The following is a 144179-nucleotide window of genomic DNA, read 5'->3' as shown; positions in this document are numbered from 1 at the left end:
CGTCCCTGCGACTGTAGCCGCACAACCTTACTTTAGCGGTCAGCCTTGAATGAAAGATAACGGCTGACTCGTTTGGTTCCTGCCGCATGAGAGAAAACGCCTCATGCTCCGCAGCGGTATCGGTCATCGATCTCAAATGGGCATCCACATTTTTCACGAACGTTGAGTAGCAACGGGGGTCTTTGAGAGATGGTTTGAGCTTAGCTGCTTTGACGATCCCTTGTAGGTTACTTCCCATAGCTAGGTAAAGTAATTTAGTTCGTTGCATCGGATCACTCGATTTCGAAAGAGAGGCGTATATCTCGAAATTCTCAAGAAAGTTTTGCCAAGATTCCCATAGCTTATTGGATGGAACATCCTTCGGGAAAGATGGAATCATGTCCCATCGAATGAGTGAGTTCGAATTTTCTTCAATTGGTGTGTAAGATTCGTCTGGTCCGTATCCCCAATTCTGGTCGTTCTCCTCATCGGCCGATGCGGTTTCTTTTCGATCTTTTTCTATAAGAGCTTGTAGCAGAGAAGCAAAATGGTCCATCCTCTTCATAGTTTCACTTTTCTCCGGGCTCTTCGTTATCGGCTTAGGTATTTGAACAACTTCATCGCTTTCGGACTCGGTGTCTTCGAATGCACCTGTACTCAAGCTTTCCTCAAAATTCTCTTCGGAATCCGAATCCACGTAGCGAGGCGCTCTCACGTATTTTCCCGGACTGGTCATCTTTATGTCTGTCAAAATAAAAAACAACGGTTGTTGAGGCCAGAGCCTAGCAGGATCGCCATTATGCGTGTTCAGGGTTCTGCGTCCCGGAATCGCCCGATGGTTCTTAGCTGGTTGTCCCTACTCACCTGATGCGTGCAAGCTTCGTTACGATCCGATGTACAATGGCGTCTCGTTCGATGGATACAATGCGGCAGCAACTATAGTTAGCTGTGTGAGATTGTATGTGTGAGAACCATCACAGTGGCTGCGTTCTGATATTTATGTCAGTCATATTACAGGACCACCTTCAGTTTAAATCCCATATCGCACAGCTACCTCGCCGCACCACATCAACGTACGTAAGAACGGAACTGGGTAATGTAACAGTTTTTCCTGGCCCCGGTCAGGTTTGGTGGTGGAAACCTTTTTAGAGGGAAACCATGTTCTTCTCATATTCGCCTATGTGTATCGCCAAACCGAACAACGGTTATGGATTTTTTTCCACTTCGAACCTGAAGCAACACAAGAGCTGCTTTTGCAAGAATCAGGCAGCAGGTCAGTGTGAAATTGTCCAATTTACTCACTCGTCTGGAAATCATCGCGCCATCACCGACATGTTCGTCGTCGTCGTCGTCGTCGTCATCCACGTTACGTTGAGAGTTGAGCTGAGAAGCAAGTGACTTCACTTTTTGAGGTCAGTCAGTTCAGACGATATTGGTCCGGCTAGTCAGTCGGTTAACTAGAAAGATAGACATACCTTCATAGAGGTCTGTGCGATTTCGCATTTGTCCCAACTAGAGTGTGGCCGACATTCGTACACACCATACACAATTTACAGGTTGGAGATGGAGAAGAGGTTGAGAAGCTGAAATTATCACCTATCGTCGGGACCCGTTACCAGCGAAGTGTTTGGGATAGTGAACTTTTTCTGAATCGTTTTCTAAGACCTCTTGATTCTACCGCTGAAGCTAAATAATCAATACTTCGAGGGTGGTTCTATGATTTCATAGAAAAAAGGTTGGATAAACAAACTATATCTAGTGAGAAAAAATAATTTATGATAAACAAGAACAGTATCTATAGCTATTTCATTTTAAGATTTTGAAATTCACAGGAAAAATTCAAGTTAATTTTCATCGTTTTCGTGTAAAAAAATTACCCTATTACAAAAAAAAAATACATAGAAATCGATATGAAATTAAAACATTTTCCATCTGATAAATGGAATCGTCATAGTTTTAATTTAATTTTGACACGTTATTTTGAACCTTCTTGCAGAATGCAAACATCAAGGAATGCAAAATGTAAACGATTGACTTTATTCCGTAATATATAAAAAGAAATTTCTGTATGTTTGTTTGTTTGTTTGTTTATCCTCTATAGACTCAGCCGTCTTAAAAGCTAGAGGACTGAAATTTTGCATGGATACTCATTGGGACCAGGAATGATGAAAAACGTTTTCAAATTTTTGGATAACCTCTTCTGAAGGGAGTCGTCCATATAAGAAAAATATTGTTTTCGTAATATTGACGTTACTTTTCGTCAAATTGTGTTGAAAATTTGCTCATGAATGTTTTGAAAGACGAGCAATTGATTTCAGGTGTCAAATTTTGTGCAAAGGGTCAACCAAAGGGGTCGTCCATATTAACTGTTCGCTGTTTTTGCGATATTGACTTTATTACACATCGTATGCAGATGAAAATTGGCACACAATAGTTTTGAGTGACGTGCAATCGTTATGAGGTATCAAATTCAGTGTAAGGGGCGGGCAAAAGGGGTCGTCCATATCAACTTTTCATAATCTTAGTGATATTGATGTTTTTAAACATCGGATTGGGATGAAAATTTGCACATAGGAGTTATTAGGGACTAACAATTGATTTCACTTATCCAAATTACAAACAGGTGTCGGCCAAAGGGGTCGTACATATAAACTATTCACTGTTGATGCGATATTGTCGTTACTACCCAAGCAACCAAAAGTCTCGTTAAAAAGGTCGAATACAGCTTAATCAGCATAATCAATGTGCTGAAGTTCGTTTTATTCAGCCCAAAATTTAAGTTCTTATGGAAACTTTGAAGTTCCATTTCAGATTTGAACGGCCTTCTATTCAGCCGACAAGTAAACGTTTAATCAACAAAACAAAAAATAATTCTCCTCTCCTATTTTGGTCATCACCAGCCGAAGTTGGTGCTGTCGGTTTCTCGGCATCCATCTTTATTCCTCCCATCACCTCCCTCTATTGATCTCACTTAATTGCTTTGTTTTAACTTTGTTAGATATATGCCAGCACGCACGCCAGTTCTGCTACACAAATATTTGATTCGCTTACTCAAGCAATCAAACAACCTAATGGAAAAAATTAGTCCTGGTGCCAGATTTGAACCCGATCCTCCGAGATGTTAGCCAAACACGCTGCCACGACGCCACGCCTAGATGTTGCCTTTCCGGTAGCTAAAATTCGAAGTGATTATAAGAATATCCTATAAGAATATTATCCTAGAATACCCGCAAGGGCAGCCAGCGGCCAGCAGCAAAGACGCATGTTGATTATTAGCTTAGCTTAGCTTAGCTTAGCTGAATTGACTACTCACATCCACCTTGAGCTATGGAGCCCGAAATACTTCATCATGAATTTCTACATACAATAGTAAGGTTTATTTATTAATCATGGAGTGATTCCGTTATTGCTTCCACATTACCTTCAAAAGCATTTCGAACTCCATTGTCGCAGGCGTGGCTCAGTGGAACCAATTCCACATCGCCAATGGTTGCTACTCCGTGATTGACCGAGGCCATCAGTTTTGTTCAAAGGTCAAAAGAATGGTGCTTGGGATTAGCAGCTCATCCTCAATGCACAAAACAGATGCTCTCTCTTTGAACATCAATAACGGCTCCGGCCCAGGCTTCCGAAAAGTACTGGCGAACGACAGTATTCTTGCGAAAGTCGCACATGCACCTCGGTGAAATCTTCCCGAATATTTCTTCCCCGACAGTTTTAAAAGGAGCGGTCGTGCGATGTACAGCGAGGCCTCGTTTTACCCCATGCGAGAGTTTGTTCGTGGGTATGGAAATTTTTTAAGCTTCGTGACAGTTTTGGGAATATCTTCGTGACAGTTTTCAATGCGTTGAATTTCGCATGACAGTACTACTTACTCCGTCCGACTGTAGCCGAGCCGAGATTCGCTGGGGCCGAGTTAATTTCGAACGAACGTATGCATTTTCCTTATGCTTGAAGCTACCCCAATCACCCCAATCACCCTCCCCTTCCCTTTTCGCCTAACCTGCGCCGGCACCACACATCGCGTTACGCGCCGATCGTATGCTGCTGCTCGGTGCGATCTATTCGAAACCGAGCAGCAGCGCATACGATCGGGCATGGGTACGGTATGGGCATGACAGTCACCCGTGACAGTCCTGCAAAAACTGTCACGCCCTGCAGCCAACAGTTAGGATGAAATTATCTTCGAAACAGGAGGCATGAAAGGATGAAAACCGAACTGTCGGTTGGGTTCGCTACAGATTAGAGCACAACACTTTCGGCAACGCATGCTTTGAGCAGATTGTTCAGATACAGTCTGGGTTCTCGCACGTGTGCGATGTAGCCGAAGCATTACGATCCCTTACCGACGGTACAGCAGCGAACCGAGTGGTAAGGAAAACCGAGACAGTTTGTTTGGCAAGAAAAAGGCTGTCATAGGAAAGCTGTACTTTTCGGAAGCCTGCTCCGGCCACGTCCTAGTAGTCAATGGATAGCTTGGAAAAGATAGAAAGGGATGTAAGATCAATTTTGTGCTTTAGGACCGAGGTCACCTCTGCATCCTAGCAAACTAATTTTAGGTAAGAGGTTTGGGAGAAAAGGATATTAGCAGGATACAATTTTGACTTGTGTAATGATTTGAAAAATAAAATCCTATACATTGTACTACGCTCCTGTTCTTTCTTAAAGACTTTCGAAAGTTTGAAAATGCATCATGTTTGGATACTATTAACTTACAGTATTGAAGAATCAAATTGAAAGAAAAATTATATATGTGTAAAAAAATTGGTTAGTAAAACAATGTTGTATTTATTTTCTTTAACCATTAACATATTAAATTTTAACATCATGTATACAATATGTTTCTTCGTTTCAAATAAACGAACTATTAAAAAAATATGTTCCAGACAAGCCCTTTAAAATGTAGCGAAAACTAATTTTAGTTCATTAAAATATTAGTGTAATACAAACACGAATGCCATAAGAATGGTAAATGTCTTTAATCAAAAATAATAAAAATAAATTAAGCATTGTGTTTCCAAAATAGTTAAATCCAGGATAAATGATCTCACCAAAATTGGAATTCCAATGAAAACTACAACTGCAGACATATAACTTTTTGAAATGCACTTCAACTTCGATTAATTGTGTAGTTTTACAATGATGTATGTAACTATAGTTAAGAAATATAACGATACCTAAGGCCGTTAATCAGAAGCTATACTATACAATTAACTCAAATCGATTATCCCGACGAAAATAAAAGTCAAAGTTTTCCATTTCCACTAAAACGCTAAAATTGTATTACTGTGAACTGTGAGTTTTCAAATTCTGACCGTATAACGTTTTCGTTTATTATCCACTGGCACGGGGGCACACTTTTTCCAGATAAACAAACAAAATCTTCACCCTTAACAGCGCATATAATGTATGCATCGTCTCGGGCGGCGATTTTGTTTGTTTATGAAGTTTGTTAGTGCTTCCGTGTTAGTGGAAAATATACGAAAACGCTTTAAACTTAACTTTAACTTTAAACTTTAACATTAAAAAGAACTTTATGAAATGAATTTGCGGCTTTATCGGTGAGGGTTAAAGAGTTGAAATGAAAGACGGATAGACGATCAGAAGAAAATTCTAAGGTGGTGAAAAGAGCGAAGAGCATTTTAAATAGAAGCTTGACCACATGCTAAATTCTTTGTCCCGCATCAATTAACTGTATTGAAGAAGTAGTACCCAATAGAGAAGGCACTACATTTTTCGATACAGTTAATTATGGATGGTTCGACCGCCATGTGAGTGTGCACATGTGCCGAACGGTCCGTTTGTTGAAAATTTTAAGTCCGAACATGCGTTTTCTTAACAATTTGAAAATGTAGGGGAATTAAAGGTAAAACAACCATAACTTCATTTTCTGAAGCATTCGATTTCTCGGAAAAAATCACACAAGATACGTCCCAAAAGATTCAAAATTTTCAAGTCCGAACATGCATTTTCTTAACAATTTGAAAAATTGAGGGGAATTGAAGGTAAAACAGCCATAACTTCATTTTTCGAAGTGTGCGGGGGCTCAACAACCTTCATTCGATTCACCGAAAAAAAAACTCCATAAGATACAACCCATTTGGTTCAAAATTATCAAGTCCCAACAAGCTTTTTTCTGAAATAATTGTAAAATATAGGGGAATTGAGGGTCAACACAGCCATAACTCCATTTTCTGAAGCATATGGTGGCCAAAACCACCTTTATTCGATTCCTTAGAAAAAATTACACACGATAGGTCTGTTTTCGTTCAAAATTCTTTGGTTTAAATCAGTGTTTCTCTGGAATGTTTACAAAATACAGGGGAATAAGGGGTTAAAAAGGCACTATATCTCCGTTCGTAAGCTTGGGCGGCATTTGAAACTATATCCAATCGATTCTTCGGAAATTTTCACAAAAGGAAAGTATAATTTCATAGATTTGGGTCATGTACGGCGAAAGATATTGAAATTCTTCGCGGTTTGTACACTTTTTTCCCCATTGTGCAACGACTGAGCACAGACAACACTCACGTATCGCGACGCACAGTGAGGCAGACCTGACCAATTGATGGTCAAAACCTCATAACTTTTTCAAATCAAATCCTACTGGTTTGAAGTCTTCTGAAAAGTTGTTCATCTAATCAATATCTTTAATTTGATGTATTTTTTTTAAATCTAGATATTGTGAAATTTGATCTAGATAACTTTGTTAAGCAGATTTTCCTTATAAACTTGAAGGCTACTCAGTAGGGTGTCTCAAAAATGCATTATGTCTGGTAATCTGTGAGTTCACCCTCCAAATGATAAATGAGGATGACTTAAAAAAAAATCATGTTTCGAGGTTCCGCAAGCGCGATCTTTGAAAAAAGTCCACTTTCAAAGTATTTGATTTTAAATAAATTGTGAATTCAAAAACTTTCACAAAATTTATGTATTTTATATTTTTTAAAATTTTGTTTGGATTAAAAACTACACGTTAAAAATAAAAAAAGAACCAAATTTGGGTCAAAACGGAAAATAAGCAAGCTATTTTCATGAAAAAATTTTTTTGATCCAAAAACTTTGTATTGAACTGACCAAAATGTGTACCAAGCGTAACATATTTTTGATACCAATGCCATCAAAAGATGCGGATTTTGTTCAATTAAACTTTGCTGAACAAAGCATTTTGTTTGTATTATTGTGTGAAGAGCTATTCAAGGTTTAATCCTTAATAAAAGTCACAAATTGAGATATTTTTTATTTAATTTATCAAATTTGTCTTAATAAATACCTTCTTTAAAAGCAAAATACTTGCAAAAAAGACTTTGATGGTTTAAGGGAGTCATCAGAAGGCCATATGCCAAATTTGAGCGGAATCGGAAAACAGGGAGGTATTGCACTTAATCTCAAGTGTAAAAGGGATTCTGAGACATTGTGTTCTGAAGAAGCATAAAAAATTGGGTTTTCATCAAACTTTTTTTTTTCCTACCAATCAAATGCTTGAAGACTGTAACTCGATTGGGCTGAAAACAAAAAAGTTATGGCTGTTCAAAGATTGTATATAAGTGGCAAATTGTCGTTTAATATACAATGAGTACATTTTACTCATTGCGTTTTACAGGACAATTTGCGACCAAAATACAATCTTTGAACAGCCATAACTTTTTTGTATTCAGTCCAATCGAGTTACAGTCTTCGGGTGAAATGTTAGTCTTAATTTAAATTTTTATAAAATTGACATAATCAAGCATTCGATTGGTAGAAATTTTTTTTTTATGAAAACCCGATTTTTTGTGCTTCTTCAGAACACAATGTCTCAGAACCCCTTTTACACTTGAGATTCAGTGCAACCTCTTCCTGTTTTCCGATTCCGATCAAATTTGGCGTATGGCCTTCTGATGACTCCCTTAAACCATTAAAGGTATTTTTGCAAGTATTTTGATTTTAAAGTAGGCATTTATTAAGACAAATTCGATAAATTAAATAAAAAATATTCAAAATTGTGACTTTATTAGGAATTAAACCTTGAATAGCTCTTCACACAATATTACAAACAACATGCTTTGTTCAGCAAAGTTTAATTGCACAAAATCTGCATCTTTTGATGACATTTGTATCAAACATATTTTACGCTTGGTACACATTTTGGTCAGTTGAATACAAAATTTTTGGATCAAAAAAATTTTTTCATGAAAATAACCCGCTCATTTTCCGATTAAACACAAATTTGGTTCTTTTTTTCATATTTAACGTGTAGTATTTAATTCAAACAAAATTTAAAAAAATATAAAATATTTAAATTTTGTAAAACTTTTTGAACCCAGACTTTATTTAAAATCAAATACTTTGAAAGTGGAGTTTTTTCAAAGATCGCGCTTGCGCAACCTCTAAACATGATTTTTTTAGTCGGCCCCATACAAAAGTTTGTTCTCCACATCCTAATCTACCATTTGGAGGGTGAACTCACAGATTACTAGACAAAATGTTGAATAAAAAATTATGTTAGTTAACAGATACTTAGCATCTGACCGAAAAGGACTTGAGAAGGTTATAGAAGTTATATTCCAAAGAATCTTATCTGCTTGTCTGAAGATTAAAAAAAAACTTTTAAAAACCAAAATAGTATTATCACAATAACAAAAAGGAAAATAAGTTTAAAAAAAAATTGAATGAACTGAATTTCAAATTCGATTGAGTTTTTCTAGCAAAAAACATTTTCAAAAGCAATCTCAAAAGTACGGAAATTGTCCAAAAACATGTTTCACTAAAACGTGAATAACTTTTGAATAGGCAAAAACTGGCAACTACTTTTTGTTTTGTTGGATAGCTGAGACCTAAATTCAAAGGTTTGAGTAGAAAGGAGAGTGGGGTAACGTGGGGTAACATGTTTTCCAAATGTCCGAATATGATGAAAATTCGTAATTTTTTAACGTTATATGTTTAAGCTTGTAAAAAACAAAATCAATTTTTTTTCAATTCTTCAACCTCAAATAAATAAATTTCATGTTTTTCTGAACACATCCATGCTATTTTTTTTTCTTTCTCCAAGAAATAAAATTTAAGTGGAATATTGAAAATATTTTTTAATTTTTGCGATAAAATACAACTGCATCAAACCCCAACTTCACCTACGTAGAAAATTGTATGAAGCAACGAATTTTAAGATTTGTATGACAGATTTGTGATCGGTGTGATGTCTAGTTTCTGAAAAGCATAAATTTATGATGAATTTTGGAAATTCTCAAAAAAGGGTTTTGGCCAAGCTTTTGTAGGTCCTGCCCCACTGTGTGACGGTCGGGCAATTCAGGAAGATTTTTTGATAAAAAAAGGGGTCAAATCTGTTATCCTGCCTATTCGTCCGAATACTTAGCTCAACTATTCGGTGAGCCGAATATACGGCTTAACGGTTTTCGGGCAGTATTCAGCGCCTAATATTCGGTACGCGTCTAGTAAGTGTAAATAAAATGATAGAGTAAAAAAGTAGAATTGAAATGTATTCAATCAGATTTAATTAGGTGTTGAAAATTGAATTTAACTGAAAACAAAGAACAAATATGTTCGTTACTGGTTTATTGCGTGTAATTTTATTATTTTGATTTGATTTGAAAATCGTTTATTTGGAAGGGTGCCATGCGCTATCCCGATTAGGCACCGCATTTTGAGTATTGATTATACAGCCATTGCAAAAAAGACATATTAAAGGTATTATTATTTTGAAAATTGAATTTACAGTAATATAAAACTTTTTTCTTCTAATAAATAGTTTCTAAAAGTTAAATAGCTTTTAACGTCTATCATCATAGAATAGTGAAAGTGAAACTTATGAATAGGCGCGTATTTTAGGTGCTTCCAATTGTTAAAAAACAACGATGTCAACTATTGGCAGTATATTTCCTATATCATAAAATGGTATTATTATGCCCTCATAATTAATTATTCAACATTTGCTACACGAGGCATCATTAAGGTTTCAGTAAATCCTGCACTCGGGATAATCGAGATAACCGTAAATGAAAAATGAGACATTAATTTTGGCATTGATCCACCTTTATTCGGGAAAATCATACAAAAGTTAACTTTCTGAGCATGAAAAAGGTGATACGGTCAAAATTTGGTCAAGGGAAAACGCGTGTAAATCGGTGAAATCGTTTATTTAAATAATCAAATTAAATTTCTTTTTCAAGTTTAATAAGTATAAAATTCAGGAAAAATATTCAGTTAGGCTTCCGCTTTTCGAAATCCAAATTGCCGGGTCTTACGCTTAACCCCTCCCATCAGATTTTGAACAGCCACCTTGTCCACCTTATTCGCCGCAGAAAGCCAGTTTGCCTTGAACTGTTGCTCGTTCTTAACAGTTTTTTGGTCTTCTTTAAGTTCCGCTTGACAATAGCCCAGTATTTCTCAATTGGGCGGAGCTTTGGCGTGTTGGGAGGGTTCTTGTCCTTGGGAACCACCTGCATGTTGTTGGCGGCGTACCACTCCATGGCCTTTTTACCGTACTCTTTCTTAAATCCGGCCAAAACAGTACGGAACAACCGTGTTTCTTGAGGAAAGGCAGCAGACGTTTATTCAAACACTCTTTAACGTAAATTTCTTGGTTGACAGTCCCGGAAGCTATGAAAATGCTGCTTTTCAAGCCACAGGTACAGATGGCTTGCCGAACCAGATATTTCTTCGCGAACTTTGACAGTTTCATGTGCTAGAAAATATCTGCTACCTTTCCCCTTTCTTTTGCCGTATAAAACTCCTGTCCCGGAAGCTGCTTGTAGTCGGCTTTGACGTAGGTTTTGTCGTCCATTACCACGCAGTCAAAGTTCGTCAGCATCGACGTGTACAGCCTCCGGGGTCACGCTTTGGCCGTCGTATTTTGTTTATCATCGCGATCTGGAGTCACTACCTTCTTGTAAGTCGATAGTCCGGCTCGTTTTTTGGCTCGATGCACGGTTGTATACGATACACCCAGCTTATTTGCGGCATCTCGGAGAGAGAGGTTAGGGTTTTGCTTGAAACTACCGGCAACTCTCTTTGTCGTTTCAGCGGCTTCCGGTTTTCGATTTCCCCCCGATCCCGACTTCCTGGCTGTCAACAAACGTTCCCCAAACATTTTAATTACATTTGTCACGGTTGATTTGGCAACTTTTAGCGATTTTGCCAGCTTTGCGTGCGAGTAGCTCGGATTTTCGCGATGCGCGAGCAAAATTTTGATACGCTGCTCTTCTTCCTTGGACGGCATTTTGACAACTGAAGAGTGAATTCCAAAATCAAAATAGGAGCAACATTCTACACACACACACCTTCAAAATGAGGGATGTTCAGGTTTTTGAAATGCAAAATTGAAAGAAATACGTCAAGTTGATATTGACCAAATTTTGACCGTATCACCCTTTATTCAAACTAGATAAGACATCAGTATCCAGTTATGAAGCTAATAAACTACGATTAGTTCCATTAGGTACCAATTTCAATCTTCTATGAACTTTTTAGAAGCTTTTGTTTTGTTGATGAAGTGATCATAATATCAAATCTTCATTATGGACTAGCGGATAAGCTTGAGTTATCATACACTCGGAAAATTTGCGCTTAGGAATAATATTCTTGAATCACAATTGAAAATATCTTAAAATATTGCTCAGTACCACTCTAACCCCACAATCATTCAAAATTCACACCAAATAAAATATACCTACGTTCCAAAGTAGTGTCAATGATTCAAAACAAAAAAAAAAGTAACACAGCCAGGCGTGTTCACTTATATGGCGTATCTGAATCTCCAGAGATTCATACCGGCCGCCGTCGCCGCCACACGCCATCGTTCAACGAGTATGGACACTTCTACCACACAAACCAACTGACTGGAGGATAGCCAACCATATAAAGTCACGTCACAATTTACCATCATAACAGCGCAGCGCATGTTGTTGTGTATTATAGCTCCGGCAGCTGCTGCATCATCTTTCACTGAAACGAACCACACGTCTTCTGAAAAACCCGCCGGGGTCCAGCTAGATACCCGCCAAATCATCATGGCCGCCGCCGCCACCACCTTCGACGATGACGACGGCGACGCTGAGGGTTTATTTATTATTGTGTTTTATTTCATTTTCAATTATTACCCAACTGTATGGCCCGATGGAGGATGAATGGGCACGAAATGGGAAGAAAAAAAGAAGAATCTATGGATTGTTGCGGCATCGACCGGGTCCATCGGGAGAAGCGATACCTTAGCTGGATCTAGGAGGAACACTCCGGCTAGGCTAGGAGGCCTGAACAAGCCGGCCAAATTGAGGGAAGGAGCAACGTTGTTGTGCGGGGATTTAGGGATTGTACATGTCTCGGTGCGCACCGCAGAGAAATTTATTTGACCATTATATTCCATACGGTTTTTCTATTGCCATCATGGTTGAATGCTCGCTTCTGCGAACAGAGCCCAGCAACTGATTCCTTGCTTGAACTCGAAGGTGGCCCCCACACTTGGCCCAACTACAAACGTCTCAACGGAAGAAAGCTTCACTTCAATGGGTAGGGTAGATGTGCCAATAAAACGTAGATCCTAAAATATTTCAAAAGACTTTTAACAAACTGCGATAATCATTGACACGGAGTAGTTCAGAACAAACTTAAGGGTCTCTCAAACCACAGTAGAACCCAAGCCAACGGTTTGGGCTATAAGGTTAGAGCGTAAGCCTTCTGCACCAAAAGTCATGAGATCAAATCTAGGTCATGTTTTGCTAAGAACTTCATCTGGAAGTTCATGAGTTTTTTTCGGAAGTAAAGCATGATAACCGCAATCTGCGGAAATTTTACGCTTTGTTTAGAGAGATATGGAAGAAACTTTATAAGGTAACAGACAGCTACACCTAAAATCCTACATATAGGGGAGAAAGAGGATACTGGATTCCTTCGCTATACCCCGAAACCGGAATGTCTTACAAATATCAAATTTTGTAGAAAAATGTGGCAAAAAACAAAATTTAAAAAAATTTTATCTCATCAAATTTTAATTTTTTTATTTTTTTATTGATTGAACTGAAAAATTTGACAAAATGTTATTTGAAGAACTTTTTACATCACTTTGAAATGTTTCCCACATGAAAAAATTATAAAAAAAAAATTAATTCCAATATGTCAATCGTTAGAGTTAAATATGAACTTCATAATGCCATATTTTCAAGCAATAGAAAATTCTATTTTAGAAAAAAAAAATTTCCAAAATGTATGTTATGGGTTTAATTGGTCTCTAGAGTCCGAAAAAATGGAGTTTTCTTCTGAATGGATCATGATCATAAATTATCAAGAAATTTCTAATATTTGTTCAATAACTAACGTTTACCCAGTAAGTTAAGTCTGTTAAGTAGGACTCAAATTACTGAATTTAACTAAAATCTAAAAAACTGCGCCTCAAAATATGCAATGATTATAGGATAGTAGACAATTTTGGGAATTCATCATATCTAATACTTACAAACTGTGAAATAAGAACTAATGGGTATGGCAAAAAGTAGTCAACGGACCTTTTATCCCCGGATTTTTCTATATTTTAGCCTAGGGTCAGGGCACCCTAAATTAAGGATCAATTCTCCTTGAGTAAAGGATGAAGTATCCTTTAACTTTAAAATTAACTATAACAATTTTTTTCGTCTCACGAAAATGCTATATTTTGGAGCATATAAACTTGATGAAAATGCAAAAGAAAGCGAGTTCCAAAAAGATAAGATTAAAATAAGAAAAGGGGATCAAGTTTCCCCACCCTCTCGTCTGTATTTATTGAGGTGGACCTTATTTTTTTTAACTTTCTGGAATTTCTGGTATTTAATTTTATGCCAAAAGTGCCAGTGATCAAAGTCAGAGATGATATCCAATTTTCAATTCAAATTCTTACAGTTATCGAAATAAATCCCTTAGAAAGTTCATGTTTGATTGAAGTTCACAATAATTGTAAATTAAAAATATGTATGACATATTCAATTCATCATCACTGACAAATAATAGGTTTGGGTGATTTCTGAAAGTATCAAATACGAAACCGATAAAAATAGAATGGCTTTCACGTATCTCAACATCTTCAAAATTATTGTTTTGATGCCAACTACCACAGAAGGCTTAAAACATCAAGTACAGTATTTTTTTTTTTGTTTGCACTCAATGTTTTCTTTGAAAAACAAATATACTCAGGATGAAATATGTTACTGCATAAATTTAGGGGCAAAAAATATAAAATTTTTTTAAATATTTTTTGGCCTCAAAACCGAACGAAATTTTACCATCATGCAATTCTCTAGGACCTTCCACTGTTTTTATGCTCTTGTTTTTATTCAAACTTAACCATTTGATGGGGGTTTAAGCCATTTGTTATATACAGACTTTCTCATAGAAAATGTCCTTTTTTTTAATATCCAAAAATTATCATATAATGAACATAAAAAGAACTCTAAATCTATACCTTTACAAAGAAAAAAAGTTTAACTTTTATATCAAATCACCCTTTTGCTGCTAAATCATTTTATCATTTTATCAGAAGAGATGTTTGTTTGTGAGTCTTCGAAAAAACAGATATTTTAAAACATTGAAACTACCTTTTAAGTAATGTAAAAAAAATCTCCAACTACAAACCAAATTTAGCTTATTTAATACTCAATTTATAGGTTTTCAAACGAAAAAAACAACTTTCAGATATTGTGACTCAGATTTAGTTAATGTTGATTATCTGCAAAAATTTCATGCTAATCAAAGTTACCTCGGTGATCAAAGTTCCCTCAGTTTACGTTACTAATTTAATCAACATTGCACAATAAAACTAACTCTTAAAGTTGCTATAAAAATTGTTTATCGAATTTTCCATAGAATAATTAAAAAATTATGATCAATTTTAAAAAGATGACTTAAAATAATAATAATAAATGAAACGTTTAAATTATAAACTTAATAAAACTCATGAATTAACAAATCTACATGAAAGTAAAAACTGATTCTGTATTAATTTATTACACTTTATTCAATTTAGTAACAAAATTTTGATGATGATGATGATGAAGGATCTAAAAAGTTATATTCTACAATTCTTTAAAGTTAAGAAAGATATGTATTTTTTACATTTCTGAAGAAAAATGCTTTTATTTCATTTAACAATTTGTTAGAGTTTTCAAAACGGTTAGATTATTTTAGTTCCATAAATCTCTTGATTTTTATCGCAGACGTATAAATGTTTACTTCTGCGAAAAAAAAAATAGAGATGTCTACCCAAGTAACCATAAGCACTAAAACAAAGCCCTTAATCAACAATATATTCCCATATATAACTCTGAATTAATGCTTGTTTTGCACTATATGCGGATATAATGCAGATTTAATGCTAAAAAGGCGAAATAGCGGGCTGAATAAATGCTATAACAACATAGCCTTAAATAAGCATTACAAATGCTGAATTAGAGCACCATCAAAACGTCATTTTTCGCCAGCCGTATAAAAGCATTCCTCAGCAGCCTTTATCTACTATTAAGTTATCATTAGGATCTACATATGATCCGTTGATTTTATTCTAATAAACAATATTATCTTTCCTTGCGCCTTTACCATTTCGACCACTCTTGATACTGATAACGTAGGTGAAAAAACCCGTACTTCAAGTACTGTTCGGATCACACAACTTCATAGACAATGTATGCATGAGAAGGTTTGGAAATGTATTGGAAAATTGTGGGAGAAGACAACTGCAACTGCCCGCTCTGATTGTTTTCGTTTGCTGTCTTGCTTACTCACACGCAGCAAATGAAAAACATCATTCTTGTTTACATTCGCGGGTTTGACGTTTCTACGCTTTATAAAAGCTTTTTATAAGCATTAACAGGAAGTTCTAGTGCTACAGTCTTAGTGCTTGTTAACTTTATATAGTAGCTCTATATGTGCATATATCATTAGTGTAAATTTTTGTTATTACTTCTATGCATTAATAATGCTTATATAAAACTAAAAAGCATTATGAATGTTGATATAATGCTAAGTTGCATTAGAAACGTTGATTTAATGCTGATTAAGGGTTACGGCTTAATGCTTATGGTTACTTGGGTAGAACAGTCTTGAAAAAGTTTGTATTTATAAACTTTTTTAATTTTATTTTTTATTTTTTTTAAATTTTATTCGAAAGTGCCTAGTTTCCTTAAACAATTTTAACCTATTTTCTAAAGTAATATGGCACCAAAACAATCAAAATATTCGCTTAAATTGCTTGGACCTCAGAAAAATGTGAATTTTGAAGTGAAAATTTTGAAGAACAAGAAATACAAAACAAAATTGAGGTTGAAATTGCTTTCTTAAATATTTCATATCAGCATAAACTCTGTACTGATATAAATTTTTTTTTTAATTTCAAAGTGATTAATAATGAAGAAATGGATGAACTTGTTAACATACTCTCCTTAATAAATTCCAGTTTTTAACACGAGGTAAGGTTTTTGTGAGTCAGGATTCGAGTTACAGTATAAAAGGCTTATAAAATTGCCCATCGAAATTGACAACTCAACATAAGTTTAAATTCTTGAACGTCATGTAGTGTCGTAGAATGAAATAATTTATGTCTAGAGTGATATAGATCTAAATATCACCGGAGGCGAGCCAATTTTCTGACATGCTCAACATTTATTAAAATAGCTTATTGGATCAAATAATTCTACGTTTCTGCGGTGAATTTATTTCTTGAACAGATGATTTTACTTTGAAAAAATATGAAGAAGGGTTAAAGTAAGCTTGCTAGATTGCCCGGTTTTATCCGGGTTTGCCCGGATATTTGATGCAAAATTTCGATAAAGTCCGGTCTGGCCCGGTTGCCCGGATATCGTGAAGAAAGTCCGGATATTGCCCAAATTTTTGCACAATTTTCACAAAGAAACTAAAAAAAACAATGTTTTTGAGTAAGTTTCAGCAGAATCGATTAACGGTATGGAAATTGTCAACGGTTGTTTCAAATAATTTTGCTGATTTACTTTTATAAACCTTTAAATATTTAAGTTTTCCAAAAAGTTTTTGGACGTCTGCAATTAAAGTCTGATTCATTGAATATTGGAACAAATTCTTTTGCTCATTGTGGCGCTCCTAGTGGACGGATTTGGAAACTTTTTTCACCCACGTGTCGGGAAATTCATTATTTTTCACCATGTCATAACACCAAACGATAGCATTTTGTAAACAACCGCCATGGAAGCCGAACGGAGAGATCAAATTGTGCACAGTTTTCTTGAAAATCCATTGTTGTCGGCATCGAAGCTAGCTAAACAGCCTCAAATGCCCAGAAGTACCGTATGGCGTCAGCGTGTTATCAAGCAGTACAAGGAAACATTGACGATGGCTCGGAAGCCGCATTCGAAGCGTCGGAGTGGAACTATCGACCGGAAACTGCGTGGGAAAGTCATCAAGGCCGTCAAGAGGAATCCCAATCTTTCAGACCGCGATTTGGCCAATAAGTTCCAGGCCGCTCACAGTACGGTGCGACGAATTCGTCTCCGGGAAGGAATAAGGTCATTCCGAGCCAGCAAACAGCCAAATCGGACGCTGAAGCAGAACAATGTGGCCAGAATCCGTGCTCGAAAGCTGTACGACCAAGTGCTGACCAAGTTCGACGGATGTATTCTGATGGACGATGAGACCTACGTGAAGGCGGACTTTGGGCAAATCCCATCAAAAATTTTATTTGGCGACGGCTCGGGGGGATGGACCGGATGGACCTGCAAAATTTAAGTTCGTGTTTGCAGATAAATTCGCCCGCAAGTACATGATTTGGCAGGGGATATGCAGTTGTGGACAGAAAACCAAAGTCTTTCTCACTGACAAGACAATGACATCAGAAGTCTACAAAAAAGAGTGCCTACAGAAACGGATTCTGCCGTTTATTCGTGCCCACGACCGTCCAGTAATGTTTTGGCCGGACCTCGCAAGCTGCCATTACAGCAAAACGGTTATGGAATGGTACGCAACGAACGGGGTCAGCGTAATACCGAAGGACATCAACCCCCCAAACTGCCCCCAGTTCCGGCCGATAGAGAAATACTGGGCAATCACGAAGCGGATGCTTAAGGCAAAGGGAAAACTTGTTAGGAACATGACTCAAATGAAGAACTGGTGGAATCAAATCGCCAAAACGGTGGACGAAAAGGGTGTGCGCCGCCTAATGTGCCGTATTACGGGAAAAGTACGAGAATTTCTTCGAAACAGCAATGAATAATTTTTTTAATTTTTTTTTTATGAAAAAGTAAAGAAAATGCTACATTTGTATAAAAAACAAATTATGAATTCGTTAATAAATGACTGAACTACATGCAATTGTTTGTGTTCCAATATTAAATGAAGCAGACTTTACATTAATAAAATATTAATTTAAATTTTTTTTTTGCATTATTTCTTTGCTTTTATGTATAATTACACCTTAATTTTGCCCGGTTTTCGCCCGGTTTTTGGATTTGAAAAACTGAAATCCATGCCCGTATTTTGCCAGGTTTTTTTTGAAAAAATGCCCGGAATTGCTAGGCCCGGATGGGAGTGGAAAATATTCTGGCAATCTTAGGTTAAAGCTTTCACCCCCCGTTCGCGCGGCCTTGGCCAGAAAGGTCAAATCAAGCTCTTTCAGGAAAAAAATTCTTCTCACATCACAGAAGGATTTCTTCTAATTCGTTAAACAACTACATGTATAATTGTTGGTTAACGATCGCACAAACTTTCGACTTTACTTAAAAAATAACCAAGATTTCTTATGGCGTTAAATCTCCCGTTTTTAACGAACGGATAAAACAAAAAAGAAAGTCTTAAGCTCACGTGATCTTGAAAAATGCTAATTTTAAAGTTACAAATCTGAAATTCATTATTTTAGTGATATTCAATAATCTTGCCAAAACAATTACGATTCGGAAGTATGGAGTAGAAAGCAGATCCGTTGAAAAAAAAAATAAAAACAAGGCGGAAACCGGGACCGGTGGAAAAAACATTGGACCGAAAAGTTGTGCGTTCCTACGCTTTAAGAAGACTGTTTTAGTGCGGGATGTGGCCAAAAAGTAGGATCATCTATCGTGTCAAGGTGAGATTGGGTTTAAACTTAAGATATATTAGAAGCAGAATAAGCCGAAGCGGAGTAAAAATCAAGCAGTTCTCATGGCAGTCTGGTCGAAGCTCGGCGATTTAAAAACCAAAATAAAGACAGTTTTTTCTCTGTTGAGTGTAATAAGTCCCTCGACTTAGGAGAAAAATTGAAAATGGTGGTCTGAAAAATATTCCTTGACGTACAAAAGGATCTCATGCAACATTTCTAACTTATTTGGTTAACTCTAATGGTCCGGTTGACGAAAATCGAGGTTGTCAGGAAATTTAACACCATCTGTTCTAGCTAAACTGCACTGATTGCTTAAGGTATTTAGTTTTTGAGCATAATTTCACACATTTCCCATGCACATAGTAAAATCTTTCAACAAACACACACCTTTAAAACAAATAATAGCTTGTTTAAAATTGTAATTGTTATTGTGATTTTTATTTACGGGAACCTTCAAGTTACGCGGAAGAGAAGGAATTAATTTTTGAACCTTATTTTTACTATGACAGCAAAATGTGTGCATAAGTGACCAGAATGTCTTGTATAAATTAAAAAAAAGTATTAGAACTATTGCATCAGAATTTTAAATGAAAAGGTGCGGTATATCTACATACTATAATGACAAAATACCAACATCTACCCTTAGTAGATGCGTCCCTTTTATTTCTCCAAGGAAAATTCCTCCGTCGAGATAGCCATTTCTCCACGTCCAATTTGGTTTTCACTCAGCACCCAGAATTGTGTGTATGAATTCAAGATGACACATCGCAATTGGGTTTTGCCTCCTCTAGCCTCTGTTGAGTTTCGTCCCCTTCTCGGTATTCGGTAGACCGCAGAAAAAAGATTGCCCAGAGTTCCATATTGTCTGGGATTGACCTTCCACACTTGGCTCCGTTGTCTGTGAGGCGCGCATCTTGTCCTACATGTCTCTACGCCTCAACGATGCAGGAAAATATCAAATTAGTATTATTGGTTCCGTTAGAGAGATGGAGCTGGGGCCAAGATGGATTCTCCCAGGGTAGGTCGTAGTAGTACATGGGATGATGATGATGATGCTGCTTGCCATTCACCAGCCATATGTATTTGCACTGCTTCGGGTAACCCCATTCATGTTCCGCATCATCTCAACGAATTCGATCGATTCCGAGATAGATGATTTACTATTATTGTTGAACGAAGAGCATGCCTGGCATCGAACACATTCTTTTGGGGTAACTTCTTCCATGTCTCGAAAAGTACCACTAGCACATGAACCTGGCAACTTGTTCGTACACTTTAGGCCTTTCACTTTCTTTCCTGAGATTTATGCTCACGCTCAACGGGTTCCGGGTTGACCATTTGTTGGGAAATTGCCAAGTGAAATAAGTTCGTCCGTGTGGTGCACTCTAACATTTCCTCATGCACATTTGGCTGTTCCTGTACTGTGTTATGAAGATTTCTTTTTCTAGTCGTAATTTTTTCGCAATATCGCAATATGATTGGCTGATAAATCAGCTTCGGAGAGCATCTTGGATGTAGGATAATCGTGGAAGATTGGCTGCTTGCTCAAAACTGGCTTGACCGAGAGATGCTCTTGAAGTTGTAAAAATACTATTCCAGCTATTGGAGAATTTCGCTTGAGAAAAAGTTCGAACCTGTTCTTGTCGTTCAAATATTTATGATTGAAATAAAAAAAATACATATTTTGATATACCTACTTGTAACCTGTAGCTTTATTCAGATGCATACAAATAAAAAAAGCATTTTTTGGGAACCTCAATTGATTTTTGAAATCTTAAATTTTGAATCATGACTTTTTTATGAAACCTGAAAACCCCGAGAGAAAACGCCAATTTCTCGTATTTTCCTACATTTTTAACGTTTTGTAATATTGTCAAATTGTCAAAATTGTCAAAATTGTCAAAATTGTCAAAATTGTCAAAATTGTCAAAATTGTCAAAATTGTCAAAATTGTCAAAATTGTCAAAATTGTCAAAATTGTCAAAATTGTCAAAATTGTCAAAATTGTCAAAATTGTCAAAATTGTCAAAATTGTCAAAATTGTCAAAATTGTCAAAATTGTCAAAATTGTCAAAATTGTCAAAATTGTCAAAATTGTCAAAATTGTCAAAATTGTCAAAATTGTCAAAATTGTCAAAATTGTCAAAATTGTCATTATTGTCAAAATTGTCAAAATTGTCAAAATTGTCAAAATTGTCAAAATTGTCAAAATTGTCAAAATTGTCAAAATTGTCAAAATTGTCAAAATTGTCAAAATTGTCAAAATTGTCAAAATTGTCAAAATTGTCAAAATTGTCAAAATTGTCAAAATTGTCAAAATTGTCAAAATTGTCAAAATTGTCAAAATTGTCAAAATTGTCAAAATTGTCAAAATTGTCAAAATTGTCAAAATTGTCAAAATTGTCAAAATGGTCAAATTGCCAAAATTGTCAAAATCGTCAAAATTGTCAAAATTGTCAAAATTGTCAAAATTGTCAAAATTGTCAAAATTGTCAAAATTGTCAAAATTGTCAAAATTGTCAAAATTGTCAAAATTGTCAAAATTGTCAAAATTGTCAAAATTGTCAAAATTGTCAAAATTGTCAAAATTGTTAAAATTGTCAAAATTGTCAAAATTGTCAAAATTGTCAAAATTGTCAAAATTATCAAAATTATCAAAATTGTCAAAATTGTCAAAATTGTCAAAATTGTCAAAATTGTCAAAATTGTCAAAATTGTCAAAATTGTCAAAATTGTCAAAATTGTCAAAATTGTCAAAATTGTCAAAATTGTCAAAATTGTCAAAATTGTCAAAATTGTCAAAATTGTCAAAATTGTCAAAATTGTCAAAATTGTCAAAATTGTCAAAATTGTCAAAATTGTCAAAATTGTCAAAATTGTCAAAATTGTCAAAATTGTCAAAATTGTCAAAATTGTCAAAATTGTCAAAATTGTCAAAATTGTCAAAATTGTCAAAATTGTCAAAATTGTCAAAATTGTCAAAATTGTCAAAATTGTCAAAATTGTCAAAATTGTCAAAATTGTCAAAATTGTCAAAATTGTCAAAATTGTCAAAATTGTCAAAATTGTCAAAATTGTCAAAATTGTCAAAATTGTCAAAATTGTCAAAATTGTCAAAATTGTCAAAATTGTCAAAATTGTCAAAATTGTCAAAATTGTCAAAATTGTCAAACTTGTCAAAATTGTCAAAATTGTCAAAATTGTCAAAATTGTCAAAATTGTCAAAATTGTCAAAATTGTCAAAATTGTCAAAATTGTCAAAATTGTCAAAATTGTCAAAATTGTCAAAATTGTCAAAATTGTCAAAATTGTCAAAATTGTCAAAATTGTCAAAATTGTCAAAATTGTCAAAATTGTCGAAATTGTCAAAATTGTCAAAATTGTCAAAATTGTCAAAATTGTCAAAATTGTCAAAATTGTCAAAATTGTCAAAATTGTCAAAATTGTCAAAATTGTCAAAATTGTCAAAATTGTCAAAATTGTCAAAATTGTCAAAATTGTCAAAAAAGTCAAAGTTGTCAAAATAGTCAAAATTGTCAAAATTGTCAAAATTGTCAAAATTGTCAAAATTGTCAAAATTGTCAAAATTGTCAAAATTGTCAAAATTGTCAAAATTGTCAAAATTGTCAAAATTGTCAAAATTGTCAAAATTGTCAAAATTGTCAAAATTGTCAAAATTGTCAAAATTGTCAAAATTGTCAAAATTGTCAAAATTGTCAAAATTGTCAAAATTGTCAAAATTGTCAAAATTGTCAAAATTGTCAAAATTGTCAAAATTGTCAAAATTGTCAAAATTGTCAAAATTGTCAAAATTGTCAAAATTGTCAAAATTGTCAAAATTGTCAAAATTGTCAAAATTGTCAAAATTGTCAAAATTGTCAAAATTGTCAAAATTGTCAAAATTGTCAAAATTGTCAAAATTGTCAAAATTGTCAAAATTGTCAAAATTGTCAAAATTGTCAAAATTGTCAAAATTGTCAAAATTGTCAAAATTGTCAAAATTGTCAAAATTGTCAAAATTGTCAAAATTGTCAAAATTGTCAAATTGTCAAAATTGTCAAAATTGTCAAAATTGTCAAAATTGTCAAAATTGTCAAAATTGTCAAAATTGTCGAAATTGTCAAAATTGTCAAAATTGTCAAAATTGTCAAAATTGTCAAAATTGTCAAAATTGTCAAAATTGTCAAAATTGTCAAAATTGTCAAAATTGTCAAAATTGTCAAAATTGTCAAAATTGTCAAAATTGTCAAAATTGTCAAAATTGTCAAAATTGTCAAAATTGTCAAAATTGTCAAAATTGTCAAAATTGTCAAAATTGTCAAAATTGTCAAAATTGTCAAAATTGTCAAAATTGTCAAAATTGTCAAAATTGTCAAAATTGTCAAAATTGTCAAAATTGTCAAAATTGTCAAAATTGTCAAAATTGTCAAAATTGTCAAAATTGTCAAAATTGTCAAAATTGTCAAAATTGTCAAAATTGTCAAAATTGTCAAAATTGTCAAAATTGTCAAAATTGTCAAAATTGTCAAAATTGTCAAAATTGTCAAAATTGTCAAAATTGTCAAAATTGTCAAAATTGTCAAAATTGTCAAAATTGTCAAAATTGTCAAAATTGTCAAAATTGTCAAAATTGTCAAAATTGTCAAAATTGTCAAAATTGTCAAATTGCGAAAATTGTCAAAATTGTCAAAATTGTCAAAATTGTCAAAGTTGTCAAAATTGTCAAAATTGTCAAAATTGTCAAAATTGTCAAAATTGTCAAAATTGTCAAAATTGTCAAAATTGTCAAAATTGTCAAAATTGTCAAAATTGTCAAAATTGTCAAAATTGTCAAAATTGTCAAAATTGTCAAAATTGTCAAAATTGTCAAAATTGTCAAAATTGTCAAAATTGTCAAAATTGTCAAAATTGTCAAAATTGTCAAAATTGTCAAAATTGTCAAAATTGTCAAAATTGTCAAAATTGTCAAAATTGTCAAAATTGTCAAAATTGTCAAAATTGTCAAAATTGTCAAAATTGTCAAAATTGTTAAATTTGTCAAAATTGTCAAAATTGACAAAATTGTCAAAATTGTCAAAATTGTCAAAATTGTCAAAATTGTCAAAATTGTCAAAATTGTCAAAATTGTCAAAATTGTCAAAATTGTCAAAATTGTCAAAATTGTCAAAATTGTCAAAATTGTCAAAATTGTCAAAATTGTCAAAATTGTCAAAATTGTCAAAATTGTCAAAATTGTCAAAATTGTCAAAATTGTCAAAATTGTCAAAATTGTCAAAATTGTCAAAATTGTCAAAATTGTCAAAATTGTCAAAATTGTCAAAATTGTCCAAATTGTCAAAATTGTCAAAATTGTCAAATTGTCAAAATTGTCAAAATTGTCAAAATTGTCAAAATTGTCAAAATTGTCGAAATTGTCAAAATTGTCAAAATTGTCAAAATTGTCAAAATTGTCAAAATTGTCAAAATTGTCAAAATTGTCAAAATTGTCAAAATTGTCAAAATTGTCAAAATTGTCAAAATTGTCAAAATTGTCAAAATTGTCAAAATTGTCAAAATTGTCAAAATTGTCAAAATTGTCAAAATTGTCAAAATTGTTAAATTTGTCAAAATTGTCAAAATTGACAAAATTGTCAAAATTGTCAAAATTGTCAAAATTGTCAAAATTGTCAAAATTGTCAAAATTGTCAAAATTGTCAAAATTGTCAAAATTGTCAAAATTGTCAAAATTGTCAAAATTGTCAAAATTGTCAAAATTGTCAAAATTGTCAAAATTGTCAAAATTGTCAATATTGTCAAAATTGTCAAAATTGTCAAAATTGTCAAAATTGTCAAAATTGTCAAAATTGTCAAAATTGTCAAAATTGTCAAAATTGTCAAAATTGTCAAAATTGTCAAAATTGTCAAAATTGTCAAAATTGTCAAAATTGACAAAATTGACAAAATTGTCAATGCATGCAAAGTAACTCCATCGGGTATCCTTCTCCATCTAATTGAGTTAAAATTCAAATAACCTACTTTTGGGATTGATTGAGCCACCCCGCACTTAGGTTGATTGCGCTAGCACACCTTCAGATTCGCTTCTCGCCCCTAGAATCCACAAACGGTTTGTATCTTCACATTCTGCCAACTTTTCGGCGGAAGTTCATAAAAGCAGTTTTTCCCCTCCATGGCATGGTATGCGGAGCGCGAATCGTAAAGGAAATTCATGAGTTGAATAAATTTAACGACCGATATCGATTCGGAACCCGGGACGTTTTTAACTAACTAGTTACCTGTAACTATTGCACCTTTTTCCACGTTCCGTTCAAAATCTCCAACAGTTGATGCAAACAGCAAGTGGTGTAAGGTGCTGTTGGGCATCCCATTTCACCCCAAACTTTGGCGCTACCCGAAGAAGACTGATGGCCAAATCATGATGCCAGAACCCCCGCACTATCTTTGGCACATATCCATCGAACGCTGTTGCCGAAATCAGGCGGAAAACGAAAAGGAATTCTAAAAACCGATAAAAAAACCCTTGAAACCTGCTCCGAGAACCCGGGAAGGTGTGCAAATATTTGCTTACGAAATTATGCGGTTCAGTCACGTTCCGAGTTTTGTTATCCTTGAAAACTACCTGTCCGCCTTGGCTTCGCCATCCCCGGTCCCCTTTACTTGAGCTGGGAGCCCGCCCGCACAGGATATCGAACGGCGATGATGGCAGCCTGGAGTAATTTTACTTGTGGCCTTTGGAATATTAAAAGAGCCGACAGGCCTCTCTCATTGAAAATCAAGCAAAGCGGCCTGTCCTAGAACGGTGTAAAAGGGTCATTCGGGCAGAGGAAACAAAAATTTCGGCACTGTCATTCGTCCTGTTTTGGCAGGTGAATCGGCTGGCTGGCGGGCCAAGAAAAGAGATACGGGTTTCGTATGATTTTTGTAAATTGTAGTTTGATGCTGTGTTTACATTATCGAGAGTTGATAGAGGATGGGTTGAATTCGTCGAGTGGTCAATAAATATTAGGAAACGTGAGGACCTCCTCAAATGCGAAAAAGGGAACAAGGCGGAAAATTGAAAATGGTTTACCTTATGAAGGACGGAAAACATCATCCCGTAAACATCATCTCCCCTACAATGTTTGCCTTAAAACCTAGCGTTTGATAGAAAAGACATTTCCTTGTATAACCAAATAATTATCCAGTTACAAATGACTGAATTATAAGTACTCATTTTAAAAAAAAAACAACAACAAAATCGGACACCTCACACAATCGATTACTCAATGTTTCTAACTTCTGTTGTTGAGAACTGATTACAATAAAATACGAAATGATGGACACTTGTGTTTAGTTTGCATTACGTTAAAATAAAAAATCCCAAAACACATATGTACATACATTAGAGTGGAAATGGATGTTTGAGAAACATATAATGATCGAGTTTTCGAAACGTACCATTTACATTTTGTAGTTTTTTTCTCCCAAAAAATTGACCTGTGCGAAATTACAGCTCAATCGGACATGATTTAGGGGTGCCTCGAAGCGCTCAACGTTTCGGTTATTAGACCCTCAAGAATCATCAACAGAAATTAGGAGATTAAAAATTTTAATTTTATGCCAAATGACTAGAAATGCATAGAACGTGGAAATCTGGTGTCACCAAGAAAAAAAAATTGTCTGAAACTTACTTCAAAAGTTAAGAAATCATCACCGTAACATCAAATTTTCATTTTGATACCTAATGACTTAAAAATGCATTAATCGTAGAGATCTGGTGTTATTAAAACAAAATTGGCCAAAAATCAACGTTCAGGGACTTCGGAAAACCGAGTCCAAGTCCTTGAAAGTCGGTTTTCTACCAAAATTTTTGAATCTTTGATTTCAAAGTATAAAAAATAATAATATTATAAAGATGTTCTCTTCAACTCTCATTTGAAATCATAAGAATTCAATAAAAATCTGATTTGTAAGAAGCCTTTCTCCTGGATTACATGAATAGTTTTTGAAATCATAATCTGAATTTCACGCTTAATATCTATGTATGTATGTATGTATATGTATGTATATTAAACCCCCCAGTGGATGATAGGTCTTTCGACCCGAGTCGGTACGGGAAGTCTCGATCGCACATTCAAATATTGTTCATGCTTAACTCATCAACAATAATTGCATCACAACCAAGGGGTCCGTTACCACTGGCTTGGGACAGGTTTGACTCATCTCACTCCCTTCCAACTGTTCGATACAAATTTAAATCCTGAATAGGTACCTGAGTAATCTACTCAAGATTCCAAATTTGCCGAGATACTCCGGCTGGCTTGAACCCACAATCCATTGTATATCAGTTTTCCGCTCGTTTGATACTTTGTCCTACCCCCCACTAATCCCCAATAGAGTTAAGCTATTTTACTTTATAATCAATCATAAATACAAAATGTCTACATATGTTTTACATATTGTTACCACCTTCAATTCACCACCTGTTATCAAAGAAATATTGAGAATCTTTCCATCGCCTTCTTATTTTTAAGTCTAAATAAGTATGATTATCTCTATACGAGAAAACATTAAAACATAATGAAAAAAATTTAAACACAGAAATCAATAATGTCTTACTACATGTATTAATCGCAATTCTTTAAAAATTAAATTGAATGTAAAAAATGAAGCATTCTAACCCTTTTACGGAAGGATTGAACAACAACACTGCACAGAATTTAAAAAGTAGTTAAGGTCGCAGCAAGCGTAGCACTACCTGACTGCAGTTTGACAAAAGTATGAAAAGAAAAAAAAAACCTCAGAATACCGGCGATCGCAGTTATTTACCTATTTCCAATTTATAGTTTCTATCATATCTATAATCACTTTGATACAAAATTTTATTTTATTCACTACATAATCTCCTCTTAACACAGATTCATTTGATAAAAGAATTGCAGATGATAACTAAGAATAATGCAAGGAACGAGCTCACCAAATTCTAAGCAGCAAAATCCGCATCAGCTAGCAAAGACTCCCAGAAGGTATCTTCCCACGATTTGAAAGAGATCAGATAAAGATCTCAATGAGGAACTTTCACCAAATATCCTGTGCTCATCTTCTTTAAATCTTCCCAATAAATGTTTTAAGCACCGAAGTTTTTTTTCATTATTGAATTACCGCATGCATCGCACTTTTTCTGCGCAAAATCCGTGCTAATTTGGTTAAAACCTAATGGTGAAACTCAACAAACATTGAAGAAAAAAAATGTGAAGGAAATTTTTCTTCAAAACTCATCAGAAGATTTTATATCATATTTTAGGCTTTCAAAACACTATTTATGGTTGAAAAGGTTTAGGCTGGACCAGACTTATCACAATTTTTATATTAGTAGTATTCGGCGAACGGCCGAAGTTTTTGATGATGGTTCTTGCTTTAACTCTTGAAACATAACTTTTGGATATTTTATGAATTATCCAAATTAATTTGAAAAATGTGTCAACTATGTTATTATATAAATTTAAAAAAATAAATATTCGGCATGTTCGACCTATTTGGCCGAATACTTAGCTCAACTGTCAAATCGACCAATAAGTTCGAAATGGTTTGTTTGCGAGATTTGCGAATAATTAAGATTTTTCTTGTAGGTCGAAATGCTTCATTATTTTGTTTCTACTCTCCATTCAAATAGTTGAAAAGATTATATTAAATTGATAAGAAACGCAATTAATCAAAAAAAATTATTTTACTAGGCAACACAAAAAGATAATCAATATACATATAACAACCACATTTTAGAACAAAATTTCACATTTCCTCACACTTCTTTCGGATGGGCAGCATTGGCATTTTCCCGGGGTGATGAGGTCCTGCGAGAGAAAGATCGACTGTTCTCAACCGATGACTCGTCAGATCCTCTGTAGATAAAGAAAACAATATTTCATTAGAATTATTTAGACGCCGGATAAATGGTAATACCGCGTGAATCTGGTATTCCTGAGCCGTGCCATAAACTGAGTCGAGTAGATTCCATTCGTCGAGACCCCTAATCTTAATGAAGAAACCGATCTGATTAGCTGAGCCGTTTTCCACAGGCCTCATCAACAATTTCAATTTCAGAACTTAGAAACTACTGTGAATTTAATAAACGAATTTATTCAAATATTTGCGCCTGCGCGAGAACCGGCCCCGTAATAACAAAATTAAGCGGAAACTGCAAGGAAAAGTGGCAAGATGAAATCTTTGCGGTTTTTTATTGCACTGGTGAAAAAGAGAGAAAACCAAAACTTTGTCAACAGACAGAGGAAAAAAATGGCAAGAAATGTGTTTAACGTGATTAGGGAAAATACTATCCTGAATATGAAAGATTTGTTCAAGCTCCTGTGGGCTCATAGAAAATTCATTCTAGATTTCAGGAGTGACAAGCCATCACGAGATTCGGGTGGATTTCTATTCGAATTTCGTGAAATTTAACCGTTTTCCCTGTGGCTCAAAGAGTCATTATCCTGAGCGGAATAATTGCAATCTAAGTCTGTTTGTAGTTGATTACGTTGTTTGAATGGTCCCATTAAAATAATTTCATGATTTTTAAACTTAATGGTTGCTTTTTTGAAATGGCATGGATTTAAAATTTCATGATGCTTGCACATTGCACAAGTCAAGAAAACTAATTATTTCTGGGTAATCAGGGTCAAATTACTCTATACATAGACAGATTAGGTCAAATTTGATGGCATATTCGATTTTCTGAATAAATTTACATTGAATTAGTTTGGTTTGATATCCTGTTGTTTTTTGATTGCCTGAAAAAATAATGAGGAGAATTAAAATAAAGGTTTTTCATAATTTATTCAAATTAGAGTTTAAACTTCACCACTGTAAGCTTGCAAGAGCCGTTATTTCAAATCAAAAGTCGAAACCTTATTCTGATTTGTGAACTCAATATTTGATCTTCAATTTTAAATCTGAAAGCTCCCTTCTGTTTTGATAGAAATAAGAACAATTGAGGCCTTTGAACCTTATTTCGAAAAAAAACTTGCTTTGGTTGCAGTGTTTGACTCTTCGTCAAACATTTTTCGGAAATTGTTTTTTAATGTAAAATTATGCATAAAAAAAACTCAAAAAACCTTAAAAAATCACGAAAAATAGTTTAAAATATGAAGTTAAAGTTTTGACTATTGATTCCTTAGAGAGGGGGATACCTCAATACAGTTGTTTTTTCGATTTTAACACGCTAGTAAAAATTTCACCTTCATGTTGGCGAAACCGTGAATTTGGCGAAGTTTAGGCTAATAATTTGTGAATAAAATTCTAGATTTTGAATCTTAAAATTGCTTCAAGTTCCACCAAGTTCAACGCTAGTTTTATATGACAATGGAACCTCTTAAAACCAAAAATAAAATCCACATTGGCTGATGGTGAGAAAATTTGCGTAATTCGATAATTTTTTCTTTGAAAATCGTTAATATATTACACTACACAAAATAAAAAGAAAAAAATACAGTAAATGCTTTCTACAGCGCTTCAGCAATTTCAAAACACATCATAATGTACTAAACGATTGTAGAACTTAACATTTTTCAATTTTGTTTCCAAGACTGAAAATTGTTTTGTCTTACCTTCAACGTTTCAGATTTAAAAACTGTTTTTCTTGGTTTTTTTCTTAATTTCATTGTAACTCTTAAGAATGAAATTGTAGAACTTTGACTTGTTGAGCAAAGTTATGTAGAAACTGAACTTTGTAGAAAAAAATCAAAGCTCTAAAATGCGTAACAAAAAAGTTAGCATTTTTATCTTGCTATTGGTGCACCCCTCGACTCTATATTTTATTTTAAAGTATGCGTCTTGTAAAATTAAGCAATGTTGTCGAAGACATCAAATGTCCATCTTTTCATCCCTGGGCGCTATTAATTTAGTTCAGCTAGATTGATGTTCTGTACCAGTGTGCACTAGTTTATAGCATTTTTGAACTAAGTAAACTGAAGATCATTTTAAATGTGAAATTGGGCGCTTAATCCGAAAATGAAATTCAAAAAATTCTCAGTAGAACAGTTTTTGAGTTTGACTCCAATTATGGAAATTCGATAAAATAAAAAAAGTACTTTTACTAAGATTAGAATATCTCGGACTGCATAACAGTAATTGGAAATCTCGATTTTGCATATTCAACGTAAATTAATTTTCTATTGATCATTTGAAGTTCATTTTTGCGTATAATCAACAGTTTTGTTGATATTCGTGACTTTATGATAGAAAAAATAATAAAAAACGCTTTTTTTTAGAGAAAATTTTGTTTCAGTGGAAGTTTTATACTCGATGGTTACATTTAAAAAAAATCTTATTTTCTATTGGCCTTAATGATCCTCAATTCAAAACAAAGATTTCAAGTAGTTGTTTTTCGAAATCGGTTGAAAATTGAAAAAGTTATGGTTACTTTACCATATTAGGAATTTTTGCATTTTTGAATAATTTCTCGAACTTCAGTGTACTAATCATAGTAAACGAAGAATTAAACATGACAAATTTCAGAAAGATTTGACCATGGAAAGGGGTTACTTGAGTCTTAAACGTGAATTTGATTTTAAGGTGTTATGCTCGGAAGGAAGAAAACTGACTGTTAGAAAATCATTTCACCAAAACGAGCAGGACTATCGACTTACAAGAAGGTAGTGACTCCAAATCGCGATGATAAACTAAATACGACGGCCAAAGCGCGATCCCGGAGGCTGTACACGACGATGCTGACGAAGTTTGACTGCGTGGTAATGGACGACGAAACCTACGTCAAAGCCGACTACAAGCAGCTTCCGGGACAGGAGTTTTATACGGCAAAGGGAAGGGGAAAGGTAGCAGATATTTTCAAGCACTTGAAACTGTCAAAGCTCGCGAAGAAATATCTGGTTTGGCAAGCCATCTGTACCTGTGGCTTGAAAAGCAGCATTTTCATAGCTTCCGGGACTGTCAACGAAGAAATTTACGTGAAAGAGTGTTTGAATAAACGTCTGCTGCCTTTCCTGAAGAAACACGGTTAAACCGTACAATTTTGGCCGGATTTGGCATCTTACCATTACGGTAAAAAGGCCTTGGAGTGGTACGCCGCCAACAACTTGCAGGTGGTTCCTAAGGACAAAAACCCTTCCAACACGCCAGAGCTCCGTCCAATTGAGAAATACTGGGCTATTATCAAGCGGAACCTAAAGAAGACCAAAAAACTGCTAAGGACAAGCAGCAGTTCAAGGCAAACTGACTTTCTGCGGCGAAGAAGGTGGACAAGGTGGCTGTACAAAATCTGATGGCAGGGGTTAAGCGTAAGGCCCGGCAATTCGGATTTGAAAAAGCGGAAGCCTAACTGAACATTTTTCCTGAATTTTAAACTAACTATACTTGAAAAAGAAATTTAATTTGATTTTTTAAATAAACGATTTCACCGATTTAAACGCGTTTCCCTTGACCAAATTTGGACCGTATCACCCTTTATTATAACAAACAAGTCTTTTGAAACCCCCAAAATATTTATGATAAAAGGTATTCCAAAACAAATACTAACCGTATCAAAAATACTTCTCACTATTGGGAATCGAACCTTGGCAACCGAAATGAGATACTTTCTAGCCAAGCCACTCAACCAGCTAAGCGCAGGTTAATTCTATCTCTGTATGGTAGATTTTTTAATCTATTGGTTTGAGCTTACTTCCATGACGGTGAGCTCTTCAAAACCCAAATCTGAGTTCTCAACCAGTTTCGGTTCCGTGATAACTACGAACCCCCTCTTATCGAAGTATGCAATCTTCTATTATGACTCTATTGACCCGTCTACCAAACACAATCGACCTCCCGACAGTAGGTTCATCGACGAATGGGTCAAGCATTATTGAACGAGTGCCTACACTCTTCCTGCAAGAATTGCGATACCATTTGAATAAGCTCATAAACTATACGCCTCCAAATTGACGTTTACAGACTGCACACATGCAGCGCGATTCAGCATTCATAGCTAAGGTCCTTATTGTCTACTGTAGAGTCTCTAACGACTGGGGTAGGATTTTTTTCCTTTGAATTTCTCTCCTTTTCCAATATGGCACAGCAAAATTATCACGACTTGAAGTACTTCCATGGAGCAAAAAGCTCCTAAGATGATACGAAAAAAAAACCGCAACTTCTACCTTAACTACAGCTGGTTTGGAACAAGATGTTAGGAGGTCTGCTGAGTCACGATTTCGTTAGAGACGTGTGGAATAGCGGGCGTTGTGAAGTTTTATAGCTTACTTCAACGGGAAATGCTGTTGTCTGCTAAATTGATAAATGAGTTGAAGAGAAATTTACTGGAATTGAAATAATTTACGTCACCTTTGAGGTGATTGACCAAATCATGAGATAGTTTGTTAAAAGAGCTTAAAACCTCTAAACTACTGTGCTACAACTTTTCACTTAAAAATATGATTTTTCTTCCAATGGTTTTATCAATCCAGAAATGAATAATCAGAAACTTAATCTACAGACTCTTCCGGGAAAACTTCTCCCGAGTAACAGGGAAAACAAGTTTCCCAAAAGATGTGTTTGTTCAATACAGAAAACATCGATTGTGGAAGCAAACGAAGAAAATGTAGACTCGACTCTGGCAGTTTGTTTGGAAATCAAGAATAATCAAATCTGATTCAATTTGCAATTTTCGATTGGTTATTTTTGCCTCCTTTCTACACCACTAGCTGCCGCGTTTCGGCTTCTAGGAACTTCTGGGCGCAATTCTTCCAGTAGGTTCCCTTTCGAAGGGAAAATGTTTTTCGCAAATATTCCACTTCACTTTTTTCCGCTTTCGATTCTTTACTAGTCAGCGATGGTTCCTTTTTGCTGGAACCATTCACTAGCAAAACAAATCACGAAACGCCATTAAACTTGTATTTCGATGTGCGTTGACAGTTGCCAAAGTAATGCTTCGGAATTTATTCGATGCACTCGTAAATAGAATTCATGTAAATTTGTGCTTTCAATTTGCATACTATTTGCATTGCGAATTGAGAGTTCTTGGAGTCAAACGGTGTTCTCAATTCATTTATCAGTGATAATTATGTTTGAATCATCTTAAAAATGAATTTGAAATAATCTCAGTGTTTAAACTGTCATCTGAATTATGCAGATTTCTCAGAAAATAAACCACCCGGGGATATTTCGTAACCGTCCGATAACGTCATTCATCTTCTCTTTATTTAAATAGAGTAGACAAAAAATAAATGGTGGAAACATCTTTGATTTAGTTATCAGTACAATTCACAATTCTGCTTGACAATGAATAACATCGAGTATTATTCTTCGTTCTGTAAAAGCTCACGTCATGATCGTTCTTTTTTTCATTCCTAGCTTAACGTCCTTTAGGCATGGCAAGTGTTTTAGGTTATTTTTTCCCCCTGGATCTGCCCCACTAAGAACTTTGTCCAGAACGCTTTTAAGATGTTTATTTTAAGGGCAGCAGCAAAAGCTTTGTCTTTCCTGTGTCGGGACCTGCCAGCTTCAGAAAGCGCTTTTCTTATCGCCCTCCAGGAGCAATTCGAACTCATTTTTCTCTTTGCCACCCACTTGCGAGGATATTTTCGGCGATTCGAAGCTACTATGAAGGCAAGAAAAGTATTGTAATGTAGACAGCTTTTCAAAATAATTTTGACAATTTTGATAATTTTGAAAATTTTGACAATTTTGTCAATTTTGACAATTTTGACCATTTTGACAATTTTGACAATTTTGACAATTTTGACATTTTTGACAATTTTGAAAATTTTGACAATTTTGTGACAATTTTGACAATTTTGACAATTTTGACAATTTTGACAATTTTGACAATTTTGACAATTTTGACCAATTTGAAAAAAATTTACAATTTTGACAATTTTGAAAAATTTTACAATTTTGACAATTTTGACAATTTTGACAATTTTGACAATTTTGACAATTTTGACAACTTTGACAATTTTGACAATTTTGACAATTTTGACAATTTTGACAATTTTGACAATTTTGACAATTTTGACAATTTTGACAATTTTGACAATTTTGACAATTTTGACAATTTTGCCAATTTTGACAAGTTTGACAATTTTGACAATTTTGACAATTTTGACAATTTTGACAATTTTGTCAATTTTGTTAATTTTGACATTTTTGACAATTTTGACAATTTTGACAATTTTGACAATTTTGACAATTTAGACAATTTTGACAATTTTGACAATTAAGACAATTTTGATAATTTGACAATTTTGAAAATTTTGACAATTTTGACAATTTTGACAATTTTGACAATTTTGATAATTTTGACAATTGTGACAATTTTGACAATTTTGACAATTTTGACAATTTTGACAATTTTGACAATTTTGACAATTTTGACAATTTTGACAATTTTGACAATTTTGACAATTTTGACAATTTTGACAATTTAGACAATTTTGACAATTTTGACAATTTTGACAATTTTGACAATTTTGACAATTTTGACAATTTTGACAATTTTGACAATTTTGACAATTTTGACAATTTTGACAATTTTGACAATTTTGACAATTTTGACAATTTTGACAATTTTGTCAATTTTGACAATTGTCAAATTTTTTTGCAATTTTGACAATTTTGACAATTTTGACATTTTTGACAATTTTGACAATTTTGACAATTTTGACAATTTTGACAATTTTGACAATTTTGACAATTTTGACAATTTTGACAATTTTGACAATTTTGACAATTTTGACAATTTTGACAATTTTGACAATTTTGACAATTTTGACAATTTTGACAATTTTGACAATTTTGACAATTTTGACAATTTTGACAATTTTGACAATTTTTAAAATTTTTATAGTTTTTACAATTTTGACATTTTTTACACTTTTCACGGTTTTTTCAATGTTTACAATTTTGAAAATTTTTGCATTTTTCACAGAAAAATCGTTTAAAGTTTTCAAGTACTGCTAGTAGGATTCAAATTTTAAGCAAGCAGCAGAGTGAGAAACTCTAGAAAAAATCGGAACCATCAACGTGACATTTCTACTGATTTTCGTTCGGCTTCCGGTTCCAGTCCAGCCCGCCCAGGGTTCTGCCAGCTTCCTTCATTCCTTCGAAGAACGGACATTCGATCTGATAAATATTTCAGTTTGTCTTGGAAATAGACACCGACCGTCTCCAGTTCAGGGTATTCAGGTTTGTATCCAAAAGCGATGCGAAATCCTACTTGGGGCGGCTGACTGACTGACTGGCTAGCTGGTATCTTTCCTCATTTCAAACGAGATACTGCGCTGCAGATACTAAGTATTTGTCCGGGCAGCTCTTTGATTTGCTTCATTACGGGAACAATTTTACAATTACTCGCCGCGGGCCGGCTGACAGCAGCGAGATTGGCAAATGTTTTATAGTCCGTTTGTTCACCTTCCGCGTTTCCGTTTCTTTTTTGAGACTCCATTTGCCCAAATGTCAGTGTCACCGGGATAGTAGATGTATATTTGAATTTTTCACAGAATGTTGATAATGACGCCAAGTGGAAGTGCTTTTAGATAAATGCCTTTGTCACTCCACTTTGCCGAAGTCATTCATTATTTGTGGCAGTTGAGAGGAGGATTCACGCAAAAATGGTCTATCTGGAAATAAAATAATGCAAACGGAGCTCTCCCAAAAAAAAAATTTGATTAAAGTTTTTGAACAAATGTTAAATCAAAACGCAATACAGATGAACAGATGAAGAAATAATTCTGTTAAATGTTCCACAAAACTGTTCATGAAAGTCCCATCGAAAACATTCTCCCGAGAATAGTAAATTTCTAGATCCACTCCGGAGTCCAATAAAAGGCGGCAACATTCATCCTTTACAGATCCCATTAGCATACTAAAGACATTCATTTCCGAAAGCGAGCATTACACCTTCAGCGATATACATACACAAGCCAAATAAAGTGGCATAAACCCAATCGGGACATCGAGAATCGCTCTGGCTGGCTGGAACCGGTGCACGCTAAATAGAATTACACATATTTCTTCCTTATCGGAAACGGCCAATCAGGAATCGCGTCTCAGCGAGTGGAAAATGCCATTCGTTTTCCTGTGCCCGTTTTACCCCTGGCAGTTTCCAAACCTCTTCCTGCCGGCCGGTAAGAAGCACGAAAAAAAACATCCAAAGCCCTGTGTACATTAAACAACACTTTTCCCGCGTAAACACTTCATCTCCACTTCTTCGACCGCCCAGGCGGAAATTGCAGGGAAAATCAGCTTTCCATCACTAGATCACTCAAGCCAGCAACCAGGTCCTTTTTCCGGAGGGGTTGAGGAAAGAAAGTGGTGCTTATGGGTGGGCTTTTCCTAGTGAGGGGAAAAGTTTTCCCAAAGAATATGCGTAAGCATAATCCCATTCAAAGTGGAGCAAAAACATACATACACGCGTACACAGTAGCAGCAGCAGGAGAGCTATAAAATTAAATTGAACGGAACTGGATGAAAACTTTTGGGGGGCGAAATCTCTTTTTAATTTATTTTTATATCCTTTGTGCAAACTTTTTTTTTGCTGCTGCCACCAAAGTCCTTCTGCAAACCCCCTCATCGGCGAGAGATGGCTATCGATGCGGGAAGTTTTCCATTCTTTTTCCTCCGTTAGCCGGTCGAAGTTTGACATTTTTCCGGTTCATTGTGTGCCAAATGATTATCCGATGAAATGAATATACAGCCATTTATGAAAGAATTAACAACTGATTCCTCAGCACACACCGGTTGCCGATGCGGTGAGTTTCGCGCTACCTGTGCGGAAATGGATAATAAGCTGATCAGAAGTTGAACGACGCAAATTTCTGAAGAGTTTTACCAGGTAAAAAAATCCTATCGGATAAGTCATTCTTAAATTCCTGACTAATTTCAGCTAGAGTATATGACTGGAAGGTAAATATTGATATTCCTTTGTCATCTTGCATTCTTGCATTCTGTGGTAATGCAAATTAAAAAAAATCGACGGTGGGGAGGGGGAGGGGTGCAAATTCCCTAAATACGACCGCTGCCTAAAATAAGATATCAAGATCGACATCGGGGATTTCAATGCTCAGGACGGCCAGGAGGAGGAAATTGAAACTGGACAATTGGAGGGTTCAGCGCGCACCAGCTGATCAACGCAAACGGCCTAAGACTCATAAATTTTGCCGTCTCCAAACGATTGGCCGTACGTAGTACCTTTTTTCGGCACCGCCTTCCACACAAGTAAAGCATGGATCACTACAAATCTGGACGCATTAAAACGGGTCTATCTCGGAGCTATGTAAACGAAATAAAAATGTTATGTACTTGAAATGTAGGGTTTTTATTGCACTTTTAAGGAAAAAACATAAAAAAATTATTCCGATGTTGTTTTGATGAATTTTCGAACTTTTGGTTGAGTATCACTCATTATAGTTTGAACACCCTATTCGCTGACCTCAGCGGCCATTTTGTTCCACAATCTCTTCATCTCTGTTGCTTCCCGAGTCGTCCTACCATTCTTCTCCATCTTCTGCTTGACAATTGCCCAAAATTTTTCGATAGGGCGGAATTGAGGGCAGTTGGGTGGGTTGATGTCCTTTTCGACAAAATCCACCCGTTGGCCCAATACCACTGTAGAACCTCCTAGCTGTAGTGGCAGCTTGCCAAATCTGGCGAAAACTTAACTAGTCCTTTGTGAGATCTAATGTACGAAAAAAAAAGTTTTTCAGGCATCCTCCTTGTAAATTTCGGAGTCCATGGTCTTGTTTTTCACAAAAGCCGGAATTTTTCGTCCGCAGCTGCAAATACCTTGCCAGATCAAACACTTTCTTGCACACTTATCAGCAAAAACGAATTGGAAGTTGCTGGGGACATCACCATGACCAGTGCAGTGCACCACTGCAGTGGCTTTACTTAATTTTTGGCCAGAAAGCTGCCCAAAATCCATCTTCACGTACGTTTCGTCATCCATGAGGATGCATCCGTCGGACTTCGTTGGAATCTTCTTGTATAACTTGCGGGCACGTCCTTTGGCTAGTAAATTCTGCTTCAATGTCCGGTTTGGTTGCTTACTGGTCCGATAGGATCGTATTCCTTCGCGTAGACGAATTCTGCTGACGGTGCACCGGTCGGCGTTGAATTTCTTGGCAATGTCATAGTCCGACTACCCTGTGTTTTCCTTGATCGTTCTCAACACCTTCAAATGCAGTTTCTGATTCTTAGGTCCACTATAACGCTTGGTATGAACCTGCCGATCTATAGAACGCATCTCATGGAAACGTTTGAGAACGCTACACACGGTTGATTTGACAATTTTTAACGATTTCGCGATTTTTGAATCCGACCACGTCGGGTTTTTGACGTGGGTATTCAAAATTTATTTTCATCTCGCGGCTTCCATCACGTGTAACTTTTTTGAAACATAACGAATCGTGATGAAATTCTCAGCATTAGTAGAAGAAACATTCCTCTACAAAGTGCTGCCAAAACATTTCAGATCCAACAACTAGAAGCACTATGGTAAAATAAATAGTGCGTCCAGATTTGTCAGTGTGAGTCCAGATTTGTCAGTTGTGATCCATGCTTTATACCTGGAGATTGCCGTACCAAGCGCTATAGCTTACCGACCACGTTTCGATAGACACTTTTCGGACATCATCAACGTCAGATCCTGTCGTGGTGCCAACATCGAGTTAAACCACCATCTGATGATGTTGAAGATGCCCTCAAAACTCTCCGTAGGGATCAACATACGAATCCGACGCCCGCCTCGTTTAAATATCGCAAGACTGAAAAAATGGGACGTCGCGGTAGACTACGCGCAATCGCTCGAAACAGCGCTACTGGCAGAGTGGGAGCTAGACGAAGCTCTTCTCTAAGATTGTTGGGGTACAATCAAGACGGCCATCAACAGCGTTACGGATAATGTCATCGGATATTGTAGAAGGATGATGGACGAAGAGAACGCCGCACAAGTGGCAGTGCAAAGAAGCCCCCGTCGAAACTTGGAAAAGCAACGACAACGGAAGAGGCAGAGAGTCCGAATTTTGGAGCAGCTTTATTGTTCCCAAGAAACACGAAAGTTTTATCATTAGCACTACGCATCCTGAAAAGGCTTCGTGCCGCAAGCCGAAACGTGCCGGGATAAGGTCAAAGGCATCTTGATGGACAATCTTGAGGAGATCAAAAGGTGGAAGCAGCACTTTGATGAACACCTTAACTACGGACATGCAGTAGACCAAAACGGCGGGGAAGTTACTTTGCCAGCGTAGCAAACGACGTAGAAAAACCACTCCCAACGATGAGTGAAGTTAAGGAAGCCTTTCCCTGCCTGCTGAATAGCAACAAATCGGCAGGAAAGGATGGCATCGCTGTTGAACACATCAAAATGGTCATGGACATGTAGGCCGATTACCTACACCGGTTGAAAGTCCGGATCTGGGTCAAGAGAACGACTACCGAAGGAGGGGGTGATATGCCTCACGATCGACCGTGACGAGCTTTGGAAAATCATGGACGAGAACGACTTCTCCGGGAAGCTGACCAGACTGTTTGAGGCAATGACGGATGAAACACAGTGATGTGTGCGTATTCCGGTTGAACTGTCGTCAAGGCGATGGTTTATCCTGCATGATGTCCAACGTGGCGCTAGAAGGTGTTATTTGACGAGCGGTGGGCAAAATGCGGGGCACGACTTCCAATATATCCAGTCATCTTATCTGTTTTACCGACGGCATTAACTTAGTCGGCAGATCATCTGCGGTGGTGGAGGAGATCTACCGCAAACTGAAACGGGAAGCAGAAAGGATTAGACTGATGATTGATACGTACAAGGCGAAGTAGATGGCCTGTAGATCCGCGACAGAACGAGCTCGCTTGTCCAGTAAAAACAAGGTCTTCGCGATCGACTGCGACGAGCCAGAGATTTTCGAAGACTTTGTCTAGCTTGGCTCACTGGTGACCTCCAACAATGACACCAGCGGTGAGAGGTGAGAAGTCGTGACTACTATAGACTCCACAAGCAGCTGTGGTCGAGAAACCCTCGCACGAAGTGTAACCTGTATATGACGCTCAATAGACCGGTTGTTCTCTACGGGCACTCGAGGAGGACCTGCGTACACTCGGAGTATTCGACGAGTGTTAAGAACCATCTATGGTGGCGTACAGGAGAACGGAGTGTGGAGGCGAAGGATGAACCACGAGCTCGCGTGACTCTACGGCGAACCCAGTATCTAGAAGGTGGTGAAGGCTGGCCATATACGCTAGGCGGGACATGTTGCGAGAATGCCGGACGACTATCCAGCAAAACAGGTGTTCGCTACGAATCGGGTAGGAAAAAGACGAGCAGCTCGTTGCGCCAATGAGCGAGATGGTTATACCAAGTAGAGCGTGATCTGGCGAATGTAGGATGCCCCAGGAATTGGATAACAGATAATAAATAATCTTACATATAGTCAAGGTTCACCACAGCCCAACAAAGTTTTTATTTTTGAATTATATTCATTCTCCAGCAGTTCAGCAGTCAGCAGTTCTTCAAATTCATTTCCAGAATTTCAATGTTCAAGTTTTCACCAACACCCAGATTTAAAAAAATTGTTGAGATTTTCAACCAAACACTCAAAATTCTCTTAATTTATGTGGATTAGGGAACCAACACTCAGATTTAAAAAAAATTGTTGAGATTTTCAACCAAACTATTAAAATTCTCTAAATTTATGTGGATTACGGGACATAAGGGCATAATGGCCACCTTATAGAAAACGCTTATTTAACAATAGAAAACAGCTATAATTTGTGAATTACTTCATTGTTCCGTGTTTGAACACTAAAATAGTCTACTACCTAGTTGGCTGAAACTTTAAAAACTAGATTGAAAATGCATTTGAAAAACTTTTTCCAAAAGCTGTGTACAAGTCACTGTAGGGGTATAATGAGAATCCCCCTTCCCCCCCTGGGGCAATATAAGCACCATTTATCAGGGCACGATGAGCGTTGTCTGCCGGGGAATCCAGAAGCGAATTCGACTCGATGAAAAAAGCAAAGCAATAACACAATAATTCAGGTTTAAAAGGTCATTAATAAAATTGGAAAAAAATAAATAATAATCTAGGTCTGTTTGTTGAATACAAACAATTCACACACGCTCATACATTATGTTTCTGGTGCTTTGTTTGGCGGATGATGCTACTAGCCGTATAATGTAACAATAAAAAAAATCGATCATGAATTGTAAATGGAAGCTTAAACAAGTATTTCTTCAGTATTGATATTCTAAAAAGTAACCAAATATGCATGACTGGTTCGCTTCTTTATTTTATTTTTTTTTCAATAATTTTTTGGTTGCAGCTTGCGGGCCCAAAATACGTGTTCATAATTACCCTTGTCTATGGGGTAGTTAGGAACACTGTTACGATTTCCATTTTGAGATGACTTTTGGTATTGGCAATTTTCCTAGATTGAAACCATATTTGAACACAGCGTTTTTGTGAGATTTGTTTATTTTGAAAATAAACTGCTGGGTTATTTTCAATTCAACATTGGAGGGAGGCTTCTTTTTATATTGTTACAGATCCACAGTTCAAAAACAATATAAAGTAATGTTTATGAGCTTCGTTTCAAGATTTGAATGGTTATCGTAACTCAGACTGTAAAAAGTAAATTGCTAAGAAAACTCAAATTCATGATTTTCCTTTCTCAGAGACATCCACTGTAACATGTCAATTTGCAATCTCATCAAAAAGTTTTTTTACACAAAAAACTGAACATTTCTGATGTATCGAATTTATGTATTCTATATGGTTCATGAATCGTTTAACTAAAGTTTAAAGATAAGATTAAAATTTACTACCTTCTCTTAAATAGAATATTATAAACTTATTTTAACAAAAATGCTCTTTCCGAGATCTCAAAATTACAAAACATCTTTAAAATATATGTGTATTTGGTCATCTTTTTGACATTTAACAAAAATCTCAAACTAAACTATAATTTTTCTTATTCAAATATCACGAAACCAACGGATAAAATTGAAATAAAATTTTTTTAAACGTGTTTTATATAATTTTGGGAATCCATTTTTTAATAGGAAAAAGTGGTTATATTGACAATTTTTCCGAAAAGAATTATTAAAATATATGGATTAATTTGTTTTGGAAAATATTCAGAACGTTATGAGTGAATTCACGTCACAAAAAAAGGGAATTTTTAATTTTACGAGAAAACGTTCACATTTTATGAAATAAAAAATGAGATCTTCTTTAAAAATGAAAAGACGATTCTAAACACTAAATTTTATAGAAAGCGTGAATGAGTGAATTCACGTCATAAAATTTGATTTTTTGTTAAATTTCATAAGGGAAATATGCTCTGAAAGCTGTTTTGACCTTCCAGCTGGCCAGATTTTTACAAATCAAACATAATTTAGGTGGTTTTTAAATGCGTTCGTTATTTTCAAATAAAAACACAAGAGGATTGAAAAACGTAAGGAAGTGTCTGACTTGCCAACTGAGCTACATATATCACAAGCTCAATTTTTACGTATGATCCCACAATATGTTGCTATTCAAGAAGTGTCAATCTAAGTAAGGAAAAAGTTAGGTAAAAACAGTAAGATTTTTTTGAAGTGCACATACAATTTAAAGGCTCTAAAAAATGGTCCAGAAAAATTTGATAATTCGTGACTAGAGTTCAGTCAACTATCCTATTCTGTTTAAACTGAGTGAATTCACGTCACATCTTCAAATAGGGATAACTTCGTTCGTTGTTGTTCAATCGAAAAGCTATGCACATCAAATTGTGGGTAGGGTAAGTGAGCCCTATTTTGGCATGGTCCTTTTCTTGGCATGCCAACATGTCTTTTCATGTTTTTTTAGGTCCAAATTGAGCTAAAAAATTTTGAATATGTTTTCATTGCGAAGAGAATAATTTGTTTCAAATCTGTGCATACCAAATTTTTTGATTGTTTGTACTTTATTGAAGTAGTTAATTTTTTTCGATCTGCATCCGAGGCAATTATGTTGGAAATCACCGTATGAAAATCAGATAAACTCACCTTTCTAGTGTAACTGTTAAATTCCCATGCGATTTCAAACGCGGACATTCATTTCAAAAATTTGCTATAAATACTCATGCCTACAGTTAAACACGGCAAAAAATCTAAAAATACTAGAAAGACAAAAGAATGAATATTTATTTAGGTATTGAATACAAATTTAAAACTAATTTTGTTCCTTTTCTTGGCATGCAACTTCAATCGAAATACACCACCAGTGTTGGAAGCTGGAAAAAATACATGTTCATTAAAGAGGTATTTTTGGGCTGATGTTTTCCCTAAAAATTCGTTTAAAACTACGCACAAATGTTTTCATACTAATTGGATTGTATGATAAGATTGTTTCTATCAACTTAAGCTTCGAAATAAGTTGGAGAACATAAAAGATTCGACTAACTAAAAGTCATATCCAAGCATTGAAAATGCAAAAATCGCTATTTGGGAACCATGAATCGAAGGTACATTGGTGTGCGTGCGAACAGCATTTGCATTGCAGTCTGCCGAGCAAAAGCCACGTGGTCTCCTACAGAACTCAGTGGTTCGAAATAAAAAAAAATTAAGTGAAATTAAGCAACTCACAAGACAAGATGTTTTTCTTACCTAAAAACTGTTAATTGTCAATGGCAATTTATGACTTTAGTATATAAAATACATAATTCATTAAGTTTTGGAATCGTTTTCTATTGCTTGGGAACCATATAAATACTCAGATTTAATTTTTTGGATTTTTGTTCTGATTTTTTTCTTGGAAACAGAAGTTGGAAGTTCAGGAAAATATCGTTTTCTTTCCAATTATTCCTTATAACATTAGATGTGAGTCGAATTAAAAAAAAATGTTTTAGCAAGGTTTACATTCTAACATCTTTTTGGCGTGTCAAACCACTGCGCAACACCCCGGGCATTCGAGATGGCTCTTGCTAGAAGCTCATAATCTCAGCTAACAAATTCAAAAGGGCAAAATTTTAAAATACCCTTCAAGGAATTTTTCAATTTCTTACTTTATGAAGCCAAACTCCACAATATGAAGATAGTTGTTTCGTAGTGGAAATAACCCTATGTGTTGCAATCGCAAGTCTCTTAGAGTATTTTACTATCAACTTATGGTCTATAAAAACTCAAAAGGAAAAATTTAAACAATGATTTATAAATGACAACACATCATGATGCACAGAACGATAGAAATTTCGTAAATGAATTTGTCGTTAGGCTTAGCATTCCTGAATTTGTCCAGTTAGCATTCAAGTCGGGAAATTTAAAAAAAAAATCAGAAAATCCAAGCAATTTTTCCAATATTTGGAAAAATTTAGTCGATGAGAATAGTTCAAAATAAGTTCAATTCAACGTTACAATACCACTTTCACAACAACCACGTTCAAGTCATTTTTTGTAATAATAAGTTTATTTGACACGGTTCAAACCTTTCAGTATTACTTCCTTTCAAGTTGATTTTTATTTTGATGAAATTGTCTCAAAAAACTTCGCAAAAATGATGAACTGTGAAATCTCTTTAAAAAATTTCGAGGAATGTGATTCAATCGGGGCCAGAAACGAATATTTTACCTCAATATTCTGGCAGCTTGACCACACCAACTTTTTTTAAAACTCTACGTTGAAAACCTGGGCTAGTCTTGATAAGCCCATGCCATCTGAAATACTTTTCCTAGATTGATTGGCTTTATTAAGATTTTATCAGTCCTTCATAAGTAACTTACTATATACATATTGGAGAAATTTTTGAAGTGTTCAGTTTAAAAAGTTTTCTTACATAATATGTTAGTTAAGATTTCATCAAAGGGATTTAATGTTCATAAAAAAAAGAAAGTTCAAACCACTCGCGGACATAATTCGTTTCTGAATCGGTTTGTTTGTCATTCATAAACCAATGATTCTTGTTCATATACAAATATTTTGAAACAACTTGAGGTGTTTATAATCATCACTTTGTTTATTTGAGTAAAAAGTTTAAAGTTTCAAAAATAAAAAAAAAAATTGTGGAAATTCTGGACTTCCGACTTTTTGAAATGAAAGCTTATTTTGTGCTTCCCTTCCAACCAAATTTCATCAATGTTTTCAAATGCCTTTTTGTTGTATGAGTGAAGCCCGGTGTTCCATCGTCGCATAGAACTTTACGCTCAGCTGACGTCATTCTGTCAGTGGCCTCATATTCAGAATAGCCAACGATTCTGTTAACTGTCAATTGAGCATTGTTGGTAAAGATCTATTGCACTTTGCTGGGGGCCAAGAATCGGATCATCGAAACGGCAAACAATTGGTACGGCGGCCAAGTAAATGGAGCACCGCAGTGAGTACTTCGCATGCATTTTGCTCACAATAATGAAGGTTCTATAGAGAAAACATATTTTTGTTGAATTCTAAGCATGTTAGCAAGTAAATTCTTCAAAGGATGTTCTATGGCGCACTCAACAGGAAGGTTGGAATGTTGATAAAAAGGGTACACCATGCCTTAGGTGCCAAGGTCGGGTACATTTACCCTAATTGATTTTTCTACAACTCATTTGAAAACTCCGATATTCTATTTCCACAGAGTGAACAGGAGTTGTAAGTTGTCAAAATTGATCAATTCTAGCGTGAATTCGCGTCACAAAAATAATCGATCAAAACAAAAACCATTTTTACCATTTTAATTTTTTTAATGATCAAATTACATTCATTTTGAAAAAAATTCAATTTGCGACCGTTTGCTAATTTATGCTTTAATTTAATATTTAAGTAAATTGGTTGGCTTTTAGAATGATAACAGTTCAGAAAAGTCCGGAAAAGCGATTTCACATCACGGTGGAATGTGTCATTTGTGTATTTTATCTAGATTCACAAGTTTACTAAAGACACGATAGCAAAATTTTCTAATTCTTCAAAAATATTGTCTTGAAAAAAAATTATGCCACTTTGAAAATATCTAGGAGAGGCTTTTTGGGATGAATAAGTCATATTAAAATTTATGATGAATAATTAATTCCCATCCGTTGGTTCGCGAGTTTTTTTATTTAAAATAATATTTTAGTCTCTAGTTCCTGTTTGTAAATGTTAAAGTTTCTTTATTTATTGATTAAACTTATTAACTTATTAATTCTGTTAATTCAATTTTCTTTACATCAGCTTTTTGAGATTTTTTTTGAAATTTTTTTTTACTTGTAAAAATGTTTTACAAATGATAAGCAGAACATCATTTGGAAAACATTTTCACAAGTAAACGAAAAATGTTAAAACCAAGCAACTGAGTTTAAGTCGGTGGCTGAAGTTATGTGTATTTTTTTTAAGTTTTTTTAGTAATTCTACTATACACTGCAGTTCTTCATGATTATTAAATTTTATTAGAATATTAATGAAACATCAATGTTACAGTAAAACAATCATCAATTCTACAATTTTGTACCGATTGTGGTAATAACCTCAAGAAATGATTGGTAATATGGCTGGAACAAATATCAATTTCCTATTTTGTCAATCCCACCCTTCGAAATTTTCAAAAACCCGAAGGGGGAAATAAATAAAGTTTGAAGTATTCAATGTAAATTTCGAAAAAAAACAAAAATCCGAAAGATTACAAGACGAAAAAACAAATTTTTGAAGATGGAATTATTCCACCTTTTGTATTCTTGATTTTATGAAATTTGTCGATAAAAAATTACTTGTTTTTTAGGTTTTGTGCCATGATATTCTATGCATCTTTGTTGCATACAAGCTTTCGTGCAATGTATTCCAATTTATTTGTTTTTCGCATTATTTTTTATTGCCCCCCCTCGCGATGTTTCAACTCCGAGTGACAAAATCGAAATTCATAAAAACTAAAAAAATCATAAATTGTAGGAATCTGGTCTTTAACCATTGAGGAAATTGAAAATTCTCCTGAAAAAAAGAGTTTCAGCTTTAATCCATTAATTAAAAAATGTCAACAGTATTCAAATTCTTACGCAAAAATTAAGTTCTGATGATCGATAGAACATTTATTCACCTTCAATGTGAGAAGAACTTATTTGTATTTGATGTTATTTAGCCAAAAATGTCGGATTTCAGTGCAATAGCTTTTACTTCTTACTAAATTTTATATTTTAAAATTCTATTGAAAACTGGTCTGCTGAGATTTGTTAAAATTTTAATCTGAGGTAAAAGTAATTTAAAAATACCAAAAACAAGTGGTATAATCAATTTTTTTTTCTTAAACGCGAAGCGCATTCATATGTATCTGAGAATACAAATATTGTGGAATTAATGGGAAGAACAAGTTTAAGAAAATAAAAAGATTTTTTTTTAATTTTTCCTTGGAAACCAATCAAAGGATGTTGGACTTTGTTTTAATCTATCTTTCAATTTCAGTACACCAGAATTAGTTTTCCAAGTAACATTTGGATAGCAGCTATTACAACAAAGATATTCCAAATAACAAATTTCAAATAAATTTTTCATATTATAATTGTTTCAATCCAAATCACTAATCATTCTAGATATATAATTTTTTATTGTGTTTCAAAATGACAAAAACTTGAATAAAAATGAAAAAAAAAAGTTTTTTAAAGAAAAACATTTCTTTTCCATTGCATTGGAATAATTTTTCAGATCGAAAATTTATAAATATCTATATATATAAAAATGAATTTCTGTCTGTCTGTCTGTCTGTCTGTTCCCTATAGACTCAGATACTACTGAACCGATTTGCTTGAAACTTGGCAGGTGGGGGTATTGGAGGCAGGGGAAGGTTCCTATTATAGTTTGAGACCCCTCCCCCTAACAGGAAGGGGGGAGGGGCCCCAAACAATAGTCAATTTTTTGCATAACTCGAGAACCAATCAAGCAAATGGTATCAAATTTGGCATGGGGTGGTATTTGGGGACGGGGAATATTTCTATGAATATAAGGTACCTCTCCCTCCTCTCAGTGGGGTGATAGGAGGGGGGGTACCTTAGAATTTTTCATATAACTCGAAAACTAATCAAGATATTGGAACCAAATTTGGCATGGATAGGTATTTTGATACGAAAAGTATTTCAATGATTATTTGAGACCCCTCCCTCTTTCCAGTAGAAAGGAGGGGGGGCCCTCTTTCATATTTTTATACATAACTCAAAAACTAATAAAGCAAATGGAACCAAATTTGGCATGGGAGCGTATTTGGATACGACAAATATTACTATGATTATCTGGGACCCCTCCCTCTTTCCAGTAGGGAGATATAAAGGGTGAAGGGGGCCTCTTTTAAAATTTTTACATAACGCAATAACTAATTAAGCAAATGGAACGAAATTTAGCATGGGCGGGTATTTGGGAACGTGACATATTCTTATGATTATTTAAGACCCCTTCCTTTTTCCAGCGGGAGAAAGGAAAGAGGGAGGGAAGTTTCATACAGTTATTACTGCATTTCTCAAGAACTACAACAGCAAATAGAGCCAAACTTGGCATGGTACGATATTTGGGTACGAGAAATTCTTCTATGAATATTTGGTATCCCTCACTCCTTCAAAGAGGTGGATGAAAAGGGGGAGTAGAGGTCTCCCTTACAATTTTCAGTATAACTAGAGAGTTGATCGATCAAATTGAACCATATTTGGCATGTGAGGATATTTGGATACGAGAAATGTTTCTATTATAAATTGAGGCTTCATCTTTTTTAGCGGACAGATATAAAGGAAGAAAGGGGGGCTTCCATACAATGTTTTTGCATAACTCGAGAATTAATCGAGCAAATGAAACCAAATTTGGCATCAAAAAGCATTTGAGTACGAAAAATACTTTTTCTATGTGAAACAATTCCTTTCTTGCAATAGGATGATATAATTAGGAATATAGGAGGGGAAGAGGAGGCTTACATTTAACTTTTTTTTTACAAAATCCGAGAAATGGACAAAACTTAACATGAAAATCATTTTGGTATGATTCTATGATTATATGACACACTTTTAGTGAGTAGGAGGAGGGAGGTGAGCCCAGTATAATTTTATTAGCATAAGTTCTCAACGAATAAGTTCTAACGAAGCCAACAAATGGACACAAATATGACATGGAAAAGTACTTGGTTACGAGATATGTTTCTACGATTGTTTTAGACCCATACGCTTTACAGTGTGGAGAGGGGAAGAAAGGAGAAGGCTCCATATACATTTCGTTGTAAAGCTTAAAAATCAGCTAGCTGTAAAGCTTATCAACCAATCAATGGAACTATATTTGATATAAGAGGATTTTCGGGAACGAAAAAAATGGGTATGATTATTAACCCTCATCCGCATTAGATTTCATTACCCCAATCAGCACTTGTGGTGTCAATTTGACACCACAAGCTCAAATCGTTATAACTTTTGGCGTGTTAGACCGATTTAAACAAAACTTACATCAAAAGAAACCTTGTAATGTCAGTGAAATATGTTTAGAACATTATATATAGCTAAAGTTACTAGTTTTCTCGTTATTCAGCATGAAAGAAAAGAAACCCGAAAAAACATGCCTCACGAAAACTGCTGTAGTTCATATTTTACACGTCCAAAAAAATATTTGTCTTATGCATATGAAAGCTGAAGTTAATGCCTACATCATGAAGACATGAAATATTTTTTTAAATTTTTTTTAATGAAATGGTCACAAAAAGTTCAAAAAAGTGGTCTAAAAAATCTACTTTTCATTCGATTGCCGGTAAATATTGTTTGAGCGATAGTAGAGTTTTGAAAAAAATATGACTACAAAATGTATTAAAATTCCAACATTTTGCTAATATTAGATTTTTGATGCAACAAAAATTGAATTTACTGGAATTTTTCAAAATTCACTACTTTGCGCGATTTTTTTACAAATTGAAATTTCATCTGTTTTTGTGGTCCACCGTCAGGTTGTACCCGGATTATCAGTGCTTTTACTTTGTTTGGACCAACCAAGAGTATATTCATTGGAAAGCACATTTAATCTTCATTCTAGTGAGGTGCTGCAATTCACGCTGTGAGATTTCACAAAAATATGAAAATTATAAACGTAAAATCATTCCTGAATTTCTAGAACTACAAGCACCTCGTCCAGGAAAACGTGTTTGTTTGCTCTCCGAGTAGGTACGGTGGGTGGTTATTCGGGCAGAGAGCGAAGCCGACAAACGAAATAATGATTTAATGATTTTTGTATTTTGAAGCTTCTGAAAAAAGTTACAAGCCTTCAAACTTGCAATGGTGTCAAAATGACACCCTGTTTTGTCCCGCGTTAGTTAGGGAAACAAGGGGAGTGATATCTCGATCGAACGATCCGGTCAAGTTGGGAGTCTAACTAAGATTAATTTTATTATCCATTTCTTAAACCTACATTCGGGTGGCGACCTACACGTAGCTTACGCGTAGTCAGCATAAACAAACATCGGACGATCGAAGTACAGTTTCCTTTTGCTTGTGTCAGCATAAAGGACTGAACCTTGGACCGTCGCGATAGAATGATCGCATGGGCGTAGCTAGTGGGGGCATCCACCACACGCCCTTTCTTATAAAATTTAAAAATTATGCTATTGTTTAATTTTTAAATTAAGTTTAAAGTTGTTATAGTCTTCTTCTTATTTATAGTAGTATAATAAGCAATAAATTGATTTGTTGATAAGTTGTTACTAATTGATATTGTTATTGATTACATTGAGATATTGTTTCTTGAACTGTTAATGCAAAAACTAATATTGTATAAATATATTTAACTGAAGATCATCTAGTGTTTCGAATAAAGTGTTACAATGATTTATTATGGTGAATTACAATTATGGTTTATTGTTATTATTACTATTATTATTATTAGTATTATTTTCTAAACATCCACCACACGTCCTATATATGGTTTTACTCTACATTTGTGTACAAAATCTTGTTTTCCTTGAATTGAAATTTTTATGTTTGGATCTAAATCTTCCAATACTTGGTATGGACCTACATATATATTTTCCATCTTGGACCCAGTTTCATTTTTTAATAACACTAAGTCTCCTTTGTTAAAATTCATTTGTTTCGCCAAGTTGTTGAATTTTTCAACTCGTTTTATTTTCTCTTGTATTATTTTGTCCCTGATTGCTTGTTGCGAAGATTTCAATTTAATTTTTAAAATTTTTGAATAATCCTCAATGTCATATATTGGGTCAACTGTCTCGGCGTCAGATAGGTTTGATGGCAAATTACAGATTTTACCGAAAACTAGCTCAAATGGTGTTTTGTTTGTCGTTGTGTGGACTGTAGTATTGAACGCAAACTGGTAGTATTTTAACCAACTGTCCCAATACAAGGGTGATTTCTCACTATATATACGTAAGAAATTTCCCAAGTTTTTATGAGAATTTTCTAGTCCACCGATTGTTTCGTGGTGATATGCTGTTGAATTCAGTTTTTCTATTTCGAGTAATTTGCATATATCCGAAAATAGATTCGACATGAATTCTTTGCCTCTATCTGTTACGATTCTTTTTGGAATCCCATAGTTTAAAACAATGGTTTCTACAAAAGCTTTCGCTACCGTTTCTGTCTCTTTGTTTTTAATGGCTGTTGCCGTAATAAACTTTGTCAGGTCGCATTGCGTTGTTAATATATATCGGTTACCTTCTGCACTAGGCAGTAAAGGACCAACAAGATCTAAGTAAATTATTTCAAACGCAGTTTCAGCTGTTGTTGTGATTATCATTGGTGTTTTGGGTTTATTTATGATTCTGTTTTTCTGGCATAACTGGCACGAATCAATGAAAACTTTGATATCTTTTTTCATATTCTTCCAATAGAATCTTTGCTGGATAGTGTGCAGAGTTCTATTGATGCCTGCATGGCCTGCCGTTGGTAGGACATGATAGTCGTTCATTATTATCTTTTTCTGTATGTCTTCTTTTATCACTTTTATGTGTTCCCCTATAATAATTATATCCGGTATATCCTTCATTTTTATTTCATGGATATTTTCCATAAGATGTTGAGCGCTCTTTTTTCTTTTTAATAGTATGCATACGTTCATTTTTAAATTTTTTATATAATCCGCTACCTTTTTCATTACTCCCCGTAGGTGAGTTAACGTTTGAGTTTGCGGTATTCTTATTTTTTGTGGGGTTATTTCAATTTCTTTTATATTTGGACATACTTCCATTTCCATATATTCCACATTTGACTCTTGAGGCTGATCAGTTCCTTCCGTGTCAGTGGTTTCTTTGATTTGTTTTGATTTTGACCGTGTTATCATTGTCATTGTTGTTTCTGTCATAGTTTTTAGATCGGAAATCGAAATGCGTGATAACGCGTCCGCTATCACATTATTTCTTCCGGGAATATAATTAATTTGAAAATCGTACTCCTCAAGTGCCAACCGAAATTTGGTTAGTCTACTTGAAGGATCTGTTAAAGAAAACAGGTAAACTAATGGCCTGTGATCAGTATGAACAATAAACTTTCTTCCGTAAAGGTACGGTCGGAAATGTCTGATTGCCCACACTAAAGCCAACAGTTCCTTCTCTATAGTTGGATATCTAGTCTCAGCCTGGTTTAAGGATTTACTAGCATATGCAACCGGTCTGCCATTTCCATTGGAAAGAACTGCACCAATTGCATACCCAGATGCATCCGTATGTAACGTAAAGGTATTATTTTTACCAAAATCAGGAAAATCAAGTACAGGTGGATTTATAAATTTTTCTCTTAAAGTATTGAAGGCTTCATTGCATTCAATGCTCCAATTGAATTGTGTATTCTTTCTTGTTAGAAGATTTAGTGGTGCGCATATTGCTGCAAAATTTCTAACATGTTTGCGATAATAATTCGCAAACGCTACGAAACGCTTCACCTCGTCCGCATTTTTCGGAATAGGCCATTTTTTCACTGCTTCTATTTTAGCAGGATCGGGCTTTATTCCTTCAGCGGATATAAAGTGTCCTAAGTAGATTAACTCTGTTTTAAAGAAATTACATTTCTTAGGATTCAATTTTAGATTGACTTTTCGAAGTTTTTCAAAAACTGCGATGAGGTTCCTATTGTGTTCCTCAATTGACTTACCAAAGACAATAATGTCATCTAAATAGACAAGACATTTTGTCATATCTAACCCTGACATCGCTATCGTCATTAGACGGGAAAATGATGAGGGGCTTATTTTGAGACCCATCGGCAGTCTCGTCATTTGATACTGTCCGGATGGTGTCGAAAAAGCTGTCACTGGTCTATCTTCTGGACGTAGGGTGCATTGATAGTATCCTTGTGACAAGTCTAAATGCGAAAAATAACGAGCACCTGAAAGTGTATCGATTATGTCTTCAATATTAGGTAAAGGGAATTTATCATCCTCAATTACCGTATTTAGCTTCCTGTAATCTATAACAAGTCTCCACTTTTTCTTGTCATTTGCAGATTTTTTGGGCACTAGCAATATTGGACTATTCCATGCGGAAGTGGCCTTTTCAATAATTTGGTTCTTTACCATCTTTTGAATTTGCTTTTCTACTTCCGACTTTTGCATTTGCGGCAATTTATAGGGTTTACTATAAATTGGCTGGGCTTCTTTATTTATTTTAACCACTGGACTGTAGATATCTGTTACAGTCAGATTGTCGTTTTCAAGACAAAATATATCAGCATATTTTGTGCAAATTTGTTCCATATGCTGTTTCTCTGTTTTTGGCAAAAGACTCAAATCCAATTCTTTGAAAAGCTGTTGGATTCTGTCTGACTTATCATTCTTATAATCCATCGCCAGTATCAAATACTCACTGGCTGGCTTGATTGTTGGTTTCAGATTTGAAATTTGAACTGGTTTGTTTTTAACATTGATCATTCGTATGGGTATTTTTCCGTTTGACGGTTGTACAATAGCATTTGCAACAAATACTTGTGGTTGTATTTCCTCATTCAATACAACACACGTTTCAAAAAAATTAGTTTCGATGTATCTAACAATTTCCGTTCTAGCCGGTATTGTAAAATACTCGTGATTTGGGTTTTTGAGTTCCATCTTCATTCTTGCGAAATCAATGTTTGCTCCGAACTCCTTAAGGAAATTTGTACCAATTAAACCATTAACTGTATCCGGTAAACTCTCTATTATATTAAATTTAATGGGATATTCTACAGAATTGTATCCTACAAAAGTTTCAACGTATCCCAGCGTGCTGGTAACTCCGTTTACACCACTTATTTCCAATGTTTGTGAATTATTTATATTGAAAATTTCAGGGAGACATCTTTTGTCCAAAATACAACAAGATGCTCCACTGTCAATTATTAGTTCTACTTCTTTACCAAATAATAAAAATTTTACTCTGAGAGCCTTTTTCGCATTAAAATTAGCGAAAAAGATCAATCAGATTGGCTTCTTCCCTTTCTCGTTCTTGTCTTTGGGGTTGTGGTTGTTGTTGTTGAATTTGTTGTTGTTGTCCTTCGGCAATGTTTGCCATGTGTGGACCGTTTCGACCTCTTCGATTATTCCCTCTTTGGTTTTGGTTGCTATGGTTATTTCCATAGTTGTTATTGTTGTAACCACGGTTGTAGTTGGTATAATGGTTACCTCTTCCACGGTATCCATTATTCCCTCTGTAGGAACCATGTCCCCTAGGGTGGCCTCTGCCTCTCCATTGATTTTGTCCATTGCCTCTATATGACGGTTTTCCGGTTGTGCACCAGAGTGCCATTAGAGTGTCAACACTGTTTTCCTGATGGGGTGTTGCTTGACACTCCAGAGCATCTGAAACCGCTTTGTTTAAAGTTGTCGGGTTTCGTGCTCTTAAGAAAAATTTGACCGATGGGTCCTTAAGTCCATCGGTAAATGCTTGTACAGCAATTGGCTGTACAATATTTGTAGATGCCGCTTCATTTGCGAACGTACCCATAGATACGTGCGCTGCAGCTAGCTTGGCAGAGAGTTGTTCAATTTCGGTTCCAAAATCCGATATCGACTTTGCATTCTGCTTTTTGGTCATCATTTCTTTTTCTATAGCCTTCGGCGTTACTCGAATTGTGAATTTTTTCTTTAATGCTTCTACAGCTTCCGCGATTGTAGTTGCATTGTCAATTGCTCCATGGGCTGCGCCCACGAGCGTTGTTTTTAAAAATTTAAGGGTTGTCACTTCTGCGACCCCTTCTGAGTAGTCGCTCAATAACTCCACACTTTCGATCCAATTTTGAAGTTTTATGGCGGTGCCATCGAATGGCTTTACCACCTTTATCGCTAAGCTAAGGTCAAGTTTGGGCGGCATTATTGCTTTTCCTGGCATTATTTCTAAAAATACAGTTTCTACTTACGATTATTATTATTATTTTTTTTTTTTTCTGTCTTTCATTTCTCTTCATTTGTTCTCTTCCTCTGTTGGTTGTTTTCGTTTTCCATGTTTTGTTTTTCTGTTTGTTGTTTGTTCCTAAAAGTCGAAATATTATTTTAGCTTTTTGACTACTCTATACATTAAAAACATTATTTTAAATTTTTTTTTTTTTTTTTTTTTTAAATTAAACATATAGATACTTATCTAGATCCGGTTCCCATTCTGAGGTACGTTTCCAACGTCCCCATCAATTCTCTGTAGTCCCCCAGGAGCGATTCCCTCAGGGCTCCGGTTGTTTACTGTTGACATTCAAATCGGCCATACTAGACGAGTACTCGGCTTCGATCTCCCAGCTTTGCCGATATACAGTCGCTTGATTGTGTGGTGCGGCAGCCGTGATGTCCATATTCACAGGATGATTTGCTTTTTCACTCAGCACACACTTCTCAGAACTTCCACTTTAACAATATCGGGTGCAAAGATTTAACGTCTTATTATTCTTATTATTCCAGCTGCACTCGTGTTGGTTGGCTTTGCTGGATATCCCGTAGGCGTGCCACGGTGTATCGCGAATGTGCTTTAAGAAGCACGTAGCTAATTAAAGCAGCGGCAATCACTACCAACGCCCAAGCGATGGTTGAATGTTCTTTGGAAGTGTTCTGCGCGACGACGGTTTCGTCAGCAGAGAACCACCCCATATTTAGGCTTTATTTATTATAAAAGTCACATACATGAACTGCTCACTTTTCTCTCTTGTTAAACAATTGTAGATGGTTATTTTCATCAATTTCCGTCCCGCACAGGTAATGCGCTTCACTTCGATGCTGCTATCTACATTGAAATGAACTGCTCACTTTTCACTCTTGTTAAACAATTGTAGATGGTTATTTTCATCAATTTCCGTCCCGCACAGGTAATGCGCTTCACTTCGATGCTGCTATCTACATTGAAATGAACTGCTCACTTTTCACTCTTGTTAAACAATTGTAGATGGTTATTTTCATCAATTTCCGTCCCGCACAGGTAATGCGCTTCACTTCGATGCTGCTATCTACATTGAACTTGTACACTTTGTGCTAATTCTGGCCTGGATCGCCATGTTTTGTCCCGCGTTAGTTAGGGAAACAAGGGGAGTGATATCTCGATCGAACGATCCGGTCAAGTTGGGAGTCTAACTAAGATTAATTTTATTATCCATTTCTTAAACCTACATTCGGGTGGCGACCTACACGTAGCTTACGCGTAGTCAGCATAAACAAACATCGGACGATCGAAGTACAGTTTCCTTTTGCTTGTGTCAGCATAAAGGACTGAACCTTGGACCGTCGCGATAGAATGATCGCATGGGCGTAGCTAGTGGGGGCATCCACCACAACCCTAATGCGGATGAGGGTTAAAGATCACGACCTCCATTCAGCAGGAGGTGAAAGAAAGAACAGGGGAGGGGGCTCTCTTATCAGTTTTTAGCATAAATCTAGAACATATCAAGCAAAAACAACCATATTTTTTAAATTAGATTGTTTGCGTACGATTAATTTGGGCCCTCCCAGCTCAGGGTGAAGTTTAAAGAAACAGATCTTTAACACAAATTTATAGCTCAAGATTCAAAAAAAATAGTTTCAGTCATCTTTGTTTTGCAGTTCAAAACTCCAGCTGCAGGTCTCATTTTATAGCGGTTGCTTTAGAATTAGGCTATAATTTGATTTAAAATAATGCCAACAAAACAATAAAAATTTGAATAATTTCTGAAAATACTATTTGTTTTTGAAAGGTGTTGCAAAGCACACCGGGTCAGCTAGTAGACTATAAATTTTCAAAAAAAAACAAATCGTATGGTGACTCACCGACCAAATATTTTAATTTTGCCTGGAAATGACTTAGAAAAGGCTTATTTTTTTATTTTATGAAAAAATAGAGTGTTTTTTTTTCTTTTTAACATCTTCCGAAAACACACCGTGAGTTACTTCTGCTCTCGTTTGTAAATTTGTTAAAATTAACATAATAGAAATCTCAGTAGCTTTCAAACGTCAAATGAAGTGAATGCAAATAATAAGACGTTTCAAACTGAAAATTTAATTTCTACATAGTATTTTTATAAGTAATTGTTTGTCAAAAGTATTACAAAACATTTTATTTTTAACTTTACAAATTCACAAGTTTGACCAAAATACGAAAATTTGAACATCACACAAATATTTTTATTACTGGGAACTCACGGAAAAAATGACAGTTTTTCATATTTTGGTAATTGCATGAGCTTGATCCAGTTCTATATTTTTCATCACTTTTTTTTCCTTTTTTGCAGTAAATTTTCGCTGGAGTTTGTTTTTATTTCTTCAAATTCGTGCCATTAATTGAAAATTTTTAATTTATCCGTATTTTCCTAAATTTTCGAAAATGTTTGGAATAATCGTAAAGTACTCAAGGTTTACAAACTGTAATTCATAATTTTCAGAATAAATGAATACCACTTATTTGAACAAAACAAAAAGTGAATTTAGAAAAGCAAATAAAAGTTCCTACATTGGCACCCACTAAATTAGTGAATTTAGAAGGCTCAGCTTAAAAAAAATGTTCCAGGCCCTCTGAAGAATCTTTTAAACCAACAGTTCGCTAATGAGAGGAAGTTTCTTTTTTATTGTTTTGAAACTTTATCTATATATATAAAAAGCAATTTCTGTATGTTTGTTTGTTTGTTTGTTTGTTTGTTTGTTTGTTTGTTTGTCCTCTATAGACTCAGCCGTCTTAAGAGCTAGAGAGCTGAAATTTGGCATGGATGCTCATTAGGACCAGGAAAGATGAAAAATGTTTTCAGATTTTCGGATGACCCCTTTTGAAGGGGGTCGTCCATAGAAGACAAATATTGTTTCCGCGATATTGACGTTACTTTTCGTCGAATCGTGTTGAAAATTTGCACATGCGTGTTTTGAAAGACGAGCAATCGATTTCAGGTGTTAAATTTTGTGTAAGGGGTCAGCCAAAGGGGTCGTCCATATAAACTGTTCACTGTTTTAGCGATATTGACGTTATTATACATATGATTCAGATGAAAATTGGTACACGATAGTTTTGAGAGACGTTCAATCGATTTCAGGTATCAAATTCAGTTTAAGGGGCCGGTAAAAGGGGTCGTCCATATTAAATTTTCAGTAACTTAGTGATATTGACGTTTTTATACATCGGATTGGGATGAAAATTTGCACATAGGAGTTATTAAGGACAAACAATTGATTTCACTTATCCAAATTACAAACAGGGGTCGGCCAAAGGGGTCGTCCATATTAACTTTTCACTGTTAATGCGATATTGTCGTTATTATACATCGGATTCAGATGAAAATTGGTACACGAGAGTTTTGAGGGACAAGCAATGGATTTCTGGTTTGAAATTCAGTGTAAGGGGTCGGCAAAGGGGGTCGTCCATATAAACCTTTCAATATTTTTGCAATATCGTCGTTATTTGACATCGGATTGGGATGAAAATTTGCACACGGTAGTTTTCGGGGACGGGCAATCGATTTCAGATGTCAAATGTTTTGCCAGGGGTCGACGAAAGGGGTCGCATAGCATAGCATAGCATAGGGTGACTACACACATCTTGCATTGGCACGAGGTACAACTGATAATCAAGAGCAACGCAAGATGCCAAAATGAGTATCTGGATTCAATATTCATTCCAAGTGCTGCTCTTTAAGATCAGTGTGGTACCATGATGCACACCGTGACAAGTCAATGTAATCATAGAAGGGATTATCTGAAACAGCAAAAATAACTCTTTAGGTGCAGAGAACTCATACGACCCATAACCAGGGGTCGATGAAAGGGATCGCCTATATTAATTATTTTTTCACTGTTTTTAACAATATTGACGTTATTATGCACTGGATTGCTTTGAAAATTTGCAAACGGGAGTTTTGAGAGAAGGGCAATCAATTTCAAATATCAAAGATTGTATCAGAGGCCATCGAAAGGGGTTTGACTTTGTGGCAATAATTGCGTTGTTATGCAAGGATCGAGTCGAAATTTATACACGGGGTTTTTTGGCACGGTAAATTGATTCCTGATTTCAAATTTAGTAGCAGACGACAGAAAAAGTGATCGTCCAATATTTTTGCAATTATTACTTAACAATGAATTAGGAAGTGCATCTGAAAAATGCTTGGCAATCGATTTTTATACAAACTGTTTATGGCATTTTCCAAGTTGAACGCGAAACGGAGTTCGTATGGGATCAGCTAGTAGCTTTATAAAAGTCACATTTTTTTTAACATATTCAAGTTTACAACAAAGAGTACTGATATCAAAACTTAAGTTTGTTTTTCTTATGATTTTCATATGATTGATTGATATTTTTGAAATGATTTTAATGTCATGGGGAACATGAACCAAAATCAAAAAAGTTTGAATGTCAAAGCATACGAAAACGAAAAAAAAATTTTTTAACTGTTGAATTTCGACTCGGAAAATAAAATAACGATTCTGAATTCCGAATTTTGCTTGCAATCCCTGATCCGATATCAAACATTTATTTTTGACTGCCTTGTGAATTTTTCACGGTTTCAGATCTTAATTCCCGGATTTTCCTGGTTTTTCCCAGGTCGATTTTCAATTCCCGGTTTTGTGGCCAGCCTTATTTAAGCAACCAATAAAACTTATTGAAGCCAGTTTTTACAGAAATCTGCTTAATTAGGACTGCAGCATTAGACTGAGCCGATTTAGGGTCATTTTTGAATTTCTCAAACCCTGAGGTCTGAAAAGCTACGTTTTGGTTCAAAAGTCATCCATGGTTTTTTGCAGAATTTTTAAGTAACGTTTACTTGAGCAATTTGTAACTTTTAGGTTTTTATGGGAAAATTGAATATTTTGTACTCGAAAATCAACATCATTTTTGTTTTTTATGTGGAACCGCGTCGGCTATGAGTTTTTGTGCCAATTTAAAAATTCTAATTGCCAATTTATAAAGACATACCTGTGCTAAACATTTAATAACTTTTTTTACAGTCTTCGACAAAGTTTTTCGGCGGAAAATTTCCTATTGATAATTTATAAATTGGCACTAAAACTTTAAGCAGGCTCAGTTCCACAGAAGAAACTTCTGTTATGATGGAAAAAAGAGAAATATTTGGTTGACTGCTTTAAGCCCCTCTCTTGTCTCAAAGTTTTGATCATATTTTTGTTTGACTTTGCGAGTTTGAGCTTGAGAAAGATCTTACGGAAATATCCAACGGTTAAAATTGTAGAACTTTTAACTAAAATTATCACGTTTCTCGCCCCTCGACCAGGTTTCAAATGGACAAATTTCATTTTTTCAACATTATCGCAAACAGTTTAATTTTAAAAATTCTTATTTTTCTAACGACCATCCACAGTTTGTGAAATTGGTTGACCATCTCCTGAAAACCATCTGAACCACGTTGGTTGGAAAAGTAGGTGCAAAAATTGAATAGATGACACAGATGTCTCTCACCAAAAATTTAGCTTTTTAAATGAAGTGACTATCACATAAAAATAATCCTATGGATACATTTTCACATCAATCCTTCTATTTTTTTTAGGAAACTGCACACAACAGTGTTTGTTTTGTTGTAAGTTGATTGAGAACTGACCATCTCATTATACTCACCTGTGTTCGACTTCCCATAATTTAATTTCATATCTAAAAAAAACTGCAAAACCACGTGTAGAGCTTTTATAGACGACATTCCACAGGTTTTTCTTCAAAATTTATCTAGACAAGTTGTTATGCAGGTCCATTTCATTGCCATGAGATTTTCGAAAAATACGAAAAATTTTACCCGAATCGTTTACAAATCGAAATATCATTATATTTCAAAAGTAACAAATTAATTTCAGCTTTCAGCAATAGTTTCCTGTGATATGTTTTCTCAAAAAGACGTACAAAGTGGAAAATCCAAAAAGACCTTACCGCAAGACTATGCAGATAATTAATTAATGGACAATATTTTCGGATATTGAAACCACAATTCGAAGGATTAATTTTCAACCATTTTATCAATTTATTATTAGTCCTATTTGTCTGTACAGAAAATAATACATTGAATTGCATTTTCTAAGGTGTGTATCGAATATATACAATTAAAAATTTACAATTTCAACAACTGGCTCAATGTATCTCGAACTGAGGAAACCTAAAAACGCGCTTCTTTCGCCTTTTCTACACCTTCCGCTTCTCTAATACCATATTTATTCTCTTTGTTTTGTTTTTAAATATTTCTTCACGTTATATCTATTTTTACAAAAATCTTACTCTCGGATCCTTCTTTTCTCCGATTTTTTTCTCCACATTTAAATACTATGCAACAGAATCTGTTCAAATGACTAGCGGCTTCGTAGAAAACCGAACACCAAAAAAAGACTACCTGCGTGATTGATTTTTTCGTCTCTATCTTCCATCTGATTCTCCTTTCCTTCAATCAATGCGCAGCAAACGGTTTAAAAACTGTACAAAAATATGTGTGTTTGCCTTCCCCGACTTCTACTTTCACGATTGTGGATTCACCTTCGGTTAAGTTTGGTCCCTACCTGGCTTTGGACTAATGTCGGCCACCTCGGTCGGAAACAGTCTTATATTTTCTATGGTCTCTCCTCTATGGGCAGGTTTCACGAGTTTCTACACTCACTGTGGATTGTGTGTTTCGATTTTGTCAACGCGTTTTCTCTCTTTCGGTTTTTCTAAAATTATTCTTTCTTTATAGTTACATATTTGTATAGAATATCACTACGACCCCGAGAGCAGGAGCAGGGTTCGGATTGCTAACTCGAATGGTGTCTTCTGCTGAAGGAGGAATCTCACCACAGCACCAGGGCCTGCCCTATCCGGACCGTGTTGATGAAGATGACGAAGAGGGCCACTCGGGACACGATGGCTCCGGACGCGGCCATCAGGGAACCCATCCCGGAGGAGCTGCGGATCGATTTGCTTCGGGCGGCACCCTCGATGACGTTGTTGCTTTCGTCCTCATCGTCCCCGGGACCTAGCAGGGTCCAGCCCGGAAGATGGGCACTGGTTTCCCGTTCCGTTACGAATCGGTTGACGCTGTTGGCCCCCAGACTGTTCGAAACGGTGGTCACTGAGGCGCCACAGGTTGGCGTGGGGCGCCAGATCCGGGTTAGGTTTGGCGCGTAGGCGTCCATGTTGTCGGTGCCCTGCAGAGAAAAAAAAGAAAAAAACTGTCATAAGAAAATGCACAATGAAAGTCAAGTGGAAAAAAACACACACCAAAAAGGAGGGAAATCAATCGTTTAAAAAAGTTCACCCCGGAAAACTCATCATCCTTTATCAACTTGTAAAACGTTGTCCGAGTTTAGACCCAATTGATGATAAATTCAATAACCTCTCACCGTTTCCGGCGCTCGCGTTTGACGATGGGAAACTTTGGAGCCGCTCGAATTGAATAGTTTTCCAAACGAAACGAAAAAAAAAAATTACGAACCAACCTTCCCTTGGCTTTGGATAAGCCCGAAATGCAAGGAACCGTAAAACCTCAATATTTGCATGAAATTGATTTATAAAGCACTTTGCCAAACTATTGTATAATAAATAATCCTCTTTAGGGAAATTTGGACCCTAGTTGCCGTTAGCTGCTTTTTGATTTGGTTGGATTGAAACAAAACTTCTTCAATGATGAAGCTGGAGATGGTGAATGGCAGGGGGGGAAGTTTTCAATTTTTTCCTCTCATTTTTCCACTTGAATGGAAAACTAAAATTTTCGGTTCCCTTTTGGGGAGACTGTATGGTTTCGTTCGGAAAGTTTCGTTGCTCTCCCTTTCAGAGTGGGTTTTTCTTTGGAGCTGCCCAGAGCAAAAAAAACTTAACAGCTTAATGATGGATCCATATCAAAGGCTAACGACGAGGGGAGACACAAATTAGGTCAAGATGCTCGAAGGGATTGAAAGTTCTGTTATGGTTTCTCCCAGTGTTTCTGATCCCCGTTTCCGTTTGATCTTTTCTTTTGTATCGGATTGATTAGGTCGGTTGTTCTATGGGTGTGTGGGTGTTGTGGTTTCGATGCAACTTTTGATTAAAATTCAAACTTACCGGAATGGGTGTGTTCCGGGCGCTCCAGCAAAGTGGCTTGAAGGCACCCTTCCGTATCACGTACTGGAAGGCGTTGAAGTTGACCCTCCAATCGTAGGAAAGAAGGCGTTCCTCCAGGGTCATGCCGGCGATTTCCGGCGGAGAAGCGATCCGAATGGGATTGGCTCCTGCGGCCAGCTCGTTGATTCCGACGGCATGGAGCACCGTCGGCAGACTAGGGATCGAGTGGCAGGAGGTCAGCTCTTTCTGACGCGGATAGTAAAGACTTAGTACCAAACAGGTTTCATCCCGGGAAGTGTATCCCCCGAGAGCAATCGTTTTCCTCGAGGTACTATCATATGTACACTCGGCAATCAATCGATCTCCCGGAAGTGCCTTAACCGGACTGTGCAACTTCCGGAACTCCTGATAGTTGGCGTCAGCGTTCAAGTCGTGAGCAATCGGAGGCAACTCCTCCCGATAACGAATCTGCCTCAGCCTAACCTGCTTTCCCATGTGGCTTGTTTGCATCATCACAGCAAAAATGTTAATTCCTGGCCGAGGGAAAGCCCGCTGAGTACACTCCTCGATACAGTGACCCTCGGAAATTACCCTTTCCTGACCCGGAGGAATAATGTGCCTCCAATTGGGCTGAATCCCCACCGACAGGACTCCGGCGTCGTGTTTTCGCAGAATCGTCGAGTAGTACAGCCGCAGCCCGGAGTTGTCCATCCGGGGGCGCATATCGATCGAATTGCTCTGGAATCCCATGTAGTGCGTTTCCATCATGTAGAAACGGGCCTGGTACGAATCTAGCGGGTAGCCGGCCTCCAGCGGGAAGGTGAAACCCTGTTGGAAAAAAGGAGAAAAAAATTGTTTTAAAGTACCATACTTGAAACTCTTAAGAGAAAGGCACAAAGCCAAACAACAAATCAAGCTCTTTGGGTCAGCTGAAAAACTTGAAAAAAAACTAATAATTGTCTAAAATGTCAAATGTGTCAAAACTGTCAAAAATGAGGAAACAATCAAAAATATAAAAATGTCAAAAATCTCCAAAACTTCAAAACTGTCAGAAATGTCAAAAATGTCAAAAACTTCAAAAATGTCAAAAACTTCAAAACTGTCAAAAAAAAATGTCAAAAACGTCAAAACTGTCAAAAATGTTTTAAATGTCAAAAATGTCAAAAATATCAAAAATGTTAAATGTCAAAAATGTCAAAAAAAAAATGTCAAAAATGTCAAGAAAGTCAAAATTGTCTTAATTGTCAAAAATTGTCAAAAATTTCAAAAATGCCAAACATGTCAAAATATAAAAATGTCAAAAATGTCAAAAATGTCAAAAATGTCAAAAATGTCATAAATGTAAAAAATGTGAAAAATGTGAAAAACGTGAAAAATGTCAAAAATGTGAAAAACGTGAAAAATGTCAAAAATGTCAAAAATGTCAAAAATGTCAAAAATATCAAAAATATCAAAAATGTCAAAAATGTCAAAATTGTCAAAAATGTCAAAAATGTCAAAAATGTCAAAAATGTCAAAAATTTCAAAAATGGCAAAAATGTCAAAAATGTCAAAAATGTCAAAAACGTCAAAAATGTCAAAAATGTCAAAAATGTGAAAAATGTGAAAAATGTGAAAAATGTGAAAATGTGAAAAATGTGAAAAATGTGAAAAATGTGAAAAATGTGAAAAATGTGAAAAATGTGAAAAATGTGAAAAATGTGAAAAATGTGAAAAATGTGAAAAATGTGAAAAATGTCAAAAATGTCACAAATGTCAAAAATGTCAAAAATTTCAAAAATGTCAAAAATGTCAAGAATGTCATAAATGTTAAAAATGTTAGAAATGTCAAAAATTTCAAAAATTTCAAAAATTTCAAAAATGTCAAAAATGTCAAAAATGTCAAAAATGTCAAAAATGTCAAAAGTGTCGAAAATGTCAAAAATGTCAAAAGTGTCAAAAGTGTCAAAAGTGTCAAAAATGTCAAAAATGTTAAAAATGACAAAATTGTCAAAAATGTCGAAATTATCAAAAATGTAAAAAAATGTCAATAATGTCAAAAATGTCAACAATGTCAAAAATTTCAAAAATGTCGGAAATGTCAGAAATGTCAAAATTAATAAAAAAAAAAATTCAGAAACTACAAAAATGTCAAAAATAACAAAAATGTCAAAAATGTTAAATTTATAAAAAACTGTCAAAAGTGTCAAAAATGCTTAAAATGTCAAAAATGTCAAAAATGCTTAAAATGTCAAAAATGTCAAAAGTGTCAAAATGACAAAAATGTCAAAAATGTCAAAAATGACAATAATATCAAAATTGTAAAAAATGTCAGAAACTTAATAAATGTCGAAAATGTCAAAAATGATAAAATTGACAAAAATGTCAAAATTGTCAAAAATGTCAACAATGTCAAAATGTCAAAAATGTCAAAAATGTCACAATGGTCAAATTTGTCAAAAATGTTAAATATCATAATTGTCAAAAACGTAATAAATGTGAAAAATGTCAAATATGTCAAAAATGTCAAAAATAACAAAAATGTCAAAAATGTCAAAAATGTAAAAAATGTCAAAAATGTCAAAAATGTCAAAAATGTCAAAAATGTCAAAATGTCAAAAATGTAAAATGTCCCAATTGTCAAAATTATCAAAAATTTAAAAAATGTGAAAAATGTCAAAAATGACAAAAAATTACAAAAAAGTTTCAAAATGTCAAAATTGTCAAATTAACATTGTTTATTCTGTAATTTTGGTATCATAGTTATGACTTTTATTTGTCATTACAGTGTCATTTTTTTTTGTTGTATGTTCTCGTACGCTTTGTGTCTTATGTTTCTTTTTGTTCTGTTGATTCTGTTCCTTTTTTGTGTATTTAAAATTTTACGTAGTATTTTTGTGTTCTTACATATGTGTTCATTTTTGATTCATGTCTATGTTCTTTATATTATTTCAGTCTTATTTTCGTTTGACTCTTGCGTTTTTGTCACTTATGTGTTATTTTTGTACCAGTTTCTTATCATTTATGAGCATTTTTTATATTGTTTTTATGCCATTGTTATGAAATTAATGTTTCATGTTTGATTATTTTCTGTAATTTTTCATTTCATTCAAACGTAGAGAAATGGTTTTGTGTTGAATTACTCAAAGTTTAACGTCTCACTTTAAAATCTTCCAATTTGGATCAGATTAAAGCACAATAAAAGCGGATTAACCGCGCTGTGATACAATCATAAATAAAATCGTCATTAAAAATTCAGTTATCCACATAGAATGAAACAGCAGCAGCAGCATCACTTCCAGCAATCCATCAAGTGGTTTAATTATCCAAAACATTGGCTAGCGGCCGCCGCCGGGGCCCAATAATTTATTCAAGGATGAGCTTCCGGTTTTGGCAGTTTGTGTTTCGTGTATGCGCGAGCGCGTCAAAAATACAATTTAATCCTCTTATTAAGCGCAGCCACAGGTGAATCTTCTGCCAATTATGCATGCATCAAATGTGACTGGACGGCCTTTTCAGGACGCTTCCCACGTTACCGTCCCAAAACATATCAAAACAAATCCATTTATATTTCATAGCCGTTCACCATTGTTGTTGAACCTCGTAAGTAATGGCCATTGAAAAGAAAAAAAAACGAAAAACGACAGAATATCTCTGTTTCTATATGAAAGACGAGACGGTAAAAATCCGGACAAATTGTAATTCCACAGCAGTATTTAAACGATTGGCCATCGTTCATCTTGCTCTGCTGTTCTGAAAAGCAAAACTTTTTCCGAGGTTCGAAACGCAGACAGCCTTCCAGTGAACGAATATTAACGACTTAGGAATTTTCATGCCATAAACGCTTGACCGCGACAAATGACGAATTGATGCTTTCTGAAGCGAGCGTGCCTGCCGATATTATCTGCCCGGGAATAAAAACATGCCCTTCGCTAATAAAGAATTCATAATGGTCGATTTGATGCGGAGCCAGGCTTTCAATGGAAAACAATGATAAATTTTTTAGCTTCAGCTTGAAATACAAACAATGTAACATTAGTCGGGGCGTCAGGAGCGCGATTTGTTGTAAGCTTTTAACGAATGGATGGAATCTTTCAATGAAACATTCTGTGAAAGGTATCATCCGTTGAGAAATTGTCATATCGGGACTTACCTCAGATCCGCGGGACCAGGCGGCCACAATCGAGTTGCAGGTCAGCAGTTCCTTCTCGGCTTTCATACAGGAGCGGCCATGCTCCCGGGACATGATTTCCAGTTCCGGCGTCGAACCCTGGCACTCGTACAGGATGATGTGCTTCATGAACGGGAGATTCGAGCGGGATTCGATGACCGGTTCGTACTGTAAAAAAGGGGAAGACATAAACAACCGAACGATCAGTCAAGTATCGAGCTAGCTGCTGTTGATGCAAATGTCTGTAGAGTAATTCCTCTCCCATCCCATCAATCCCGTTTGGGATGGAACATTCGGAAGGGAGGCCCAGCAGGTTTTAATGGTTTGTCGGTTTATTTCGACGAATGAATGGGTCGAGTAGCGCGGGAAATAAAGATTGGATTTAATTGTTTCAAGATTCGTGAGAATCGACTTAATTAATGGGGCCGGCCGCCATCATGTTTGTTTGGGAGCAAGCGAAAGTAAAGCACCGAGCGGAAGAATTTTAAAACTTTGACCGGGGCTGATGCAGCAGTGGCGCGCATAAACTCCTTGAACAGCAGCGAGCGCCCAGAAAGGAAAACATAATAAAAACGATTAAACTTTTATACTATTTCCCCCCGTTCTGCTGATGGCGACTGCCAAGTCGATAGAATTGCTTGGGAAGCTGCCGTCCGGGGTTAGCATGTGTTTGCGGAAAATTCTAAGTACTTGAACCGAAAAAAAAAACTAAACCTAAAGGTTCCAAACGGTGGGAAAATCCCACCGATGCTTGTTTTTCGAGGAGTTTTATTAAGTTATAAAATTATTTTGAGGTTGCAGATTAACCGTTCGAGTCAAGTCGGGTGAGCGCTCCCGGTTTTATGCAGGAAAGTTTAAGTGCGGTGCTGCTGCAAACTTTTTGACTTTTAAATGGTGACCGTCTTCTCAGGATTTAGTTCAGTCCATGCGGTTAAAAACGGTGCATTCCTCTCAGTTGAGATGATTTCAGAAGGCACACAGACAGTTTCGATCAGCGTAAGGTTTTGAAGTCCAAAAAAAACCCTTTCTTGTGAAAAACAATTTTTTACCAAAACTTGCATTTAATAATCGTGGATTGGCATAACTTTATGCCTCAACTCAATTCTTCTCAAGGTGTGTGCACCTTTCCCCTTATAAAGAATAATGTTCGGAGTGTCGGAAAAAGAAAAATTTTTTTTTTGAAGATTACATCATACAAAGTTATGTTTTTGAAAACTATATCATTGATTGAATTGAATAACATTACTGACACTCAGAGTACTATGCATTTAAATTGTTCTAGCTTCTTTTGTTTTGATACACAATTCTTTAAGGTTTGTACACCTTTTCCCTTAAGAAGAATAATGTTCGGAGTTTCGGAGCAAGAAAAAAAAAATATAATGAAAGTTTTTTAAAAGCATGCAAAGTTATGTCTTAGAGAATTCCACTGGTCCAATTCATGGATAAAATTACTGACACGCAGAGTACTCCACCACTGTCAAATTTAGGGTCCCTGGAAAATCATCAAAACCACAGCGCACATTTGTCAACGATCAACAGAGTGCCCAAGTCTCGAGCAAAAAACCTAAACGACAATGGGATTTCGTGAATGTCAACGGCAGTAACAGCAACAGTCATTTTTCCCGAGCTCCGTGACTAGCAACGTTAGGCGTCAAACGTGCAGATGGAGAAGACCAAAGACTTTCTCCGTAACTATTCAACATTTGTTACGTAAACCAAGCTGCAGTAGCCAAAATTGCAAACGTTCGTCGTCGTCAACCGGGCTTATTTTATTTGACTGAGGAGAAAACGTGTATGTCTCGATTCTCGAATCAACTGACACGACGACCTCTCCTCAGTGGCATTTATCTGCGAAAACAAATGTGCTGCTGCTACATGTACTCAAACAAAAACCTGGGGACAAGACAAGACCCGGCTAGTTCGCTAGCCGGGTACCCCCATCATCATCACTGGATGCAGTTTGGAAGCAGGGATCTGGTGATGATAGATCATAAAACTTATTGCGGCCAGGGGAAGAACTCCCCAGGAGCACTCCCGGAGCAATTGCGCTGGCAAACTGAAACCAGGAAGCTACTGTTCGGGCCATAACTTGCAATTGTTTGATTTCGACTGAACAAGAGAGAAAAAAAACCTATAAAAAAATCTAATCTTTCGCTCGTTCCCCCGTTACTCGACACAAAGACCCATGCGGGGAGCCCTGATTTGAATAAATAAAATCGGTTTTTATTGACTCCGGCTGCGGGGCGACCATTTTTGGCTCCTCCGTTGATTGGGTCTCAGTAAAATAAATAAACTTACCCGTATCATGTGATGCTTCCGCACGAACTGGTCCAGCTTGAACATCTTGCACCAGCGCAGATTGTCGTCGCCCATCGGTATTTCGACGTCCTTGTTGCGGAGCTCCAGGGTCCGAGTCCGGGAATCCAGCTCGATTGGGACCTGGTTGACGCGCTGAGTCAGAAATAGCGGGACCGAATCTTTGAAGGCCTCGTTCGGATCCGGCAGAGTTCCGATGGCCTGAGCTCCGTTCTTCGGATCCCGATTGTGGTACATGTAGATGATGCGAATGGTGTCGTTCTGAAATCATAGAAGGAAAACAAGATGATTGAATAGGGAGAAGTCGATAGTGCACTTTCGGACGGTTTGTCATCATCAGCAGAAATAACAACGTTCTGATTCCTGGTTCGGCAACTGCAAAATTCACTCATAGAGGTATTCCTATCATTCCGAGGCCCAACACTTATTCCGTTCCAATTATCAGCTTATTCAAATGTAAATTTATTTAAATCTTTTCCTGTTCTCTCCAGGCAGGCACACGAAGCCTCGCCTCGTGTCTAGGCAAGGCTATAAATAGTGAATGATAGACAAGCCATCATCCTTCCGGGGCGTACTTTTCCGTTTGCGCTCAATGAACCGTTTTGAAGCAGCAGCTGAGCCCCTGAACTAGTAGGGTGGTCCTCGAAATAAATTTTCTAACCCCATCATCCGGGAATCCAGCGAACCGGAATGAATCGAATCCGGTGCAAAACTTTTCCCTGCTAGAGAGCCTCTTAAAAAGTCCTACCACTTGCACCCAAAATCCTTTCCTAGGAGCCCCCCTCCGAAACGGGATCCGGCAGAGGGTTGTAAAGCTCCGTTACTTGCAGCTACCAACTGAGCTCATGAGATAACTCTCGGTGATGTCTTGTTCGGGTGGTACAATTCAAACCGAACCACTCTTTTAAGAAATCAAAAAAAAAAAAGTAAACGGATGGATTCCAACAAACTCTCGACTAAACCGACAGAGAGTGTGCTTGCTCGCTATAAGCGTTTTATAATTTAAATTTGCATTCATAACAGCGCAATTTTCTGTATTTGCATAAATTCATCACTCTCGACTCAGTTCGGGGCTTCGCTGAAGCAACTGCTGCAACTATTTGTCAGAAAAGAGTGAGGGGCTCTCTCTCTGGAGGGCCAATCCTTTCGGACCCATTAGCAAGTTTTTTTTCGCAAACTTAAATGATCGGCATTATTTGGGTGAGCTCGCATTCAAAATTTAAGCGGGGTTTAGCTTATTCTAAAAATGGACAAATAACTGAATCTTTCAACCATTTTTGAAACTCTCTATGAGTCATTTATTAGTGACCTGTTACTTAAGCAAAAAAATAATTTTTTTCAATAATTTTTTTGACAATTTTGACAATTTTGACAATTGTGACAATTTTGTCAATTTTGACAATTTTGACAATTTTGACAAATTTGACAATTTTGACAATTTTGACAATTTTGACAATTTTGACAATTTTGACAATTTTGGCAATTTTTACAATTTCGACAATTTTGACAATTTGAAAATTTTGACAATTTTGACAATTGGACAATTTTGACAATTTTGACAATTTTCACATTTTTGACAATTTTGACAATTTTGACAATTTTGACAATTTTGACAATTTTGACAATTTTGACAATTTTGACAATTTTGACAATTTTGACAATTTTGACAATTTTGACAATTTTGACAATTTTGACAATTTTGACAATGTTGACAATTTTGACAATTTTGACAATTTTGACAATTTTGACAATTTTGACAATTTTGACAATTTTGACAATTTTGACAATTTTGACAATTTTGACAATTTTGACAATTTTGACAATTTTGACAATTTTGACAATTTTGACAATTTTGGCAATTTTGACAATTTTGACAATTTTGACAATTTTGACAATTTTGACAATTTTGACAATTTTGACAATTTTGACAATTTTGACAATTTTGACAATTTTGACAATTTTGACAATTTTGACAATTTTGACAATTTTGACAATTTTGTCAATTTTGTCAAATTTGTCAATTTTGTCAATTTTGTCAATTTTGTCAATTTCGTCAATTTTGTCAATTTTGTCTATTTTATCAATTTTGTCAATTTTTTCAATTTTGTCAATTTTGTCAATTTTGTCAATTTTGTCAATTTTGTCAATTTTGTCAACTTTGTCAACTTTGTCAATTTTGTCAATTATGTCAATTTCGACAATTTTGTCAATTTTGTCAATTTTGTCAATTTTGTCAATTTTGTCAATTTTGTCAATTTTGTCAATTTTGTCAATTTTGTCAATTTTGTCAATTTTGTCAATTTTGTCAATTTTGTCAATTTTGTCAATTTTGTCAATTTTGTCAATTTTGTCAATTTTGTCAATTTTGTCAATTTTGTCAATTTTGTCAATTTTGTCAATTTTTTCAATTTTGTCAATTTTGTCGATATTGTCAATTTTGTCAATTTTGTCAATTTTGTCAATTTTGTCAATTTTGTCAATTTTGTCAATTTTGTCAATTTTGTCAATTTTGTCAATTTTGTCAATTTTGTCAATTTTGTCAATTTTGTCAATTTTGTCAATTTTGTCAATTTTGTCAATTTTGTCAATTTTGTCAATTTTGTCAATTTTGTCAATTTTGACAATTTTGTCAACTTTGTCAATTTTGTCAATTTTGTCAATTTTGTCTAATTTGTCAATTCTTGTCAATTTTGTCCATTTTGTAAGTTTTTTGAATTTTGACAATTTTGTCAATTTTGTCAATTTTGACAATTTTGACAATTTTGACAATTTTCACAATTTTGACAATTTTGACAATTTTGACAATTTTGACAATTTGGACAATTTTGACATTTTTGACAATTTTGACAATTTTGACAATTTTGACAATTTTGACAATTTTGACAATTTTGAAAATTTTGACAATTTTGACAATTTTGACAATTTTGAAAATTTTGACAATTTTGATAATTTTGACAATTTTGACAATTCTGACAATTCTGACAATTTTGACAATTTTGACAATTTTGACAATTTTGACAATTTTGATAATTTTGACAATTTTGACAATTTTGACAATTTCGACAATTTTGACAATTTTGACAATTTTGACAATTTTGACAATTTTGACAATTTTGACAATTTTGACAATTTTGACAATTTTGTCAATTTTGACAATTTTGACAATTTTGACAATTTTGACAATTTTGACAACTTTGACAATTTTGACAATTTTGACAATTTTGGCAATTTTGACAATTTTGACAATTTTGACAATTTTGACAATTTTGACAATTTTGACAATTTTGACAATTTTGACAATTTTGACAATTTTGACAATTTTGACAATTTTGACAATTTTGACAATTTTGACAATTTTGACAATTTTGACAATTTTGACAATTTTGACAATTTTGACAATTTTGACAATTTTGACAATTTTGACAATTTTGACAATTTTGACAATTTTGACAATTTTGACAATTTTGACAATTTTGACAATTTTGACAATTTTGACAATTTTGACAATTTTGACAATTTTGACAATTTTGACAATTTTGACAATTTTGACAATTTTGACAATTTTGACAATTTTGACAATTTTGACAATTTTGACAATTTTGACAATTTTGACAATTTTGACAATTTTGACAATTTTGACAATTTTGACAATTTTGATAATTTTGACAATTTTGACAATTTTGACAATTTTTACAATTTTTACTATTTTGACTATTTTGACAATTTTGACAATTTTGACAATTTTGACAATTTTCACAATTTTGACAATTTTGACAATTTTGACAATTTTGACAATTTTGACAATTTTGACAATTTTGACAATTTTGACAATTTTGACAATTTTGACAATTTTGACAATTTTGACAATTTTGACAATTTTGACAATTTTGACAATTTTGACAATTTTGACAATTTTGACAATTTTGACAATTTTGACAATTTTGACAATTTTGACAATTTTGACAATTTTAATAATTTTGACAATTTTGTCAATTTTGACAATTTTGACAATTTTGACAATTTTGACAATTTTGACAATTTTGACAATTTTGACAATTTTGACAATTTTGACAATTTTGACAATTTTGACAATTTTGACAATTTTGACAATTTTGACAATTTTGACAATTTTGACAATTCTGACAATTTTGACAATTTTGACAATTTTGACAATTTTGACCATTTTTATAATTTTGACAATTTTGACAATTTTGACAATTTTGACAATTTTGACAATTTTGACAATTTTGACAATTTTGACAATTTTGACAATTTTGACAATTTTGACAATTTTGACAATTTTGACAATTTTGACAATTTTGACAATTTTGACAATTTTGACAATTTTGACAATTTTGACAATTTTGACAATTTTGACAATTTTGACAATTTTGACAATTTTGACAATTTTGACAATTTTGACAATTTTGACAATTTTGAAAATTTTACAAATTATTAAAATTCCGAATTTCGAAATCAACAAAACTTTGAAAATTTTGAAATTGTTGACAATAGTCAGAATTGATTTTTTAAAAGACGACTTGAACACTGAATTAAACTCCTGCTGAGTCTTATAAAATTTTTAAAAAATAACTGCTCATAAATCTTACCGTAATCGGGACGTCCTGATTGTTATCGCAGGTATCCAGCTTCCGGCGGAAGCGCAACACCGTGTGGGTGGCATTCTCGTACCCCAGCAGCAGGATGTAGTCCTGGGAGGGGTCCACGTGCGGTTCCCCGTTGCTGTTCATCTTGAAGTGGCGATCCTGAAATAAAAATCGAATGGAAAAAAATTAAAAATGAAGCCAATATTAGAATCGTGAGTCACAGTACTGTTCGTTAAGTTGTTGCTTGGGGAACGTTCGGCTTAAATTTAGAATAATTTATGGAAAGCCAGGTTCAGCCGAGAGGGTTTTTTTTAACAACTCCATCACACCTTCTGGTGAATGTGTCACGCAACCTAGGGAGGGCGAAAAAAAAATTGCGCGTGGAAAGCAAAAATTGTGCTAATTAATTCGCACCTTCCGCCTGAAGTGAAAAGTCCTGGAACGGTGTGAGGGAGCTGATCAAGATATCGTCGCGACGTCGTCGTCGTCGTTCAGCAGAAGTGACGGGGGAAAGTTTGCAGAGTTGAGCAAACAGCAACAAAAAAACTGTTGCTAGTGAACCGGTAAAGCGGATTCGGACCTGAAGTGCGTGGGAGGTTTTCTGACGGCGAACGCGAAGGGTGAGCAATTTTTAATTATATGCGTGAACATGTTCCTACTCCCGGGTGGTGGGTCTTGGGTTTGGATAATCAGGAAAGGTAGCTTAGTGCGGGGGTAGCTTGATTCGGAAAGTCAACAACAGGCAGTTGAAGGATTTAATCTGCGATCAGTTGCCTCGCTAAGGCAACTGGTGTCGACTACTGTCAAAGCTACTGGTGGCAGGTTTTCTTTTTTTTTTTTGCTCGAGCCTCCCTCATCCAATCAAGCGAACATAAATCGATCAGTTTTATCGATCGTGTCTTAATTAGACGAACAAGTTTATAGACACCAATCGCCTGGCGACGGCGACGGGGTGGGAGATATAATGAAAGAATTATGCAAATAATTAAATCTCTCCGAGGGTGCAGTAAATTGTACATTTTATGGATGAATCTGGTAGTGTTTGCGAAATATTGATGAAGCAAGTGACGGGCTTTTTTGCGAAGTGATCTCATCTCTATCTGATTTTTCAACAAATTAACAATTTTGAAACCTAGAAACAGGCAAAGAATTTCTAGCATTACCAAGATTTTATTTTAATTTTTTTCCGGTTTTTTAGTTAGCATATAACATCTAAATTTAATTCAAGTTGATTTTTTTCTTTTCGAATTTATTTAGAAAAAAATCTGACTTCACACAGAACAATATTTTCGATCTTTAGAACAAAAATGTAGTGAAACCGGGTAAGTCACATGGACAAATACACACACAAATTAATTTAAAATCCGTTATTCTTAGGATACTCTAAGGTACCTTTTTGATCATAACTTTTTTGATTTCCAAGCAATTTACAAAAAAATTTGAAGCTCTCTGTAAAACAACAGTTTCCATCTCTTGAAAATAAATTGAGTAATATCATCTCATTCAGTTTTGCTAAAATCATATGAACAAGTACACACACAATCCTCACAGAATTTTGCTTGCCTACATATAGGCGTTTTCCATGATTCAGAATTTCGAGTTCGCTTCCTTAAATTTTCCAGAGTTTTTTATGTCAACAGATAACATCAAGGATCGACTCAAGGTGACCGTTAATTGGGTGGGATTCCCACAGCTGGAGATTGCTGTGTCAATACCTTTTCCCTCAATCATGCAGTTCAATCAATGGCAATTACAAACACGCGAAACCTCCTCCGCGCCAAGTAACGGTTTGCTTGCGTGTTAATCGGGCTGCCGTAATTGATGTTGCTCTATCATAGTTCATTTGTCGAGCAGCGATCATCTTTCGGGCGCCCGGAGCAGCGCTGTCCCGCGACAATGTTATCATTAGCTTCAAATTCATTATTTCTCGAATCGATTCCGCTTCACCGGGTCCGGATCGCAAGACAGGACTGACTCTCGAAAGACCCACCGGTAATAGACGCTATCTGTAGTCCCATCTAGAAGCTGGTGTCGTTTCTGCTGGCAAGGACTGTTTACAGCACCACGCGACAGATAAAACCCCTTATTATTCATTCTTCTACAAACCGGGACGACGACATCAATGACGCGAACGCGAGCGACACTTTTTGCTGCCTCCCGACACGTAGCAAACCGTTGGATGATTGATTGAAAAAATATCGATTCCCTGCCCTCTTCTACAATCTTTTGGAAAACTTCGGGCAAGTTTTCCTCTATCACAGAAGGGGCCACGCGCTATTTCCATAACCTTCTGTAGGGAAAATTCTAGTACAGCCCTACCGAAAGATGCATTCGGCTAAGGTCCTGCTATTTCTACTTCCCCGAACACTTCCGCTGGGAAAGTTAATAATCGGAAGAAAATTGATTTCAGCCATTATGATTGCCGTTCCGGCGTTTTTTCGTTCGGCGAAAAAAGTCTAAAAAACGATCGGAATCAATAAGTCGGAAGCGTCCGGGACTTAACAGCTTCCAATCCAGTGGTCATCTCAAACCGGACGACACTCGTAAAGCGTAAAGCGGCAAGGGGACACCATTCCCCTTGAAGAGAAAAAAAAAACAAAACGCCATAAAAATAGATTGATTTTTCTTTGTTTCGCCCTGCACTATCAATTGGCTATCAATTCTTGTGTTCTTGTCAACCAACAACGTCCAGCAGACGACGATGTTTGCCCACCCGAAAACACCAGTAGTCTCTCAATTTCCACCATCATCGATGATTCTTCGTTTGTTTGCGCTGCTGTGGGCACTAATCTCGAACTTCATCGAAACCTTCGTCGTCTTCCTGTTGCAGCAGCTTCTAGCCATGACTCTAGAAGGCTAGAAGTTTGAATTTGGGTCAAGCAAACAGCTTGGACGGTTCGAATTATCTGTCCCGCTCGTAACGTGTGTGTGTTTGCGCGCGAAAGATGATTGACGATCTGAATTACGTGGTGCCTATCAGATGGTCTCGAATGGCGGATCCGTTTGTTTTGGAAGCTGACCGGCATCGACGAGACTTGAAGGTAAATAAATCGTAACATGGTGCCAGGTTTTTAATTTTAAAAAACGGCTTTCAAATTGTCAAAATTTTTAAAAATTGTAAAAATTTTCAAAATTTTCTAAATTGTCAAAAATGTCAAAATTGTCAAAAATGTCAAAAATATCAAAAATGTCAAAAATGTTAAAAATGTCAAAATTGTCAAAAATGTCACAAATGTCAAAAATGTCAAAAATGTCAGAAATGTCAAAAAAGTCGAAAATGTCAAAAATGTCAAAATGTCAAAAATTTCAGAAATTTCAAAAATGTCAAAAATGTCAAAAATGTCAAAAATTTCAAAAATGTCAAAAATATCAAAAATGTCAAAAATGTCAAAAATGTCAAAAATGTCAAAAATGTCAAAAATGTCAAAAATGTCAAAAATGTCAAAAATGTCAAAAATGTCAAAAATGTCAAAAATGTCAAAAATGTCAAAAATGTCAAAAATGTCAAAAATGTCAAAAATGTCAAAAATGTCAAAAATGTCAAAAATGTCAAAAATGTCAAAAATGTCAAAAATGTCAAAAATGTCAAAAATGTCAAAAATGTCAAAAATGTCAAAAATGTCAAAAATGTCAAAAATGTCAAAAATGTCAAAAATGTCAAAAATGTCAAAAATGTCAAAAATGTCAAAAATGTCAAAAATGTCAAAAATGTCAAAAATGTCAAAAATGTCAAAAATGTCAAAAATGTCAAAAATGTCAAAAATGTCAAAAATGTCAAAAATGTCAAAAATGTCAAAAATTAAAAAAAATGTCAAAAATGTCAAAAATGTCAAAAATGTCAAAAATGTCAAAAATGTCAAAAATTAAAAAAAATGTCAAAAATGTCAAAAATGTCAAAAATGTCAAAAATGTCAAAAATGTCAAAAATGTCAAAAATGTCAAAAATGTCAAAAATGTCAAAAATGTCAAAAATGTCAAAAATGTCAAAAATGTCAAAAATGTCAAAAATGTCAAAAATGTCAAAAATGTCAAAAATGTCAAAAATGTCAAAAATGTCAAAAATGTCAAAAATGTCAAAAATGTCAAAAATGTCAAAAATGTCAAAAATGTCAAAAATGTCAAAAATGTCAAAAATGTCAAAAATGTCAAAAATGTCAAAAATGTCAAAAATGTTAAAAATGTCAAAAATGTTAAAAATGTCAAAAATGTCAAAAATGTCAAAAATGTCAAAAATGTCAAAAATGTCAAAAATGTCAAAAATATCAAAAATGTCAAAAATGTCAAAAATGTCAAAAATGTCAAAAATGTCAAAATTGTCAAAAATGTCAAAAATGACAAAAATGACAAAAATGACAAAAATGTCAAAAATGTCAAAAATGTCAAAAATATCAAAAAGGTCATGAATGTCAAAATTGTCAAAAATGTCAAAAATGTCAAAAATGTCAAAAATGTCAAAAATGTCAAAAATGTCAAAAATGTCAAAAATGTCAAAAATGTCAAAAATGTCAAAAATGTCAAAAATGTAAAATTATCATAAATGTAAAAAATGTCAAAAATATCAAAAATGTCAAGAATGTCAAAATTGTCAAAAATGGCAAAAATGGCAAAAATGGCAAAAATGTCAAAAATGTCAAAAATTTCGAAAACGTCAAAAAAAATCTGGCATCCCGGTTTCAAACAACTCGTGCCAATCGAATTAGATCGTCCATTCCGTTTAGCCGTGATGATGATGTGTGATGCTGATGCGCTCAAGAGTAGGAATAAAGCTAAAAATTGACCTTCTCCCCCTGGGGGGAATCATCACGGCGGGCTCCGGACTAGACTGGACGGACGTTTACTCTGCGTCTATCATTATGCCTTATGATGACCACGACGAAGATGTTGCCTTCATCATAATCATCATCAGCGTCCTTCGTCTGTTTACAACCAATAATCAAATATTTAACTTCAGAAAGTCGAAGCAAAGCATCGCCTCGCTTTCACTGTGAATCCGCGTGATGCGTGTTTGATGCTTTTCTTTGTTACGACACATTGCTTAAATTTTGGTCAGGGTAAATTATAGGTCCTTTCTTCGCAGCATCAGCATGTGTCCGATGAGGGAAGAAAACAATATCAAATTAAACTGTAAGACTTCAGCTGAAAAAAAGGAAAAAAAACACTTGACGGCGACCACGGGAATTAGCTGAGGTGTGAAGTGTACACGATTATAATCCCAAAAAAAACGAGCAGCAAAAGGGTAAGTACTCTGTCAATCTGTCAAAAGTGGTGGCTTAAGTAGCTTTACAACCGATTCAGACAAAGCGCGAGCTCCCAGCGGGTTTATGCAAAGCTTAAATCGGACCCAAACCAAGTGAGGTTAAAAAAAAACTAAGTGTGTGTATATTAAATTAATCGCACAACCTGCAAAAGACCGCCAAAGCCGCCGCAAGTTTTGCCTTTGACGGCAATTGGTGGAAGTGGCCTAAGCTCTTGGCTGATGGAGATAATGACCGGACCACTTGTCCGATTAATCTGAACCGGGACCATTAGCTGTGTCTATGGCACCCCAAATTGCACACTTCCACTAATCTTGGCGCTGAAGTGGTCCACCGAATTAGTGGCCATCACGAAACCGGACAGTGACGAGGACGACCACGATCTTTACTCGGGACCCGAGGTTAAAGCCATGGTTCATCGAATGTGTCATTTCGCTGTTTTTGCGCTTCAACGGCGGAGATGTTTCCCGGGGGGTCTCTCCCCCGTTTGGGGATTGACCCGGAAGCTGGGAAGTAAAAACTTCCGGCAGTTTCATTGAAGCGACCCAAAACCCATAGTCGGTCCCAGCATCAGACCTTTCACAGGAAGAGAGAGAGGGAGTCCGGAGACCGGGTAAGAATTTCTATTATCTTTGTCCGTCATCTAGACGCTCGACTGCCTGATTGGGATGACACATTCTTGGCGTGCGGCGACAGCGGCATTTCTTTGAGTAAGCCCTCTTGCATTCTGATTCCTAAATTGACCCGACTTGCCCGGAGTAAGACCCGGAGTAGGAAGAATCTCCCCCGTTTAAAAGCAATTTGAAGAATTTACCAAACTTAATTACAGTTTAATCCTTTTGGAGAAGGTTTCACCTTAAGGAATGAGTATTTGAAGCTTTCGAACTGCTTCAACTGGTGTGATTCACCGATCGATTCTTATCAAAAGCTTTAGTGAACTAATTCAAAATTCCGGTGTAACTACGCGCCGATAACACAGCTGTAAACCCATCGAGGAGCGGTCGAACCCGATTTTAATCATTTCCATTTGTCAAAGCCGACAAAAGTCCAAACTCCTCCGCTAATGGAGCGCAAAGCCTCTTATGGGTGACCGTAATCTGTTTTTCTTTCGGTTGGCCCGGCCGGATTGCCTTCGGTTTGAATCGCTTCTGACTGAGACGAGGCGAACAACAAATAAAAAAGCAAGAACCCAATCGGTTCGAGTTCTCACGGATCCCTTTTTCGAGGAGTGTGTTTTTTTTCGGTCTTCAGTCTTAAAGCCTCTGAGGCTCTCGTTGAGCCTTTGTTGAACGAAAGGAAATATTTCACTTTTATGTTTCTGACCGCAGCGCCAAACACAAGCAGAGAGATTTGGTAGCTCTCGAAAGCTCCTGAAACGACGAAAAAATATGTGGAAAGTCTAACCACTCCGGGGCGTAAGAATAATCTTAATTAAAAGTAATTATTTTTACACACTCGCGCTCGCTCCAATCAGAAGCCCTCCGGTGTGGCTCCTCTTAGTTGAAGTAGGTACCCACAACTTCAGGAGAGATCCATTGTGCTACACCACGTTTTTTAAACGACGACGAGAGCTGAGCCAAACCAACCCAAGCACACAAAGAAGTAACAAACATCCACTTAATCTAATAATAAAACTCTTTTAATTGAAATCCCAAGCGAGCGAACAACCGGGCAGCACCTGAGTGCGCGATCCGCGAAGGAGAAAGACTCTTCCCTGGGAGAAAAAAAAAAGCGGACCGAAGACCCGAAGAGGCACTTTCGTACCGACCAAGGCACATCACATAAGCCGGATTTAACCGGGGTGGACTTAGTAATGTCCGCTCGAAAGACCAAGCAAGCCAGCGAACGAACGAGTGTGTGTGTCGTTATTCATTCTCCATTTTTCCCTCAATTTTTCAATTTATCCATTTAGTTTTAAAACGTGGCCGCTGCCGCCTCAGTCCATTTGTGCGGGACTGAGCAGAAATTTAAAAATATATTTTTTTTTTTAATTCTTTTTTCTAGGATTTTAACGCTATCGCGTTATTCATCCTCTACGGGACTGAGCAGAGCTAAATAACCCGCTTGTACGCCGAGAGCACTTGTCTGGTCTTTACCGATTTTAAAACTGCTACCGGCCCCCTTCGCCACATGAGTCCCATAAACATTAATTGACTGTTGTTTTTGGCCGGATTTCGGATTCCGAAAGTGGTTCTAAATTTAACGAAATCGAGGCTTTGGATTTTCTCAGTTATTTGTCATTTGATTATTTGTCGAAGGATCGAGGTTTTGCGTGAATTTGTCAGTTATTTTTTCACATAATTTAAGTGGAGCTAGTCGAGTTACTTTTTTTCAGTTTATGATAAAATGGTTAAAAACATTAAGATATTACCAAAACACTATGTCTAAATATTGAAACAAGTCGATCATCACTGTCTGTCAGTGTGTGTGTGTTACACGGCTAACTCTTACAAAAAACACAAAAACTTGAAACCCAAAACTTTGAGCTTTTACAATTATTTACTATCACATTAGATTAGATCTACTCACGGGCCCGTTTTGGGTATCAAAATAACAAAACGAACAACAATCATATCACAATCAGTACACGCTCAAAATTAAACAACTATAATAACTTAGTTATAACGCTGTGTGTTATTATTTTGCCAATAACATTTTTAATTTTCAACCGATTTTAATAGTTTTAAGTAGCTCTACGGAGGACAAAACGCTTCAAATATTGAGCCTAAATTGAGCAAAATTGGCCCACCCAGTTCAGAGTTAACCACGTGAACAAAACAAAAAATATATACACACAAAATACACACACATTTTTTTTTCTTAAGGTTTTGGTCAAATTATTAGTTCAAAAAGTTTTTTTTTTAAATATTGCTTATAACTCTATTGATTTTCATCTGATTTCAATAATTCTTAGTAGCTCTATAGGGGACAACACTCCTCATCGGTTGAGCCTAAATTGAGCAAAATTGGCTTACTCAGTTTTGTGTAAACCACGCGAACAAAATCTACGAATACACAGACATATTACACACATTTTAATCGACCATCGATCAAATTGCTGATATCTCTTTTGATTTCCTTACAATTTCGACAAATTCCGAAAGCTCCATGGACGAAAGTGTTTCTCGTAATTCGAAGCAAAAGTGAGCTTAAATGACCGATAAAGTTTCAGGAAAAATAACAGAAAAAATAATTCTTGATAGCTCTATGGAGGACAACACTCCTCATCGATTGAGCCCAAGTTAAGCAAAATTGGCTCACACAGTTTTGTGTAAACCTTGTGAACAAAATGAATAAGTACACATACATATTACACACATTTTAGTCAACCATCGATCAGATTACTGATATCTCTTCTAATTTCCTTACAATTTCGACATTTTTGGAAAGCTCTATGGACGAAAGTGTTTCTCATAATTTGAAGCAAAATTGAGTTCAAATGACCGGTCAAGTATCAGAAAAAATAACAGAAAAAACAAGGACAGATATGCGTACACACATGTTTGTTTTTAACTGTAGCTAATGAAATTTTTAACAATTTTTCAACGAATTCAAGTAGCGTCGTGAACGATAGTATTCTTCACAATTTGAGACTAAACTGAGCAACTTTGGTTAGCCTAGTTTAGTTTAAATCATATATTTTCAACCGATTAAAACTATTTTGGTAATATGTGATTGTCTTTGAAAAGAAATAGTTGCTTTTTTAATATTTCTTATAACTCTATTTATTTCTAGCCGGTTTCATTATTTCTTAGTAACTCTATGGAGGACAACACTCTACATCGATTGAGCCCAAGTTGAGCAAAATTGGCTCACACAGTTTTGATGCAAACCGTGTGAACAAAATCAATTCATGCACAGTCATATCACACACATTTTTGTAAACCATCGATAAAATTGCCGATATCTTTTTTGATTTCCATGCGATTTTGACAATTTTCGAAAGCTCCATGGAAGAAAGTGTTTCTCATAATTTGAAGAAAAATTGAGTTCAAATGATCGGTCAAGTTTCAGAAAAAATAATAGAAAAAACATTGACAGATATGCACACACACATGCTTGTTTTTAACTGTAGCTATTTGAATTTTCAACAATTTTTCAATAATTTCAAGTAGCGTCGTAAACGATAGTTTTCTTCACAATTTGAGACTAAATTGAGCATCTTTGGTTAGCTTAGTTTAGTTCAAATCATATATTTTCAACCTATTGAAACTATTTGGTAAAATGTGATAGTCTTTGAAAAGAAAAAGTTGCTTTTTCTAATATTTCTTATAACTCTATTTATTTTAAGCCGGTTTCAGTATTTCTTAGTAGCTCTATGGAGGACAACACTCCTCATCGATTGAGCTCAAGTTGAGCAAAATTGGCTCACATAGTTTTGTGTAAACCATGTGAACAACATGAATTAGTACACAGACATATTACACACATTTTAGTAAACCATCGATCAGATTACTGATATCTCTTCTAATTTCCTTACAATTTCGACATTTTTCGAACGTTCCATGGACGAAAGGGTTTCTCGTAATTTGAAGCAAAACTGAGTTCAAATGACCGATCAAGTTTCAGTTAAAATAACAGAAAAAACATGGACAGATGCGCACACACATGTTTGTTTTTAACTGTAGCTAATGAAATTTTCAACAATTTTTCAATGATTTCAAGTAGCGTCGTGAACGATAGTATTCTTCACAATTTGAGACTAAACTGAGCAACTTAGGTTAGCCTAGTTTGGTTCAAATCATATATTTTCAACCGATTAAAACTATTTTGGTAATATGTGATAGTCTTTGAAAAGAAAAAGTTGCTTTTTTAATATTGCTTATAACTCTATTTATTTCTAGCCGGTTTCAGTATTTCTTAGTAGCTCTAAGGAGGACAACAATCTTCATCGATTGAGCCTAAATTGAGCAAAATTGGCTTGCCCAGAATTGTGTAAACCATGTGAACAAAATCAACGAATACACAGACATATCACACACATTTTAGTCAATTATCGATTAGATTACTGATATCTCTTTTGATTTTCATACGATTTCGACAATTTTTGAAAGCTCCATGAACGAAAGTGTTTCTTATAATTTGAAGCAAAATTGAGTTCAAATGATCGGTCAAGTTTCAGAAAAAATAACAGAAAAACATGGAAAGATAGGCGCACACACATCTATGAATTTTACCTATAGCTAATTGAGTTTTCAACAATTTTTAAAGAAGCGATTTTATGTAACGTCTTAAACGATAGTTTTTTTTACAATTTGAGACTAAATCGAGCAATTTTGGTTTGCCAACTTTAGCTTAAATAATATGGACAAAACCAAAAAACACACACAAATTTGTAAAGTTGACCATATAAATATAGATATCACTTCAAATTTTCAACCGATCGAAACTATTTTTGGTGGCTCCATAAACGACAATATTCCTCACCATTTTATGATAAACTTAGTAATCAACTCGACCAGTTTTTCTGAAATGCTTTGAAAAAACTAAAAAATACACACACAAATTCCACACAATTTTTAAAATCATCGACTTCTGACAGTAAACTATTTTTCTACGATTGGAATAATTCTTAAATAGTTCCCTTATACAGTTTTTCTTGCCATTTAAGACTTAATTAAGCAAAGCATCTGAGAATTAAACCTTGGAAGCTCAATATTTTCTAGGTCTGATAAAATGAGCCATGTCAAATTTCGACCCAGCAGAAGCATCTGTTTTCACATACACACATAGAAGAGGTTAAAAAAATCCTATTAAGCAATTCTCTGTGCCGAAAATGCACTGAAAAGTATACTGTACCCAAGATGGTATGATTGAAAAAGTACTACTGTTTTAAAAAGTCGAACTCCCAAGCTAAATGATTCATGACTACTATTGGATAATTCATCGATAAAAAATTTATAGTGAGAATCGAACTCACTGAAACAACTCATCTCGGCTTGCCAGTCCGATATCTTATTCCAGTGCACCATCTGAGTCGGTTAGCAAACGTAAGTTTTTATTTTTTTTTTTCAGACATATGCAATGTCATTGAGCCGGAAGGACAATGCTAGTTATTAGAAAGCTCGTTAATGCCGATCCGGCATAGAATCTTATGCTGATAATTCCACCTCCAAGGAAGCTTATCATTGAAGTGGCGTCTAATCCGTGGGTGTAGCTTTGAGTCACATTATAAGGTACCCCATAAGTGCAGACTTAAACCATTCTTTCCGGGAAAAACCTCCATGGGGTCTTCATCGAATTAACACCACCCACTTTGGAGGGAGGGGGCTCCCAAAATCGGTCGGCCGCCATTTTCCCCGGCTCGGGGCGCGTTGGGAACTTTTCCGCAATTCAAAGCAACTCACATCCGAAATCACAAAGAAAAACAAAAGAAGCCCAACAAGAACGAAGCGACCGACGACGACAACAACAACGACGCACAAAGTCAGCACCAAATGGAATAACAAGTTATGCAAATTGTGGAATTTTTTTTTCGAAAAAAGGGGGGTCTCCAGCTGAGCCACTTCAGCTTACAGCGAGGTGAGGGGGTGGCTCTTCTTTTCTATTTTTTTTCGTTGCTGCCGTAATTTGGGCGTTCTTTATTTTTGCTTTTTGGATTGTTGCTTGCTATTATTACCGGTACGCGTTGTCTCTTTCCGACAGTGCTGGTGTGTATTAACGCGTGAAACTCCTCCCAGTCGGGGTTTTTTCTTTCAATTTTTCGGTGGGTCGAAATGCTCCGCTGAGCTTTTCCGGTTGGCGCAGGAGGGGGCGCCCATATTACGATTGCTCTCCGGTGGAGCGCAACTAACGATCTTGTTAGCAGCCGTTGTTGTTGGTTTGATTTTTGGCATCTTCCAACAGCCGATTTCCAGAAAAAAATTTATCATAATTGATTAAGCGCCCATGAGCATCTCTCGCAGGTTTGATTGTTCCTATCGTGCTGCCCGCGAAAATTGACAAGGACAAATCGATTCGGCGCTCAGAAGGGGTGCCGCCGCACTTGAACCGAATTACTTCCAAGAAAAAGTGTATCGCGCTGCTGCAATCAATTCGTTGACGTTCCCCAAACTACCCGCCGCCGCGCCGGGGGCCTTCGTTCTGCCTTCTGCTACCGTTTAAATTGAATCGAGACGAACCGAATTCAAGTCAATTGACGTTTATGACGATTCTCGGGGCGCTCATATGTTTGTCGGAGTTCTTGCGCTTGGAGCGTCTCGTTCAAGTGGGACTCTGTTTGCGGCTGGAGATGCTACAGTCACATATTTATTTGAGAAAAAAATATCTACACATTTCGGAAAGGGTTTCAACTGAAGAAGCTTGATTGCTGTAATCATGACTTTTATTAGGAGCGATTTAACCAAAGGCGTGCACGCTTCAGCGGACGAAAACCGAAATTTGAGGGCACTTGAGGCGACAATCATGATTGTTTTGAAAAAAAAAGTTGAGGATAGCGATATGTTCATCTTCTGAGCTGATAGAAAGCTTCTGAGAGCGCTAAAGTCGTCAAACCTTTCAATTTTGGTCAAAATTTCATTAAAATAAAATGAAACTTCATTGTGTGTTTCTATAGGAAATTTCGAAACAAAATCGGGCGGCCGTCGAAAATCATCCCCGCGTTCAAAACAAATTGATTCAGATAAACGCTCCAGTTACATCTTTCAGCGAGGCGGCTGATTCCGAGAAATCCGATTCGGGTGGCAGGGAATGCAAACAAAGAGTGAAAGCGTAATAGAATGAACGAACCCACGCTGCCGCCCGGTGACGGTGTTTCGAATTTCGTCGAAGTCGAACGCGATGTGTGCCGATGACGTTACAGCAGCCAGTGCGCTAATTTCGGTCGATTTGTCTTGATGAATTCTCGGTAGGAGCGGACCGAGTCCTACCCTTTTCCTGGACCCGGGATTTTACGCCGGTTAATTGGAACCGAAGGTTGGAAATTGTTTTGCCTCGCAAAGCTTTGATTGGAATCGATTGAGGTCCCGTGTGAGTGATTTTTCTGATTGTTTTTAACGGTCGCCAAGTAAATAGCATATGATTGGGTGACCTCATTGTTTTTTTTCGGCTCCTTCTCCCGAAAAATTTCAACTATCATCCTGGTGTGACCAACAAAACCCAATCCAATTCAGGTGTTCTCGACACTGATAAGCCGAGACCATTTAGAGGATTTGGACCATCAATAAATTACAACCACAATTTGATTCTTCAGAGAGCTGAAGCGGGGAAGGGATTCCTGTTTGCCAGCAGTGTCCGCATTACTGGTCTCAGCCGCCGTCCGGAAGGATAATCCCTGCAGACATGGACCATCGACGAAGACGGCGCTCCGGAATTCCCCGGGAGACCATCCTTTTGCCGGACGGCAGGACCGAAGAACGAGGTGGGTTTAATGAAGGGATCAGTGTGCTGGTACTTCTCTGTTGCCCTCCCCAGACTTGCGGTTGCCGAGATGTTGTTGGTTTGGGATTTTCGTGATTTCAATTAGGAAATGGATGCTTCCGGGGAAAGATTTTCCGGTCCCATTCCGAGCACCAGTTAGCCAGGGGATAAGAGCGACTGTCGGACTTTTTAATTGAATCTGTTCCTGAAATCCATATCAGTAGATAAAGTGACATTTGAACTGTTTCACTCTACCATTAAAAGAGAAAGAGTCTTCGAGGGAAAAAGTTTTCGGGGTTTTCCAAGCAAAAGGGGCAAAAAAACTGGGCGAAGAGAGACAATAACAGTGGTAATAATAATTTGCCATTTGCTAACACGAGAAGTTTTTCGCTCCCCCGACCACGTTTTGTCGTGGAGATTGTTCCGAGGGAAGAACTAGCAAGCAGCAGTAGTGGAAAACTTGTGTTCCCTCGTGATTTCTCATTTGTTGACTGCAACCAGCACCAACTCCTGTCGGGGGCTGGAGAGGGAAAAACGGAGTGTGGGTGGCACCATAATAATCATAACCATCCTTGGTATTCTGCTCGCGGGTTTTGCGGGACTTTGCTCGCTCTTGACGAGGACGACAACGAGACGGGGAAAGTGAGCTCGTTTGCTTGCACCATCTGAGTCCTGCCGAGTCGGCTGGGAGATCCGCGCTTCGCCATTTTGGGGATATGCAATTTTACAAACGATTGTTGCCACGTTGTCGAAGTTTTGGGACAAGGACGAAAGTTTGAAGGTCCTGGGTGGAAGGCAAAGCTGCGAGGGTTAACGTTCTTGTTATGATGATGGTGACGTCGTCCTCGTCTTTTGGAAAAACTTATGCGAACTCGTTAGTTGCGCGTTCAAGATGCTCCCTCGATGGTGCTGATGAACATGAGAACACTGCGCGGCTATGAAAATGGGTCACTACAGCAGTTGGGACAATCCTTATTAATTAAAGAAAATTTCTGGGGAAGATATGAATTTTAAACATGAGTAGAAGCTGTTGAAGTCGAGCAAATAAGAACGTCAAACTGAAATTTTGCTTTCAGGTTTTAACAATGTTCCTGCAACGTCCTCCTCTCAAACAAATTGTAAAATATCTTTCAAAGTTGTCCTAAGGCGAGGATTTTTATGCACATGGGGTAAATTTCTAGCCATCGTTCTTTAAATCGTTGAAACTTTTTCACGACTAAAATTTTCAAAGGCCAAGAGACTGCGAAGCCCGGAACCAATTTAATTCACCGCGCACTTATCCCGAAAATTGCATATACAAATCTGCAGCCAGATGCCACCTGCGCCCATCTCGGTCTGGAATCCACGCAAAACAAATGCAGCAAAACCACAAACCAATGTTGTTAGTAGCTACGTAGACACTGGCTGGGTCCGGAAAATTTCCCATTCCGGTCGGCAAACTCGGAGCTTTCCGAAAAACTGTTTTTCCTTTCACAGTTTTACGATCCTCCTGCTGCCCAAAAACCCTTCGTTTTCTGAAGTAAGAGTGGGGAAAAAAGCGTACTCTTCACTTGGTGTAGTGATGATGTAGAATTGCAAGTGTTCCTCCTTCCCAGATTCCGAGACAAAAAAAACGCACACACCTGGTGTCCCGGAACCGAACCACTAAACTGACCCAGCATTTCAACAGTTTGAAAGAATGGGGAGTACACTTTGTAGGGGAAGGAAGCTGAAAATCTTCATTGTAAATTCGTCTGAGGTTGCCGCTTTCGTCCGAAACAGGCAGCCGGAAGCTGCGCTCAGTATTACGTTTCCCTCACACTTCCAGAGTTTTGAAGAAAAAAAAAACGGTAAAAAAGGACTCTAATATCTCCGGAGCAGACTTTCTGTGTTCGTTTCTCGTCTTCTTCCCGGCTTCCCGAAGTCTAGTCTCAGTTGTTTCCACCGGAACCGGAAGTATTTGTGCAACATAACCTTCATGTGAAACGACCGGATAGCATCCGCCGTATGCAAATCGGTGGAGTCCGGTTTGTGTTGAGGTTTACTTCGTCTGTTTTTTTCCCCTATCTTCTATCATATCTATCTTGGGTTTGACTTTTATGCAGAACCGCGGGAGCGCACCTGTCAAGGCTTACGCGCACGTTAATCCGCGGTTCGCAGGAATTTTCCCTGGGAAACCATCAAAAGCGTCTGCCGGGGATGATGATGGACAAAATTCGATTTCTTTCCTTTGAATTGTCCATCCGGGATGGCTTCCATCGGGGTTTTTTTTTCCATCCCAATACATCTCTGCATTGTTTGACTTGGAATCATTCGCATGTCACTGTCAATTCCGGTGTCCTCAATTCCGCGATGGACCGATAAACAGAGGGATGACTGGAAGGAAGTCATTGTTTCCGAAGAAAATAGAAAGGTAATGCTTATTTTCCTCCGGCGTCTTTCCCTCTCGGAAAAGCCATTTCCCCTGAAAGAATTTTCCAATTTTCACCCATCCGGGCACCAGATCATACAGCACACTCGCATGTAAGTTTCTACTCTTTCCTGTCAGACGGAACGAACCCTAGATGGACAGGCAACGAGCATTGGCATCCGGAATGTATCATCATCCATTGTCGAACTACACAACTTCTCGTGTGTCAAATTATGATGTCAGACAGAGGCAAAGGAAACTGACATTTTGGGAACGAAGCATTTTCTGTGGATCGATGGAAGCTAGAATTCCTAAATTGAAAGACACCGAAAAAACAAACGTACGACCATATCCGAGAGAGAGAGAGAGACTGAGAGCCCCGGAACCCGGAAAAACAAACTTTTCCGATTCCCCAACAACATTGACGATGACGACGACCATAAAACTTGTTGCCCAAGTAATCTTGACTTGAAAATGGCTTTCCCAATTGAATTCCTCTTTGTTTCCTGAGATTGAAAGTCATACCAGCCCGGATGTTTTGTGGTTCTCCGGAGGTTCTCGATTCAACTCAATCTAAATGCAAATTGTCACTCCCGGAAACCGGGAAACATCCCCGAAAAACATTCCGAAGGGACCTGTCGGCCCGGTAAGAAGAAATTGTTAATTTTCACGTGGTTCTTGAGAAAAACAGCATTCAAACCGTCTAGGGAGAGTTTATAGATCATTTTAAAGAAAATTCACCTGGCTGCCCCAGTTGGGGCAGTTAAACTCTGAAAATTAAACTTTTACATTTTCTTCCGGTTTTCCTTTTCCGGTCTTGGTTAAGTGGCTTTTTCTTCTAAACTCCGGAAAAAGGTTTAAACTGTTTGATTCCGACTTGAAACTGTCAGCTAAACCCAGAAGAAGTCAAAGTTGAAAGAAAAAAAAAACAAACTCCGAAAGAGGATTTCCATAAATATTTTATGCGAGCACGCTTTTAAACTTTTTATTTTCTTTCGCGGAAGAAGTTTTCTTTCAAAGTCAATGGGGACAGGTATCTCCTCCTGAAGAAAAATCAAGGGTAATTTTCATACGTGCAAATGGTCGTCTTCCAAAAATGGAACGTTTATCGAAGTTCCATTCGAGTGGTTTTAAGCGAAACACTAACAGGGTTTTTCAAGTAAATGCCTCAGTTTCGATGATTTTAGACGAATTTTATCAATCCAGTTAAATTCACGATTATTATCGACTTCTATCGACATAAATTTGAAAATATTGTTGTGATTTTAAATTTTTAAACTTTTTCAAATGATGGAAATTTTTACAATTTGGAACATTTTGACAATTATGACAACTTTAAAAATTTTAGAAATTTAGCCAATTTTGACAATTTTAAAAATTTTAGAACTTTGAAAATTTTAATTTTTATTTTAAATTTTGACAATTTTTAAAATTAAAAAAACACGAAACAAATCTTCAAATTAAGAAAATGTTGACAATTTTGAAATTTTTATAATTTTAAAAACTAAAAACAAAATGAAAACTTTGGAAAATTTTTACATTTTTACACAATTTTGACATTTTGGACATTTTTGACATTTTTGACATTTTTGACATTTTTGACATTTTTGACATTTTTGACATTTTTGACATTTTTGACAATTTTGACATTTTTGACATTTTTGACATTTTTGCCATTTTTGACATTTTTGACATTTTTGACATTTTTGACATTTTTGACATTTTTGACATTTTTGACATTTTTGACATTTTTGACATTTATGACAATTTTGACATTTTTGACATTTTTGACAATTTTGACAATTTTGACAATTTTGACATTTTTGACATTTTTGACATTTCTTACAATTTTGACGTTTTTGACAATTTTGACATTTTTGACATTTTTGACATTTTTGACATTTTTGACATTTTTGACATTTTTGCCATTTTTGCCATTTTTGACATTTTTGACATTTTTGACATTTTTGACATTTTTGACATTTTTGACATTTTTGACATTTTTGACAATTTTGACAATTTTGACATTTTTGACATTTTTGACATTTTTGACATTTTTGACATTTTTGACATTTTTGACATTTTTGACATTTTTGACATTTTTGACATTTTTGACATTTTTGACATTTTTGACATTTTTGACATTTTTGACATTTTTGACATTTTTGACATTTTTGACATTTTTGACATTTTTGACATTTTTGACATTTTTGACATTTTTGACATTTTTGACATTTTTGACATTCTTGACATTTTTGACATTTTTGACATTTTTGACATTTTTGACATTTTTGACATTTTTGACATTTTTGACATTTTTGACATTTTTGACATTTTTGATATTTCAGACATTTGTGACATTGTTTATTGACAATTTTGACTTTTATAACATTTTTGACATTTTTGACATTTGTGACATTTCTGACAATTTTGACATTTTTGACAATTTTGACATTTTTGACATTTTTGACAATTTTAACATTTTTGACATTTTTGAAAATTTTAACATTTTTAACATTTTTGACATTTTTGACAATTTTGACATTTTTGACATTTTTGACATTTTTGACATTTTTGACATTTTTGACATTTTTGACATTTTTGACATTTTTGACATTTTTGACATTTTTGACATTTTTGACATTTTTGACATTTTTGACATTTTTGACATTTTTGACATTTTTGACATTTTTGACATTTTTGACATTTTTGACATTTTTGATATTTTTGAAATTTTTGACATTTTTGACATTTTTGACATTTTTGACATTTTTGACATTTTTGACATTTTTGACATTTTTGACATTTTTGACATTTTTGACAATCCCGACAATCTTGTCAATTTGACAATTTCGACAATTCTGACAATTTTGACAATTTTGACAATTTAGACAATTTTGACAATTTTGACAATTTTGACAATTTTGACAATTTTGACAATTTTGACAATTTTGACAATTTTGACAATTTTGACAATTTTGACAATTTTGACAATTTTGACAATTTTGACAATTTTGACAATTTTGACAATTTTGACAATTTTGACAATTTTGACAATTTTGACAATTTTGACAATTTTGACAATTTTGACAATTTTGACAATCTTGACAATTTTGACAATTTTGACAATTTTGACAATTTTGACAATTTTGACAATTTTGACAATTTTGACAATTTTGACAATTTTGACAATTTTGACAAATTTGACAATTTTGACAATTTTGACAATTTTGACAATTTTGACAATTTTGACAATTTTGACAATTTTGACAATTTTGACAATTTTGACAATTTTGACAATTTTGACAATTTTGACAATTTTGACAATTTTGACAATTTTGACAATTTTGACAATTTTGACAATTTTGACAATTTTGACAATTTTGACAATTTTGACAATTTTGACAATTTTGACAATTTTGACAATTTTGACAATTTTGACAATTTTGACAATTTTGACAATTTTGACATTTTTGACAATTTTGACAATTTTGACAATTTTGACAATTTTGACAATTTTGACAATTTTGACAATTTTGACAATTTTGACAATTTTGACAATTTTGACAATTTTGACAATTTTGACAATTTTGACAATTTTGACAATTTTGACAATTTTGACGATTTTGAAAATTTAAACCATTTTTTTTTTTTGACATTTTGACATTTTTGACATTTTTGACATTTTTGACATTTTTGACATTTTTGACATTTTTGACATTTTTGACATTTTTGACATTTTTGACATTTTTGACATTTTTGACATTTTTGACAATTTGACATTTTTGACATTTTTGACATTTTTAACATTTTTGACAATTTTGACATTTATGACATTTTTGACATTTTTAACATTTTTGATATTTTTGATATTTTTGATATTTTTTGACATTTTTGACATTTTGACAATTTTGACAATTTTGACAATTTTGACAATTTTGACAATTTTGACAATTTTGACAATTTTGACAATTTTGACAATTTTGACAATTTTGACAATTTTGACAATTTTGAAAATTTTGAAAATTTTGACAATTTTGACAATTTTGACAATTTTGAAAATATTGACAATTTTGACAATTTTGACAATATTGTTAATTTTGACAATTTTGACAATTTTGACAATTTTGACAGTTTTGACAATTTTGACAATTTTGACAATTTTGACAATTTTGACAATTTTGACAATTTTGACAATTTTGACAATTTTGATTATTTTGACAATTTTGACAATTTTGACAATTTTGACAATTTTGATAATTATGATAATTTTGATAATTTTGATAATTTTGAGAATTTTGACAATTTTGACAAATTTTGACAATTTTGATAATTTTGACAATTTTGACAATTTTGACAATTTTGACAATTTTGACAATTTTGTCAATTTTGGCAATTTGGACCATTTTGACAATTCTGACAATTTTGACAAATTTGACAATTTTGACAATTTTGACAATTTTAGACAATTTTAGACAATTTTAGACAATTTTAGACAATTTTAGACAAGTTGAGACAATTTTGACAATTTTGACAATTTTGACAATTTTGACAATTTTAAAAATTTTGTCAATTTTGACAATTGTGACAATTCGGACGATTTTGGCAATTTTGAGAGCTTTTTATTTGTTTTGAAGAAACAGCCATGATTTCAAATTTTTGAAATTCAATGATGTCAAAAAATTGAGAAACGTTACGTGATTTTCGATTGGTAAAAAAACATGAATCCCTCCACGGTCCAAACCAGTAACAAAAATAATTCTACCCTTAAGAATAACCAAAACCATTTACCGTGGACCATGTTCCCGAGCTTCGTTTTCAAATAACCCTAAGCCAATGATGACGATGTGGTCCCAAACGTCGTCAGCAAATCGCGAAGCTCGGCAACCATAAAGGTTATTAATTTAAATAAGAATTTAACAATTCCGACCATCCAACCAACCAACCAACCATCCTTATAAACGAAACGCTCCCAATCCGGAAATGAACTTAGCAGCAGGCGAAAGCAGAAACACGAAAACTTAATCCGCTTTGGTCAGCAACGGTTTCGCTTTAGGTTTTTTTTTAATTTTAAATTTTTGCCTCTGTTATCTTTATAAACGCTTGCAGATTTTCACCCATTAGGTTCCACCAAGCGAGCCGCGAGGCGGTTGGGGTCTCTCTTAGGAACCGAATGCGCCCAACATTTAGTGGAGGGTTCCGGGAGTTGGGGAGCAGAAAAAATAAATATTATGAAGAATCAGATCCGAGTCGTAAAACCGGCACGTTAGCTTTCGCCGGCTACCGGTTTCTCGGTTTCTTAGGTTGTGGCAAAAAAACGGGGGGACGTTTCTGTCCAGAACTTGCACATGTGAGTTTCTCCCTTTTCTCCTGCAGGCTTAACGGATCAAAGTTGTGAGTCGGCCACAAAACTGGATGGAGCAACCAGTAAATCGTAGAAGACGACTGCTGCTGCAGCTCCACTTTTAGCCTGATTTTTTTTTTCTTGTAAATTCTTCCTCCTAAGAGGCTCTGTTGCAACTAATGGGTTGGCGATTTGTTGGTTCTTTTTTTATACAATATTTTTTAATACCTTTTGATGGTTATGACGACAATCGGACGGGGAAGAGAGCTTTCCAAAGAAGGAAAGCGGCTGGATTGAGAAGCATCCGCTTTTGATTGCTGCCAGTATGAATGCTCGCATAATTCCGCCATTGCATGCGAAGTTTAATTGGCCTGGCTTTTGTGCGAAACGGGTTCCTTTCATTTTTTTCTGCACTTCTTCCATCAGTGAGTCTCATACCAATGGGGGCCCTCGTGAATCATAAGCAATTAAAAAATTAGCTTCGCAAAAGGCTGAGCATTTCTTTGAAAGGCAAAATAGTATTCAGAGGAAAAAATATCTAAAGGAAGTCAGTTTAGAATAAAGTTGTTGAATATTATTTTTCATGGCGACCGTCAAAAACTGAGTCGTTGTACGTCGGATTTTGATGGGCAAAGCTTTCACGCCCTAACAATAATCGTTAGTGTCCTAAATGGTTCGCAAAATCCTAGGCAAAAACCATTTCGTTGATCAAATATTTCAATCGGGTGCCATTTTCAAAAACCTTCAAATTGATTTACAACCTGGGCTGGCTGCTGTTTGTTTACCGAAAGCAATATCTTACACGGGGGCCCCCGGATTTATGATCTGCCTTATTGCTTTTCCAATGGCAAACCCAGAATTTAGCCTCCGTTTTTTTCTTCGAAATATTGAAATTTACTGCTCCCTGACAAGGATACAGCAAGTTTACCTTTCGCAGAGCAGTGGAGAAAAAAACCAGTGCACATTATTGCCATTTTGTCGGACACTCACAAATCCGATACATTAAAGGCTTCTCTCGGTGACTACCAAACGCTTCGGAGATTTATGATCGACCAAGTGCCACCATCACGGAATTTGAAAATTCGTTAATTTCGATACATAGCAATGGTTCGGATGATTTCCGAAGAAGCTCGTAAAACCTAACCTAGAGGAGTCCCTTTTCCTCGGATAGGTTTGGTGGGGAAACAACCGATTCGACAACCGATGGCCTCAGGTAACAGATTTGATTTGCCTCCGTTCGGTTTTCGGGCTCCCTGAAACGGGGATTCCGAGGAAAAAAAACTAAGTTTTTGCGTGTCTCTGCTGCTCACCTTGAAAGCTGAACCAAAATGCAAATTCCATTCCGTTCGTTTTCAGCCTCTAATTTGTTTGATTTATTACCGGGCCAGTAAAATGGTTCAAGTTTGTCCGGTCTTTTTCTTTCGCTCAAAACAACTGGAAAACATGCAACCACTTAAGGGGGAAGGATGCTTCTGCAAATTCTGGCTTCTGGCTGTCCCAGAAGCAGACTCGCTTGCCGCTTGCACTTTCTTTCTTTTGACGATAATTACGATTCGCATTTTGGTTCTGTTCATCCTTAGCTGAGTGTTCTCGATTTTCGAGTGCAGATTCGATCCGAGCGAATTGAACCAAGAAAAAAACAAGAACATTCCATCCTTTTGTTTGTCGGAAATAAATCGTTTGTAAAAATTGACATCCTTACGCTTCATTTTCTGATTTTGGATCTCTGGGAAATGCGTTCCATTTTTGTTCGTGTCAGTTGCTTGGAACAAGAAACGAAAAAGTTGGGGAAAACGTTCCGAGAAAAGTTTGCTCCCGCTATCAATGAGCTTGGGGAAATCACTCACTGACCTGACAAATTTTGTTTTCGTAGATCGACTGATTTTTTGTATGTGTGTCTTTGTATGTGCGGTTGTTCACAAGATTTCAGGGGAACCAAGAATAAAGTTCTCCATGGAATTAAAGGAATTTTCTGAAAAATGTTGAAAATATACCGAGCAATCAACAGAATAATTTTAGACTGAATTATATGAATACCTATTGATTTTTTTTCGAACAGCTCACAAGAAGAAACTTCCAGCCTGGCCAATAAGAGCGATATCGCAATCTGAAATTCCGTTTCCGGAAATCACACCTAAATAAAAATAAAAATGAGTGTTTGTCTGTCTGATCCCTTTAGACTTTCTAGACATTGATCGGTTCAGTAGCCGATCAATGTGAAATTTGATATGTCAGGGTTTTTGGTTTCTAAAATATTTTCAAACGGCTCCGACTTAAAAAAGAGGGGGCTCCCATACAAAATAAATAAAAATATGACACAGATCGAAGAGTTTTCGAAAACTACTGAACCGATCGACGTGAAATTTGGTGTGCAGACGTTTTTGGAATGATTTCTATATAACTTTTAAACTTCCCCAAATCCAAATGGAGGGAGCTCCCATACAAAATGACAAAAATTTGACGCAATTCGAACAATTTTCAGAAACTTCTGAACCCGAACAACGAGAAAATTGGGTTGAAGCCGTTTTCAAGATCGGAAATGGTTTTTATAATACTTTTGAACCTCTACGAATCCAAAAGAAGGGGGCTCCCGTACAAAATTAACCAAAATTAAACACAATTCGAATAATTTTTTAAAATTACAGAACCGATCCAAATAAAATTTGACGAGCAGCCGTTTTCAGGACCGGAAATGGTTTTTCTTATACTCTCTAACCTCTCTTAATCCAATAGGGGGGGGGGGGGGCTCTCTCTTACAAAATTTCCAAATTTTTACACAATTCTAACAATTTTCAAAAACTACTGAATCGATCAACGTGAAGTTTGATGGGTAGCGGTTTTCAAGACCGAGAATGGTTTCTATATTACTTTTAAACCTTTCCGAATCGAAAAACAGGGGGCTCCCATACAAAATTTACAAAAATTTGGCACGATTCGAAAAATTTTTGGAAACTGCTAAACCGACAACGTGAGACTTGTTGTGTAGTCGATTTCAAGACTGGAAATGGTTTTGTAATACTTGTTAACCTTTCCGAATAAAAAAAAGAGAGGGCTCCCATATAAAATTACCAACATTTTAACACAATTCGAACTATTTTCGGGAATTACTGAACCGACCATCGTGAAATTTGATGTGTTGACAATTTCAAGGCAGGAAATGATTTCTGTAATACTTTTTGAACTTTCCGAATCCAAATAGTTGGGGCTCCCATACAAAATTTACGAAAATTTTACTCAAATCGAAACATTTTCAAAATTTACCAAACCGATCATCTTGAAATTTGGTGTGTCGTTGTTTTCCAGACCTGAAACGGTATTTATAAAACTTTTTAACCTCTCTTAATCAAAGAATAAGGGGGGGGGGGTCTCCCATACAAAATTACCAATATTTGGACATAATACGAACAATTTTTGGAAACTATTGAACACATCTACGTGAAATTTGGTGTTTTCAAGACCGAGAATGGTTTCTCTATTACTTTCAAACCTCTCTAAATCCAAAGACAGGGGGCTACCATACAAAATTTACGAAAATTTGACACAGTTCGAATAATTTTCGGAAACGATTGAACAGATCAACGTGAAACTTGATGTGTAGCCGTTTTTCAGACCGAAAATGGTTTTTATAATACTTTCTAACCACTCATAATCGAAGAGGGAGAGGGGTCTCCCATACAAAATTTCCAAAATTTTGGGACAATTAAACTTCTTAAACGATCAACGTGAAATTTGGTGTGTAGCCGTATTCTAGGCTGAGAATGGTTTCTTTAATACTTGCAAACCTCTCCGAATTCAAAAGGAAGTTGCTCCCATACGAAAATTTAAAAAATCGACACAATTCGACAAATTTTCAGAAACTACTTAACTGATCATCGTGAGATTTGGTGTGTAGCCGTTTTCAAGACCGGGAATGGTTTTTGTCAAACTTTTGAACCTCTCCAAATTTAAAAAAAAGGTGCTCGCAAACAAAATTAACAAAAATTCGACACAATTTGAACAATATTCAGAAAATACTGAACCGATTTTTTTAACACATTCATTTTTCTTACAGGGACCGTCCAAAATTTTCATCAACATTTTTTTAAATTTGTTGTACGATCAATTTTGTTTAAGGGAAATGCTTCCTAAATGAAATCAGAGAAAGTTTTCTCTTTCCAAGGCGACCGTCAAAAACGGACTTCCAGGGCCGAAAAACTTGCACAAGTGTGCAATCGTGTGTTCACATGACTTTTCTTGAACTGAATGAGATTGATGGGAAATATTCAATCATAAAAAAAAACAAACAGTGAATCTTTTTTTAAATATAAAATTTCATATGGCGACCGTCAAAATATAGTAAAAAATGCTTCAACGTCGTTTTTCATAAGTTTTCATTCAACCATGTACTTTAATGACGGCTAAAAGATTTTTCACTTTTATGGCGACCGTCAAAAATCAACTTCTTAAACAAAAAAAATTGGTTAAGGTTTCAACCTAAGCTAAAGAGGGTCAACCGAAGTGCCGGCCCATTTCCCAGCGTGATCGCGTTCCCGATTTCCTCCGCAAAGCGACTCGTCAAACACCCTGTCAACATGAGTTTTGTTGTAGCCGTTGCTGTTGTTCTGCCCGGAAGAAAAACAAACATCATAGCCAGGGCAAAGCCTTTTTCCCCGGGAATAACACGATGTACTACATGGATGTTCTCCTACACACACACGTCGTCGTTGTTGCTCGACTAAGCGCGTGGAGCTACACGTGTATCAAAACGAAGAAAAACCTACGGATCGAAACAACCAATAGGTGATTTGAGCAGCAACTTTGAAGGTGTTGTTCATTGAAGAGAAAAAAAATCATCGCCCAAGTGCAGCGAGTTGCTTGCTGCAAGTGTTGATTTTGAAACGCCCAACATGTGTGGTTGTTTCACACGTTTTTAGAACCTCACTCGGGAGGGTCTTTCCAATAATGGTGGAAAAGTGGTCCAAAGAGCGTTGGCGACTGGCTCACGATCGACGATGCTAATTTCATTCGTGTACTCCACGTTTAAGGTACATCGTTTTTATCTGAATTGTGTTTGAGTTTGTTTGATTATCGGGATGGATGGTTCAATCCCAGAAAAACACCCACCAATATTTTTTTTTTAAATAAAATTGGAGAAGGACGAAGAAACGATTTTATTGTTTTCTCTCGAGTTGTTTGCATTCGAAGAAGGTTGGGAAGTAAAATACTCCGTCATTAATAAACTTAATTAAATTATAAACAGACGAGGGAAAACGTGGATCGCGAGGCGAGAGATTGCTATCTCTACGAGGCCTCCAACTATATGTGGTTTTTATGCATAAATTAATTACATTTCTGGCTCATCTCCACCAAGCAGCCGCGAGAACTATGCCAAGATTTAAACACACTCAGCAGCGAAAGTAAAGAGCAAAAAAAAATAGTCCGCCGCATCGTGTCAGCCTCATTACCATTTCATAAAGTTTCTGGAGCGCGCGCGATAATTATTGAGTGCACATTTGCGAAATGTTTGTCTTCTACGCGGCGACTAGCATCGAATCGTGTCGGGCTGCAGCCTTGACAGACTTTCGAACGTTGATCACCCCTCGCGGTTCTCTATGCGCATCGCGAGACCAACATACACATGGCTCAGTCACGCACTCACCCATCACCATTCCGTGTGGCATTTTAGTGGGCGGAATTCTTAAATTAGCCCGAACCAACAACGGTTTCCGAGCGAGAAGAGATCCGTCCGCTCGCGATGTTGTTGCCCCCAAAGATACCATCTTCACGTCTAAATTATCGTGCTCCGGAGATCTACACCCCGCCGCTGGATCATAATAAGAAAAGACAGGGAAAAAAACCCGTTCCTCACAAAGAATTATTAAGAAAAATGAACTCAAAACTTGGGGCAGAACGCCATTCAACCGACAACAACGCGTCGTCGCTTCGAGGGAAGATCCCCGAAAACTTTCTCTAAAAATCGATAATTATCTACAACTTCCCCAACCGCGCTCTCCGGCTTCTTAGCCTCTAAATTTGACGTCCCCAAACGACCAAACAACAACGAAAGGCAGCCGTCACGCAACCGGCTCATCAACTGAACTCCCGTTTCTCCTTACCTGAAAGTGGACCTGCCCGTTATCGACCCAACCGATCACGATGTCGGCGCCGTAGATCGATCCATCGGTCGAGAAGCCGAGGCCCACGTAGCCCAGGGTCCGGGCCTGCACCTCGAAGGTGATGTCCTGATTGTTGATACTCCACAGCAGCCGATAGTTCTCGTCCAGATCGACGGCGTGGTCCCAGTGGGCGCCGGCCGCGACCAGGATCAGCGCCGCCAGGGTCGGCACCAGCCGCAGCAACACTTTGGTCGAGCTCATCATGATTTTTTTTGGCTCGATTTTGGCTTTTTTCACAGATTTTTCCTTTATTCAAAAGGCTTGGGAAAGGGAAGATGATTTAACGCACGATTAGCGGTTAAGATATCACACTTGGGAGCGACGCTTGCTCTTTCTTATTTATTTTCACACTTTTCACTGGGACGCAGACGGTTGCGATTTAGCACTTTTTTTCTTCATCTTTCGCACACGCACTTTTGGCGGTTTCAGACCCTTGAAATCTGTAAGAAAAAATTTAAAAAAAAAATTTAAATAAGATAATGGTATGATGAAGAAAGTCATAAAAGTATTCAATAATGCTATGAAAAACCTTCAAATTGGTATGTGGCAACTCAGTTCGAAAACCGACAAATATGTGTGTGTTCAAAATATATTTATCAGAAATGAAATATTTTTCAAGATTTTTGTCGAAAACGTAAAGATAAAAGATGTCAAAATATAAAATACTTAAAATAGTACCCAACTTTAAAAAAAAACGAAACTACTTCAGAGATAAGTTTTGACTTAATTTGAGATTATTGGTATATACGTGTGTGTTAATCTTTTTTCTCATGGTTTATGTGGGACTAAGATAGTCGATTGATCTCTGTTGATGTTTAAACAGTGGAGAAATTTGTCCTCCACAGAGCTAGAAAATTTCATAAAAAAATATTCAAAACTAGAAGAGTTATGACGATTGTTCTATAAGAATGATTTAAGCATTAAAAGATAGAACTTTGACGCATGAATGTTTTTCCTCAATAATTTAAAAAAGGGATTTCTTTTCATGATTTTGGTCATATTGATAAAGATAAAAGATGTCGAAATAAACGATACTTAGAAGAGTACCCCACTTGAAAAAATGTTCCCCACTTCAGGGTTAAATTAAATTTTGACTAAATTTGAGATTAATGGTGAGTATGTGTGTGTGTGCATTTTTTCTTATGATTTTAGCGAGACTGGGAAAGGCTATTGATCTCAATTTATGTTCAAACAATGGAGCAATTTGTCCTTCAAAGAGCTAGAAATTTTCATAACAAAATTTTCAAAACTAAAAGAGTTATGACGAGTTTACTATAAGAATGGTTTCAACAATAAAAGATAAAACTTTCACGCATGAATGTTTTTCCAAAATTATTTGAAAATGCGATTTATTTTTCAAAATTTTAGTAAAATTTATGAAAACAAATGATCTTGAAATATACAATACTAAAAAGAGTACCCCACTTTAAAATATGTTCCCCACTTCAGAGCTCAATTCTGACATAATTTGAGATTTGTGGTGAGTATGTGTGTGTACATTTTTTCTCATGATTTACGCAGAACTGGGATAGTCTATTGATCTCAATTTATTTTCAAACAATGCACGAATTTGTCCTTCAAAGAGCTAGAAATTTTCATGACAAAACGTTGAAAAGTAAAAGAGTTATGGCGATTTTACTTTAAGAATGATTTAAACATTAAAAGATAAAACTTTCACGAATGAATGTTTATCCAATATAATTTTAAGATTCAATTGTTTTTTCAAAACTTTGACCAAAAAAGCTAAGATAAAAGATGTCGAAATATAAAATATTTAAAAATGTACCCCAATGTCAAAAAAAACGTTCCATAAGAAGTATTTAGTTAATTTGAGATTAATGGTGAGTATGTGTGTGTATATTTTTTCTCATGATTTACGCGGAACTGGAATAGTCTATTGATCTCAGTTGATATTCAAGTATTGAAGGATATTGTCCTTCAAGAAGCTAGAAATTTTCATGACAAAATGTTGGAAAGTAAAAGAGTTATGACGATTTTACAATAAGAATGATTTTAACATAAAAAGATAGAACTTCCACGAATGAATGTTTTTTCCAAAATAATTTGAAAATGCGATTTTTTTTTCCAAAATTTTGGTCAAAAAGCTAAGATAAAAGATGACGAAATATAAAATATTTAGAAGAGTATCCCACTGTTAAAAAAAGGTTCCATACTTGGAAGACAAGTACTGACTAAATTTGAGCAATGAAGATTATGTGAATGTATGCATTATTATGTGAATCTGTGCATTTTTTTCTCATGATTTGAGTGGAACTGAAATGTTTCTTCGATCTTGGTTTATATTCAAGTAGTGGAGGATGTTGTCTTCTAAAGAGCTAGAAATCTTCATGTCAAAATATTGAAAACTAAAAGAGTTATGACTGTTTTACTAGAAGGATGATTCAACTATGAAATATAGAACTTTCTCGAATAAATATACCATTAATTGAAAATTATTTTAGAACGGATTTGGTAGTCAATATTTTCTCGATTAAAATTCTACTTGTATCAATCATTCCTCGTTCAGTCGTAAGCCCATTTTTCAAGAATTTTTTCCACCGAACTTTTGCGAATCTTATCTTGAGCCTTTCATCGGGCCCCGTAAGACGACAGTTACATTGTTGACATTCTTGTTCGCAGCGTAAAATTCGCCATCATCGAATGGAAACCATCACTCGGCGTCTCGTCGTTAAATTCGGAACATTTATTGTTCCGCGCACACATTCTAGAGTACAGATGCACCATTTCAAGAGAAGCAACTTTTTCCCGGGTTTTCCCCGCTAAAAAGGATAACATAAAAACTTTCTCATGGTGGAAAGAAGTCGCCCGGGAACACGATTTTATGTATATCATCTTTTAAAACACAACTCTTTGCTTGGGTGGTTGTTGTTTTTTTTTTTGGCGTAAGGTGCCAGGATAATTTGTACCATTTTGATCCAAAACTTTATCCTTAACAAAGCCCCCGAACTGAAGATGATGATGCTGATGAGGATGGCGCTCTGTTTTTGTTGTTGTTGATGATGGAACCAAGATGTGTGTGAGCGAGCATAATTTGAAAAAGTGAAACTTTCGATGACTGGGATTTGCCTCGGTACTTTTACCGTTTTTCGAAAAAGGAAAAAAAAGTGATATGTGCGACTGACTCAAACGAGTAAAGTTTTTCCCAGTGGATTTTTCTTTTTCCCCGAATTTAGAATTAAAGGCGCAGAAACTAGACAAGATTGGAGGAGGTCTCGGATTAAGAACTTTGCCATTGCCGCATTGGCTCAATTTGAGTTCCAGAAATGCGACGCGTGGAATCACACTGATGGGAAATAGATTAGCGAAATTCCAGTCATAAATTTCGCGCCCGGCCGTAATTGCCGCATGGTTTGGCTTCGTTTAGCTTGGCAGGTAAAGCCCTCGGAGCGATTGAGATTGTTCAGATTCTGGTACGGGCGCCCGGATATTAGATTTCCATTATCGAAACGGATGGTATTGTCTCATTTTCCCCTTGGTCCTTTCTACCTTTCCTAGTTGATAGAACGTGGGGGTGGGGACAAATATGAGGAAATTCTTGCTCCTATCGGGAAGTGAAGGAAGGGAACGCCTGAATCGCGGCAACGGGAAAATTTCTCGCGGGAAATTACATACCTTTGCCAGCCTCGATTATCCCCGTGAAAAGCGGCGGCCAGGGCCAGGATCCGCAACAACAGGTTTTCACACCAGGTAGGGCGCTCGTTTTTCCCCATTTTCAAATCGGAATTTGCAATGCTAATCGGTTTAATATGTGCCCGCGTACCGAACGTAGGAACTGTTTTGCGTTCAAACGCCGTTTTCATTCAAGGATGTGGGCACGTTGGCAATCGTTATAGGACACGCGTTTCCAACGGAAAAATGAACGAAAATAGAGCCTGCCGAAAGTATGCGTACCTACCGGGGCGTAGGAAGGCTAAAGAATGCTAGCACGCGTTAATTTGAGATGGCGAAGATTTTCTCGGTGTGCAAATCCGATACCGCGTTCCTAGGGAAAAATCCCTGAGCAGGTGAGAGGAAGAATTCGGTTTCCGGTAAAATATTGATCACAAAATCGTCTGACGGTATCCAGTTAGAGCTGCGAAGGCCTACTCTGTCGAGGGCAGATGAGTGGCAATAAAACGAGACGCGATAAGGACTCAAATGTCTCACCTGAGCGTGGTGGTTGAGTGGGGGTTTGCGAAACACGTGTGACTTGGTTTGGTTTCAGAAAATGAAAGGGTTGTCATTGGAGCAAGGCTTCAAAAAACTGAAAATGGTTTATAGAAGATTCTCTTCATGAACACTTCAATGACGTTTTAAGTCAATTTTGTTGGAAAATTTATCCTCCTAAAAGCGTTTTAAAAACTCAATATGTTTGCATTGTGAGTTTACATAAGATCTTCCTTAAAGATGTTACCAGTTCCAAAGGGAACTCGTAAGCTCCTGAAACGAATGATCGATTCTTGATGGAACTTATCAGTTCCTGAAGAAACTCATCAGTTCCTGAAGCGACTCATCAGTTCCTGGAGGAACTCATCAGTTCCTGAAGGAACTCATCAGTTCCTGAAGGAACTCATCAGTTCCTGAAGGAACTCATCAGTTCCTGAAGGAACTCATCAGTTCCTGAAGGAACTCATCAGTTCCTGAAGGAACTCATCAGTTCCTGAAGGAACTCATCAATTCCTTAAGGAACTCATCAAATCCTTTAGGAACTCATCAATTCCTGAAGGAACTCATCAGATCCTTAAGAAACTCATCAGTTCCTGAAGGAACTCATCAGTTCCTAAGGGAACTCATCAGTTCCTGAAGGAAATCATCAGTTCCTGGAGGAACTCATCAGTTCCTGAAGGAACTCATCAGTTCTTGAAGGAACTCACCAGTTCCTGAAGGAACTCACCAGTTCCTGAAGGAACTCACCAGTTCCTGAAGGAACTCAATAGTTTCTGAAGGAACTCATCAGTTCCAGAATGAGCTTATCAGTTACTGAAGGAACTCATCAGTTCCTGGAGGAACTCATCAGTTCCTGAAGGAACTCATCAGTTCCTTAAGAAACTCATCAGTTCCTGAAGGAACTCATCAGTTCCTGAAGGAACTCATCAGTTCCTGAAGGAACTCATTGGTTCCTGAAGAAACTCATCAGTTCCTGAAGGAACTCACCAGTTCCTGAAGGAACTCACCAGTTCCTGGAGGAACTTATCAGTGCCTGAAGGAACCCGTCAGTTCCTGAAGGAACTCATTAGTTCCTGAAGGAACTCATTGGTTTCTGAAGAAACTGATTAGTTCCTGAAGGAACTCATCAGTTCCTGAAGGAACTCATCAGTTCCTGAAGGAACTCATCAGTTCCTGAAGGAACTCATTAGTTTCTGAAGGAACTCATTAGTTCCTGAAGGAACTCATTAGTTCCTGAAGGAACTCATCAGTTCCTGGAGGAACTCATCAGTTCCTGGAGGAACTCATCAGTTCGAACTCATCAGTTCCTGAAGGAACTGATCAGTTCTTGAAGGAACTCACCAGTTCCTGAAGGAACTCATTAGTTTCTGAAAGTACTCATTAGTTCCAGAATGAGCTTATCAGTTCCTGAAGGAACTCATCAGTTCCTGAAGGAACTCATCAGTTCCTGAAGGAGCTCATCAGTTCCTGAAGGAGCTCATCAGTTCCTGAAGGAACTTATCAGTTCCTGAAGGAATTCATCAGTTCCTGAAGGAATTCATCCTGAAGTAACTCATCAGTTCCTGAAGGAACTCATCAGTTCCTGAAGGAGCTCATCAGTTCCTTAAGGAATTCATCAGTTCCTGAAGGAACTCATCAGTTCCTGAAGGAACTCATCAGTTCCTGAAGGAACTCATCAGTTCTTGAAAGATCTCATCAGTTCCAGAATGAGCTAACCAGTTCCTGAGAAAACTCATCGACCCTTGAAGGCATTCTTTGAGAGAATTCGTCAGTTTATAAGGAGTTCATAAGTTGCTAAAGGAACTCATCAGTTCCGAAAGGATTTCATAAATTCCTGAAGGAGCTCATCAGTTCGGAAGCGGAATCACAAGTTCTGAGGGAACTCATCAATTCGGGAGGGATCTCATAAGTCCCTGAGGGAACTCATCCATGTATTGAGGATACTCATTAACTGATCACTGGTTTGATAGAGAACTCTTCAAATGATAAAAATTCATCATCAGTTATTTATCGGATTTTTTATAAAAATTCATTTTTTCAAGAACATCAATAGTCCTTATGAAAAGTTATCAGCTCCTGAGAAAATTTGTAAACCCCTTAAAAAACTCGAACGAAATGATCAATTCCTGGAGGAATTCAACAGTTCATGAATGAACTTATCAGTTCCTGAGAAAACTCATCAGTTCTTAATATTATTTATCAATTCTTGAAGGAATTCTTTGGGGGAATTTATCAGTTTCTGGAAGAACTTATCAATTCCTGAGGGAACTCATCAGTTCCTGAATCAACTTGTCAGTGTCTAAGAAAACTCATCAGTTTCTATTAAATTCTCAGTTCTTGAAGGAATTTCTTAAGTGAATTCATTGCTTTTGGGAGAAACTCATCAGTTGCGAAGGGAACTCATCAGGTCTGAAGGGAACTCATCAGTTTCGAAAGAAACTCATCAGTTCCGAAGGAAACTCATCAGCTCTGAAAAGAACTCATCAGTTTCGAAGGGAACTCGTCAGTTTCAAAGGAAAATCATCAGTTCCGAAGAGAACTCATCAGTTCCGCAGGGAACTCATCAGTTCCGCAGGGAACTCATCAGTTCCTAAGGGAACTCATCAGTTCCTAAGGGAACTCATCAGTTTCAGCGGGAACTCATAAGTTCCTTAAAAAAATGAATTCATTAGTTCTTGAGGAAACTCATGAGTTTTTGGGGAAAGTTATCAGTTCTCGAGATTATTCATTAGTTTTCAAAGTAAATTTTCAGCTGAGCTAAACATTTTGGATGACTCCATAGTTTTTGACGTGTTGTGAGTCTTAAATGAGAGGATCATACTTGCCCTGATCCAGACACTCAGAGAGAACTTTCCCGAAAAAATAATCTGTTGGTAGCGTTCACAATTTTTTTCTTCTGGAAACAAGCATCGGGACTCAACCGGATCGGAGACCGGGGCTCGGGAAAAATTATTGTGTGTGTGTGTTGAAATCTCAGGTGAGCCCTGTCAACTTGTCAAATCTGTCAACGTTTCCTAGGTTTTTCTTCGGCAGGGGGGTTTAGGCGATTTGAATCTGTTGTGTTGTTTTTTTTTCTTTTGATTTTTCTGGGGAGCAGGAGTGCACCCCGGTTTATTTTTTTTTTTTTGCTTCTACAGAGCTTCAGCTGAAATCCAACCGGTTGATCAGTCATGCTTAACCGTCAATTAGTCCAAAGTTGGTCGGTACTTAGGCCACCGCATTGGAACACATATATGCATGTAGGCTTGGAAAAACTCGAACCGGTCGAACGCCCGCTTGCTGTCCGGGGAGAAGTCGGTGGTGACAATCCGACTCGCGTGGTATGTTAATTGGATTCAATCCCAAATCTGTCAAGTTCTGTCAAGCTGTCAACTGCCGGTCGGCTTGGTTTGGTTTGTCGATGTGGGGCAACACAAAACCAGAACAACTACGACGACGACGGTCCCCTTACACAGCAAAAATTATTTCGTGTAAAATTACGCAAATGTCCTGTAACAAAAAGGAGCAGGACATTTACCGTAATTTTACAGGTCGAAAACATGATTACGTGACATTTAATTTTTAGAGCACAACTTTTTTACTGGACATTTGCTGTAATTATAAATGAAATCTTCTAACTTTCAAGGAAAACAATTTAAAATGACAGGTTTTGTTAGTTACAGGTGATTTATTTTAAAAGTAGAAGTTTTCAGTGACACGTAATAGTCAAAAGTTTTTTCTGTGTACTTACTTACTTTTGATCAATTATGTAACGGATACTTTCTCGGTCCTGAAAGTCCGAAAAAAAATTGGAGTTTTCACTCGAATGCGTGTGAAGGTACTTGTGTTTTTTTTTTAATCAACTTTCGAAGAACAACGAACAGGGCTAATCGATTCTTGGACCTTTTGCCCAGAAACCTTCATTCTGTCTCCTTCGGTCTGGAAACACAAAATCAATCGATCGCCCTCCGGAGATAAGACAACGAAAGGCTTTGTCTTTGGCTGAAGGCGAAGGCTCCTGCTTCAGCATCCAATTTTCGTGACCATAAATGAACTAGAGTAAATGTGGTCCGGTCCCATGGACCTCCTCGAATTGTTGAATAACCAACATCACCATTTTCGTTACGGCACCTCCCAGTGTTGGTTTTCTGTATGTTTTTCTTTTTCATTCCAGTTGATGTTCTGTTAGTGAAATTAACTTCTTTGAAGCCTTTAAAGTTGGAAAGATCACCTGGAAGAATGCCTGAATTCTGACCTGGTCCCCTTGGAGAAGACGGTCAGCTTGCCAAACCCAAACGACGAATACGGATGACAAACCAAACGCAAAGATAATAAAACAGAAATAAAAAAAATATTTTCTTACATCAATATTCCGGGGCAAACCGGGCTTTTGTATTCATAATTCTTTTGTGTGTTTTGACAGCGATCACATTCACTATTATTTATAGAAGTTGGTCCGAAAGAATTGAATCAACAGGAAAGGAAAGAAAAAATCATTGGGCAGAAAAATTCCCTAAAACGGAAAAGGACTTTTCGAAAGGAAAACTATTAAGCTTCGAAACAAGCTGCAGCATCCAAACCCAATGTTTGTTTATGTAAAGTATGAATTTCTGTTTGCACACATTGTCGTGTCGTCCTGTTGTTTGTGTCCCTTTTCCTGCCCCTCAAAGTAGTTTCGATGTACCTTTTGCCAGGAAGAAGATGCGATGATCATAAAATTTCACACCTTTTTCTTCTCGATTTTCTCGGTGTCATTCGTCGCACTCATTCATTGTCCGTTCTGACAGTTCCGTCTCAAAATATTGTAGACAAAACAATCCGAATGGCTTTGCTATTTTTTTCTTTTGAATTTCCTAAGAAATTTATTTTCTTCTCGCAAAAACACCCGAAAGGAATTTATGTTTCCTTCCTTTTCGGGCAAAAATTGTGGGTGGAGAAGTGCAAGAATGATAAATCATACAAACATTGCCCTTTTGCCCGGTTGAGGAGATGGTTTGCCAAAAATCATAGCCCTGTCACTGAATGGACAACCTTCCCGTCATTCATAAAACGGGCAAAGCGTATTTATTTGCCTGTTGCAAGGAAATTGAATTTTCGGTTAGGTTTTCCGAGAACCGAGAATTAGAGACAGTTCCCAGACAATGGGCCATCTTCATAAATTCTTGGCTGCTTGCCGGGGCCTAAACCCAAAATATTTATATTAATGAATCGGGAAGCATCCTCAGCCAGCCTCCGGATTCCGTCCCTCGTCAACTCCACTGTCCCTGCTTAGTGAGAGGGGGTACAAGAAAACGAAGTCAAATCATAAACATCCAACCCATTTCGAGATTGGCTGCCTTGAAAGACAGTGAGTGAGTGAAAGAGTGTCTCTCCCATTCCCGAAACCGAAGAACTTCATTTTGATGATTTCCAGCTAAAAATTCGATGGGCGGTTGCACCCGACCTTAGAAAACGAAAAAAAATGCATCCAATATGGGATGATTTATCGGTCAGCGGGCCGAGCCCACAAAAAAATATTTATGAAGTTATGAGGAACTCCCTTTTCCGAAGGTTTCGATTTGCGTTTTTCTTTTTCAACTCACAGAAAAAAACAACACGTAACCGATCGTTGATTAAACGATTTTAGTTCCAACATTTACATTGTTTAATTATAAGTTTCCTTCCTTAACCAGAAAGAAGAAAAAAAAAAACGGTCCGTGAAACACTCACTTTGTTGTGCCTTGTTTAGACAGCTTTTTCGAGGCTGCGGCGTAATTAAACGCATGATCCAACAAACTCATAACACACTTGGAGGAACTTTGCCCTGGAAATCTTCTCCGGACCGCGCGATCGTTAAATTAGTTTCAACGACCTGTTATGAGCGTTTTTTACTTCTTTAATTCCTAAACGCGTCTTCGTGTGTCTGTTGCTCAAAACCTCTAGAAAAAGGTGATCTAATGGCGTGAAATCATTTTGCCTTCCATTCCAAAATAACCGATCGTCTTTCAAGAGGGGGAAATTATCCTATTAGAACGATTAAAATAATTCAGCTTTTAGAAAATAGTTTCGTCTCGACGCGACGCGTCCAGGAATCTTTTTTGGTGGCGACATTGTCATTTAAGTTTTTTCGGTTAGTTTTTTCCCCCTTCTTCTCAATCATTTCGGTGATCTGACTCATATGAGGTACCTGAACCCGAGTCGTTGTGTGAACGAGATAATTGAGACGGAATTTTTTTCCCCAGTCCGTTTGCTGGCGACATCGCTTTCGGTGGTTATCTTCCGCGATGTACCTACCTTCTGATAGACTGAAGAAAAAGGGTCGCCGTCGCGTTGTAGCTTCCAATTTCGATTTTCATTCATGAAAAGTGGCTGCGGCCGGCCGGATTCTAGACTCGGTAACAGATAACAGAACCGGATACTGACGCCTGGGTCCCCGAAGTCCCAGATCGTAAAGTGGTTGGACTAATTGCATTCCGTCGATTTTTTTTGACGGTGTTTTTCAAAAAATTCTTGCCTTTCGAGCATTTTTCTCTAGGCACAGGTGAGTCATTCGGGAAGTTTTTTTGGAAGACAAATTCGACAACTGTGAGGAATTTTTTCGGGTTTCACCTGTGTCAATTTGCTAAACTCGATAGGGAAAACATTTCGACAACGTTCTTACAAATTAAAATTTTCTAGTGATAGATGAATGCATTTCAGAGAGAGAACTCATTCACTCAACATGAAAGTTTGATTGTCTGGGCGTTTTTTCACATGATTTATGAGAATCTGTGCAAAACATCGAGAAGTAAGTCCTTCAAATTCAATGAAACTGTACTTAAGTGAATTCCAGACCATTAAAAGAAATATTTTTTTATACTTAGTTTGGCGGTTGACAAAAATATGTTAAAGATTTTTTATGTTTTAGGCAACACGCTCGAAACTTTGTGTTGCCAAAATCAAACAGTGCCAAAATTAAACGAATCTTTTCATAAACTTTTTTTTCACTTATTTCTTAAAATGAACCATTGTTTTTGTTTTCTTAAAATTTTGAAAATTTAAGTTTATTTGTGGAATTTTTTGTCATATTGAAGACATATTTTGAATTTTTTTTGTTTAGAATGTATGTTGTCTATATTATATTTGTTATTTTTGCCCTTTTGCATCTTTTTTTTATAGATTTATTTTGTTAATTGTAATCTTTTGCTTATGTTTGTTTTTGAGTTTTATGAAATTTCTATGTTTCCATCATTTCTATGTTTTGATCGCTCTATATTTCTATTTATTTGGTTGTTATTGTTGTGACATTTAATCAACATTCAAAAACGTTAAAACTAAATATGGATGTTTGTCAAAATTATACAGGTCCTTTAGTCGAAAGTCCAGTGTCAAGAGTCGAGAGTCGAGAGTCGAGAGTCGAGAGTCGAGAGTCGAGATTTAAGAGTTTAGAGTCGAGTGTCGAGAGACGAGAGTTGAGAGATGAGAATAGAGAGTCGAGAGAAGAGATTCGAGAGTCGAAAGGCGAGAGTTGAGAGTGTAGAGTAGGGAGTCAGGAGTCGAGAGTCGTGACTCGAGAGACGAAAGACGAGAGTTTAGAGTCGAGAGTCAAGAGTCGAGTGTCAAGAGTCGAGAGTCGAGAGTCGAGAGTCGAGAGTCGAGAGATTAGAATAGAAAGTCGAGAGAAGAGATTCGAGAGTCGAAAGGCGAGAGTTGAGAGTAGTGAGTCGAGAGTCGAGAATCGAGAGTCAATATATGAGGGTAGGCAGTCAGGAGTCGAGAGTTGAGAGTCGAGAATCGAGAGTCAAGAGTCGAGAGCCATGATTCGAGAGTCGAAAGTCGAGAGTTGAGAGTCGAGAGTCAAGAGTCGAGAGCCGTGAATCGAGAGTCAAAATATACAGCTCCTGTAGTCGAAAGTTGAGTGTCAAGAGTCGAGAGTCAAGAGTCGAGAGTCAAGAGTCGAGTGTCGAGAGTCGAGAGTCGAGAGTCGAGAGTCGAGAGATTAGAATTGAAAGTCGAGAGAAGAGATTCGAGAGTCGAAAGGCGAGAGTTGAGAGTGGTGAGTCGAGAGTCGAGAATCGAGAGTCAATATATTAGGGTAAGCAGTCAGGAGTCGAGAGTTGAGAATCGAGAATCGAGAGTCAAGAGTCGAGAGCCATGATTCGAGGGTCGAAAGTCCAGAGTTCTGAGTCGAGAGTCAAGAGTCGAGAGCCGTGATTCGAGAGTCAAAATATACAGCTCCTGTATTCGAAAGTTGAGTGTCAAGAGTCGAGAGTCCAGAGTCGAGAGTCGAGAGTTGAGAGTCGAGAGTCGAGAGTCGAGAATCGAGAGTCGAGAGTCGAGAATCGAGAGTCGAGAGTCGAGAGTCGAGAGATTAGAATAGAAAGTCGAGAGAAGAGATTCGAAAGTCGAAAGGCGAGAGTTGAGAGTAGTGAGTCGAGAGTCGAGAATCGAGAGTCAATATATGAGGGTAGGCAGTCAGGAGTCGAGAGTTGAGAGTCGAGAATCGAGAGTCAAGAGTCGAGAGCCATTATTCGAGAGTCGAAAGTCGAGAGTTGAGAGTTGAGAGTCAAGAGTCGAGAGCCGTGATTCGAGAGTCAAAAGTCGAAAGTCAAGTGTAAAGAGTCGAAAGTCGAGAGTAGGGAATCGAGAGTCGAAAATAGGGAGTCGAGTGTCGAGAGTAGAAAGTCGAAAGTTGAGAGTCTAGAGTCTGTATTTAGTTACTTACATGATTTATACGGAATTAATGAAGCAGAGTTTGCTCAATTCCAGATCAAATGATCGAAAAATTTGTCCACTGACACTATTGGAAGTTTTGTGACTTTTTTGGGTAATTTTATTTGGGTGCATCCAAATAAAAAAAAAATCGCCGAGAAGTTCAATGAACTCTTCAAATTTTTAATTTTGCACCATTACTTTTTTTCTGGACGCACCGTGAAATCCCAGGAAAAAAACTTCCTAATCAGACCTTTAGTGTCAATTTGGCACTCTTCGTTTAAAATCGCTATATCTCTCTTGTTTCACAACCGATTTTTATAAAATTTATAGTTTTGGAAACTTTGAAATGTAACGAATAGCTACTAACTTCAGCTTTCTGTGACACTAAGTGAATTTTTTTTAACATTCCGTAGCTGATCTAGTGTATTTTTCCGAAGCATATTTTTTCGGTTCTTTTTATAAGATTTTGAAGAACGGAAACCTGAAGTGTTGTTGCTAAATATAATCTGAAAAACAAATTTGAATTACGTTACGAGGTTTCTAAAATAATAAATTTTGTAAAAATCGGTTGTGAAACAAGAGAGATATATTGGTATCAATCAGTAGTGTCAAATTAACACTCCAGGGATTGTTATGGGTAAAAATTTCTGGAACTCAGCAAACTTTTTGTGGCTATATTCGTATGCTATTTTAATGTGCGTTCCATATACATTATAGAATGATCATATGAAAGTTGAAAAAACATCATTTGCCTACCCAAGTGGAGGCAATATACATACATAAATTTTATTTCTTTCTACAGCGACAAAAACTACACCAATTGGGCGCTATCCGACACCTTATTCGTACCTATAGGAAGAATGCAAGAGAGCGAAAGATTTTGATCTCATTGCCTTTAAATCATTGCAAGCGGCAATATTTTCTAGTTCTCTCATTGGCTAAAATTATTCAGTTCTCATCTGATTTTTAGCCGGCTGATTGCAGAGAAAATATAACGATGATTTTCTCACTTAGAGCCCGCGAGGGAGCAAAATCAGTTGAAATTTTACAAAAATGGCGAAGCTTCTATCATATCCGATTTAAACAGACTCCAGACGACATTTTATACGATCTTTTCATTATGTTATTGGAATTGCGATTCGCAGCACCATTGTAAACAACTTCACTTATCATTTTTATACGATTTCATGTTTTCTAAGTAAGTGGGGTGCCAAATGTTCCAAAGTTTCCTCAATTGATAAGTCAATCTAGAGCTTTTGCAATCGCCTAATATCGATAGTCAAGCCTCAAAAACTGTATTTCAAACTAATCAAACCAGTGCCAACCTGCGCTTTTCTAGCCCGCTGACAAGACTTCACCATTTTCAGCTATCAATTAGTTCACCGAAAATGAGTCACCAGTCCGCTTCGGGGAACCAAAGTCCGTGCCGAAGAAAAAAGCAACGGAAAAAAGACATTTCCTTCCCATGTACCGTTGACACTAAATGGTGATTTATCAGAAAATACATATTCGTGGCTTGGAAAAAACCAGTTCTTTCCGTGCTTCGACTTCGTCGTCTGCCAGTCATTCGGAATCTACATATGTTTTGCGTTCTTCTTCTTCTTTCATCGTTCCTCACGAGGCTTATCTGTTCTCCTCGCAGCGAGAGAGTCTGTATGCTCAACGCACGCGGGGGGATCAACATTCCTTGCTTCGTTTTTAACCAAAACTAATACCGAACGCCGCCGCCGCGGCCACCGAGAGAACAGAACCGAAATAAAACCAGCCCAAAAACTTTAAAAAGTAAAATAAAAATCTGGAGTGGCAACAACCTCAACGAACGAACCAAAGAAGTAAAAAAAGTCTGAAGTTGGGAACCCAAAAGAAGATCAAGTTGAAGAGCGTTTTTTTCTTTCCGCGGGAAAGGCCGCAAAAGCATGAGGAACACCGAACCCGAAAGGAGAGTCACAAATCAAGAGGTGGATCGACCGAGCGACGAAACTTTCTTAAGGCTGCTGCGAGCGAAGAAGACGTCGAACGGCTGAAGGTCGGGCTTTGAAATTCGAAACCCACTTCTCTTGGGCTGGAGGCTGCTGCGTTAATATTCGCAGCTAGTGCCACTTTCATGAGGGTATTGCTAGGGCCAGAGAAATTGGGCGAATCGGAGCGAAGGTTGTCGGTAAACGAAATCGGGTATTGAGTTCTAAGCGGATTTCGAGGAAGTTTTTGGAGGTCGGTTGATTTTTTTTGCTACCGTGTGGGTTCAAATTAATTTTCAATAAAGTTTGCTCCAGACGGAGACCGGAGTTGCTTCGTCTCCAGAGGAACATCAAAGATGGAGATGGGGCAAGAATATTAAATTACTACCCCATCAAGTGGCAAAAATCTGTCAGTAGCGAGAAAAAAAACAGAAGTTGACGACGAGTGGCATATGCTGTTTGGACCAAGCCGTTAAGGTTTTGAGTAAATATTTACGGCTCTGTTCTTTGTGAGTCGGGTATGTTCTGTTTTCTCAGAGGTGACACCTGAGATGGTGGAGGTTTTACTCAGCGCGGTTTAAATGTGGAGAGATAATTAAACCAGTTTTCTTGGAGCCGAGGTGTTAAAAGTGTCTCAGATTATCAACACTTAGGCTGCGCTTAGCCTGCGACTATCGGCTGTGGTTTCCGAGTGTGACCACATTCCGGCGTCATTCGAAAAGTGTTAAAACGAGAACCTGTATCGAGAGAACTTGCGACAGGTTAAGCCCAATCTCTGGGACCCCAAGGCAATCGACGGCTTAGATCCATCTCGGGGTAGTTTATTAATTATACGTTTTGGCATCGCGAGTTGAAACACGATCACGGCCTTGATCAAGCGTTGAAGTTCTAATGTTTTCGATCAAGATTCAGGGAGGTCTACGCTTCTAAAGGTGCTAATTAAAGCGCCTGGTTCAGTGCGCGATCAAATTGAACCCAGATGTCTTGGAACCGAAACCGGGTACTCACTCAGCTTAGCTTCGCGCGATCGAGCGACTAAAGATCACTCAGTCCCGTTCTCTGTTATGAAACGAGATACGGAACGATTCCGGTTTTTACTTGGGTGGGCTTAGCAGAACTTCACTCTAGCAACAGTCTTCAAATTTCACTTTGTTTAGTCTACGCTAAGCCACAGATGAATACACATTCGAGTACTCAAATTACGTGACTTACGACGGAAAAAATCACTCCGAAAAATTAGAAGTAATGGGACATCTGATCACTTGTAAAACAACTGTCAATCTGTCAAGTTACCATCCAACCACTTAAGGAGTTACAGAGCGGTCCCGATCGACTAATTACAGGAGCCGAAACTACCGCTCAATTAGGACTCAATCTCTCCAGAGCGAGAGAGCGAACGATCGCAACCGAAACATCTTCATTTGGGCCTCCGTGCGCACTCTTTGAAGTCCGCAGCTGGTTTCCATCATCCGAACCCACTTGAAACGATTACTGCGTTGCGCCGCAAATTCTTCGATGAAGAATCTGCCGAAAATGCAACAATCAGAAAGTAGAGAGTAAAACCTCAACCCAGCAAAACCGGGAAAGGAAGTGTTTCATTATCTTTATGGCTGCGCACAACTAAACCTCGTAGGACTCACTCACTAGTGTTTTCGAAGCACTCGGCTTATCCGCCTTTTAGGACGGGCTTTAGCAAAACAATATTTTTTCCTTAGGCCCAGTGAAGACTTAACGATGGCCTCACCGAGAGAAAAAAAAACCGATCGATCCCGACCATATGGTCGGAATCCGATCTAAGGAAAACAACACGTGAAGTTTTGCGTAAAGCCACTTTCGCTGAGGGTGCAGAGTTCTTTCGGTTTGTTGTTGTCTCCCGAATAGTTTCCACGTTTTGTTAAACATTCTAGAACGAAGAAGAGGATCAACATAAGGTTTAGGAATCTCCTCGAGAGATAAATATTTACACCGCCGCATTTTTCCCGATTTTTTTCCTACGCGCTCGCCCGAGTAACGCACTTCGGGAAATATGCCACGTTAATTCAATTTCCTGTCTTTGAGTTCGTCTGCTTGTTGTGCATCGCGGCCTTTTTTTCGGATTTTCAAATGACAAAAGCCGAAAGCCGGAACACTTTTGTTTGTTTTAAAACATATTCCATTTGGGGCAGAACAAAACAAAAAACCGCAGCTATTCGCCGCATGACGCACCGCATCCATCCCGGTTCTATCGATTGTTAACTCGGTTCTTGCTCGACGAAGAATAAAATATGGATTTTTATGGTTGTGCAATAAACCTTTAAACGAAGGGGTCCAAGGAATATGGTTGAAGCACGTGAGCACTCGTCCTAGTCGAGTGACACACGGCAGCCGACCCTCAACGAGCGATTTTTAATAATTTTTTGTTTCCAAAAAGACCGATCAAATCGAAAAAAAAGGGCCGGAATTGAATTCCTATAAGAGAGCGAACGAGCGATGACACGTACGGTGACATTTTTCGTTTCGTCTTTTTCTTCGTCTATCTCCCAGGAAGGTATTGAATTAATTAAGATCACGGCGGGGGTGCTGCCGAGAGCATCTGCCAGCCAGCATATGATTTCGGTCCGATGATAGCTGACAGTCCTCCCCCAATTTGCGCGCCGTTCTACCTCCGAAAACTTGTCAAAGGCATGTGGACACATAACAGATTTCCGGGCCCGGGAGAGATCCGCCACTCAAAGGGAAGGAAGTATTATGAGTGAGTCGTTTTAGCAAATGACATCCAAGAGCAAGAACATCAACAGATGCGCGCTGCTGCCTTTATTATGAAGAATGAGGATGCTGATGATGATGGCGTTTTTTTTTATATTTGGGGTGATTTGACACACAAAAAGTGCGCGTTCACTCTCGAGCTCTCTTAAAATATTGTGAAATGATGAACGAACACGTTCGTTCTATTTTTAATGATCGATGTTCGAAGAGCGGCAGCATTAGTGTTTTGGAGGACTAAGTGGCGAGGTCGACACCTACAATCCGAGAAAAATGTCCCACCGTCTGGTGCTTGGGGGAAGGAAGAACGTGTGAACAAATGTGTTGCAGCTGTTCCGAACCGAACCGAAAAAATGGATATCGATGTAGCGTGGAGGTCAATTTGATGAGTGGCGGAATCATGTAGGCACAAATTAGCCCCCGAGAGACGACCAAGACGACGAGATGCTGGATGAGCTCGACGCGGGATGATGGGGGCCATTAGAAGATATTTATGATATTTGTCTCTGCTCTGAAGACGTTACGGAACCAAAAGAGAGACGGCGGCACTAAATATGCCAATGGCAGTCATGAGCAATCATGGAACAGTTTTGAACTATGACTTGACGAAATTGGTTCGAACGGGCTGAAGCAGATGGCAGCACCTACTGGGTGTGAAACTCACACAAGTGCTAGCTTCCAAATGTTTACCAAAACAAAGCATAAATATTGCTCGCTGCTATATTTAGAGCTGGTCATCTTTGGTGTCAGAAGAGCGAAATTGCTGCTGCAACGGAGAAATTGGAATGTGCAAATTTATATGTGAACAGCTGCCATCGTCACTGAGTCAAGACGTCAAGATGATTGTGGGTGGAGTGCAAACAGACACACTACTAACTTATTTACCGTCGACCCCACTGATTTGACTGATTTAATGTCCTGAGTCACCGAAGTCCCTTAAAACGCCTCAAAGCTTAGACCTTTTTGAAAATTTTAGCTTAGAGACCAAGGTATGAACTTACGAGGAAAAATAATTAATCACACAATTCTAGCGACTGAACTGAAAGCTTCTTTTTTAAATGTCGAAGGGTTTAGTTTTTTGCTTAAAACTCTCTCATTTATCAAGGCTTCCTTACAATTTTTCGAAGCTCTATGGACGACAACAGTTTCCACCATTTGAGCATAATCAAAACATAATTGACTTATCCAGTCCTGCAAAAATCATAAAAACAAATACACAGACACACTTGTATGCAAAGTTCGGCGACTCAACTTCACTTTATTTATGCTTAAATGATAGAAAATACTGTCTTTTGTGGAGCTATGAAATTTCTTAGAAAATGGTTAGAGTTTAAAGGTTGAAAAACTTAACACATATAACCCACAAGGTGTATCTGAAAATTCGCAATTGTTGGTGCACTTGTCCGGTGCCCTGTTTTGTGTCAAGTTGGGCGAGTAAATTCAGCATGATTTGTGCTCAAAATAGCACCGAGCCATGTCTTTTGTGGAACTCCAAAAAATTGTTGAAAAACGATGAAAAACAAAAAGTTACAAGTAATATACTAAGCCTGTATCACTACCAAAAAGATACACCTCGGTCACCACAAATGTCATTTATATGTTGCATCTTAAGTAATGAATTATTAGCCATAACCCCCTCCATCTTCATTGTCAATATTGAGTACATCAACGTCACGCAAGATAGCTGCATAGATCTTAACTCAGCCAATACGGAACTTTCAAAGCACACACTCGGATCGTTTGATTCCTTCTTCGATCAGAATTGAGAAATTATCGCTTCCAAATTAACTTGATCAAATTCCAGAAACCTCAGAAAGGCACTTTTTCCCATGGACGTGACCGGTGGCCAGTGTAATTCATAACGTTAATTTGAATTCCATTTTCCACTACCTCTCTCTCTATCTTATTCAAAAGCACTCCAGGCACCGGGGTAATAATCAAAGTCTATTTTTTCTTTCGTTGTTGTTCGGGTGTTGTTCTTCTGTTGTGAATATCCATTCTTCAACTAATTTTTCCCTATGATTCATCCATTTGATTTCTAGATTCTTCATCACCGCAGCACAGGTTGAGCTGAGTCATGGTGCTCCTCACCGAGAGCAACTGCTCGGCAGCACCATTTCAGCTTATTTTCAATTGAATTTCAAAAAATTCCAGCCCATATGAGTGGAGAGAATTGACCATTCAATATTCTTTTCACCGGTCCAAAGAATTCACAATTGTTTTAACTGCTGTTGTTCAAGGGTTTTCCTCTTTTCCACTCACTCGCTTGCACCGTCTGTCTGCTTCAACCAACTATTTCGAGCATTTCCTGAGCCCACACTCTTGTGAGAACGCACCCCGCATCACTCGTTAGAGTTGCTCGTTGAAGAGTCATAAAAATGGGTATCACAAACCGAAACCACAAATTTCCAGGTCCGCACAACCGCAACAACAATAACAATAGGAAAAGAGGCCTTCAAGCGCCAGCCGGGGTCCCATGGAACCCAGGAAATGCCAAGACAACACACACTTAACGTTTTACGACCCCGTCAGTAAATTATTTCCGATCTGGTTTTGCTTTTCAGAGTGCCACACACCTGACTGAGTCGTGTAAATTGAAATTAGCATGAAAGTAGTACACACAAACCTTGATAAGGAGACCTCTGTAGGCGAGGAAGTTGAGCTCAAACTGCGCTTCAGCGATCCAATGTTTGCACCATATGCTGATAACACCACGCTGAAATTACTCTTCGCTTTCCTCGTTTGAACCTCGATGAACACCAAATATTTGCTTCGTAGCGCTGCTCATCCGGTAATCAACTAATCACTCTTTTACCCCAACGCTGCGTTTCAAGATAGGCACAAATCACTGCGAAATTATTTCATCACCCAGCACCTTTCGTAACTGATATCACTCGAAATCACTCGGAGTCGTATTTGGCGTAATCCATACTCGATTTTGTCTTACAATCGCCGAAACACCCAAAACACAAAAATCCATCAATCATCCGACGATGTCATACGCCGCTTCGTGTTTTTTTTCTCTTCTTTAGATGTTGTCACGAATCAACAGCTCCCCAAGTTAAAAAAAAAGGAACCGAGTAACTCCAATCAGACCGTAATTACTCTTGCTTTATCCACCGCACGATTTCACCAGTCTCAACCCTTCGTGCATTTCGCGATCATACACGGACACATCCGCTGGCTGGTTCGGTCTCGGCCACCAGTCGGTCGTCGTTCGGTCAACACACACGCTAATTCTCCAGCAGCCGCAAAAGCACGCGCTTTGCTATGCCTTCAAACGAAAATACACGGCAACGAACGAACGAACGGAAAAAAAATTCTCGAAATCAACAGCGAGACAGCGCGCAACATAAAATCCGACTTAACTCTAGCGATGTCACGACGAAACTAAAACTCATTTGCTTCAACGCTTCAACTCAGGCAGGGGGAGAAGACAGAATACAGAAAAACTCGAGTTTGATGATTGTTGTTGTTGTGTGCCTACCAACACCGGGCACCTATCCTCTCACCCCTCGTAACTTATTATCCCATCGTCGCCGCACGCCATTCAAAACGCACCACCATCTAATACGCCCTCGGTCGGTCCGGTTCGATAAACGGCAACGGCAGACGACTCATTCACCAACACACACGCAGGCTGGCCCACACTCTTTTCCCACTTCCCTCACCAAACCAATCGCATTATGCACGTTTTCCAACCAGTCGGTCATCCGTCTGCTGCTAGCTGCTGGTTGTCTTCAGTTCCCTTTTTCCGATATCAAATGGGAAAAAAACACCCAAATGCATTTTCCTTCCTCCCGTCCCGATCGGGTGTTTGAAAGCACTCACACAATTAAATTTTAATTGAATTCGTTCGACTTCGACAACCGAAGAAGGAACGAACCTCGGCCGAACAACTTCCCCCACCACCGTCTTTTGAAGCTCTGAACCAGTGGTGGGGGAACCCAGCTCAACCGGTCGCCATTGAAAGCAGCTTAACCTGCGTCGAAGGAACTTCCCCCTCCACCAGAAGAAAGCATAGCCGAGCGAAACCCGAACAAAATCGATCGAACCCGAACTTCAAAACTTACAGCTGTGTTAGTGCCATCCCTGTAAAACCAAAATCCGAACGCAAACCGAACCCAACCCGAAGGAAAAACTTAATCCAAAACAGACACGCAGCTTCAAAACATACAGAAAACTCTGTGCGTGAACGGGTAATATGGGCATGCATGGGACCGGGATTGGTTTCCCACTGTGCGGCCGGATTGTTCGGAACCTTTCGTCGGCCATTCTTCTCGGATCAGCAGGCTACCGTGTCGTCGTCATCCAGTCCAGAGAGAAATGATCCAGGACAGACACGATCCCGACGGGTGGTCACACCGTTTGTTGTTGCGTTGCCTGCCTGGTGATCTGGATCACTTCGTTCTTTCTCTGGTGTTGATGCTAATTTTTTCTTTCATTTCTTTCTTTTTTTGGATGTTCAGATATTTCTTCTGTTGTTTGCGTTGATCGATTGTTTGTTATTTGGCTGTTTGTTTGTGCGCTGCAGATCAGCCGTGTGAGATTGTGACAGTTTTTTTTATCCTTCGCATTGCAAATCTGTTTTTTTTTTTGTTTTGGTTGATAAATATGTATGAAAACTTGACACTTTTCACATTTGGTGAACCGAGAGAGTGCCGTTCAAACGTTGCAGACAGTAGCATTCAAATAAGAAAAAACTGTAATTTTTATAACCCGTGATATTAGATCTTGTTTTTCCATATTTCGCAATTTTATAATTTAGTTAAATATTAATGTACAAGAGTGGAATTACCAACGCAATGCTGCATTCATCTAGCCTAAAGATAATAACAAATAAGTTAATTTTAAAACTTTCAATTGTAGTGGTGTTCCAGTTTGATCATAAATAAATAGAACAAAAATTCAACTTGGTTTAAATATGATTGTCTTCCAACAACTCATTTAGATCTATGTTATTCAGATTAATTGTAGTTAGAAAATTCAATATGAAAACTTCAGCTGTAGTGACTGGTAGTGGTAGTAGTAGTTCAGTCGATATTTTTAGATATATTAACAAAAATGTAAAAAAAGCTGAGAAAGTATTACACAGGATCCGATAGGTTCGTTGTTCAGTATTCGTGGTACGATCGTGGTACGAGAGAAGCCGTTGCGGTTCGTTTCAGAGTAGGTTTGGAAGTGCATAATCTAAGGAAACGTTTCTGTCCAGATTCCAGCAGCTTAATTCCGCCTTTGGATGTATTTAGGTGTTCTAATTTGGATGTTACACTAAATGACAGAACGGACTAGTGAGAACTAGAGTACTTATAAAGTAGTTACGAACCTCTACTTTAACATTGATGAATCCCTGAACTGAAGGTACGTTAAACTTTTTGAGTTTTCGGCATTTTTACTGAACACAATGGGACTTACAGGGATTGATCCTCATTCATTCAAGTACCTACTGTGGCTAAATTTGAGTAAGTTCTCAGCGTGCGCTTGGAGATCTATTAAAAAAAAGTCAATTTTTCTCGAAAACTTCCGTTGATGTGTTCTAGCTATCTTTTTTGAATATATAATAATGGTTTTATAATGGACAGTGATTGGAAATACAAGCATGTGTTTGGATCAGTTTTAAATATTGTCTTAATTAAATTGAAAAAATTTAAAAATTCATTAATCACCTTTTTGTAGGAAAATTTGCTAACAAGTTGAGAGGTAAAAATTAGCATTGCATGATTCTTTAAATTTTGTTTGTATTTTTTTTTTTAATTTAACGTCTACAACTTCAAGAGAATAAAATCTCGTTGGCCTATTGATCCCATAAATTTTAAATTGCTTGACAACAATGGACAATAAGTCAATTTTATGATCTCCTAAGTTTTCCAGTTCACCGTTCTCGACAAAAAACATATTGGAAGGTTTTTCAAATTAAAAAAACTGCGGAACGGAAACGTTAAAAAAATAACGTCATATTATTTTCTATATAAAAGAAAAATTTCGCACCTACATACCCAACGAGATAAAATTTTAAAATTTCTCAGTGTCTCGATTGGAAAAGTGTTTTGAGAAAGTCTTCCATAAACTGGATGAATTCGAATTATCATGAATAAAGATTTTGAAATTAAAGTTACCTGGAAGAATGGTTGAAATTATTGTTAAAATATAATTTTAATAAGAATGATTTATGAGTTTAAGATTAGGTGATTTTTTTTAAAGATTTTCAAAAGATATTTTGAAATGATCGTACTCTCTTTCTGAGGCTTTCCAAACTATTCAATATTATGACTAGAGTCCGCTTAAACGTTATTCATACTAATGAACATGGCCATGGGGACGGGAGTGTTTGGGGGTTAAACACCTGTCCCCCTCTTCAAGATGGTCCAGGAAATGCAAGCGAGGTATTATAAAATCTCAATTAAATTTTGTCGATTGAGTTAAGTTATTCAATATAAACAAACTTTATTCAGAACTGATGCCAACTACAGTTCAGTCGCATTTTACCGTCGCTGCGTGGATTGCTATCGAGTGCTTACGTTACCTAGGATACGACATTGTTTTATTTCCGTATGGTTTCGATTTGATTGTGAAAGATTTTTTCGGAATTGTAATAATTATTAGTGCTTTATTCTACTTGTGATATAATCACATATTTTATCAGACAAAAAGTGTCAAAAAGCCAATAGTGAATGAGTGAAAGTATCGGTGGCGCCATGAAAGGCGTTTCCGCCGGAAGTGGAGAGGCGTCAGCATTGCCTGAATCTTCTCCTCTACCACACACTATTAATTTTTTGGTGTAAATTTATGTCAAATTGGATGCACAAAACTGAAGCATCACTTTTGACATAAAATTACACTAGAGAAGACAGAAACGCTTGAAGCCATAAATTCTCGAAGACGTAAAATTGCATAGGAAAGGATGTAATTTTATGTCAAACTGGATGCACATAAATAAATCATCGCATTTCACATAAAATTAAATTGTTTTTGACATAGGTTAAAGAGTACAATAAGTACATCAATTCAGGGATTTTTCAGGAAAAAATAATAAGATTTTTTCATTCATACACAGAAAAAATTAATTGCTGTAAAATTACGGCAAATATCCTGTAACGAAAAGGAGCAGGACATTACCGCAAATCACGTGACATTTATTTTTACGTGAACATATTTTTACAGGCTGCTTTAAAATTACAGTACTGTAAACTTTTAGTTCATTGAAGCTTTTGAGCTGATTGGAATTAAATAAATAACAATAAAGATTTTTTTCGGAAAATTATAAAATGCATGAAAATATGTTCAAACAATACTTTATTTACAAAAAAAACGATCTGAAACACAATCGTTCTCATTGTTAAAAAAAATTGTACATGTGAAGAGTGCTTGCTGTACCACAAAATTCCGCTGCTATGTACAAGGGTTTATTAGCACCATTCGCCACTGGAAAATGCGATATGCGGCTCTTGGGATTTGGATCAATATTGGCCTCGAAATTATCTTACATCTTTCGGTGTGATAATTTAAGTTCGAAACTAGAAAAGAAAAATATCAATTAATTTATTGAGAAACTGTCATGCACTACACACAAGTAAGAACTGTTGGTAAATAATTACCTTGGTAGACATATTTTGCAACTATCTTCTGTTGCTGATTTTGACCTTTGACATATTTCATCTGCAATGGAACCATGGTTCTCTTCAGCCTCCCACTGGACCCGTTTCAGTTCCTTGGCTCGTTGGAAATAGGGCTCAACGGTCCCGGATATCCTTTTCGTCGCGCCGAAAATTGTTAAGGCTGAGGAAAAAAACGCTATTAAGAATTGAATAATTCCTAGAAAAGTGTTCCTAAAGGTACTTACAACTATGATCAATGTTTCGTAAGGAGTTTCCCATTAACCCCTTCCTGAGTGCATGCCATTGGGTTCAATTTGATCAGCCAAAATCTCACTCCAGGTGAACGTCCTCCATTTCCAGCCCCGGTCGGAAAACTATCGGGGCTGAATTTAAATTCCTATAGACCAGTTTTTAAGTTAACTTTTGTATGCCTTCGGTTTCCAGATGAAATGGTTTGGTTAAAAATGATGATGTGCCGCTACTTTTTTTGACACCTAGTTAAGGTTCCGGGGGAAACTGGTACGATATTCGAAACTCTTCGCTGACATCTCGACAATTTTCCCCCGCAGTGTATTTAGCTCAAAAAGTATTCCATCGAAGCGATATTGCCATTCTATGAACCAAGTGAGGAAGAATGACCCAATGAGATTAGTTCCTAAAGTAAAGAAAAAATACTATGAGTCATGAACTTACGCAATTTCTCCAGCAATTCCAGAAACGGTACTATGTCGAAATTCTCATCGAAAGTGAGTGATAAACCCAAAAACCAAGATGCCTTCATCCGTAGCATTAAAAATTATAAATTTAATTTTCTTTTTAGATTCATTTTGCTCGAAGGTGACGAAATAAAACCAAAAACTGACACCAACACAGCAGAACTTTTGTTTTTTTTCGCAAATGCTGGATGCGCACGGTAAGATTCTGTCATAAAAAGAGATAACAGTCATCAGAACACCACACTAGCGTTACTTAAGTACCCGTAGCGAAAAGGTCGAATTACAAAATAGATGTCATTATTCGAAAGACTTTTGTAATATTTTATTCCTTAGATAAATTATTTTGATGTTCGTTTTATCTAATATGCACTCAGTTATACATATTACTACCGAATCATATCACTTTGAGACCCTCTGTACCAAAGGGGCTTATGCATAAAGTTTAATTTCTAGAATACAATTTTCAATATTCTGTGTTTCCTGTAATGTATGAAAAATTATTCGAAGTAGATAATTGGAAATAAAACATTATACACAAATTTAAGAGTAAAATAGGGGGTTGTTCGGCTATACTTACTTACTTACTTAATGATCCCGCGCCGATCCTCCGGTGCATAGGGCCGTGGTAAAAGACCTCCACTGTTGACGATCCGGAGCCAGCGTCTTCACCTGGTCCCAGTCAAGATTCTCGTCGACAGTTCGGATTTCAGCGGCTAGGCTTCGCCGCCACGAATTTCTGGGTCTGCCTCTTCTTCGATGACCTTCTGGATTCCAATCTAGCGCCTCTCTGCAAATCTCGTTTTCATCTCTTCGCAGCGTGTGCCCAATCCATCTCCACTTACGTTCCCGAATCTCGATTTCTAGCGCCTTTTGATGACACCGGCGATGTAGTTCCTCATTCGAGATCCAGTTGCCAGGCCACCAAGCGCGGATGATATTCCGCAGGCAGCGATTTACAAATACTTGCAGTTTTCGCGTCGTTTCCGCATATGTGCACCAAGTTTCGCACCCGTACAGCAATACGGATTTGACGTTTGAGTTGAAGATTCGGGTTTTTGTTCGTAGAGAGATCTGGCGTGACCGCCAGATGTTTCGGAGACTCGCAAACGCAAATCGGGCCTTTCTGATCCGTGTTTCGATGTCTTTTCTGGTACCACCATCAGGCGTAATCTGGCTACCAAGATACTGGAAGCACTCAACTTTCTCAACTTGTTGCCCAGCTACCATGAAACTGGAGGGATTTCCTGTGTTGATCTCCATCGACTTGGTCTTTCCGACATTGACTTTGAGACCTGCTGCCTTGGAACTTTCGGTGAGGTCGTCGAGTTTGCTCTGCATATCTGGTTGTGTTTGGGCGAGCAAAACAATATCGTCAGCCAGGTCAAGGTCGTTCAGTTGCTCCAGTGTTGAAGGATTCCACGGCAATCCTCGGTTCGGTGCACAGTCAATCGATCCAATCAGAATCTCATCCATTACGATTAGAAAAAGTAGCGGTGATAGAATACATCCTTGTCTCACTCCAGCAGTTACCGGGATTGGTTCGGACAAGACACCGTCGTGCAAGACCTTGCACGAAAATGCCTCATACTGTGCTTCGATGAGATGGACTAGTTTCTCTGGGACCCCTCGTCGCCTTAGAGCCGCCCAGATGTTTTCATGGTTAAGTCGGTCGAATGCTTTTTCGAAATCAACGAACACCAGCAGAAGAGAGTCCTGGAATTCGTTGATTTGTTCCAGTATGATTCGTAGCGTTGTGATGTGGTCCACACATGATCGTCGAGATCGGAATCCAGCTTGTTGCCGTCGGAGTGTAGCGTCTATTTTCTCCTGGATCCTGTTCAGAATCACTTTGCAGAGTACTTTGAGGGTTGTACAGATCAACGTTATGCCTCGCCAGTTACCGCACTCTGTCAGGTCTCCTTTCTTCGGGACCTTTACGAGGATACCCTGCATCCAGTCGGCCGGGAATGTTGCAGTATCCCAGATGTCAGCGAAAAGACGGTGCAACATTTGTGCTGATAGGGCAGAGTCGGCTTTCAGCATTTCAGCAGGGATGCAATCGATCCCAGGTGCTTTGTTGGATTTCATGTTTTTGATTGCCGCTTCTATTTCAGCCAGCGAAGGCGCTTCCGAGTTGACGCCATTTATGCGACTTACTGTTGGCGCTTCGAGCTGCAGATTCTGTTGGCCATCGCTATTCGTGACTCGGAAGAGTTGTTCGAAGTGCTCAGTCCATCTTTTGAGCTGATCTGTTCGATCGGTCAATAACTGACCTGCTCGGTCTTTTAGCGGCATTCTTGCATTAGTCCTAGCACCACTGAGGCGGCGAGAAATGTCATAATGTAATCGGATATCTCCATTGGCGGCGGCTCTTTCTCCCTCTTCGGCTAGGGAGTTTGTCCAGGCTCTCTTGTCTCGTCTACAAGCTCGTTTAACTGCCTTTTCCAGCTCCGCATATCGTAAGCGGGCGGCTGCTTTGGCTGACCCGGTACATGCCTGCTCAATTCCGACTTTCGCCTTTCTCCGATCATCGACCATCCTCCAAGTTTCATCCGACATCCATTCACTCCTTCTTCCACAAACTTTACCGAGAGTACCATGGCTCGTCGTGATAAAGGCATTCTTGATTCCACACCACTGTTCTTCGACTGTTCCGTCTGTCGGCAGCTCCGAGGCTCGGGATTCTAGCTGTTCAACGTATGCCCTTTTCACCTCTGGATTCTCCAACCGGCGGACGTCGTATCGACACCCGACTTTCTCCTCGCGCCGTTGGACACGTGCAACTCTCAGTCGTATCTCGCCAAGGACGAGGTGATGGTCAGATGCAATGTCTGCGCTTCGCTTGTTGCGGACATCAAGAAGGCTCCTTCTCCATTTTCGGCTGATGCAGATGTGGTCAATTTGATTTTCTGTTCGGCCATCTCGGGATACCCAAGTGACCTTATGTGCTGGTCGATGGGGGAAGAGCGATCCACCGATCACCATGTTGTTGTTGCCACAAAATTCTACAAACAGCTCTCCGTTTTCGCTCATCTGTCCTAGGCCATGGCGCCCCATGATGCGCTCAAGGTCCTGATTGTCGGAGCCAATCTTTGCGTTGAAGTCGCCCAAATGGATTTGAATGTCACCCTTCGGAATTCTCTCAACCACGCTGTTCAGTTGACTGTAGAACTGCTCTTTCTCCTGCAAGTCGGCAACGTCAGTTGGCGCATAACACTGGGCCATTGTTCGGCTATAGTAATTCAAAACTCTGGCGTAACATTTGAAAAGGATGAAACTAGTAGTTGACAATCGAGGAAAACGCTATAATATTATCAATTAGATTCAGTGAAAAATGTAAACGTTTTTGACAATCAACTGAAAATAAGTGGATAAAATGCACATTTCTTGATTTTCATGAACAAAAAGTGGTCGATTTTTTAAATAGGATTTGATTGGATTTTCCAAAATTTCAAACGCGTTTTTCTCGTTTTTAGCTAACTGCTAGTTTCGCCCTTATGAAATGTTACGCTAGATATATGTAACGCTTTATTAAATCTGTCATCAAAAGGGATAATAAATGGAAATTTTTTGTCAATGACTGTCAATGATTATCCCCTTTAATGAAGGATTTAACGTGTACTGGCCATCCCTTTTGCGCAAATGTAAAAAAAAATCTTTCATTCCCACTTGCGTATACGACGTAGGACGTAGGTAAGTAAATGAATATGGAACCAAACAAATCCCGGTTTCCATATAGAGTTGCGGCTTCGAAGAATGTGTTAGCGAGATCGGTACCGGTAGCTAGCTTTCAGGAACTCATGATTTCTGGCAGTGATTGGAGCTGTGTATGCTGACTCAAATAATTCGTCATGGAAACGTTCCTTCTCATTAACGTTGATGATGAAATTCTGGAATAACCCGAAAAGTGTCATCAATGGAATATTTTTGATACAATCTTGAGCGGCTTTTTATCCATAAACATGAATTCATTGGAAGGTTAGTAGTAATTTTAATTTAAAATTTGTTGGCATTTGCAGTATTTTTTCTATCTGATTGGTTACTAATTTCGCTTTGTCTGAAGATAAAAAATTTCTCGCCTATGTTATATTACGATATCTTGGTATAATATGCAAAGTGCTGTTTGTGCCCACTTCAAATGAAATTTTTTTCATGTAAATCATAAATAGGAATATCAGGATATTATTGTTATCTACCTCTTCTGACTTCTGATCATTCACGACTTGATTCCACTTAAAGGAAGGTCCTTCGTGTATGGCATTTCGGCCCTATGCGTCGGACAATCGATAACGTATCCTTAGCTTCGGATATGGGTGGAGGAGTCGTTCGTATTTGCAAATGCTGGCAGAACGGTACCGTTGGTTGTTTTAATTGGCTTATCTAACGTAGCAGCTGCCGGAAATTTCCGTATTAAATTTTCGTGTAAATTTGTAAATCCCAATTACCAATTACAATTAAATTCTAGTCTGATTACAATTACAATTAAATTCTAGTCTGATGGGTTCGTTGCATGAGAAACTGTTATATCCCAAGTAACACAGATCAAGCCAATTGGCTTTTTTGAGTTTTAATATTGTTTTATGAAGACTTTTCGATGGCATCCCATTTTTAAAACGGTTTTATTGTAACATAGGAAATGCTTCATTTATCGTGTGTTTTAAAAGAGCCCTGAAAGTTTTGCTAAAACTTGAATAAAACACTATCTTAAGAGTGTTGTAAAAAAGTTGCAAAAGTATTGCTAAAGATTCAATAAAACACATACTTTCCTGTTTTTATTAGAGCTTTGGTAAGGGTTTTAATAATGCTCTCAATTCGCTTTTAAAACTAGCGTTCAAGCCAAGTTGAAAAACTGTTTTATTGGAACATTGGATGTAGGCATGATAAAACTAAGTGACAGATGATTTGACAATCGAGAAGAACGTATACACGCTTAAACTTTTTTACCTTTTTTTGAGATAGCATAACCTGTTTTGAAAGGATTATCACTCAAAATTGAGAAAAACGTGCTATCAAAATGATATAAATTAACACAGCTAAATTCATCTTAAAAATAAAAACAACTTTGTTGTATCCGCATTCAAATTTCAAAACAACCGCAAATCAGTCCACATCATTATTCGCTCAATTCTCAGGGTTCGGATGAAAGCCCACTGGGAATAAACGGTTTTTGGGATTCGATAAGAATAAATGTAATAGAAAATTAATTTACAAGTACGCCTATTAAACTCATCCAATCCAGAACTAACAAAATTTCTGGAAGACTGCAGAAACCGGCTTCAACTCAGCAAAGACGGAGAAATTGAGTTTCATCACAATCGAAAATGCTCATTCTAAATCAGCCTCAACAAGTTTCAGATGATGTATTCAAAATAAAGACCACTAGCATTGGCCGATCATTGAAAATAACGATTTATTTAAAGCGTAAGGCAGTTCTGGTAATAGTAAGCGAAACATCCGAAGGACGTTTTAAAGAATCGTTTTATCGCTTCCAATTGTTTTCCCATACAACTGTTTTAACAGTTTTAACTGTTTTACATAATCTAACTACAAATTCAAAATTCAATCATTTCGGAATTCACGATTCAAGCAATGTTTTTACAATTTTAATAATCGTTTGCTAAACGTTTTATTACGCTTCAAAAATCATTTGGTTATAATCCTCATTTATGCGGGTTATTATTTAGCTTTGAGGCCAGGGTTTTGATGATAGAAAATGTTCTATTCCAAAATAGTTTGAGATTATTTGATAGCAATACCTATTTGTTATTTAAAGATGATTGACCATCCTCACAGTCAAAAGGAAACTAAACAAAAAGTTGCATGAATGCCTTTTGCCAAGCAACAAATCGAAATGTTTTCATTTATTGCGAAAAACTTCTCTTTCTCAAAAATGGATAAATCCATCATGAGCGTGTATTCCATTTAGAGAAACGTCAAACGAAGCTGTGATTCAAGGTCTCTTAAAACCACTTAAAAACTGTTTATTGAAATTGTTTTATTACCACATTTTTCTAACCGTCATAAAACCTTCTTAACATTGTTTTACAACTGCCTTAAGATTTTCAATATTAATTAACTGAACGCCATGTTGATTGTGAAATTGAATCAAAATTACTGACGCCATGTTGCTGTAAATAATACTTTAATACTAAAAACTAGACATTTTCATCAATTTGACAATGTTGACGGTACTATTTGTTGTATAGGTGATGAATTTCAATGTAAAACAAAAATTGCATCATTTCAGCCAATTTATATATTCCATTAATTATAATTTTTTTGTTTAAAAAATGCTTAAAATATGGTCAACCTTGATTTTCTTTGAGGCGCGCTTAAGTTTTGATGCTATTTCGTATATACTTCACCAGAAATCTGAGGTTGCAGGAAGTTTCTTGCTTAGATATATTGAAAATGAGAATGAGAATATTTTTAAAATATTTTAAATGGAATCTTTACCTATCATCAAATGCTTGGGAGAGTAAGTGATAAAACGAGAAAAAACGGAACAGAAAGCTCCCACAGTAAAATTTCTATTATATTCCACAGCTGCCACAGTAAAATTCCTATCAGATTTCACAGATCCCACAGTAAAATTCCTATCAGATTCCACGACGTAGTTTTAAAAGAGCTGTGGATAGTCTGAAGAGGGCTCTGAAAGGTTTCTTAAAGCTATGTCTATAAGGTCGAATAAAACTATTCTGTTGGATGTTTTATTATAGCGTATAGAATTAGCTTTAAAAACGTTAACAAAATGGTCCCTTTTGGCCATATGTTAACTTTAAAATAGTTGTGCTAATAGCGTAGAATGCGCTTTGGCTTATAAAGTAGCTTAAGGAAATAGTCTTAAGCGAACTGTTAAGGTTGGAATAAAACTTAAATTGTTACTTGGGTATGTTTACTTACTTTGTATAATAAAGGATTTCCGAAAGACCACCGTTCCTGGTAGAAAACGATATGATTGTCAGTGACCTGGGAACTTTTCCGAACGGCTTTGGTGACCGATTTCTTAGCAACGCTTTTCACCCTGATAGTCCTACTTATTTTTCGTAACAAACAGTCAAACATGTGATGTTTTGTTTTGATATATACCGTTAATTTTGCAGTCCAGTAATTTCAAACCAGCCTGTAATAATATGCTCACGTGATGTTTTCTTTCATCCACATCCACGAATCTGTTCTTCCATAGTGTACTTCACATAATTCTTGTTCACTTAATGAATATTTTAATACATTCTAAAACAATGTTTGCAAGACCGATGAGCTTCGAGAGAACGTTAATTATCAACATCTGATGTATTGCTACGCGCATGGAGTAATATTATGTGATAAATGATGTAAAATTACATCATTTAAGTTTTATGTCATAATAAATTTAGGTTTCTAAGCGTTTCTGGCTCGTGTAATTTTGAAAAATTTTTGGTGTGCACCTTATATGCGATCGACGTCTTTTGATGGACAAAAGAGATGGCTCCAGCTAAGACGTCCAGGTGACAATGAAAATCGGGACAAACTGCCAACAAATCCTTTTTACGTGGCTAATGAAATTGAACGTCAATTGAAACGTGGATCTCTTCGTAAAAGTGTTACGTTGACTCTGGAAAATGGTGGGCAAAGTTATGCCATTTCAACTTTCAATTTGGGATTGGTGGAAGATTTGAAGAAAATTACTAGGCTGGATTCCAACACTGCTGTTGATGTTATTGACCACCCCTTTCTAAGCCGCATTCAGGGAATTGTATTCCAGCAAGATACCATCGACATGACGGAGGTAGAGCTTCTTGCGGAGCTCGAAACACAAGGCGTGATTGCAGTAAAACGCATCACAAAGTTTGTCGATAAAAAGGTAATTAAAACTCCTTTGACGATATTGACTTTTGCAAGCACATGTCTCCCAAAAGCAATTTATTTTGGCTGGACCCGAGTTCCAGTAAGAACCTTCTACGAATCACCCATGATTTGTAAAAACTGTTTACAATATCGTCATACGAAGAAAAGGTGTAAGGAGGAAAGACGCTGCATCCGATGTTCTGGTAGTCATGAATTCAAGGAAGATGAAAGCAGCAAGTTGCCATTCAAATGTCCCCATTGCCCCGAGGGTGACAATGATCACTCAGCTGTTTGACGAAACTGCCCGAAATATCGTTTGGAAGAAGCCGTCATTCGCGTGAGAACTGATGAAAGTTTGTCTTGGACGGAAGCTAGAAAGAAGATCGAAACACAATTGCATACGTCAAAGAAACCATCCTACGCTACTACTGCATCTCACGGACCATCCATCGAAATTGCCAAAAAGGATAAGCATGTATTTGGATAAATGTCGTGAGTATGAAACTATAACTGATTTGAATGATCTGTCTGATTCTCTAAAAACTACCAAATCTACGAAAATTGTCAACGATTACGAATCAGTAGCTAATGTCAATCCCAGGAACAAACGTGCTAATCATTCAACACCGGCAGTTGAGAAGGATAAGAAGAAAGTAGCTTTAAATTCTTCGAATAATTCTCAATGGAATTCTTCATTTGATTCCGATCATAATGAACCTGGTTTCGATGAACCTTTTCTGAACATGACATTACGTTCCCAAAGATCCCAGTTCTTTCGCGATCAATAATTCACACATAAACTTTAACAACCAAAGATCAACAACTCAACTTAACATTCAAAATATCAACAAAATTCAATCATTATCAACAAAAGAAAATCATCAATCAATGGAAACATCAAGATCTATCAATACTCGAAAATCATTAAACGCCGATTTGAGGTATGGGGTGTGTGAAAGTGTAGTAGCCACCCCATCGTCCAAAGTGTGGGATGTTCGGGAAACTATCCGGGCCGCCAACCTCCAACCCGTCGACAGTCTACCGCATCTCACAGCCCTTTTCGGCGCAACTGTAACCCCCGAGCCTGGCTCCTTGCTGGCACCTACCGCTGACATAGTATCATGGCAGGTTGCTGGCATGGAGCACCCCAACAATGTACAGGTCAGTACCACAATAAATTACAATCAAACTATGCCAAACGCTAGTCCACCTTTCAGAAATGCCAATCGAAAAATCAACGCCACCCTTATTTCATCTTCGCCGAGTTGGGACCCAGGAGAGGGCCCGAGCACCCGCCAATTCAAGAAATCTACAATATCACCTATCCAAAATTCTTCATCGAGGACATCAATCCACGATAAACGACATCGGTCACCGGTTTCTAAAGGTCGGATTTTCATTTTACAATGGAATATTCGAGGTTTTTGGACCAACGCAGCTGAGTTTATACAGGAGATACGCAGTGAGTTACCGATTATTCTTTGTTTACAAGAAACATTAACCGAAAAATATGGCCGTTTCCTCGGGGAAAAATATTTTATATATGAGTCAGTGTGTCAGACGTCAAGCAAGAAGGGACCTGCAATTATAGCAGTTCTCAAAGAAGTTCCCCATGATCCTCTCGATATTGCCCCAGAAATTCCAGCTTTTGCGGTGAGAATTCATTCTCCAATAGCAGTAACAGTAGTAAGTGTGTACAATAGCTTAAAAAAACCGGATGATGCTTATCATGCACTCTCAAAAATAAGCGATAACATTCCCATGCCAGTTATTTTTGCTGGTGATTTTAACGGCAGACATTTCACGTGGGATAAAATAAATTCGAATACCATGGGTAACACCATTGCTACCAGGGCTTGTGAAAACCAGTTCATCCCTCTTAACGATGGATCGATCACCCGTTTTGATGCAGCAGGTCGTTCTGATTCTTCCATCGATGTAACCTTCGCATCCACTGATATTGTCAAACATTTCAGTTGGAAAACATCAAATGAGCCTTTCAATAGTGATCATTTCCCAATTTTTATTCAACTTGGTGACAATGGCCCAATTATTCCTCATGTCAAGAAGTGGAGACATAAAATGGCTAACTGGGAGGTTTTTCAAGCGAGAATTCAAGATCTGATAAGAATCAATTCTACTTCTTCTGTTGAAAACTTATCTAAAATAATAATTGGTGCTGCAAATGATGCGATTCCTCAAACAACTGGCAATACTTCGTCAAAGTTTGCATACTGGTGGTCAGACCATATAGGCGATCTAATAAAACAACGGAAAAAGGCACTTCGAAAAACTTCGAAAAACTCCACATGGTAGTCCTTCTTGGATATTAGGTAATGATGCAATGCGCAAGGCTCGTTATGAAGCAAAAATAGCTGTTGAAAAAGCGAAAAAGGATTCTTGGGAAGCATTCGCAGCTTCTTTTAGCCCTTCCACATCCATTTCCACTATTTGGGAAAATTTTTCGAAGCTCACTGGTCGTAAATCAATCCGAACTCTCAAAATGAAAATTGATGACGTTTTTGTAGAAGATCCAAGCATAATTGCCGAATCCTTTGCTTCGAAATTTGAACAGAATTTTATATTCGCCAATGATTTCCTAGAGACTCACTCTGAAATAGAAGAATTATCTATAACAGATATAGAAGCTAATCCAACTATAGACTGTGATTTTTCAATGGAAGAATTATTATTTGCCCTAAATTGTGTGAGAGGCAAATCAGTCGGGCCTGATAACATTTCCTATGAAATGCTTCAACATCTTCCTCTTGCCGCAAAATGTCTAGTGCTTGAAATTTTCAATAACCAATGGCAGCATGGAAATTTTCCTGAATCTTGGCGTGAAAGTATTATAATTCCGATACATAAACCTGGACAACCTTTTGGAACATTAACCAGTTACCGACCGATTTCTCTTACATCTTGCCTCAGTAAGATATATGAAAGGATGATAGACCGTTGAATAAGGAATTACATTGAAGAAAACCACTTACTTCATGAAAATCAACACGCTTTCCGTAAAGGATTTGGTAAAACAACTTATTTTAGTACTTTGACCGATATAATAGCTGATCACAGGCAAAAAGGATTATGTACTGAGATAGTCCAGCTCGATTTAGAGAAGGCTTATGATCGTACTTGGCATCCAGCAATCATGAATGCAGCCAAACATGCGAAATTGGGACAAAGATCTATTGGAGTTATACTCAACTTTCTAAAAAACAGAACATTTCGTGTCACTGTAGGAGGTTCCTTTTCATCAGTGAAATGTCAAGCAAACGGAGTTCCTCATGGTTCAGTGCTGTCGGTAACCTTATTTTTGTTGACAGTAAATCCAATCTTCGAAGTTGTTCCGGATAATGTCACGCTGCTTGTTTATGCAGATGATCTACTATTAATTACTGGACATAAATATACAGCTATAGCTAGACGATTTCTACAGAAGGCTGTTGACCAAATAATTATTTGGACTAATACTTTTGGTTATAGTATAAGTGCGCAGAAGAGCAACTTATTACATACCTGCCAAAGAAAGACTCGCCATTGTTTTCCAAATAAAAGAACATTAAAATAAAAGAACTACCTATTCCAAAAGTTTCAAGCATTCGAATCTTAGGAATTCATCTAAAAAAGCGTTCTCTTATTTCGTATTAATATAAAAAAAATTGAACTTACTTCCCATGCATGGTGCAAAAACAGCAAAGCTTCAAAATGACGATCAAGGACTGAAAACTCGTAATAAGATTCATCATTCGGAATTATCATATTCAAATTCTGTCGGATTAAAAAAATGGAATAATGAATTCAGATTAAAACCAAAAACTTCAGAATTTCAGGGACAGATTCATGATTGATGGCTCAGACTTCACATCATAACTCATAATTTAAATTCTGATCCGAAATTTAGATTTGAAAACGTATTGAAATTTACAAACGTAATATTCAAAACTGAGGTATTTCGTAGATAAATTCAAATCCCAAAAGTTCGCAGACTAAAAATTTTGATAGCTGATGCAATTTCAAAAATTCAACTGATAATCACAAAAAATAAGATGAATTTGACTTGGTTCGATGATGTTTAGAATCAGCGAAAGGTTTTCATTTTAAATCAATTTTATAACTTCAATCGTATGGATGATCTAGACTTTTTTTTTATGATACATTTGAAGTATTTGATATTAAAAAAAAATCATTCACATGTTTAGACATAAAGAATCCGTTCGATTTTGGCAACACGTCCATACATTTTGTGTTGCCAAAATCGAATGTTGACAAAATCAAAAGGTTTTTTTTTCTCTACTTTTTTTTCAACTATTATCTATTATAATTATCAAAAACTTTATTTCTAGTCAATTCACGACCATTTGTTGACATTTTCCTATTTTTTGTATCATGTTGTTGATGCATTTTGTACTTTTCTTGTTTGGTTCATAATGTTTGTTTTCATTTGTCATATTTGCTGTTTTTGTCAATTTTTATCATTTTTTAGTTGATTTTCGTCATTTTCAGTCTTTTGTTTGAATTAGTTTTTTTTAACTTTTTGCATTTTTCATTTTTTTGTCTTTTTTGAGTACTTCATTATTAAAAAAAAAAAAGTATTTTTATTGTATGGGTCCCCCATCGGTAGCAAGGTCCTGCCTCTGTCTGTGTGGCTTGGCCTTGCTTCTCAGGCTTCCACGGCCGATGGTTCGTCGAGAGAAGGCATCCTACCTTCAGAGACCTACAATGGTTGGCAATCCACTCCGCTTGCAATAGTCTCTTCAGTTTTACCCCAGATGCATTCCCTCTGAAATATATAATTATTTGTACAATGAAACACATCTTACCTGTCGGCAACTTATGGGATTCGAACCCAAAAGTTTTTCTTGCCGATACCGGGAATCGAACCCAGTACGCCTGGGTTACCAGACTTGCGCCAGCCTATCCAATAGACCACATCGGCGCTCAAAAAAAAAGTATTTTTATTGTTGCATTTTATCACCATTTCAGAACATAAAAACGTAATTATAGTGTTTGTCTAAACTAAATTTGTCCTGTTATAACTAAAACTCAAAGGTAACGTTGTTCGATTTTGGCACATGTTGGCATAAACGAAAGAGGTCTGTAATTGTGGAATGTAAAATAAATTTAAATAACTTGCCGATAGAAAACATTTAATCTTTTCTTTTAACTTTAACAAACACGAACACATACACAATCTCAATGAAGCTTGATGTTTCCTCGAAGAGATTTCTTTTTTTCTTCACTCTAAGCGTATATTTTCCGAGGATATGATGGCTAGCATCTTACAAATGCTAAAACCACCAACCCACAGAAAGTGTACTATGTTTGCCTTGACCGGGGTTCGATCTCATGCCCGCTGGCTTAGAAGACTTGAAGGCTATCCTCTACGCCACGGGCTGCGGCTGTAGGATTGATGATGTAATCGACATTTTAAGCAAAAACATTGATGAACTCATGCTAGAAATGGGAGAAGAAGACAAATATATTTTTACATGTTTTATAAAAGCTATACTAAAGCTTTGGTGACCAAAATTTCACAGCATAATAATTTTATCGAAGATTGAAAAATTTGTCTGGATGATGTTTCTAAGCTAGGGCCGAATAGAAAGATTTGCTTTAGCTTCTTATGAAGAATTATGCTGTAGTCTTAGCGAAGTTGTGCTGACCCTAATAAAGCTAAAATTTCAACTTTGGTCGTTTTGCCCTTTTGAAATGCTAAGCGAGATTTTGTGATTCTATAATCATATGGATTATATAGAATAAATAATTGGTTTAGAAATTTTATTAAAAATTTGAGATCTCATAGTAATCTTGATTTTTTGCAGGAAATAATTGTCAGTTTTTTACGACCTGCACCTTAAAATAATTTTAGTGGCAGATGTCAGTCATAGCTATTTAATGCGAAATTTGTGTTAAAGATACATCTTTAAATCTTCTCTAGGACAATTCAAATGTCGTTCAATAGCATTAAAATGCAAAATCTCGCAAGGACATAAGAAAAAGATACAAAAAAAAAAACACCCTCAACCCGATGATGAAACGCTCAACATCTTCGTTGGTGGCATTTTTTTTAATAAACATAAAAAAATTCCAGCAACTGCTGCTCCTAATGGCTGATACAAGCACTTCGGGACCAGGCAGGCAGCAATAATTTGCCGAAATTATAAATCCCACTCTTCCCCCTCCGTTAGGAAATTGTTGCACACAATTTTGGTTTAGCCGCTTTTCTCCTTCTTTGACTGGAGAAGAAGCAACAACAGCAGCAGCATCGTATAAGACCAGTATCATGTTCTGCGATAATGTGCCACTGATATTGGCAAAATGGTTTCAAAATTAATTCCCATCCCCGGCACTGGGTTGGTTCCCTGGCGGCATGCAGCAGAAGTGCCTGGGACGATCCGGCAGGGCAGACAAAGACTAGCAATTCACGAATATTATTTTGGGAACGTAATCTTTTTCTACAAGACGCGCGCCTTCTTTTCGGGAGCATCCATCCAGGTGCAATTGAAGGGGATGAGCATTCTTGAGGGATTTTCAATCATTGAAGGTTTTGAGATTGTGCTATTTGCGTTTGCATTGTTACAAGAAGTGAAATTTTTCACGTTTTGTTTTATTTTGAGCTTTTGGAATTTTTTCAAATTTTTCTATACAGTTTTACAGACATAACAATTGCTACCAAAACTTGATATATTTTGTTTTCAAATAAGAGTTGATAACTAAAATAAATAAATAAAAAAAGTTTAAGGGGTTTACTGATAGAAGTATGTCTTCATTTAAGGAAAGTCCACGTTTACGATTTGTATAAGCCATCTCCAGACAGCGAATATCCAAAGAAACATTTTCCGAAAACATTTTCTTATCTGCCAGTCGGGATTAAGTGAATGCGTTTAATCAATTAATACCATAATACCGGGAGATGCTTGGAGTATTCCAGCAGTACCGCCAGATTAGAGGCGGCTGTCTGGGGTATCGCCAATTTGCAAGAACACCTGGACCAATTATCTTTCGCGAATTCTCGCCCAGGAATTTGCCATGTTTGAATTTTCAGCTTCTGCTTATGCCATTCGGTAAGGCGGTCTAGAGGGAGAGGATAATTCGCAACAACAGCGGCAGCGATAGCAAGGCCACGTTTTTCTTTATTTTTTTTTACCGATATCCTTCTATAAAGGCTGCTTCTTCTAATTCGACAATTTGCCTACCGCGTGTTCTCAATTTTATCGACGAATGAAAAGCGCGTGTACGTAACGATCCTCTTCGGATATGTCGCACTATGGGATGTAGTCTCTTGTTGCTGGGAAACATTTTCTCTACCTTAGATCCTATTGATGCTCAATTTAAAACTCATTTTCCCACTGTGCGTATTGGTGCAAATTATTATCTTTTAACCGTGTGCATGTTCTTTCTTTCGAGTGCAGCTCCCCGAAAGTCTCCAAAGGCAAAGGAGGGGAATCGGAACGAAAAGTTCTTCCGCGCCACAAGAGGCCTGGAGACAAGTTATTGGAAGCTGTCTGCACAAGATGGTGTTCTTAAATAAAGTGCTTTGCTGGGGACTACACACACCCCGTGAGCGAGAATCACGCGGCTCAAAGTTTTCCGATAAGCTTGGCTGTTTCGACTCGACTCTTGAGGCT

At 36.8% G+C, this 144179-nt stretch overlaps 2 protein-coding genes across 2 annotated transcripts in view; both read right to left on the bottom strand.

Annotated features, from left to right (window-relative positions):
* LOC129743287 (uncharacterized) overlaps nt 1–715 on the bottom strand; it is a 4500-nt gene extending 3785 nt beyond the window's left edge. The window contains exon 1 of the mRNA XM_055735271.1: nt 1–715. This exon is cut by the window's left edge and continues 515 nt beyond it. Within this exon, the coding sequence (XP_055591246.1) occupies nt 1–715 (715 nt within the window).
* Nucleotides 716–62248: 61533 nt separating this feature from the next.
* Nucleotides 62249–123811, bottom strand: LOC129747565 (MOXD1 homolog 2-like). The gene is made up of 7 exons (XM_055741845.1): nt 123034–123811; nt 102829–103328; nt 75391–75546; nt 70763–71041; nt 68447–68632; nt 64315–65142; nt 62249–63422 (listed from the first exon to the last, which is right to left on the bottom strand). The coding sequence occupies exons 2-7, from the start codon at nt 103090–103092 to the stop codon at nt 63066–63068; spliced, it is 2070 nt and encodes a 689-aa protein (XP_055597820.1). The 5' UTR covers nt 103093–103328; nt 123034–123811; the 3' UTR covers nt 62249–63065.
* Between the last annotated feature and the right edge of the window lie 20368 nt (nt 123812–144179).

Source organism: Uranotaenia lowii, chromosome 2, assembly GCF_029784155.1.
Source record: "Uranotaenia lowii strain MFRU-FL chromosome 2, ASM2978415v1, whole genome shotgun sequence".
In the NCBI taxonomy this organism is placed as follows: domain Eukaryota; kingdom Metazoa; phylum Arthropoda; class Insecta; order Diptera; family Culicidae; genus Uranotaenia; species Uranotaenia lowii.
Note: the sequence above shows the minus strand (reverse complement) of the source record. Positions and strands in the feature narration are given on the sequence as shown.

Excerpts from the sequence above, each read along its gene's own strand:
- LOC129747565 (XM_055741845.1), bottom strand. The coding sequence starts at position 103,092 with ATGATGAGCTCGACCAAAGTGTTGCTGCGGCTGGTGCCGACCCTGGCG. Across the intron at positions 68,633-70,762 it reads GGAAGCATCACATGATACGG|TACGAACCGGTCATCGAATC; the intron begins GTAAGTTTATTT and ends CCTTTTTTACAG. Across the intron at positions 65,143-68,446 it reads CCTGGTCCCGCGGATCTGAG|GGTTTCACCTTCCCGCTGGA; the intron begins GTAAGTCCCGAT and ends TTTTTCCAACAG.